Source organism: Pan troglodytes, chromosome 4, assembly GCF_028858775.2.
Source record: "Pan troglodytes isolate AG18354 chromosome 4, NHGRI_mPanTro3-v2.0_pri, whole genome shotgun sequence".
In the NCBI taxonomy this organism is placed as follows: Eukaryota; Metazoa; Chordata; class Mammalia; order Primates; family Hominidae; genus Pan; species Pan troglodytes.
In genome coordinates this window covers 69066659-69188554 of record NC_072402.2, presented here as the reverse complement: position 1 = coordinate 69188554, position 121896 = coordinate 69066659, and the positions used below count along the sequence as shown (strand labels likewise).

General features: G+C 38.0%; 1 protein-coding gene and 1 pseudogene across 5 annotated transcripts; one reads left to right on the top strand and one right to left on the bottom strand.

The window, feature by feature from the left end:
* Window positions 1–485: 485 nt before the first annotated feature.
* NNT (nicotinamide nucleotide transhydrogenase) lies at window positions 486–103613 on the top strand. 5 transcript variants are annotated; one of them, XM_009449197.5, is made up of 22 exons: window positions 486–696; window positions 6743–6946; window positions 10533–10762; window positions 13135–13352; window positions 16322–16409; window positions 21331–21419; window positions 25518–25705; window positions 41491–41624; window positions 41915–42106; window positions 42664–42817; window positions 46390–46551; window positions 47722–47832; window positions 48985–49130; window positions 50259–50454; window positions 53083–53316; window positions 54673–54833; window positions 57188–57367; window positions 73600–73759; window positions 75813–75894; window positions 98244–98362; window positions 100747–100862; window positions 102376–103613. In XM_009449197.5, exons 2-22 carry the CDS (start codon window positions 6796–6798, stop codon window positions 102523–102525), a joined length of 3261 nt encoding a protein of 1086 aa, XP_009447472.1. In that variant the 5' UTR covers window positions 486–696; window positions 6743–6795; the 3' UTR covers window positions 102526–103613. The 5 variants fall into 5 exon arrangements, with proteins under 5 accessions (XP_009447472.1, XP_009447473.1, XP_009447470.1 ...); XM_009449198.5 differs by having other exon boundaries at window positions 518–692; XM_009449195.5 differs by lacking the exon at window positions 486–696 and adding an exon at window positions 703–833.
* On the bottom strand, window positions 64732–65361 carry LOC461020 (large ribosomal subunit protein eL29-like; annotated as a pseudogene).
* Window positions 103614–121896: the final 18283 nt, after the last annotated feature.

The window sequence follows — 121896 nt, the reverse complement described above, 5'->3', positions numbered from 1 at the left end:
CATGGGGCTGTGTCATTTCCTGTCTGTGAGTTTGGACTGCAGTGGGGATCCATTAGTTGAATGACCTTCTGTGTAGGTTAATCACAAGACAAGTTCTCAAACTAAGGGTTTCCCTGCGGCTCATTTCTTTTTAAAGTTATGGAATACCTGTTCTGCTTATACCTTTTAGATTCATAATTATTTTTCTTGTATCAAAATTTCAATTAATAGAAAGAAATGACGTTACTGACACTTCATGATGATTAAGTTTTGGGCAAGTGAACCATTTTACACTCTATTTTTTATTCCTCCCACTTTTAGTCAGAATACACCTGCAGAATAAGTAACAGAACTGTGTGAAAAGAACGACTAGGTCATTACGGTTAATAGTTTTACAAAAACAGCCGAGGCCTGGTCTGGAAAGCTCACAACCTCCACCCAGATGCTTTCCAGCCTCGGGGATATTCGTACTAGCAGTGACACTAGCCAGCTTCCTCTAGGCTGGCTCTGATGTTGGAAGACAAGCACGCAGATGTGTGTTACTTTTCAAGCCTGGACATCGTTTCTGAGGAATTTAACTCCACCTCTCCTGCCAGAATGGAAAATCAACGCCCCCATTCCCGCCCTTCACCAACCCCTCTCCGCCTGCCCCTTTCCCTTGGGTCCTCTCCTGTTACAGAAGTTCTGATTTTTCCTAGCGAGCTGGAGGAAAGGCAGGTACCCGGAGTGGAGTTATATTACCTGTTTCTTTGTTCTGGTGGGACCCCAGAGAGGACATCACGCTTTGTAACTGGTTCTTCAAGGGGAGAAGCAAATGTGTCCCTGAAAACTTCAGCTGCCGCGTTTGGCACCAGGTTTGATTGACAAGGACTGGCGGAGGGAAAGCGCGGAGGCTGGGCTGGGGGCCGCAGGCCGAGGCAGAGACAAAGAGGTTTTGCCTGTCCCCGAGAGTGGAAGGGCCCCTGGGGGTAACTAGCCTTTGAGCTCAAAGAGGCATTTCGTGAGGTCGCCTTTTGGTTCGGAGAGCGCGCGGCGATCGGGTGGAGGGGGCCTGGCGGGAAGAAAGCCGGGGCGGGGAAGGGGCGCGGGCCGAGGTGGGAGCGGAGCTGCAGTCACGTGGCCGCCCGCCGCCGCGGCGGAGTTGGGGCTGTTCTTCCGGGTTGGAGGCGCAGCGCCGCGGGGCCCAAGCCCGGGTCTGCCAGCGCGACGTCCTCTCGCGGCCCTCAGGGCACAGCCCAAGGCTGTCAGCCTCCCGGCCCAGGTGAGCGCGATGGCACTGACGGGTGCGGGCAGCCGGGGCGCGCGCCTAGGGCGCAGCTGGGAAAGGGGCTCGGGCCTTCCCTGAAGACCACGGCCCTCGCCGGGAGAGAGACCTGTCAAAGAGCAAAGGGGGGCGGGGTCGGCGGTGTCCCGGGCGCAGGGTGCACTGGGGTGTCCGCAGGCCGCAGGCTTAGGTGGGGAAGAAGAACTGTGCCTCTTGGGGTCCCTTTCTCGTCTCCTGCTGGGGCCATGTCGAAGGGAGTGGGCTGGTGGATTTGGGAACTGGGTCCCCGCAGAGGGCAGGGAATGAGGCGGCAGCTGTGCAGGTGCAGATATTTGCAGCTTTGGGGGACAGCGAGAGTCGTACGGGGTCATTTCGGCCCTCAAGATCGGGGGTGGTGGAGAGGGAGGTCATAGAGGACTTTCGATGGGCGGTTCATCCAGAGAGGTGGCAGCGGGATGCCCTTGAGGTATGCTTGACCCTTGAGGGAGTTCGGAGAGGGTGTCCGGCTGGGGACATAGGAGATTGCGAGCACAAATTGTGAGTGTGAGTTGGGGCGGTCTGGCGGTGGTGGGTACAAGTTTCTGGGGCCTAGGCTGGTGAGGAGGAAGAGACAGCGGAGAGGGCGACCTGGGCAGAGCTAGTTCAAACTCAACAGCCGGAATGACTATTTGCAGCCGTGGCCAATCGGCTTCCTAGGGAGGTTATAAATAGCGGTCTCGTGCAGATGCCAGCGGGTGGCAGTTAGTTGCCGAGCAAGGGACGGCACCGGTGGCAGTAGCCGTGACACCAGTGGCTTTGGGTGAGGTCACGGCTCCTGCCAGCCGAAGCTGGCTCAGTAGGGTATTGTGTCCTTGCTGGTATGTCTCGCTTTTAAAAGCGTGACTTGTTTATGGTTGCCTGTGTCCTTTATTCACCCTGTGGCGCCGGCCAGTCCTTAGGTGGTCTGTTTGTCAGGAGTCTTGTAGGACAGACTTATTCAGAGAAGCGCGTGGGGCTTAGGTGCCTACCTACTCTTCTTATTTAAAGTGTGCCCCTTTTCTTCATTGCACCCCTTTTATTTGTAAACCTTGACTTTTTATTAACAGACAGTTTAGGATCGCCTTCTTTCCAGCAGGTGCGCTTAGGCTGCTTACCTTGGTGATAGAATCAGTTTTCCACAAGGCTACAGAAACATTTCCTTTTCAAAGGAAATTTTCTGAAAATCCTTGGAAAATGTGCTCAATAGGTACTTAGGCTTAAGGTCACCTAGCCCTATTCATTCAGTCAAAAATACTGACTTCCTCTGTGTTGTGCAAAGCACTGGGGGAGAGTAATACCAAAGTGAATATAACAGCTGATAAGGATATTCTCAGTCCTGGCAACAACCCTGAGAGGTAGGTGCTGTTATTTTATTTTTTCAAGTCTCGCTCTGTTGTCCAAGCTGGAGTACAGTGGCACAATCATGGCTTACTGCAGCCTGGAACTCCTGGGCTCAAGTGATTCTCCCACCTCAGACTCCCAAGTAGCTGGGACTTCAGGCTTGCACCACCATGCCCTGCTAATTAATTTTTTTTTTCAGCAATGGGGGTCTCACTGTGTTGGCCAGGCTAGTCTTGAAATCTTGGCCTCAAGCGGTCCTCCCCACTAGCCTCCCAAAGAGATGGCATTATAGGCGTGAGCCACCACCCTGGCTGGGTGCTATTATTCCCCATTTTAAAGATGAGGAAATTAAGTACAGGGAAGTTAAGTGACTTCCCAAGGTCACACAGCCAATAAGTTGCAGAGTGGGGGCTTCCAATCCGCAGATCCAGAGCTGACTCTCTTAAATATCTGTGGTATCCTCCCTCTTTAGGTTGAGTGCTTGCCCTCAAGGATTTTAATATCTAATAGGGGAAATAACCCATATAAGTTACATTAAACATACATATGAAAGCAATGCTTAAAAATTTGTGCTTTTTTCCCCTAATTTTGAGTTATAAAGTTTTTTTCTTATTGCTTCAAAGCCACAGGAACACATGGATAAATGAGAGCTTTACAGTGAAGATGGAGGAAAATGTGATGATTAAGATGGAGTATTATCTTTTGTATAAACCTGTACAGGCCAATGATAAGATAGTTTAAATATTCTCTATCTTTCAGGGCCATTTGTATTTGGTTTAGACTTAGTGATATGTATTGCTTTTGCCAAGAAATGACCTCCTGATCTCTGCCTTGTATGTTCACAGTTGAATCAAGTGGAATTTTTCACAGAAATTGGCCTATGAAGGCTTTGGCCCTACTGATGTCTGATGCCCCTGCCAAGGATCTGCTGAACATCAGATTACCATTTTCCAAAGTAGAAGGAACAAAATTTCCAGATTTCAGGCCATGAAATAGGACTTCAGTTTTATAGCATTACAAAGTCTCATCTAATCATAAAATTTCTAGAGACTAAAATGGCCTTTGAAACCTGTGCTTTTTTTATAGTTGAGCTAACTGAGGCAGGGGGAGGTTCAGGTCGAACAGTAAGTGAGTGGCAGATTTGGACAATATAGGACTCTATTAAAGCTCAGTTCACTCTTTTGCTGATGAGGTCTGGGAACTCTTTGTCAGCCCCATAAAAGTGGTGGTTGTTGGGGAGTTGGGATGATCCAAGAAGAGAAACTTGGGTAAGTGGGGAGGTTGGGATAGGAGTAGGTCACTCAGTAATGGTGGGGAAAAAAAACTCACTCAAGACAAGAATAATCTTCTACACATCTTTGCAACTCCCTTAGTTCTTGGCATAGATTCGGTAGGGGTTTTGAATATGTAGCTGAATTTCGAACTAATTTTCTCTTTATTCTCAGCCATGATAACTCTAGATGTGACCCATGAATGAATGAGTAGGGTATTTATGAGACTTGAGAATACTTTAGGACTGAAATGAAATGACATGATATGTGGAAACACTTTGAACATGTAAAGCTGTCTGTCCAAATGCAAATAATTATTCATACATATTTTTAATTGCATGCCAAAACACATCTTGCATTCTTTCTTCCTTAGCTATTTTTCATTTGATTCTCTTCATCTCAAACGGCTTTCCCTTCCTTTTCTGAGCTCTAAAAGAGGACACAATCTCATTCTTTGATCCTTCAAAGGACTCTGAGCTTGTGTTACTCTGTTACTCTACTTTGTAGTGTTATTATTTGTTGACTTCTTATCTCCAGGAAAATTCCAGTTTGATTCTACAAGTGCTTCTTAATGGCAAAACTCTGCCCTTGGTATATATTTGTTGAATTAAGGGGCATCTTATGAATAAATATGCTCCCTGGATTAAAAATTTCCATTACCAGTGCTGCTTTCTGGTATTTTAAAGATGTTTCTTCAAGGAGTTGTGGCAGCAGGTTTTTTTTTTTTTTTTTTTTGAGACAGAGTCTTGCTCTCTCGCCCAGGCTAGCAGGCTGGCAGGCTGGAGTGTAGTGGCATGATCTCAGCTCACTGCAACCTTTGCCTCCCAAGTTCAAGCGATTCTGGTGCCTCAGTTTCATGAGTAGCTGGGACTACAGGTGCGCACCATCACTCCTGTCAGGACTCTGAGCCCGAGCTAAGCCATCATAACCCCTGTGATCTGCACGTATATATCCGGATGGCCTGAAGCAACTGAAGAACCACAAAAGAAGTGAAAATGGCCAGTTCCTGCCTTAACTGATGACATTCCACCATTGTGATTTGTTCGTGCCCAACCCTAACTGATCAATTGACCTTGTGACATTCCTTCTCCTGGACAATGAGTCTCAGGAGCTCCCCACTGAGCACCTTGTGACCCCCACCACTGTCTGCAAGAGAAAACCTCCTTTAACTGTAATCTTCCACCACCTACCCAAATCCTATAAAACTGCCCCACCCCTATCTGTCTTTACTGACTCTCTTTTCGGACTCAGCCCACTTGCACCCAAGTGAAAATAAACAGCCTTGTTGCTCACACAAAGCCTGTTTGGTGGTCTCTTCACACGGACGTGCATAACAACGCCCGGCTAATTTTTTGTATTTTTAGTAGAGACGAGGTTTTGCCATGTTGCCCAGGCTGGTGTTGAACTGCTGAACTCAGGCAACGCCTCCCAAAGTGCTAGGATTACAGGCATGAGCCACCATGCCTGGCCAGTGGCAGCAGTTCTGAAATTAAAAATGAGCTAAGTCTTTCTCCCTCTGGAGTCTGGAAGAACATTTACGGAGCCTGCTAGGATCAGATGCTCAGTCCCATGAGGGTCCACATGATACAGCAGAACTTACAGGCAGAGTTAGCAGTGTTAGCTGAGTTTGGCTGATAAAATTCTAAGTCCTTGGCTGCTTTCCATTCTTTTTTTTTTTTGAGACGGTGTCTCACTCTGTCACCCAGGCTGGAGTGCAGTGGCGCAATCTTGGCTCACTGCATCCTCCACCTCCCAGGTTCAACCAATTCTCCTGCTTCAGCCTCCTGAGTAGCCAGGATTACAGGTGCCAGCTACCAGGGCCGGCTAATTTTTATATTTTTAGTAGAAACGGGGTTTCGCCATGTTGGTCAGGCTGGTCTTGAACTCCTGACCTCGTGATCTGCTCACCTTGGCCTCCCAAAGTGCTGGGATTACAGGCATAAGCCACCGTGCCTGGCTTCTTTCCATTCTTGAATGAAAGAAGAGAAAGGTGTGGAGGATCATTGGGAATTATGGGGACAGTGGGAGTGCCTTTCATGCATCCCTGGGGATCTACTGAGGAATGTGGTGGAGGTAGTTCCTGAAACCTTAGTAATAGCAAAACCCAGTGACACTTCACGCAGCCTGGTGAGAACTCGCAAAAAGTGGCCATTTGTGAGAACCACTGACAAAACAGTTCATAGTTATGGCCACATCTGCAAGCACAAGCCTATTTGATAAAGATACTACGGAATTTTTCTTTCTTTCTTCTTAGAGTCATGTGTCATGCATGTTTAATTTTCTTGAGAGGTGCACTTGGCAAACATGAATCTTTTGTTCACTCAGTCAGCCTCAGTTCAGAGGTCTCAGTGGATAAGCATCCTGCTGCACTGAATAGGATGGCAGAGTATTTGGTATGACCTGGTGGCTAAATGTAAGTCACCATTATACTGTACAGTATTTTAGGTAATTTAAGGGAAATTCAAAGGTAACTGAATTACATGCACTTTTTGCTGGACATGCTGACTTAGAAGATAACTTTCATGTAAGATATGACTTGATTCTGTAGCAATATGTGTGTGTATTAAAGCTTTCTAGCTACATTAAGGATCAAATAGGTTATATGACCTAGGCTTGGAATTGAATAGTGAGTTTAGAACTCCAATTTTAGTGGGAAAATGGATTCCAAGTTTTAAATGCCTGAACTGGAAACCGAATTTTGAGCATCTTCTATAAGTAAGGAACTTGGCAAATAAATTATTTATAGATGTCTACATGTAACTGTTATATTTCAAGCTCTTTAGATTAGTATTTTTAAAATGTTTTTCATGTTTAAAAGACAAATAGTTTTTTTCTTGGCATATAAACATCCTATTTTCTTTTTTCTTAGTGATTTGCCTTCAAGGAAACTGGGGAGTCAGAAAATTGGGAACTCATATCAACATGGCAAACCTATTGAAAACAGTGGTGACTGGCTGTTCGTGTCCTTTACTTAGCAATTTGGGGTCCTGTAAGGGTCTACGTGTGAAGAAGGATTTTTTACGAACATTTTATACTCACCAAGAACTGTGGTGTAAAGCGCCTGTAAAACCAGGTAAAGTCTCACTTCAGTGATTGTAAATGAAACCTTCAAGTCATAGGAACTAATAGATCTGATGATCGATAAAAGGAAAAGCCATGTAGTTTTATGGCCTGGTGCTTGTGAGTGATCATTTTAAACAAACAACAAGTAAGTGCTGTCTTGTATTTACCATGTACTATAGACGTTCCTGATTTCCAGCGCTAACAGAGAAGACAAGGTAATAGGAAAAACAAACAAACAAAAAAGATAAACCAGTTGAGTTGTCCCTGGAGCCTATTGCTCATAATAACCATTTCTCCTAGAAGCCCTTCCTAATTCCTTGTTAGTATTTGAGAATTGTACCATATACAGCTCATCTATGCTCAGGAATTAGGAATTAACTATATTAATTGGTCTACATTAATGCTTTCCAATTTAGTTAGTAGCAATTTGATTGCAGTTGCTCAGGTCAGAAACCCTGGAGTCATTCTACATCCTCCTAGTAGGTATAGGTCAGCTCTATCTCATATCTACAAACTGTCCTCTTCTTGCCATTGCTACTTTTATCATCTTGGTCCAAGCCATCATCATCTGTCACCTGTACTGATGCACCAGTCTTCTAAATGTCTCTGTGCTTTTTACCTCTGCCCCCTACAGTCTGTTCTGCACAGGACAGTGAGAATAATCTTTTTAAAATGTACAATCATGTCACTTCTCAATTCAAAATTTGCCACTTGCTTCCTAGCTCTTACAGAGGAAGATCTGAAGTCTTCCAGTGGCCTACAAGGCCTTCCCTGATAGAACGTCTCCTTGCTTCTCTTCTGGGGTACAGGCCAGAAGGAGGAGAGGCTAAAAAGGGGCCCTTCTAAACCAAGTCAACTGTCTTTTTTTTTTTAAGCAGCAGCAAGATTTATTGCAAAGAGCGAAAGAACAAAGCTTCCATAGAGTGGAAGGGGACCCGAGTGGGTTGCCCCCCAAGTCAACTCTCTTTCATCAGTCTTGCCCAAAGACCATCCCAGTACTTCTGTCACTTCACCTCACTGTCCAGAACTCAGACATGTAGCTGTAAGGGAGACTTGGACATTTTGCTGTAAGGGAGCAATGTGCCCAGCTAAAAATGGCACTTTCTTATTAAGGTGGAGGAACAGGATGGATATTTTGGGGGGCAACCTTTGTCACCTAGAATAATGCCCTCTTTTGTTTTTTAAGTTTGTAGGACTGTTTGTCGATTCATTTAGGACCTCTAAACTGCTAGGTGTTTTGAGATCTTATGTCTGCCTTGAATAGATTTTATAGCCTCTTTTCTTGTTCTTAGATGACAAGTCAAAATTGGCAGGGTATCTGTCCCTACAAGCCTCCAACTTTATCTTCAGATGCTTTCTTTTAAACCGCTCTGGAAAGCCAGATTATCCTGGTGATAAAATTGTGTATAAAATAAAGGTAAATAACTGTTGAAGACATGAAAACTGTCCTTGTGAGTAAATCCATGGACATCAAGATCTCTATATTGATTATGTATAAGACATTTTTGTTTAATTTCTGGTTCTTCACTATTTCCTAATTATTTTTATCTCTGAAAGATAAGAAGTCTATTTTTTCCTTAATATAACCATAAGTTCATTACCATATTGAAAAGTGTAGTAAGTAATTCCAGCTACAGTCAGTATTCATATTTTTTCAATTGCTTTCTTGCTGCCTGCCTGCCTGCCTTCCTGCCTGCCTGCCTGCCTGCCTGCCTGCCTGCCTGCCTGCCTGCCTGCCTGCCTGCCTCCCTCCCTCCCTCCCTCCCTCCCTCCCTCCCTGCCTCCCTCCCTCCCTCCCTCCCTCTTTTTCTTTACAGTTGGCTTGTTCAAAGAGTGATCCAAACAGGGTCCACACATTGTATTTGCTATGTCTCTTTTGTCTCTTTTTATCTATAAGTTCCCCTCTCTTTTTTCCTTTTAATATACTGAAGAATTTCATTGTTGCTCTGTAGAATTAACAACATTCTAGGTTTGGCTGATTGAATCCTCTTGGTATTGTTTAGCCAGTTTCTTTGTCCCTTGTATGTGCTTAAATTATCTCTTATTTGGTCAGTGGAAGCCCTTTCAAATTGGCTTCTAAATCCTTTTGACATGGCTTCAGTCATCTTTGGTAGCTTCCTTGCTTTTACCATGTAGAGCCTGACAATTTGAGATTGTCAGCTAAGTGAACTTGAGATAAGTGTATGTGATTGAGCTTTGTATGTCAATCCAAATATTTGCCAGCTTTCTATTATTTTCCTCCTTCTTCTTCCAGTAAGGAGTAAGATTCAGCATTATTTGCCTTTCGTGTACTGTAAATTATTACTATATAGGTAGTGTGGAATCTAAGACAGTGTTCAAATTCAGGTCTAGGTTGACTTAATTTCTCTAAGGTCTTACTTAATAAGTTACTTTGTAGGGATAATTTCATTCATTTTGAAATTATACATATTCAGATCTTAGGTTGCAAGAATGGGTTTCCTAAGCTTTAATAAACCTTATATAGAAACAGATACTCTTCATTAAAAAATGTTTATGCTGCATATTAAGTAAAACATCAGGAGAAACTGATGTCCTGTAGCTAAAGATGGTCTGAACCATATCTAAATATAAGATTGTACTATATAGGCTTTTTTGGGTTGCAAGGAATAGAATCACATCAGATTATATTTTGTGATGAGGGTTTGCTATGTGGATTCTTGGCGAGTGTGAGAGCCCAGAAACCCCCCATCTACTCCTTGGATAAGTGGAATGTTATTTGTAGAATTCATGGCTGTGACCCATCTTCTCTCTTTAAATATCTACTACTGATGTTTCTATCACTGTTACTGCTGACCTCCCTTTGATTACCTCATAGCTGTGCTTACAAATAACATTTGCACTGATCTACTCTCCTTGTCCCTTTCTGTGGGTCTCCCATTTAAACTCCTTGAGAGAGAACCCAGTGGGTTGAGTAGTCGCTGGCCAACATAGAGCGTCCTTGGACAGAGTTCCTGTCTAAGTCATCTTATAAGGTGCAGCTGCTAGTTTTCCTCATCTGCCCTGTAGATGATTGTCCTTGACACAGTTGCTGATCCCTTGTCTAAGTGGCTGAGTGTGTAGAGTCTTAAGATACAACACTTAGAAATTTATGAGGCGTTGTGTGTGGCCAAATTGCCTGGAAGGGAACTTTGAGTGTGGCAGGCCATCAAAGTGTCTAGGATACAGTTGTTCTTCAAAATAGCTAATTACTTCCATTTTTGTTAAAAGTAAGGGCAAGGAGACCATAACCTTGCCCTTAGTTTGAAGAATGGAGTCAGCATGTGGAGGGATCTCTAAACCCATTTTTTTTTCTCCTACAAATCAACTAAGCTTGTTATATTCCTTGAAGAAAGCCAATTGATTAAATAAAATATTTAGAAGTTTCAGAAGAGTAGGCATAAAAGTTTCTTATCATCTACCAAAAAAGTCAAAGAATTATAAGTATGAATCAGGAACATCATTCTGAACCGCAGCTTGCATGTGTGGTATATTTTGAAGAAAAGATTGCTCCTTTCAATTTTCTGAAATCTGTTTTTAAACATTTTTTGTTTGTTTTTTACCAAATGTATTTTTTTTTTGCCTTTGCTTGTTTCTAGGAATTCCATATAAGCAACTGACTGTTGGAGTCCCCAAAGAGATATTCCAAAATGAGAAGCGAGTGGCATTGTCTCCTGCTGGCGTTCAGAACTTGGTCAAGCAGGGTTTTAACGTTGTCGTGGAATCGGGTGCGGGCGAAGCTTCCAAGTTCTCAGATGATCACTATAGAGCGGCAGGTGCCCAAATCCAAGGGGCAAAGGAAGTGCTGGCTTCTGATTTGGTGGTCAAAGTAATTATTCCTTTTTCCTCTCCCATTTACAGCATGCTGACTTTTTGAAATCTTTTCATAGAAAAATTAAATTACTTTATCTGGAGTTACACCTTTTCCTATTTTCAAACAGTGTATTTTTCTCAAAGAAATGACTGCATGTTGTCATATTTTTCATGCTCCAGTAAAACTTTTATCAGACAGTATGATCTATGTTTAACCATGAGGAGAGAAAAAGTGATCTTCATTTTTACATTTGCTATATGGACGTTTTCTTTTAATTGGCTAGGAAAAATTTGTTCTACATGGTCCATATATATCCAGAATACCCACACGTGAACATTTACTGCTAGAATGGAAAGAAGGTATGGAACTTAGTCTGGGACTAAATGTTCAGTGATCTTCTGACACCTGAAGGCACAATGATTTACACTGACATACGTGCTATTTCTAGAGAGGGCATGACTTTTGGAGAAAGCAGCTTTGGGCTGAGTGGCGAGTAGCTTTACCTACTCTAAAATAAGTTCTTAAGGTAATATATAACAGAAATCTATATACTAAATGACTTGAGAATTAAAATATTAAATCAAAAATCCTTTAGAGAAAGGGGGAGAGACTGTATCAAGGGTCTAGCATAGATGATAACTAGAGTTGAGCATTAAATTAAATGCTAAGCCTCCTGCAACCAAAGCAAACAGGGAAGTAACTCATTTTTTCAGGAGATACAGCTTTTTTCTACATTAATTTCTATGAGGTATCAATCACATAGTTTTTTTATTTCCTTACATAAAGCCCACTGAATAACTTGACAGGATCCTAACACTTGACAGGTGGTTTTTGCTAAAGTTACAAAACCAATTTTTGCTATTGAAAGTTAATAGTAAAATTTGTGGCATGGGGGGTTAACTGTAACTCAGCTAAAGCTTTTTAAAGGTTTAAGTTTACAAATACTTGGTGATATAACTAGATATATAGTAAAATTACTTAGAGAAAAAAGAAAAGTATAATTCATTCTCATATATATTCTAGGGATCATCTTTTGAGATGTCTTGAAAAAGCCCTATAAGGGTGTGCTTACATTTTGGAAGTGCTATGTGTTCCTTTTAGGGATTCACAATGTATATAAGCAGTTAATGGTGTGCTCAGAAATCCTATAACATAGAATATTGTATGACTTTATACAGTACTAGCATTAACAAACTTCTTGATCTTGGGGGCCTCTCGTTTGAGCCAAGTCTGTTAATATCCTGAGGAGCGCATTCAGGGCAACATTCTATTGGCTTGACTTACTCAGATGACAACGGTCTCAGCTGAGCATTTGATAGGGGCCAGTAGAATCAATTCAGAGTTGTTTTCTAACTTTTACTAAATCTATGTTATAGATTTTCTTGGAGGAAAAGTAGACCTTGTCAGAGAGCCTTAATTAAAGTCCAGAACCTAGAAACATATGCATCACCAGATCAACAACTGAAATGGGAATAGCAGACAAAGGTGTCTCATAGGTAAATTGAGGTGAAATGCTGTGAGATAAACTTATTGACCCAATGTTTGTGTTTGTATTTAAAACATAAGTCCCAGAGGCTGTGTTTTCTGTGTTTACTTGCCTAAAAGCACTATTGCTAACTAGGAACTAATGAAATGGGATATTTTATTTGAAGGTTGATTTTAAACTTGGATGTAAAACATTTTAAAATACATTTAAAATACAGTTTTAAAAATTTGGCTTTAAGAAGTGGATATTGGAAACTTTCAAGCATATGGAGTGTATATTCATTGACTTAGTTGATACTTCTTAATGTAACAGAATATATTGTAGCTTTTGGCTTAAACCCAATTCAGCAAGGTTACTAGTGTGAATTGTGTTCATCTAATAAATAGTCATCTGGAATTTTAAAGTGACATAAATCTATACTTAGTTTTAGTTTATGATGTTCTTAATGTCTCATCACTCCAAATATTCATGCTTGCCAAAATTAGCAAGGACTGAATCTTGCTCGAAGGATTGAACACACAACAAAACTTCCTGTCTATTTATTCTAATATCTGTTAATTTTACCAGGGTAATAAGTTTTGGGGACTGCAGGTTTGCTGTAGAACTTCCATATATTTTTTCACCTCTCTGCAGTTAATTGTCAAACCAGTCTCAGTATTTTGTATTTCCCAGGTGTGTGTGCCCTTTACTCAGAGCAGTCCACAGGTCATTAGGCAGGGGATAGATGGTATACCTCTGTGTGTGCCTTATATTGTTTAAGAATTTAGTCAGAAATTATTGATGGAAGATTTATTTCTGGAGTATTATTTCAGTCATGGCATATTATCTAAGTTTTCCTGTTTGCTTAAAAATATGATTAAAGTATTTATATTTTTAATCTATGACTTGATTTTTTCCCCAGGTGCGAGCCCCTATGGTTAATCCAACATTAGGTGTTCATGAAGCTGACCTTTTAAAGACATCGGGAACGCTGATTAGTTTTATTTACCCAGCCCAAAATCCAGAGTTGCTAAATAAACTTTCCCAAAGAAAAACTACAGTTCTGGCAATGGACCAGGTTCCAAGAGTCACAATTGCTCAGGGATATGATGCGCTAAGCTCCATGGCCAACATTGCGGGGTAGGTTATTTTCCATTTCAATTGAACGAAAGTGCAATAGTGCTACAGAAACCTTCACACTGTAGCTCTTCTGTCTTACAGTGATTTTATTTGTAATTATTGTTGGAGATTACAGCCTTTTGAGAGTATTTAAATTATTTTTGACTCATTTTATTGTTTTACAGTAATTAGATAGGAAATGAACTCTATTTATATTCCTTTTTAATCTTAATGAGTAGAAGAGTAGTAATGTTTCCATCCACCAAAGCAAATAGCTGTCAGATTATTTGTATGAGGAACACACTGTATTTCATAAATGTGTGTGTACATGTATATGTAAGGTTGAAGTTACTGTTTTTATAGGTCAAAAATGGTTGAATAGTGACAATTTCATGTGGTTAAATTAATATGCATATATTTGTGGATTTGCCGTCTTAATTAGGTTTTGCTTAGGTAAATTTATAAAATATTTAAAGAATAGGAAAAAGGTCTGGACTAGAGGAAGTTTCATCTGATGTCAAAACCCATATTGATAACTGAGGGCTATGTCTTCTACCTTTAAGGTCAAGATGGTAATAAGCTTCATTTGCCCAATAGCACTAATACATTCTCTGTTGATTGCCTGGAGTACTATGTTGAGAAGGATTCTAAGGCCCATTCTGCTTGGAGGAATGTGGCTATGATTGAGTAATTATGCCTGCCATGGGTGAGGGACAGGAATAGCTACATGAAAGCAGTGTACTGCTGACTTTGCCTTAAAGGGTGGGAACAATCTGGAAATGGGATAAGGCTTATGAATCAACTTCTCTAAGAAACTAATTAAATTAGATTTTAATCATGAAAACTATTAGTAGTTGAGAATTTGCTAATATTAATGAGGCACAAAGAAAATAACCTTTTTAAAAAAACAGTGCATAAAAAGACACTAACATGACTAACATGAATAAAGCCTTTTATAGCCTGACACCTAAGCAGAAAGTTTTCTTAGGTTTTATATTTTAGCATAGGAAATATGTCATAGATTCTACTTTGTGTTTTAGCTGCACACTTTTAAATTTATTTAGCCTGTAAGGGAGTTATATTATGCAATGTGTGACTTAAAATTTTATCTAGAAAATGTATAATGTAAAGTTTTAAGGGTGCTGTTGATTCTGAAATACACATATGTGAAAGAATATCAAAACCAGTCGCTCTAGATCAAGTTGTTTTAGCTGTTGAATCTTTTGAGCAAATGAAATATTATGAGACAATATAAATAAATCCAATAAGAGCTGAGTAGCTTTGGGTACACTGAGTATGGCAGGATTGTGCAGAAACATTCCTACTCTCCATCTCATCCACTATGGCCCCAGATTTGTCTGAAGTTTAAGCCATCAGGGACCCAGGGATCACAATTTGAGGAATCACTCTTTTATGTCCTGAGCTGATATATGCAGAGAGCGTAGTGTGAAAGGAATCATCTAGTATACATATCCATACAATGTATGATAAATCATTATCCATCTCATTCATACACACAGCCATATTACAGTGAAGATGTGCTACTTCCACTTCATTACTGTTCATTCTGAACTTTTTTGCTGTCATGAAGAAAATGTCCAATTTATTACTTTTTTCACTATCAATGTTTCCTTGTACATTTCCTGTGTAATCTCCTTTTATTATTTATTTTTCAGAATAGCAACTGAATCTTTTAGAGCATTAATTCCACAATTAATTTCTTACAGTGGCCTTTGAATCTTTGTCATATTTGCCCATTAAAAATTGCTGTCATTTGAATTCAGGAGAGCAACAGATACTGTAATCTCTAAAGTATTGTTTTTTGCTCCAGTGTGATTAACTTAATAATGGTGACTTTATATGTTTTTGCATCAATTATTGTATCAAGTATTATTATGTAAAAATATGATCAGGGAGAAGATTTTCTTGTCACCTAGCAGGGGAGTTTTAATAGTTGCTTTATAATATTGAGCCAGTGTATATATTACCAAGTAAGAATGCAAAAGTGCCTTTTACATATAAAATGCTATGAAAATGAAATTAGTGTAGCATGTTAAAAATATCCTGTTAAAGAAAAGATGATGCATATTATTTGATTTATTAAATAGTTTGTTTCTTTGGCTAAAACACTTAATATTCACTGAGCATTTTCTATGTGACAGGATTTATGCGAAGTGTTTCACCTGCGTTATCTCATTTAGTCCTCACGACCCTAAAAGATAGATGCTTTTTGTCCTTACTTTATAGATGAGGAAACCAAGGTTTAGAAAATTTTAAAAATTTGCCCAAGGTCACAAAGGTAATCAGTCAGAGAACTAGGACATGAACTAAGATCAGTATATCGGAAAATCCCATACTTTGAACCATTAGAGATCAAGGGAAGTGTTTCTTCTGTTCTCCGAGGTTGAAATCTTATTTTGTACAAGCCTATGGCTGACCTAATTTTTTTTTATTTTAAGGATTTTCCCCCCATTACCTAAGCACTATCCAGTCATCAAACAATATTTGGACTATATAGTAAAGTAAGTGTGAAGGATGTATAGTCCTAGTACCCAAAGAAAACCATTGTTAGTATTTTCCTATCTTTCTTTCATTACATTTTCTATTATGTTCTACAGTACTTGTTATGAAGAGGGTGGGTGCATAATGGATAAGAGAGTGCCTCTGTAGGCAGACTGCCTGTGTTAGACTTCTGGCTCTACCATTTACTAGCTGAGTGACCTTAGGCAAGTCTCTCAATCTGTATCTCAGTTTTCTTACCTATGGGATGAAGACAGTAATTGTACCTTTCCATAGGCTTGTTGTGCAAATTAAAGGAGCAAGTGTATATACAACACTTAGAACTGTTTTTGACACATAGTACATACTACATAAATATTAGCTATTATTCTTTGACAAAACTTCATTGATGACTTATGATGATATGTGAGTCTGAGATCTCTCCTTTTATGGAATTATTTATTTATTTATTTATTTATTTATTTTTAAAGTTATAAGGCTGTTGTCCTAGCAGCAAATCATTTTGGACGTTTTTTTACTGGTCAGATCACAGCTGCTGGAAAAGTTCCTCCAGCTAAGGTAGGTACAACTTTTAATGTTTCTTTATAATATGCATTGATTAAAGGAAAGGGTATGTATAGTCTTAAAATACAGTTATTTAAAAATTTTTATATGTTAACCTCACTGATGACTTTTTGGTGTGTATAAATATTTCACGAAACCTCAAAGCTTAACGTTTAAGATTGCTAGAAAAAAATGAACTTTGACTTTCTGAAAGTTCTAGTCTTTTCTGTTTTTTGACTTTACTAATTTGAATTTTTAAAAGAATTTTGGATAACTTGTTCTCTGTAGCCTATATATTATTAATTTTTTAAAAAAACTTTCAAGATACCATTCAGCAGATTCTGGGTTTCTCAATTTTTGCAACATTTTGGCACATATACAAGGTATTTTTGGTTTCTTCACTTTTTGTCAATTTTTGGATCAAGAAGACAGGAAATGGGAGGTGGTGTAATCAGAGTATTTGGCAGAGAGAAATGGTGCCAGTTTCTTTAATCCACACTGAAAGCAGAGAGGAGCAGTTAACGATGAGAGGTGACGATGGCTTGCTGAAAGAATAGGAGGTCATATTGTGATCCTTCAATCCTATGTACACTCAGTAACAATGGAAACCCTGAGGCTAGGTGTCTTAGTCCGTTTTGTGTTACTAAAAGAGAATACCTGAGACTGGGTAATTTATTTTAAAAAAGAGGTTTATTTGGCTCATAATTCTGGTAGCTGGAATTCAAGATTTGGCAGCTGCATCTGGTGAGGGCCTCAAGGCAGCTTCAACTCATGGTGGACAGTGTAAAGGGAGAAGGCGTGTGCAAAAAAGATCACATGGTGAGAGAGGAATCAAGAGAGAGAAACTGAGGGAGCCAGGCTCTTCTATTAACCCCCAGAGTGAGAACTCAGCCCCCCACTCCCAGGGAGGGCATTAATCTGTTCATGGGAGATCCACTCCCATGACCCAAACACCTCCCACTAGGCCCCACCTCCCAATATTGCCACATTTGGGATCAAATGTCAACATGAGTTTTCGTGGGAACAAAGCACATCCAAACCACAGCACTAGGTACAGGAAACCTGACTTTAAATGTGATCATTTACCTACCTGTAGGTTACAGGTTAACTGGTGCTTCCTGCTCTTTTTTTTTGAGACGGAGTCTCACTCTGTCACCCAGACTGGAGTGCAGTGGCATGATCTCGGCTCACTGCAAGCTCCACCTCCCGGGTTCATGCCATTCTCCTGCCTCAGCCTCCTGAGTAGCTGGGACTACGGGCGCCGGCCACCACGCCCAGTTAATTTTTTTGTATTTTTAGTAGAGACAGGGTTTCACCATGTTGGCGAGGATGGTCTCGAACTCCTGACCTTGTGATCCACCCGCCTCGGCCTCCCAAAGTGCTGGGATTACAGGCTTGAGCCACCATGCCCGGCTGCTTCCTGCTCTTAAGCACTTTGTTATATAAAGCCCAGAGTTCTCACACAAAATAAATCTCCTGGAAAAAAATTAAAACAAAAGCAAATAGTAGCTTTGAGAAATTATATTGTTTTGAAAAACAGGCCAGGTGAAAAAAATGGCAAGCGGTTTAAGTGGAGGCCAGAATACTTAGCAAGAAAGTGTGAGCAAACAACACAGAAGTGAGATGTAAAATGATTAAATTTTGACTTCTTTCTCAGGATCATACAAAAATGTCTGGCGTGCATAGTGGCCAGAAGTTCGATGCTGTTCTTAAATTGACTGAATGCTTTGATGCACAAGTCTACTACTAATTTTGGTTATAATCTTTCTAGATATATGTGGAAGTTGAGAGAAAAGCTGTGAATAAAAGATATTAAAAAGTGAAACAAAAGAGGCTTAAAGAAAAGAGAATCAGCCTTTAAAAGGTGGAAAAGTGACTATCTTTATTGAAAATTTAAATTGCAGCTTAAGGGACTTTGGTTACATGACAGAAATAGTTTTCTGAAATTGAAGGCACTGGTACAGCTCATTAAGGTGGATTGCATAATACTGTCTTTTATTTGGATTTCCTTTAAACATGGAGGGTTCTTACCTGTCTAGAACAAGTTTGTTCAAGCCGCAGCCTGTGGGCCACAAGTGGCCCAGGACGGTTTTGAATGCGGCCCAACACAAATTTGTTAACTTTCTTAAAACATTATGTGATTTTTGTTGCCATTTTATTTTTTTGGCTCATCAGCAATTGTTGGTGTTAGCTAGTGTATTTTATATGTGGACCAAGACAATTCTTGTTCCAGTGTTGCTCAGGGAAGCCAAAAGATTGGCCCCTGGCCTAGATTGAATGAAAATCAATCAGTTGAAGGCTTATGATATGCGAGGCATTGTTCTAGGAGCTGGGGATATGGCATGAACAAGACAAAATTCCTGCTGCATAAAACTTACACTCCAGTGGGGGTCATAGTGAGGAGACAAAAGATCAAATAAATACCTGAGATAATTTTATTTTATTATTATTATTATTTTTGACTTGGTTTTTTTTTTTGGAGGCAGGGTCTCACTCTGCCTGGAGTTTTCACTCCAGGCTGATCTGGAACTCCTGAGCTCAAACAATCTTCCTGTCTTGGCCTCCCAAAATTTTGGGATTACAGGCATGAGCCACTGCACCTGGCCATGAGATAATTTCACACAGGAAAAAAATGAACCGGATGATGTGACAGTAATGGGCACAGGCCACTTTAGTAGAGTGATGGGGAAGCTTCCTCTGACCTTTGAGGTGAGATTTGAAGCATGGAAGAAGGAAACAGGAGTTTAAGGATTCCAAGCATTTAGGATTCCAGTATTTAGGTTCTGGAAAAATAAAGAATACCATTGGTCTTGGAGTGTGGTGAACAAGATGAAGAGTGATCTGAGATCATGTTGGAAAGGAAGGTCTAGGCTGGATCATGTGGGTCCTCTCTTCTAGGTCATGTTATAGACTTTGGATTCTCCTGCAGGTGAGGGAAATGTTTGGTTTAGGATTTAAAAAAATCATGTGGCTGTTCTGTGGCGGAATGGATAGTAGGGTGAAGGCAAGATCTGTCAGCAATTGGTTGCACCTGGGATGATGGCGGCACCAGAAATGTAGAGAAAGGTGAAGGATTTTATCTGGATTAGGGATGATCTTTGGGAGTTAAAACCAGTACTACTTGTTGATGAACTGGAAATGGAAATATGTGCAAAGGGAGGAGTTGATGAATTCCCCATTTTGGCTTAAACAATTGTGCATAGTTACTGCCTTTACTCAGATGGGGAAGGCCAGAGGAGGGGCAGGTTATATGAGTGAACACGAACATTGTTCCTAAAGTTATTTCCTTTCTCCTGCCCTTTCCCATACTATTTCTTTTTTTAAAAAAGTTTTTATTTCTTATTTTTTAATAGAGACAGGATCTCACTATGTTGCTCAGGCTGGTCTTGAGCTCCAAAGCTCAAGGGATCCTCCTGTCTTGGCCTCCCAAAGCGCTGGGATCACAGGCCTGAGCCACCTGCCTGGCCCCGTACTATTTTTTGAGCATATGCCTACGGTGTAACAGTTAGCAGTAAGTGCTTTGGTTAGATTCCATTGTTTAATATAACAACAGTCTGAGAAGGCACTTTGATTGCTGTATTGCAGATGATAAGCAGCTTGCCGAAGATCACCCAGAACTAGTTAGTAACAGAGTCAGGATTTTGACCTAAGCTCTCTGACTCTTATTCACTGTGTCTTTTTCTTTACTCCATGCTTTAGAGAGAAAAAGTAAATTTCGATAGTAAGATCTGCTGCTTTTGTGCGATTCTGCTTTTTTAAATTATGGTTTTTTTTTTTTTTTTGTTATGTCTTGATTCAGGATAACTTGGCCAAGTCCTGTGACTTTTACTTATTTTTATTTACTTTTTCTTTCTTTCTTTTTTTCTTTCTTTAAGTGGTGATGGAGCTTCTGTGTGGAAGAGGTTGGTGCTTTGGAGCCTAGAGCCTGCTTATTCCCTCTGGTCACTCTTTGCCCCATTTCCTATAGACTTACCCCTGTCCCCAAACACAGCACCAAACACCCCATTATCAAGATCAATTCACATGACCTCTGAGACACTGCCCAGAGCTCACTGGAGCACAGTCTGACTAGCCTAGTCTTTGTAAAGGCAGAAGGACATGTGGGCATGATGGGTGGGTGGCAATTTGTAAGCTTCACTGATTCTGTGGGTGGCATTTTTTTTCTACAGGAACAAAGTGTTGCTTTCAATTGACTGTTTATGGGATATATAACAGGACTTTACTCTGGAAGGCCCGTTCCAGACTGGAGACAATGTTGTTCTTACTTTGTTTCTTAGAAGGCGGGGGTAGGGGGAGACTTGTTTCTGAGGAATTCTTTGGTTCTCTTGTTGCTGATCCTTCCATGATTAGGGACATTAGTTACATTGCTTCAGACTTACAGAGAGTTGCTCAAAATGGTTCAGAATTGTGGTTGCTCATCAGCTGTTCCTTTCAGAAGCATTTTGGCTGAAAATAGATGTTGGGGTAGATGGTTCACCAATGTTGTACCCATCTTTGAAATGTGTTTTGATGTTTGATGAACAAAGAAAAACCTTATAATTTGATAGGGTAAAGGTAGTTAGAATGCCACACTGGGACTTTTAGTAGAAGGAACTTTTAGACAGTGGAAAAGAATCTGTTAATCTTCAACATACGTAATACTGATCATGCTTAGGTAGTTTTACACGGATATTCTGATTATTAGGCTATTTTTAGTGAATTGTTGTTGGCCTTTGCTAGCAGTTGTTTCTTTGATAAAATTTCAAGATCAGTGGTGGTTCAGTTAAAGAATAGTCTATGTACTCCATACAGTTACTAAGGGCTGATCATCATTATCATCATCTGCACCGCCATTTATTGATGCTAAACTTATACTAGGCACCAATAATTGTTAGCTGATGATTTTTCATTATTAGTTGATAATGAGCCTTAACACATAACTGGGTCTGTCTTCTAGATTCTGATAGTTGGTGGTGGTGTTGCTGGGCTTGCTTCTGCAGGCGCAGCAAAGTCGATGGGTGCAATTGTTCGAGGATTTGACACAAGGTGAGTGCTTTACTAGTGACTGATGTTAAGGTAAAAACATTTTGTTTCAGGGGCATATTATGATTGCCTTAAAACTTGTAAATTGAAGTAGCACATTGCAACTGGTCTATAAGCTCTTTCCATTTAAAAATGTTTCCACTTTTTAAAAGTTAATGCAAAGTGAAAATGTATTACTTAAACTAACAACTCACAGCTCTGTTTTCTTGGGTGGATTGACAGTGGGACCAGAATTCTTTCTATCCTGAGTTTCTAACATGTTGCTTTACCTATTTCTGTTCAGAATGCTTTTAGGTACTAGTTAGGGCATAAACAAAGATGTTTGTGAATCTGAAGAAAGAGTAAAATAGCAGGCTGAGTTGGGGGCATGCCCTACTGTGAATGAATAGAAGCAAATAAAGCTGACTGGCACTTCACCTGACTAGCAACGCATGAATTATTTATGCTGCATTATTTATGCTTCCTGTGTTTTATGTTAAGATAGAGCTGCATATATTTTTCTGATAATTTTTGAGCCCCTGGGTGAAAGTACTTGGTTATGTATACTGTGTATTTCTTTAATGCAGACATATACACATTTTCCTAGATTGTCTTTAAAGAGAAGTTTGATTAAAATTCTTCTTCATTTCAGAAGACACTAGACACTGGATTTTATTAAATGTCAGTCGAGTACAGTTAATATGTGTTTTAATAATTTTTGAGGTTGAAAAATGTAGTCATTTATTATCAAATGAGGGTACTGGAGGAATACTACTACTGTTAATCTTGAATATAGAATGATCAAAAAAGAAAAAAGCAACCATTCAAAGTTGGAAGAATGTGACTTTTCAGAGTGAAGAATGTGACTTTTCAGAATAAAGAATGTTCCATAGAATATGGTTAATAGTCTTTATCTAGAGTTAAAGTGATATACTGATAAAAAGCTGTCCTGCTGAAATGAGAAAATAAGGCATTTCCAAAGTAACCAGGACACAAACCAAGGATAGCTAGAGTTAAGCATGCCATTGATCCTGTCATTTTATTTTTACTGTTTGTTGATGTGAAGTTTTCTCAAGACCTCCAAGCCCATAGAAAGCCGGTCGTTTAAGTTTTCATTGTAGTGGACAGTTGTATTAAAATGGAAATGTATGTATTTGACCTAAAGGTGATTTGAAATTTGGTGGTGGGTGAACTACTGAGAATTTAGTATATTGATGTCATTTTTTAGATTGTGTACAGAATCAACAGCTAGAATATGGCTGTTGCTTATATTAGAAAAATACAAAAACTCAATTTTTCTTTATAATTTATTAAGTTTGTTATACAGGTATCTCAAGTGTACAATGAAGAAAGATGTGGCTGAAGTGATTTAATACTTTTCTAAGAATTATAGCTCATTAGTTACTCTAGTCACTATTTTGAGATGGGTTTGGTTTCATATTATAAATATGAAATCCAAATGTATTGGAAAACATACTTGATTTTAAATTCTTGTTGGAAGATTGAGTGGTATGTATTTTCAGTTAAATATCCTAAAAACTTACAGACAGCTCATTGCCCAATGGTATTTAAATGGTCTGATTTTTGAATTCTTTCAAACAATAACTAGGAGATACCCCTCTTAGCAATAGTGATTATCTTGCCTAATGCCTGTATCACAAAGTTTAAATATATAAAATCCTTGCTTTCTTTCCTATCATAAAATAGTACATGATTATTCTTCCAATTCAGAAAAATGTGAAAAAGCAAAAGAACAGAAAATAAAATACCTTAAAGTCTCACTGCCTAGAGATTTTTTTAATGTGTTTCCTCATCTACACATTAATTAAAAATGTAATTTTACTGTTCCATTTATCTTTTTTCAATTAACAGTAGATCATGAAGATCTTTCCTTACCTATAAATGTTTTTAGTGGCTGCAGAAGATTCCATTGTATAGAGAAGTACAGCAATTTATTTAACTAGGCCTCATTTTTTCCTATATTTAAACAATACTCTGTAGGTCAATATACATATACATGTACATACAGTAAGCCCTCTATCCATGTTCTATTATCTGTGGGTTCAACCAGATCAAAAATATTCAGAAAAAATGATTGTGTTTGTACTGAGCTAGTACCAATTTCATTTTTCTTGTCATTATTCTCTAAACAGTATGGTATAACAACTATTTACATAACATTGACATTTATTAGGCATTATAAATAATCTAGAGATGATTTAAACTATTTGGGAAGATGTATGTAGGCTACGTGCAAATACTACACTGTCTTTTATAAGGGGCTTGATCATCCGTGGATTTTGATATCTCAGGGGGATCATGGAACCAATTCCCCATGGATACTGAGGGATGACTTTATATCTGAGAACATACATTTATGGAGATATCTCATTATTTCCTTAGATAAATTCTAAGGAAATATTGGAGTCAAAAGATATACACATTTTAAATGCTAATATGTTATAATGTTTTTAAATTATGAGATTATTTTATGGGCAAAGATATAACTACAAAGATTTAGAAATAGCTTATATTTCTAATGATGCATATTCATTATTGAAAAATAGAGAGAAACATAAGGATGAAAGTGAAAATACCTTTTATTATTCTATCAGCCAGATATAATTGCTAGTGATATTTTGGTGTAATTTCTTATAGAAATTATATATATATAACTTTAGAACAAAATTTGGATTATTTTATATACATATATGTATGTGTATATATGTATATGTGTATATATAATATATATGTCTGTGTATACACACATATACACACATATATGTATGTGTGTATATATATAACATATAAATACAAATATAACATTTTGAATTCATCTAATTCTTATTAATATTGGTAGACAATTCTGAAGCTTTTTAAAGAACTATATCCCTATGGCTGCCACAAATGGAACACCAACTCAGATTGGCTTAAACCATTAGAAAATGTATTATTTCTTCTAACTGAGAATCCAGGGGAATGACTTCCTTTTCACATTAGAGTGAGATGCTCCTCCGTGCTATCAAGGACCAGTTTCTGTCACTCCTCTCTGCTGTCCTTGGCTTTGTCTTCCTCCTAAGGCTGATTCCACTTGTGGTTGCAACTTTACCTCCAGGGGGCAATCTGGGCTACCAGATTCCTTGCTCAAGCCAGCAGAGGGAGAACCTCTTGCTCAACCATGGACTGTATGTCCTACCCTTTATGCATACTCTTGAACATGATGGTTGCTAGGGATTTATTGGCTCAGATCACGGTTTCCCAAACTTCCCTGATGACAAGGATGAACTGCAGCTCTTGCTAAAAATAATATAGCATCTGGCCTGCTTGCTGGAGATTATAATTCACTGGGTCTGGGAAGGGGCCTGGGAATTTGAATTTTTAACAAGTACCCTGAGTGATTATTGTCATTAGGGGGGTTTGAGATTTACATAGTGGAATGGATATTGATGAGTTACATGCACGTCCACCACAGAACTGAGGTGTTTGTTGGCTCTGGTTTTCCAACCAGGAGACAGTACTTGGGTAGCATTTATTTATTTATTTAAAACTGAATTTATTTTTATATAATTTAAATGTGTTGGCTTTTCACATTTTATCCTTTACTACTATTTATAGGTTACTTTTTGCAAACACAATTTAATAAGGACTGGTTGGGGGGTAAAAATCACTTTATTAGAATAATTTTACATATAAAGAGTTATTTTTGTGGGAAAGGTCTCTAGTAAGAACAAATTCAGAATATTTACAAGTGAAAAACCTCATCTTGAGTGATTCGAATGATATCAAATCCTGATGTGTATGAGGTATCACATCATCATCCACATCGGGGTCATAAGGAACACAATTGATTACTGGAGTTGGCAATTGTGAAATCGCTTTTGCAACTTAACTAAGTAGAAGTTGGAATTCTCAGTAGTTTTTTTTCTTTCAGAAAAGAATATTCTCATAAATATGTTACTTGCCTTTAGAAAAAAATTGGAACAATTAAGTACGAAATCAAAGGGACTGTTGACTTTTGAATATATAGTTTGTTGTTCTTAAAAAGGTATATGTAAATGATGATCTTGACTTCTTTATTAGGGCCTGAAATAACTACTCTTTCCACTTTAACAATCACCCTAGAGCTGCAGCTTTGGAACAGTTCAAGTCTCTTGGTGCTGAGCCCTTGGAGGTGGACTTGAAGGAATCTGGTGAGGGACAAGGAGGATATGCAAAAGAGATGTCCAAAGAGTTCATTGAAGCTGAAATGAAACTCTTTGCTCAACAATGCAAGGAGGTAGACATCCTTATCAGCACAGCACTTATTCCAGGTATGCCATTAAGTAAACGGTTATTTTAAAAGCACTTTTACTCTTTTTTTTAAAAAAAAGCGAGAGTGAATGATTGCTTAACATTTGAATTTCTTTAAGGAAGGATCTAGTACTTTCTATTATAAAAGTACTAGAAAACGAGAAAATATATGACAAAATTCATAGTCATTAATAATTTTCTTCAAGTATTTTTTCTGTGAAAATTTTTTTTTTTTGAGATGAAGTCTTGCTCTTGTTGCCCAGGCTGGAGTGCGGTGGCATGGTCTCAGCTCACTGCAACCTCCGTCTCCTGGGTTCAGGCGATTCTTCTGCCTCAGCCTCCCAAGTAACTGGGATTACAGGTGTCCACCACCATGTCTGGTTAATTTTTGTGTTTTTAGTAGAGTCGGGGTTTTGCCATGTTGGCCAGGCTGGTCTCAAACTCCTGACCTCAGGTGATCCGCCCGCCTTGGTCTCCCAAAGTGCTGGGATTACAGGCGTGAGTTACCACGCCTAGCCCTTTTGTGAATTTTTATATAAATTCATAGATTATACTGTGTGTACAATGTTTTTTTTTTTTCCGAAGAATAAAACACCATTTATTTAGAAAAGATTATTATTACTATTATTTTCTCTGCAACTTAAACAACTTCAATAGCTTTTGGGGAGCAGGTGGTGTTTGGTTACATAGAAAAGTTCTTTAGTGGTGATTTCTGAGATTTTGGTGCACCTGTCACCTGAGCAGTATACACTGTACACAATGTTTAGTCTTTTATCCCTCACCCCCCCTCCCACTCTTAACCCCTGAGTCCCCAAAGCCCATTATATCATAGCTTAGCTTCCACTTTTAACAATGTTTAGTTTTTAATTCCTGAGTTACTTCACTTAGAATAATGGTCTCCAACTCCATCCAAGTTTCTGTGAATGCCATTATTTTGTTCCTTTTTGTGGCTGAGTGGTATTCCATGGTGTGTGTTATATGTATATGTATGTTTATCTACTCGTTGGTTGATGGGCATTTAGGCTGGTTTCATATTTTTGCAACTGTGAATTGTGCTGCTATAAACATGTGTATGCAATGTCTTTTCTATATAATGACTTCTTTTCCTCTGGGTAGATACCGAGTAGTGAGACTGCTGAATCAAATGGTAGTTCTACTTTAGTTCTTTAAGGAATCTCCATGCTGCTTTCCATAGTGGTTGTACTAGTTTACATTCCCACTAGCAGTGTAAAAGTGTTCCCTTTTCACTACATCCATGCCAACATCAGTTATTTTTTGATTTTTAAATTATGGCCATTCTTGCAGGAGTAAGGTGGTATCTCATTGTAGTTTTGATTTGCATTTCCATGATCATTAGTGATGTTGAGCATTTTTTCATATGTTCATTGGCCATTTGTATATCTTCTTTTGATAATTGTCTATTCATGTCCTTTGTCCACTTTTTGATGGGATTATTTATTTTTTTCTTGCTGATTTGTTTGAGTTCCTTGTAGATTCTGGATATTAGTCATTTGTCAGATGCATAGTTTGTGAAAATTTTCTCCCATCCTGGGTTGTCTGTTTACTCTGATTATTTCTTTTACTGTGCAAAAGCTTTTTAGTTTAACTAAGTGCCATCTATTTGTCTTGGTTTTTGTTACATTTGCTTTCTGGTTCTTGGTCATGAACTCTTTGCCCAAGCCAGTGTCTAGAAGAGTTTTTCTGATGTTATGTTCTAGAATTTTTATCGTTTCAGGTCTTAGATTTAAGTCTTTGATCCATTTTTGAGTTAATTTTTGTATAAGGTGAGGGATGAGGATCCAGCTTCATTCTTCTGCATGTGGCTTGCCAATTATCCCAGCACCATTGCTTGATGTATGTACAATATTATATTCATAAGCAGGTTCCTCTGCTCAAACCCTTGATAAATTGATTGTTAAATTATTTACATTTTCTTTGTTAAGATACTACCTTCTCCATGTAGGAAATTCAAACTGTGGTGATAAATAAGAAAAAAAATACAGATCATTTGAAGTTCTACCAGAGAGATGACTGTTATTAATATTTTGATCATATTTTTCTATATATGTGAGAGAGAGGGGACTTTGTATGTATATGTATTTATGGAATTTTCAGTGTATATTTTTACTTATGGGAATGACCCTTTGTCAGTTTTAAATTATTTCCTTTGACATGTTTTCAGCCAAATTGTGAGCTTTTTGATGGTAGGAATTACTTTCTAGTCCCTTTACAAATCTCTTTCTAAAGAGTATTTTGTACTCAGTGCATGACTGATGTCAAACCAATAAGTGTTTATTAATCAGTAAGCAGTAGCTTGATCTAACAAGATTTGGGAGTGAAGAAACTGTCCACCTTTTATAGTCTCACCTCTTCTCTTCACCTATCCTTTCCTTTTGTTATTGAATAATGAATACCATACTGACTCTAATTTTTTCCTTTCTGAAAGAAAGTGGGTCATATAATGAGAGCTTAAAGGGTTCTTGGTTGCTTATGTTAGATCCTAGTGAAGGAGCCTCACTTTCTCTGAGGTACTGTGGAGAATTAGAATTTGCTTTGTCATGAGGCTATGAAAGAGGAGAAACTCTCCTCCAGTAGCTTCCCCCACAACAAAAAACCTGGCTAATATAAACCCAAGGACAAAGAATTGATTGGCATCAGATCTGTGAGCTTGTTGGGGAAAACAAGCCTTCCAAATGTGTTTTTCTTTCTGTCCTCTGTTAACCCAGGTGATAGGTGAGCTCGTCTCTCCAGATAACCGCATCCCCCCAGAGCGGCTAGATGAAGCAGACAGGTAGGAGTCTGATATGGGGGTTTCGGCAGGGCTCAGGCAATGGGAGCATCTGTAAGTGTAGGAATGAGGCCTGTGGTTGGTTTCTGGAGGTGCATGCAGATCAGACAAACCCCGGACCCAGGATAGTGTTTGTGAAATCTGTCAGTGAAGACATAACTCAGGCACAAGCAGTGTCAGGAGAGCACTTCAGGATTCATCCTTTCCTTGTGTGGCAGTGGCTCCTGGCTCAGCTGTTTCACAGGTGGTTCTGAGGAAGGAATGGGGTGACATATGCTGCAGCCACCATCTGACCTCTGAGAGGCAGCTGCGCATTAGCGGGGAAGTTATGAGAGGATTAGATGTAACAAGTGGCCAGTAGAGGGTGCTAAAACATTTACTCATGGAGTAAGCCATGTGGCTAGGAAGCTAGTTTTATTTAGTCAACTCATACTCTAAAGAGCTAGGGATAATTTGAATAGAGTATATAGATTTATTATTGATTACAGAGCTAGATGTCAGTGATAGTACTCAAGATTTAGTTTATAAACACATACTGTCTTTCAGGGCCTTCCCCTCTCCCCATAATATTTTATTTTTTATAAGTAGTTTATAGTTAGCGTACTTTAGTAAAAGGTCAGACTGTATGACAGTCTTGAAGACTAGTTGAAGAAGTTTTATTAATCTGTTCCACTAAGCCTTTCTTGTTTTCTGAAGCCATGATCTGAAGATTAATGTGAACATTAAACTTACAGAAAGTCCTTGATCAGTACCTCAGCCCAGAGCTCACCCTCAAAAGGCTGGCTGAAAAAGGCCTTCAGTTTCTTTTGAAAAAAAAAAGGGAAGAAAGAAAAAAGTGACTTAGAATATTATATGGAAGAAGGTGATTTTTCTAAAGATCTTTCCTATCTCTGGGGCACTGAAAACGGAAAGCATGAGCATTTAACAAAAAATGACTGAAAGAGTACATGAAGGTACAAATGCCCTTTGGAAAACAATATCCTTGGCATTATACCTTTACTGGTTTATGTCCTGAGCCTTTGTCTGGGTCCCCTGATGATGTATCTGACTCTTGAATGACCCTCAGAGCAGAAATTGTTCTGAAGTTTTCCTTGAGTGGATTCAAAGGGGATTAAGTCAAATGTCAGAAATTCTCTAAGCTAAGATTTATAGACTGAGATCCCTGGAAGGCTGGACTGAAGGCCTGGTGTGGATAAGAATGTTGAGAGGCAGACACAGGTAAGTAACTAGTTTCAGGGAGCAACTTTACGGAGTTAGTAAATTTTTATTGTCCTAGGTATACGTCACTTGGTGGTCTTGAAAAAACAATGAACTTGTACTTACGTAGATTGTATGTGGAATGAGATAGTTCTGTAGCTAGCTAGTTGTTATGCTGCCTGATATCTTAAACCGTCATCTCACCCCCCTATTGGGTTGAGTGATGGGTTAAAGGTGAGAATTTCACTTAATGCAGGTAACTTGAGGATGGGGCCAAGCTGACAGCCCCGCTTTGTGGTGCTGTGCACACAAAGAAAAGCTCTCTACTTTCCTGTCCAGCTCGTTGACCTTTGGGGCTACTATTAAAAAGTAAGGCAGCCCTGCTCTCTGGTAATGTTCAGGCTGTGCTCATAATCTTTTCTGCTAAGCCTTTTGAGACACAAGATTTTTTAGCATCCCTAGTGATCTGAAACCCTTTTAGAGAAACTTGTCATAGACATAGAATAGTTAATCAGGAAGGGACTGAATCAGGTTGAAAATCTGATAAGTACGTTGGGGAGGGGAGTATGGTGTGGGGTGAGAAGGAATCATGGTGATTTTGCACTGACTGTGTCTTGGGCAAATTTCACCTAAGTTCCAATGAGAATGAAGAGAACTATGGAGCACATGCTAAGTCCTATACCTTCCCAGCTCTCCCCTTTCCCACCTCAGGTCTAGTCCTTACTAATTTAGGGGAACCATAGCTATTCTAAGGCCTGGGTTTTTGTTTAGCAATGATGACAGTAGCTTGGGCGACTTGGGTTCCCAGCATCATTAGATGAAACAAGCCATCTAAACTGAACAGAGTTGGATCATAGTCTCCCAATTACCTGTGGTATAAAGTTTGCATTCCTTGGAGGTATTTCTTGGCTTTCATTATCTGGTCCTGATTTAGCTTTTGGGTCTGGTGTTAAACTAATATCTTATTCTCTGGGCCTGATTTCAGCCATGTTGACTGCTATTATTTCCTCCTCAAATGGGCCAAGATACTTTTTTGCCTTTGCACATATTGCTCCTTCTCTTTGGAATATTATCCTTGCCCTTCCCTGCTTTTTGAAATCCTACTCAACTCAATTACTACATCCTCCATAGTTTCTATTGCCTCCTGCTCAGCAGTAGTGTTCTTTTTTCTTTTTTCTGCACTCAAAGCACTTTGCTTGTTCTTCCTATTACAGCAGTGCTTAGTCCCATCATTCCTCAGTTATCTTGTCTCCCGGTGAGTGCAGCAGGAGTCTTTGATTTATGCCAGCGCTTGGCATAGTGGTTTGTACACAATGGTGGCTTAGCAAATGTTGCTGAACTAATAATTCTGGATACCTTCCTTAGGTCTTGGTTGGTACAGTTCCTTTCATTTTTTTCAGTGCTGTCCCCAAATTCTTATAGAACACTCTGTTGGTTCACTTTTGGATAGGAACATTGCAGACGCTAATTTAAGCTTGGGAACTTAACTTTCTTAAATTATTCAAAACTGGAACACATGCCCAGTCTGCAGTTTGAGGTGGCTGGCTAGCTAGACCTCTCAGGAGATAGAATTAGGAAGCAGTGGAAGGGCTGTTTGGGAATTAGAAAGTGTCCTGTCAGAGAGGAAGGAACATATTCATTGCTTGATTGTAAATTAAAATACCTTATGCCATATGTACTTGTGTCTCTTTTTAGGCACAATCCAGATTAGGGTGGCCATACTTTTTGTTTTTATCTATACTTGTTAGGATCTGTAAAATACACCCCTCAAAGGATGTGGACTTCTGTGGTAATTTTCCATGTCTCTGGAGAATTGGGTGGGAGGTGTTTTCCTCCAATATGCAAGTTCCTTACATATATGAACCTGAGATGTTGCTTTGTTCTCCATCTGTCTTGTTAAATTTATCTTTCATATGGAGTGGAAATATAGCGCAAAAGAATGACTTTCCATAGTCATTGTTGAAACCTGTGCTTTCAGGCAAGAGAGTGATGGATACAAGAATAACTGATACTGTCTAGTTGTGTAATTCCACAAAGAAATATTGTTTTTGATGACTAAAGTTTTTCCCAAAAGTAAGGATTTATTATTCATTTTCTTATTCTGTATGCATTATGATCATAAAGGACAAAACTATATGCTATAGATCAGTTATTCCCAATTCTTTTATATTACTTTTTTTGTTGTCTGATTCATGTTCGGTAATTCCTTCCCTTCAATGTATTTTATGATTATATAGACTTTTGTAATATTGTTATATAAAGTTTCATTTGTTTTGAGGATATTGAAGACATTTTGAAGAACAGAGAGAAACTTAAGTGTTGCAACATCAAGGGTTGGTAACCACAGGCTGTCTACACACCTCTTCGTAGCTTTCAATGCAGATAGAGCAACTTGTCCTCAAGTGGAAGATGCCAAAACTGTGATGTTTTCCATTGCTATTTATCAGTCTTGTTCTTAGGGTGTATTTGAGCACACTTTGTGAGTGACTGGGCCAGATTTAACAAATGTTCTGTTAGGAAAATTTATGGCATCGTTATACTTTGGTTTGGTTTGTTATTTCTCCAAAAGCATGTTGCAATATTGGTATGCATTATGCTTCCTTCCTGGCTTTCCCTGGGTTGTAAAGGATTGGGAGACTGAGGCTGTCTTTGGCAAAGCAGCACAAATAGCATTACTGCTAATGTACTAGTACTTCCCTACCATATGCATTGCTGTATCTCCTTCCTTCCATTTTCCTTATAGTTTCTTGTGCTTCAGTATTAGTTAGGGTGGTCTAGCCCTAAATCTATGAGTTTTGCTATAACAGATTAATCCAACAATGCATAATGGCTCTGATGTTACAGAAATTAACATCTTGCTTAGTAATAGATAGGTTCACATATTGATGGGCAGCTGTTTTTCATATGGTCATTTGGGATTCGGGTTAGGACAGTGTTGCCATCATCATTATGAAGCTATGAAGGTTGCTCTGGGACTGTCTCTATTTAAGCCAGCCATAGGGAAAGTGGGATGGAGGAGTGTGCATGGAAGGCCAGGACGTGGTACACATCACTCTTGCTTTGCATTCTTTTGCTAAGACTTAGTCATGTGGCCAAACTTAACTGTGAAGGAAGCTGGGAATTGTCTAGCTCTGTGCCCAGGAATAAGAGAACATTGTATTAGTGTGCTAGGCTGCCATAACAAAATACCACAGACCTAGTGGCTTAACCAACAGAAATTTATTTTCCCAGAGTTCTGGAGGATAGATGTATAAGGTCAATGTGTCTGTGGGGTTAGTTTCCTCTGAGCCTCTCTCCTTGGCTTGTGGTTGGCTGCCCTCTTGCTGTGTCCTCACATGGTCTTTCCTCTGTGTGTGTGCATTCCTGGTTTCTCTTTTTATGCTTCAATTTCCTCTCCTTTTAAGGACACCAGTCAGATTGTCCTAGGGCCCACCCTAATAGACTCATTTTAACGTAATCACCTCTTTAAAGGCCCTGTCTCTAAATACAGCCATATTCTGAGGTATTGGGGGTTAGGGCGTCAACATAGGAATTTTGCAGTGGCCACAATTCAGCCCATAACAAATGTAGATTTTTGTGCACAGCTAACAGCCTCTTTCCTCTTCTCTACTTTGTAATTTTATGTGTTAATGTTTAATCTGTTCATTGGAAAACAGAGGAAGGGTCATAGATTTAGAGCCAGATAGAGTAGATTAAAATTCTGGTTCCACTACTTAACAGCTGATTTGTCTCTCTGAATATCAGATTCCTTATCTCTGAAATGTGGATAAAAATTTCTACCTTGCAAAGTTGTTTTGAGGAATGAAGAAAAAGCCCAGTGTAGGGCTGGGCATAGAGAACATTATTGTAATTCTTTCTTCCATTGGCGATGCCTCGTCTTCTGGATGGTACTCAGGACACAAATCTTACTGACTTTTGCAATAAAAGTCCAGACATTCTCAAGGATTATGTGGACCATTGAAGATGGTGCCTCATGAATCCACCCATGAAGTTACATAACCAGTATTTATTAGATGGCAATGTGGCATGGGTTTCCCTGGGGAGAAACATGACTTAATTGTTTTTGATATGAATTTGCTGAAGATATCCATTTTATTAAGGCTGATTTCCCAGTTAACCTCATTCTGACCTAAGTTGAAAGACGTGAGAAAGAAAATAAGCAGTACTGTTTCTATTTTTAAGAACACTTTTAAATTCTTTTGTAGTAACAAAATAATAACATCAGAATGCGTAATACAATTTTATTGCTTCAATTTTTAAAGGATTTTGGTAGCCAATGTACATCTATACATATGTTGGAGAGAATTCAAAGAATGCTATAGTTTCTATGAGAATATATATTTCCTTATTTGTGCTACCATTTAAGTTTGGAGAATTCCTGTAACCTGTGAAACCATGGTAAAATCTTGACTAATTTTGCTTTTTATTTATACAGAATTTTGCAGCTATGAGAGGTAAATTATTAAGTTAATCCTTTCAAAATTTTTATAAACATGTTCTTTAATTATGAGGTAAAAGCTTGTGTTTAGTTTTCTTCTTTAAATAGATCTTTAGGAATTTTTCTAATTTTCTAAAATATGCTGTTGACTAATCATATTTCAGAAGTATTACATTTAGAAATATCTCAAGGGGTCCAGTTTGTAAAAGCCAACTATTTGCCAGCCTGACTTTCTGTCTGGTTCCTTATACAAATAATTACGCAGACAAAGTTTTCCTGTGGTTCCAGGGATAAAGCTCACATATAAAGTACTCTGCTTGACTATTTAAGCTTGGGCCAGAATCTCTTTAGGCTCATGAACACAGCTTTCATATCTGTGATAAACAGAGTAGAGGGGTTGCTGTATGTACTATGGAGCCAGCTAAATCAGAGACTCATTAGATAATGGATCAGTGGATTAGATGTTCAGCACTTTCTTGCCATATTCTATATTTTACATAATCTATCATTTCTTATTCTCACATGCATACATATATGTATAAAAACCCTTTTGTTATCATTGGTAACATTTTAAAAGCTTAAGACTCAGTACTTTAACCCCATCAGTGATTTTGAAATGCTAAAAGAGATTTTGGTATGGATCCATTAGGATGCCTTTAGCTGCCAGAAACAGAAATTCTAATACAACCTGCCTTAAGGTAGGTGATTTCTTGGGTTCTGTTAACAGAACGTAGTCCAGTTATAGCTGTGGATAGGTGTGGGCTGGGACACTCTGACTGTGCTCCTTCATGCTTTCCTCTCTGAGTTGGCTTCATCCTCAGTGCTGTGCAGAAGGCAGCAACAATTTCAGGCTCCAGTGTGTACAACACAATATCTAGAGGAGGTAGTCCAGTGCTGATGGCACCCTCTTGAAGAGTAAAAAGAAGGAAACTTCTTTTTCAGAAATCCTTAGCACATTTTCCCTCATTTATATTAACCTTGATTGATTTATGACCATTTCTGAACCAATCCTTGTAAGTAGGGCAATGAGATGCACCTCGGCTTACACCTGGATTTCTGAACCAGTCACTAATAAGGTGATAAGATTACCCTTAGGCCTTCCAGGCCTGCCTCTGGAGTGGTGATATGATTTGGTTGTGCCCCCACCCAAATCTCATCTTGAATTGTTGTTCCCATAATCCCCACATATCACGGGAAGGACCAGGTGGAGAGAATTGAACCAAGGGGGCAGTTTCCCCCATCCTGTTCTCGTGATAGCGAGCTAGTTCTCATGAGATCTGATGGTTTTATAAGGAGCTTCCCCCTTCACTGGGCACTCATTTCTTTCTCCTTCTGCCATGTGAAGAACATGTTTGCTTCCCTTTCTGCCATGATTGTAATTTTCCTCAAGTCTCCCCAGCCTTGCGGAACTGTGAGTCAATTAAACCCCTTTCATTTATAAATCACCCAGTCTCGGCCGGCAATTTATAGCAGCGTGAGATCAGACTAATACAAGTGGTTTCTGAGGTCATGTCTCCTGAAGCTTGTGGACTGGGTGGAAAAATGAAAATCAGCATAGTGATAAAAGGAGGAAATGGATACTGAGTAGATACTAACAATACTCAGTGCAACATTATGTTGTTATAATGAAGGTTCTTACTGTGTAAATGATAAAGTTCAGCCTATCTTTCTTTACCTGCTCTATTTTACATTTAGTCAATATAGAGACTACATTACATTAAAAACTGTCCTTGTCTGCCTAGTACTTGTTCATGAGAAATCTATTTTGGTTTGGATTAATAGATTCTATAATTCATATTATTTATTTGCTACTGTGGAGCTAAATATCTCATGTTTTTGTTAAAGCAGAAAGTTTTGTTTTTTTTTTTTTTTAGACCCTCTAATTTGATGCCTTACAGGCCAGGAAGTTAGGAATTTCCCCATCTGATTACATGCTGTTGAGTAATTCCAGTAAATGATGCTGAATGCTCCTTGGAATCATTATAAAATTTTGTGGTAAACCCATTTCATCTTCATGTCTTGTTATTTTAAATATTTTTAGTGGTTTCTTCTTAATTAATTAATTAATTTTTTCTTTTTGGTATGATTAAAGTGTGAGGCCTTGGTTCTTTTCCCATTAAGATAGAATCTGGGAATTTATTGATTTCAGATGATCATGTTAGGCCTGATTCATTAAAAAAGATACAATATATTACAGAATTTTCTGGTAAATCTTTAGTCTTTGGTATTTAATTTAAGCTGTGTGACTCTTTTTGAATTTAGTGCTGTAAAGAAGCCAATGATATATTCTTTTGCTACATAGCAATGAGTTGTTAAAGCCATTTTTAGAAATTAGTAATTTTTTCTCCAGTCACAGATGAGAAAAAACAAAAAAGCAGAACTTAGTTTTTCTAGCAGCTCCTTATTTTAATACTTTTAAAATTGCATCTTAGTATTCATTTATTGAGAAAATACATGGTTGAGAAAAGATACTGTGAATTCAGTAACATTTAAAAATGAATTTACGTGAATCACAGCCATATGTGCATATATCAATAAATAGAACACATGCATGAGGCAGTTTTTCAGTCTACAGTCAATTCATGGTGCACATGGAGAGTCAAGGATGTCTTACACTAACCTGTGGTACCCTTATTCACTCCAAATAACTGCCAACCAATTGGGAAACTATAATTCAAATTTTTACATGAGTGCTTTAAATATCCAACTCTTCTAGTAATAAAATTGTTGACCAACCTTTGAATGCAGCCACTTTTAGTTGTAAAATATTAGACTCTAGAGCCTAAGTAAAATTTTTCTTCCTCCATCCACCCTGCATATGGGAGGCACTAAATAAGTATTAATTATGTCAATGAATGAATGAATATTTGAATGATGACTGTGAGAGCTTGATGTCCTACAGTTTTCTTGGCAAAAGTGTGGAAATAAGTCCCTCTGAGAGGGAACTGAGTAACCCTTCCAGGGGAACTTAATGTCCATGAACCAGAAGGGAGCAAGAAATATTTCATAAAGTTGGATATCATGCCAAATCCTTCACCCACAGTTGGTATTGTGTCAGAAAATATTTCTTAAAATTTTCTCTCCTTGTTAATTTTATTCTGTCACAGTGATTGATTTTTTTTTTAAGCGGGCTGGTTTAGGAAATATAATGATCTTTTTGTGTATCTCATCTTTTGCAGATAAATGATAAAATTAATAGAAAAGTTAAAGCCCAATTGGGCTTTAAAAATGCCTCTCCTCTGCCTTCTTTTATTAATTTTCCTGTTTCTTTTGCAATTATGTCTAAAAACACCTGATGTGCTTATTATTATTTTCTTTTTTATCAGCCTTTGTCAGAAAGATGTGCTTATTTTCTCTTTTATATCTAGGTCTTTCACCAAGCTGTCTCTGGGGTGTAGGAGGGCATCTCTTCATATTTGAAGAATTTGTAAACATTGGATATATTCATTTCCATGTTATACATGTACAAAATCCGGACACATCTTCCTGTTTGTATTCCATGTTTAGTTATGCCCATGTCTCCCTTTATTGTGTTTTGGTACACTCCTTGAAAGACTGCCCTAACCGCATAGCTTCATTTGTTGTAGAAGGGAGGGCAGGTGACTTTGAGTCAGGCTTTTCAATTGGTAAGTAAGTAGGTTGGGGTTTTTCTAAATTCTTCTAGTTCTCCTAGTACCAACTTTTAAACTGCCACTTCTTGACTTAAAGGAGAAACTGGTTGTGATTATCCAGGAGTACTTTATTTTATCTTTAAAATAAAAATGATATGTGGTTTTTTTAGAGATGCTGTAAAGTACAAAGTAGAAAATAAAGATCACCTGTGATCTCTCCACATCATACTGAGTGAACATTTTTTTATTTGTTTTTACTGTTTTTATTGAATTTTCCATTTGTATTTGTTTTTCACTTATCTATAGGATTATAGTGTTTTGTTTTTATTGAAATTTCTGTGAGCTTTTCATCAATTTTTGTCTGAGAATTGTAATATATACATTTTTCATATATATCATATATACCCATATATAATATATACATTTTCATATACATCATATATATCTATATTTTCATATCTATTGATGTTTTCTTTTGTAATTTTCTTCATTGCTTTAAATTTAGGAAGTGCTTTTTTATCCACAGACTGGAGAGATATTCCCTAAGGCTTCCTTTTTTGTCTTTTCTTTCATTTTATGGATTGATTCTCTTCTTTTACAATTAATTCTTATCTTTCTAGAGTTTAACGTATGGTATTAGGTTTGGGTAGATATTTTTTACCCAGATACCTAACTAATCATCATATTACTTTTGTTTTTCATTGTGTAATGCTGCATTTATTATGCATTATACTTTATTATATTAGGCTACCAGGGTAAGGTAGTATTCTGAAATTGTCTTCTCAGTCTTTCTCTCTCTGGACCTCTTCTTTTGGGGTTTTGCTTATCTGGAGCTTTTATTTACTATTCTGCTTCTTTTTTGGCTTTTTTTTTTCCCTTCTGTTTTCAATTTTTATTTCTGCACTTTCCAGAATTTTCAAAAAATTAATCCACATGTGAGTGCTTGAAGGCAGCTGCACTGTTACATTCATGACTGTATTCCCTGTAGCCCTTATTAAAAACGTTTAATTTTAAAATTAAAACATTTTGGAGATAAGGAAAAGCACAGAGAAGAAAATAGTCTCACCACTCAAATATACCCTGATTTTGTTAAATTTTATATGATATAGAATTTACTACAAACTGTATCATATATGTATTGTATTATGTAATATTAATCTATGTATATATAAATGAGAAACATTCATGTATATAAATATATATCTAAACTGACATACTATTTTGTTATGTGCTTTTTACTTATAATAATTCCATGTCTTTAAATTTTCTTGTGTGACTTAAGTAAAATTTTAAACTTGTTATAGTGATACCCTTCAGTCTGTACACCAAATAAGTTAACCTATGTGAAAGAATATGCTATTGTTTTAAAAGTGATTGAATTTCTGAGCAATAATAGGGACAAAACACCCAACTTATCTCTGTTAAGATGCAAACATGTTCATGTGTTTTTCAAAGTTGTGTTAGCCACTGTACAGTTGTTCTGTGGAAGTTGAATGAGTGAAATCAGAGGAGATAAATGGGTTGTACATTTTGATGTTTCTAGGGAGGCTAAAAATGGTTTTGGACACTTGATGTCTTGCAAAGTGGTAGCATACAGTCCAGGGACTGATCCTTAGCTATGGATGTCTCAGGAGAAAGAAGGAGTCTCACATATCTAGGGCAGGAGAAATTAGTTAGATGCCAAATCAAATATGTGCAATCATTGGCCAAAGTTGGGTACAAATAAGGTGGGAGGAAAAGCTGTGCTAAACAACGGCTGATAAACAGAGAAGAGGCTCTGGCTCTAGAGGGTGGGGATGGTGATGACAGTAAATACCTGGAAAGTACAGGTAGCCCTTTAAATGCGCCCCTCTATGTTGAGGCGGCCATATGATCCATAGCTTTAAGTCACTGGAGAGCCGAGCAGCATGACCTTTATTTTGGGAATAGTCCTCAGATGGATGTGGTTTGCTTCCTCAAATTCTCATGGTTGAGTAAAGTTTAGTTAAGTATTCAAGGTGCCTTTGTTAGATTACAGTACGGAGGGTAGAGGAAAGGAATACTTTTGGAGAATTTTGAGAAGTGGTGAAACTACCAGCATTTCAGGGTATTGTCTCTGGGCAAAATGTCTCTTGATTCTTGCTCTTTCTTGGAAACTCAAAAGAAAGAACAAGAGATCTTATAACAAATCATGTGGCAGCGAGCCCAGTGTGGCTGAAATAGAAGAAGGTCCAATGGTGCAGTTTTGAGAGGGCATGTTAGAAAAAGCACTTCACCCAGGGTGAGAGGCATTCAGTCCCAGGAGCCTTAGGATTTGGACTTTATCTCAAAACTATACAGTTTGTAGCAAAAAGAAGGAAGTACTGCATAAACACTTCACTTGTATCTTCACAACCTTTTATTTCCACATGTACTACAAATGTTATTTTTCCTTTTTGAATCAAATTCTGTAAACAGAATTGAAACCTTTCAGAAGAAGAACTAAAGATAATCAGGCTACTAATGCTCTGCTTTATTTTTATAAAAAATATGTATATTTTAAAGAGATGGAGTTTCACTCTGTTGTCCCGGCTGGAGTGCAGTGGTGCAAAAATAGCTCACTGCATCCTCGAGTTCCTGGGCTCAAGTGATCCTCCTTTCTCAGCCTCCTGGGTGGTTAGGACTATAGGCATGTGCCACCATGTCCAGCTAAGTTTTTTTATTTTTGTAGAGATGGGGTCTTGCTATGTGCTGGTTTGGAACTCCTGGGCTCAAGTGATCCTCCCCACCTCAGCCTCCCAAATTGTTGGGCTTACAGGCTTGAGCCACTGCACCCAGCCATGCTCTACTTCCATACTACTAATGTTACAAGTTTATTTCCGTTATCTTTTGATTTAGGTATTTCCATTGTTTTATGAAATGTGAACACGATAGTATGCTGACAGTATAAGCCCCTGTTGAACATATTGATGTATATTAGCTCGAAAAGTCCTAAGGTGTGGGTTTTCATCTTCTATGTAAGACTTAGTGAACTTCTTAAAAAGACATTGTGAATTTAAAATGTGAACTATTAAATGAGGAGAATGCACACCATGAGAACAAGGACTTTTTTTGTTTATTTACCACTGTATTCCCAGCACCAGGCATAGATAGGGCTTGACTCACTGTAGACACCAATACATAGTTGTTGAGTGGGAATAAAAGTGTATGAGGGAACTCCTAAACCTTTTGGAGTTGTAGGATTCCACTCTTTTGATTTATTGGCATTTTCCTGTCTCTCCTCAAAGTTTTCTGTGTTAAATTAAGGTAGGTTAATATGATGTGTTAGAAAATCTGGTGACATATGTTAAGATAATTGGCAATGTTCTGTTTTGTAATTCATAAATTAGTATTAACTGTACTCTTGACATTGGTGACTTTTACGAATTGTTCAATTTGGGTGCATATAGTTTCCATAGTGGTTTATTATTAGGCATTTTTTAAAAAACAGTCAAACTGTTTATCTCTTCGTGAATGCTGTGGTGTATAAACCGGGTAGGGAGAGCAGTGCTGAGATTCTCATGCTGAGCAGATGGCAGGGCCTGCTTGCCAGCCACATGGCTTCCTCCTGCACACTGCCTTTGCTGCTCACACTCATCATATATTTTTCTGAATGCCCAGTCTCACCCATGCTATGGTCTTTAGGGGTCTCTTGGAAAGAGTTAAAATTTCAGATGTTAAATTCCTGAATGCCCAGAGACTACTGTAATAATTAGACTTTAAGGTGTTAGAAAATGATAATACAACTTGTGCTGCTTTCTTTGATTTTATTAGGTAAAAAAGCTCCAGTTTTATTTAATAAAGAAATGATTGAGTCAATGAAGGAAGGTTCAGTTGTTGTGGATTTAGCTGCTGAGGCTGGTGGAAACTTTGAAACCACTAAGCCAGGAGAACTCTACATTCATAAGGTATAGCAAGATGCATTTTCTATCTGTGATCACTTCTCATGTCTTGAGTTATGAGGGGGTGTTTATTTCTTTAAATATTTAGAGACATTAAGGCTTGAAATTTTAAAATTAAAAGTAGGCATATTTAAAGCTCCTGTTGAAATATGTATTTGTTTATGGGTATGTATGTATGTATATATCATAAAGATATATAATTTCAAAACTTAGCATTGAATATGAATGATAATTGTTCTAGAATGAATGTGAACATAGGGTGATAGACCTTTTTGACTATAATTTTGTTCATTTAGGGAATTACTCACATAGGCTACACAGACCTGCCCAGCCGAATGGCCACTCAGGCCAGCACCCTATATTCCAACAACATCACCAAACTCCTGAAGGCCATCAGCCCGGACAAAGATAATTTTTATTTTGATGTGAAAGATGACTTTGACTTTGGTACGATGGGTCATGTCATTAGAGGAACTGTAGTGATGAAAGTAAGTAAAGAGATCTATTCCTTCCTGTGCTTTTAATGTAAATTTGTTTTAGAATTTCTGTTTATGGAAGAATTCTATTTTGGAATTGAGACATATTTTAATAAGGTATTGGTATGCCAGCTTTATGCTGAAAAAATTATTTGTAAATGCAGAATGATTTAAAGAAAAATATTTCAAAGACTTAAAAGTACATGACTTAACCAAAAATATACACTCCTTTTGAAAAACGGAGATGAACAAACAAATTGAATAACGTAAAAATTAAACATTCTCCCCACTTATCTGCTTTCAAGGGTTTAATTTGCACTCTTGCTTATATGGTCCTGTACACATACAAATTACATATATATGTATGTATATGTAACATGGATATTAGTATTTGTATACATATGTATGTGACATATTTATGTAAAATGATGTTACAAATTATATGAATTTATATATTTACATAAAATTATATTTAAAAGAACAGGGTTTTAAAAAATAGTATATTCCTTAAGCAATTTTGAAATGCTGGATTGACTTTTTAATACGTACTATTTTTTAATGTCTATTAGGATGGTAAAGTGATTTTCCCAGCTCCCACACCGAAAAATATTCCTCAAGGTGCCCCAGTAAAACAGAAGACAGTGGCTGAGCTGGAAGCTGAAAAAGCAGCTACCATTACACCCTTCAGGAAGACAATGTCAACGGCTTCTGCATATACAGCAGGTGAGGATACCATTTACCAGGGTTTAGTCTTGATTGTTTGATTTTGCAAGTTATATATATATATATCTATAGATATATGTGTAGCTATATATACGTATATATAGATATATATACACATATATATCTACACATATATCTATCTATCTATCTATCTATATATATATTTTTTTGAGACGGAGTCTCGCTCTGTCGCCCAGGCTGGAGTGCAGTGGCGCGATCTTGGCTTACTGCAAGCTCCCCCTCCCGGGTTGATGCCATTCTCCTGCCTCAGCCTCCCAAGTAGCTGGGACTATAGGCACCCACCACCATGCCTGGGTAATTTTTGTATTTTTAGTAGAGACGGGGTTTCACTGTGTTAATGAGGATGGTCTCGATCTCCTGACCTCGTGATCTGCCCGCCTCAGCCTCCCAAAGTGCTGAGATTACAGGCGTGAGCCACTGCACCCGGCCTGCAAGTAATATATTAATTGTCAAAATTAGTAAATGAAATGCTGTTGTCTTTTTTGGATTCCATTAGTAATCAGGCCTGACAGACTTGGTTTTTCAGCAACATGTTACTTGTCCCACCTCTACGGAATTGGAGATTACATTTATTGACTCAGTAAATAGAGGCACTGTGCTAAATACTGGAATGAAAGCATGTGAAATAATATGCAGACAATAAACATTTTTCCTGTTATAGAAAGCATTTTAAATACAGTCATTTATATATATACTAAAAATATACATATATGTATTTTTGAGACAGAATCTTTTTCTGTTGCTCAGGTAGGAGTGCAGTGGTGTGATTATGGCTCACCATAGCCTCAACTTCCTGGGGTTGAGGAAGGAAGCTTCTCACTTCAGCCTCCTGAGTAGCTGGGACTACAGGCGCATACCACCACGCCCAGCTAATTTTTGTATTTTTTTTTTTTTGTAGAGACGGGGCTTCACCGTGTTGCCCAGGCTGGTCTTGAACTCCTGAGCTCAAGTGATCCTCCTGCCTTGGCCTCCCACAGTGCTGAGATTACTTTTATCTACATCAAATGTATTGAGAAGTGATGTATGCCATATTGTGCTGGTGTTAAATGCGTATAAATATAATTACTTTTTTTCTGTTTTTTTTTTTTGTGAAATATCAGTTGTGATTATCTGCACACATGCGTAGGACAAGGGAAGCAAAGTTTGCCTTAAAGAATAAATACTACGATATAGGCTATAGCCCCTGAACATTTGACTAACATTTTAAGTTACTCAACTTGTAAACAAATTCAACATTTTCATTTAGATCTCTTTCTTTGTAATTTAACATAAATTCTTTTTTTAAAATTCATCTTTACAAAAACACTAAATAATTTATTGTAAAGTGATGATTAATATTCATTCTGGCTATGCATTGTTGGAGGCTGAAATACGGATATTTGATTTTAAATTGGTTTCTGTCTCAAAGAATGAATTAAAAATGTTTAGATCTATTCAGAGCCAAAACAAAAACAAAACAAAAGCAAACTATAAAGAATTAAGGACCAGCACCAGGCGCATAGAATTCTTGTAGAGTCATCATTCTCCAAATTCCCATGTGAGTCCAGATGTTTTAAAGCTAAACATGTAACTCTCCTTGAATAAAGAGTAAGTCTCAGCAAAATGACTGAAAAAGCCTCTAGTGGTGAACACTGTGAGTAGATAAAGCAGTGTCCCTACTTGCACTTATTTGTTAAAAAAACAAAAGAAATGAGGTTATTGTGTTGTACATGGAACATATTATAAGTAGGATTGTAAATTTCCATTTCTCTTTCAGATTCATAAGGAAATGTAGCAAGGCACATATAATGATTTATTTTTCTCAGTTTCTCTTATATTTCTTGAATCAGGGCATATTGCTTCTTAATATATATGACAGTGGCATATTCCAGTGAATGAAAGGATGAACTTATATGTGTTTTTCTTTATCTTGAACTCCCTCTTTCATATTAAAAATAAGTATTTTTCTTTTATATGTATCAGGAATGTATTTGAACAGCATTCTTCAAAGAATGTGATTTGCTTTCTCTTCTTTCATCAGCCTTTCTCTTCCTCTGTTATACAGATATAGAAATATAGTCTGTCATACGTTACTAAATATATTATAGAAAATACATTAGTTTATTAAATAGTTGATAAGAAAACCTTCAGGTGTATGATGTAATTTTTATCATAGATGCCTAACACAAAAGACTGTGGATTGTGATAAGGTAGTGCTTCTTAACTAATGTGGTCATGATAATAGCTAGCATTTAGTGACTCCTAGGCATTGTGCTAAATACTTCACATGCCTTAGCTCATTTATTTTTTACAAGAATTCAGCAAAGTGGGTATATTATTATTTTCTCTTCCAGATGAAGACAGAGAGGGTTGATAATTTTACCTATGAAGACACTGAAGCACAGAGAGGTTAAGTAACTTGCCTGAGATGACACAGCTAGGGAGCAGCAGAACCAGGATTCAAACCAGACTGACTTAAGAAAACATATTCTTATTCACAACCCTATGCAACTTCTCTAATTTTTAACTGGAAGACAAAATAGTGTTGTATCTAACTCTCTCACCAGATGGTTAATGGGCTATGCACTGGAACCTTGGATACATGATATGTGGGTAGGAAAATAAATTAAAACTACAGTCATATTGAATGATTTAATGTAAAATTAATGTCAATCCCTAGATATTCCAGTGGTGCCGCTTCCAAAGTAATAGTTTACATCAAGGAAAAAGGTACCTTATTCAGGAAAGTTAACTTCTAGTTCCCTGGTCACCCACTGTCATTTTCTTTTTACTGACCACTAGGTAACACTTTCTTCTGTTGCAGAACAACTGTCCACATGTTTGCTATCAAGGAAGGTGATAATTAAAGATGTATGTTCAGAGCTGTTTGTATTCTGCACATTCTTAATTTAATTTGTATTTTTTTTCCTTTTGTTTGTAAAATCCTGTTTGCTGACTTGGTGTTGAGGCTGGAGCTGACTGCCCTGGCCAACAGTCCAGTCCAGATTCAGGAGCAATTGCAAAACTTGTGTCCCGGGTGGGTGGAAGCCATATGTTTTGGGGAGGTGCTGGAGTGAATGAAATTCTTCCTACTCTTTTAAAACCCCTATTCCTCAGCCAAATCTGAGAGTGACATAAAATTGGCTTCATAAAAGTCTTGTCTTATAAAGGTTGTGTCTTGCCCAAGTAGAAAATGCTTTGGTAGATCCTCTGTAGGCCTGTAATCGGGAATAAGAATGCTTGTATAAACACATGTGGCATTGTCAATAAAAGTTAAAACAGGGAAGAGGACAAACTACACAGAGGAAAATGTGCAAATTGTTATTAGTGTGACTCATAAATATTACTAGATCTTTATAGCTTATTTTGGGGGGGGTGGTCAGAAAGTTAGGTTTTGTCCACAGTATTCCTCCATCCCCCCACTTCTCAACTGTCAAATGTCTAAAAAATCTGCTCATTACTGGCAAGGAATTTAAAAGCATTGGCTATTCCACATATTTATGTATGTGCTTTTAATCTTACTGAGATAACTGGATGTCAGCTCAAACACACTCTTTACTCTCTTTCTCTAGGTCTCACAGGGATACTGGGTTTGGGCATTGCGGCTCCCAATCTAGCCTTTTCTCAGATGGTGACCACTTTTGGCTTGGCTGGCATTGTGGGGTATCATACTGTCTGGGGAGTGACCCCTGCTCTCCACTCACCACTGATGTCTGTGACAAATGCAATCTCAGGTTTGTTCCTCTCTTGTTTTTCCTCATCTCAGGTTTTCATAGGGTTACTCAGCTCTAGGAGGACTATCAATGCCGTTTATAAAGTGTGTTTTCAAGTTGTTTTGCTTGGCATCTGAGTCATCTGCTTTGGTAATCTAAGGGCTCCCAGACTCTGAGAGGGTATGGGATATGGGCCTGCAGAGTAAGAGGCCGTGGGAGTGTGTCAGCTCTTTGGGCTGCTCCCATTTCAAGCAGTGCAGAGCCACTGTTATTTCTTCCAAGTTTGATCCTTTTTTTTTTTTTTTTTAAAGAAAAGGATTCCACTGATAAAATTTGAAAACCAGTGTTCCACAGAATCATAGCTGCAACATCCTATAGGGCTCTCCTTGGATTCAACTCAGCATTCAGCCTAGCAAGGCTACAATAGGCCCCATGTGGCATCAGGTTCACCATGAAGCTATGGGACAGGAAAACACAGCTTTCCAGTGAGGTGGCATCAGGCATTTCTCTTTGGTGCCCGTCTTTTCAGCAGTTCATGCAGCAGTCCACGTGGTTGCCCAGGATCTATTCTCTTTGTCCCCTAGCAATGGGTCAGATATGAGAGAATGAGTCCTACATTGGACAAGCATAGGAGCTGTCCTGGCTTGAAAGCCTCAGGGCCAATAGTCATCTTTTATAACATTGCCATAGGCACAGCTTCGAGGATCTCTGCAGGGAACATGTCTAGCTCCAAGAGGTGCTGTAGTCAGGAAAACCCAAAGCTAGGCATCCCCAGCAGGCATTTACAGTTCATGAATAGTTTCTTCCAGTTTACATGCAAATTATCTACCAGGGTCACTTTTTAACCATAAGCAATGTTGTCTATAACACTGGTGGATTTATATCTGTATTAGAGGAACATCGCTAGAAAGTTAAAAGAAAGTCCAATTCCAATGCAGAAGGAGAAAAAGTTTTGTTAACCCTTTTCCCACAGTAGTAATTTCCGTGAGAATGATGTGAAGATGTGTTGTCAACAGTCTGCATAAGCAAAATTGTTTATTTCATTTTAATGAGGGTGTAAGAAAGCTGCCTTGTTTTTTAATATTGAGAACTTTACCCTCTATGAATCTATGTATGTGAGGTACTTCAGCTATGATATTTGATTTGGTGGTGTCACTATCACTATTAACCATGTTAATGCTTTCTTTCTAGGGCTGACTGCAGTTGGTGGGTTGGCACTGATGGGAGGACATTTGTATCCTTCCACAACTTCTCAGGGCCTTGCTGCTCTTGCTGCATTCATATCCTCTGTCAACATTGCAGGTATGATGTCAGTGAAAGGTCTCAGTACTATTTTCAATGGAGACATACAAAGCAAATATAAATCCATATAAAATAGACATAATTGTGCCTTCAAAAAATGTTTCACTCAGACCGTAAATGCTCTTTGTGCAGGAAAATTAGTTATTTTGCCCATCTGTAATTTTTAGAAACTCTTGATAAAAGAACAACCCCCAGATCCCCAAAACAAACAAACAAAATGATGTCTTGCTACAAGTTAACTGCAAAGTTATTGAATGCATAGTTTTGAAGTTGGGTTAGAGCTATCACTGTAACATCTATAAATTAGTATAATTTTAGATAAAATTTTAGTCTTTTGCCTTATCCCAGCCAGGGTTTGTTCCTGGAAACTGAAAGCCTAGCACATCACTCATGTGTGAGACTCATTTGATGCTCTTTTGTAGCTAACAATTCTTTAATGTGTCCAAGAAACCTGGTGCCTGTTGATATGGTATTTTTTTCTTTTATAATTTATTATAGGGTTTTACAAATGTAACAACCTACTAGGAAAAGATACCAGTCTTTGATCTTTCACATTCTCAAGCTTTTTGAATGGCTTTTTTTTCCTTTTAGTCATGCAGAAATAGTTTTGCATTCTGATAGCAAGTTTTCTTCCTGAATATATTTAGTGTTTTTTCCCCCACCTCTCTAATGGAACTGGCTTGAGTAATAGAATGACTTTAAATTTTGGCTGGGCACGGTGGCTCACACCTGTGATCCCAGCACTTTGGGAGGTCAAGGCGGGCAGATCACCTGAGGTCAGGAGTTCAAGACCAGCCTGGCCAACATGATGAAACCCCCCTCCCTACTAAAAATACAAAAATTAGCCCAGCATAGTGGCGGGAGCCTATAATCCCAGCCACTCGGGGGGGCTGAGGCAGGAGAATAGCTTGAACCTGGGAGGCAGAGATTGCAGTGAGCCAAGATCGTGTCACTGCACCCTAGCCTGGGCAACAGAGTGAGACTCCATCTCAAAAAAAAAAATTTGAGGTTGCAAAATGTTACTTTAAATTATATTTGTTCCTAGGTGATAAAGATGTGCTTAAAACAGAAAAATTGTAGCACTTTAAAAAATCATGTTGCTCAGTGAGCTCAAAGAGGTACTATGTTTTTTATTTCCTTTGGTTTGCTAAGGTGGCTTTCTGGTGACTCAGAGAATGCTGGACATGTTCAAGCGTCCCACTGACCCCCCAGAATACAACTACCTGTACCTGCTCCCTGCCGGCACCTTTGTTGGTGGATATTTAGCTGCCCTCTACAGTGGTTATAACATTGAACAGGTAAGATGCTCTTTGTAAGTTTTTATATTTACCACAATATTTTCTTCTCTATTAGATTTAACATTGTTAGTTATCCTAATTCAAATTATCGAGCAAATACAACTCTGTCAAGCAAATACAACAATAACCCTAGAAACATCTTGGTCAAATCGAGCATTCTCTTCCCCTAAGGATCAGGACCTTGGATTCTAGAGACAGATTTTTCTGGTAACTGAGTTTAAATATGGGTTTATGTCTTTGTTTTGATACATTTTTCCACATGTAAGAGGAGTTAAGGTTATCAGTATCTTCATTATGTATCTAGCTAGATTGCGGTGGATTTATAATGAAAGAATACAAAATTTGAAAAATTATTATTAAGTACTATTAGTTCTTTTCCTATTCTTCCTCTACAAATCCAGCACATCATCTCTTGCTACTAAGAGATGTTATATATTCATAAAAAAATCCATAAAGAAAAGGATAGTTTAAACTTAATGTTGTATAGAAAAACAGAAATAATCCAGCTGGACTTTGAAAGTTCCAACTTGTAATATAACAGACCTTCAGCTTTGTTCTGAACTCTGTATTTTCTATTTCTTTTCAATGGCTGTCTTTTAGTTTCTTCTGTGTTTCCAACCTGCAGTATTTATTGAATGAACAATTTTTTTTTTTGAGAAGAGTTGGAGCAGTGAGTCAGAAAGACCTTAGTCTGAATTCCAGATTTCCAATTTATTGATCATTTGCCTTGGAGAAAATATGCAACTTCTTTAAGCTTTGATTCTGTCTTTTGCAAAATGAGGATAATGATTTTTCCCTCTTGTGGATCTCATGACACTGTGACAACACAAATAAAACATGTGGCAAAGCCCCTGGCACGTACCTTAGGGGTTGGCTCTTTTACAGCATTTGGTCAGGTTTAGTATTTTTAGATCCAGTAATGACTCCATTTAAATTTAGGTACTTTTATGTGTATTTGTGCATGATAGCAAATCCAGAAAAAATCAATTTATATAAATGGTGTAAGTGCAAATACAATATAAGTATTTAATATGTTAATATTCCTAATGGGCAGGAAAATATATTGAAATCTCTAAGCTAATAGACCAAAGGTTTTAATAATCTCTCTCTCACTTTTCCTTTGAAAAGATCATGTACCTAGGCTCGGGTTTGTGCTGTGTCGGTGCCTTGGCTGGCCTCTCCACCCAGGGAACAGCACGTCTTGGCAATGCATTGGGCATGATTGGGGTTGCTGGAGGACTGGCAGCCACCCTCGGAGTCCTAAAACCGGGCCCAGAATTACTAGCTCAGATGTCTGGAGCGATGGCTTTGGGTGGTACCATTGGTAAGCACTTGTGGGCTTCTGCCTTCATGTGAACTCCAGTTTCTCAATATATATTTCTAAGGTCCATATTGATGAAATAATTAAATTTTGTTCATGGAAGTTGCTTCAGTTAATATTATTTTGGTGAAAATTCATTCCAGTTGGTGTAATTCTCATTCAAATACATTTTAGAACACTGAATAAATGCATCAACTGAGTCAAAATATCCTATACTCAATTCTTATCTTCCTTTACTGACTGTGTCCCGTTAGCTGATAATGGAATGGGGGATTGGAATCCTTATGTATGTACTATACATAAGCTAACTTTTGTTCTGCTGGGTATAAATAACAGCCAAAGATTCTGCTTCATAGATCTGTTAAAAATGAAAAAAAAAAAAAAAAACATGTGCCAGCAGAAAAACCACTGTTTTAATTTTATTCAGTTGTTTGCTGGATTGTTAAATTTTCAGGAATTTTTAGGCTGGGCATGGTGGCTCAGACTGTAATCCCAGCACTTTGGGAGGCTGATGTGGGTGGATCACTTGAGGCCAGGAGTTTGAAACTGGCCTGGCCAACATGGTGAAACCCCGTCGCTATTAAATATACAAAAATTAGTTGGGCATGATGGCGTACAACTGTAATCCCAGCTTCTTGGGTGGCTGAAGCATGATAATCGCTTGAACCTGGGATGTGGAGGTTGCAGTGAGCTGTGATCATGCTGCTGCACTCCAGCCTGGGTGACAAAGCGAGACTCTGTCTCAAAAAAAAAAAAAAAAAATTTTTTTTCCAGGAATTTTTAAAGTTGATTGTTAAACACAGCCATTATTAAATACTAAATTACATAAACTTAAATGAATCAGAAACAAAGGTAATAATATTAAAAACTCATAACTTTCTAATTAATTTACTAGGTTTTATTGTCTATGCTCTTGAGGTTACTTATGTCTATTGTATGTGTATAGAAGAAATACTATGTATCAGTGGGCTGTGGTACATCTCTTTCCAATTCTACATTCAATGACATCACATTGGTAGATTGAAATTTGACTTGGTAGCAGTATTGCAGTGTGGAAATAAGCAAACGCTACAAATCTGGGCTTGATTTATTGTTTTGTTTATTGTCCAGACGTGAGAAAGTGATGGAGAAAATGTTAATGATGCAGCTTAAACTTGAGATGTTTTGACTGTAGCTGTGACATTGTGAATAGCACAAATAATTGAGCAAATAATCTTCCAGTATTTGAAAACTATTATCAGATTCAGTAATAAAGTCATTCATATGGTTGATAAATGAGTGAAGTTCTCGCATACATTCTGTTGTTTTACTTTCGTCTTACTTATTAAAGCAAATAAAAATATCAAACAATGTTCCTGTTGGAAGTATGCTTGTTCATCAGTTGCAAACACTAGGTTGGCTACAGATGTAAGAGTTTAGCAAAGATCCATAAAAACATTCTTTGAAAGTCAATTTGTCTACATGGAATTTTCAGTAAAGAGCACTATTTCTTATTATTAGAAAATTGTGTGCTAGCCACCTTTATATCAGTTAAAGCTCATGTATTTGTATGTGCATGTATTTTTTTCCCCTGGAACTGGTTATTAAATGTTTCCCAGTGGAACACTGGCTTTAGGCCTCCTTTTATACTTCCTCAGGAAAGCTTTGACTCTTTTCTTGATAATCTCTGGGGAAAGGGACTTGAAGGAAAATGTTTGCTCTGTAGGTTCATGGCAGGAAAACCTTTAGACATGATCTTAGCAAATATTCTGAGCCCCACTCCTTCTGTATCACCTACCTATAGCCATGCAGTTCCTTCAGAGGCTCCTAATTTGGGTATTTACTGCCCAGATTTTTGCATTTCTTTACCTTGGGACTTTGCTCCCACCTACCCACCTGAAAACCAAGGTCTTCTTCATGTTCCAGGTGTTTCTTATGTGCTCAGGAGAAAGCACTGGCTATAGAGAAGAGGGCCTGGGTTGCAATGGAGAGAATATAAGGGAATTTGATTAGAGATTTAGGTAGTCTGAAGAAGTGTTGGCTAGGGGAAGGTTGGGAGTTTGTGACGGGAAGAGGCACGCATTGATGCTGGGTGTTCATTGGAGTTGGGTCGTGCTTAGGTGTGTGGAGAAAAACTGCTATTTTGAAAGGGTATACAAGTTGAGCATCTTTAATCCGAAAATCCAAAATGCTCCAAAATCCAAAACTTTTTGAGTGCTGACATGACATCACAAGTGGTGAATTCCACACATAAATACTTAACACAAACTTTGTTTCAAGCACAAAATAATTTAAAATGTTGTTTAAAATTACTTTCAGGCTATATATATATGAAACATAAATGAATTTTGTGTTTAGACCTGGGTCCCATTCCCAACATATCTTATTATGTATATGAAAATATTCCAAAATTAAAAAAATTTAAAATCTGAAACACTTCTGGTCCCAAGCATATCAGATAAGGGATACTCAACCTGTATACAACTAGTGCCCTTACCTTCTGTACAGCCCCTGTAGAGAATATTTAGCCCGTACTAGGAACTAGATAATATTTATTTGTGACTATGGTGGAAATCCTTAAGGGTGATCTTTGTTGTGGTTACTTCTCAAAAGTTTGTCAAGTTTTAATTTATTTTTGACCTTTCATAACAGGATTGACAATTGCCAAACGCATCCAGATTTCTGATTTACCTCAATTAGTTGCTGCTTTTCACAGTTTAGTGGGTTTGGCAGCTGTACTTACTTGCATAGCTGAGTACATTATAGAATATCCACATTTTGCTACGGATGCAGCAGCAAATCTCACCAAGATTGTGGCCTACCTCGGCACTTACATTGGTGGCGTCACCTTTAGTGGGTCTCTCATTGCCTATGGAAAATTGCAGGGTAAGTGATTCAGCATAACATAGAGGTAAATATCTATTGTTTAGGGCATTTAGGGATCCATTTTAATTTCAGAGAATACATTAACAGGGCTGGGCGTGATGGCTCATGCCTGCAATCCAGCACTTTGGGAGGCTGAGGTGGGAGGCTCTCGAGCCCAGGAGTTCAAGACCAGCCTGGGCAACATAGTGAGACCCTATCTCTACTTTTTATAAAAAATAAAATATTACTACTAATAAAAAAGATTTAAAAAAATGCCTTAACAGTAAAACTGTTAGGTGAAGAGTATTCGTATAGCACTCAGAAATTTTAAGAGTTTTTTTCCCCTCATCCTTCCCCTTTATTGATACTTAGTAAGTCTCATGAAGCTTTGAAGCTGTTTCATTTGCAGACAGCTAATGGAGGAAATTAGTGAACAGAAATTTGCATGGAGGGACTAGTTGACTTTTGATAATATATGTGAACTAAACAGCATCCTCATAATCCTTGGTTAGAGATGACTGTGTAGAATTCACAGAAATGAACTTTATATATTTTCCAAAATAGAAGCTTATTAAATAAGTTTGTGTGAGTAGTAAACAGTACTTATTTTGAAAACAAATACGCACTTTAGGACTGTAGCATGACAACTTTTGCTGCTGGTAAAGTCAATCATAAAAATGGAAGTGGAGAAAAAACCCTACAGAGGCTGCTGTCAGTGTTTTTACAAAAAAGTCTCTAGAGAAACTAGTTTGTGATTTAAAAACATGGTCTTGCCTCTCAGTAATACAGTCATGAAAATTAAGTGGGGAACTTCCATGAAACTTGAAAATCATAAAAGAACTTCAAGTCTCAAACATTGTTATCTCATGCTTTGCCTTTAGGAACAAATAACAAACAAATTTTCTTCTTCCTTGGGCTCAGCTGATAGAATCCGAAATATTAGTGTGCTAGGATTCCACATTGAAGTTCTATTTATTTATTTTTACTTTTTTATGCTTTATTTTTGTCAGAAGTCTGGCATGCATGAAGTTTTAAATAAATAAAGCCACACTTAACAACTTCCGTGTTGGTCATACATGAGAAAATAACTTTTTAAGATTTCATGACAAAGAGGAAAGAAATTGTTTTGTGATCAAAATAGGGAAAAGAATAGTGAAGTCGAACCATAGTTTTTCTGCCTCTATTCATGTTTATTATGTGTAATAATTCTAATTTGCTTTTTTGTTTCATATCTGGTGATATAAAGTAATATTTTAAATACCATGTTATTCTAATGTTAAATTTTGGTAGTTTAGGATTAAAAGACACACTTGGGTGTGTGTGAGGGAGTTTCTTACAACACATTCTGAATTGTAACTACTATGTGCTTGGCTCTAGGTCTCCTGAAATCTGCCCCTCTCCTACTGCCTGGAAGGCACTTACTCAATGCAGGCTTACTGGCTGCTAGTGTGGGCGGGATAATCCCATTCATGGTGGACCCAAGCTTTGCCACTGGCATCACCTGTCTGGGTTCAGTGTCTGCTCTCTCTGCTGTCATGGTAAGAAGTCAGAGATTGAAAAGTACATATTTGGTGAAGAACTGGGAATATTTTGTTAGATTAAAGTGTAATCATATTTTTATCTCTTCAAGAACCTTGATGGAATAAAAATGTTTTAAAATTACGTCACATGTGCATCTTTTTGGAATCTGGAAAACATAGAAGAGTGTAGGAAGAACATTATTCTTTCTTGCAACTTAATTGTTCATTTTAAAGTTGTCACATGAGACACCTTTATTGCTCTGGAGTCTTTTCACCGGATCAATGTGTTGGTGAACAGGAGCTTAAAAAGGCCAAGGGTTTCAATGTATTAGGTGCCTACTATATGACAAGCCCTACAAAATAGTGCTTTGGGGTTTATACAATACAAGTAAGATAGTCTCTGCCCACCAATTGCTCTTACATCATTGGAAGATATGACACGAAATCAAATAAGTATAAAATGAAATGCAGTTAAAAAACCCTGTATGCTCAGTGAGAGTATTCAGTGAAGGCTTTTATGATAGGTTTGGCTTTCTTCTTTCTCTGCAATTTTTATATTTAGTGTATTGAAACACACAGTAGTTTTTAGTTGTCTATGTGACAGTCTGGCATCTTATATCAATGTATGATGCTCTTTCATGCAGCGCTATTTACTGTTATTCACTGTTACTCATGTTCTTTCAGTGTGTAATCTGTAGACAAGGTTTATATTTAAGTTAAAAAATTATCTACAGTAACTAACACAAAGTTAGACACATAGCAATTGCTTATGAAATACTTACTGGCTCCTTGATTGAGAAACACCTAATTTATAGTGTAAAAATGATACTTATTTTTGTGTGATCATGGCAGTTAGGTCATGATTTTAACACAGAAACTTTAGAACACTGAAAAGTAAATTAAAATCTCATCTTTATATTCACACTCATGGTCTAATTTTATTCTGGCTTATTGCACTGGTTTTTGTTTTAAACAAAAGAAAAATAATTTTGATATTTTTAATCTAATAAAGCAGAATAGGTTGATGAAGTCTCAAAATAAAAGATATACAAATGTGACTGGGCGAGGTGGCTCATGACTGTAATCCCAGCACTTTGGGAGGCCGAGGTGGGTGGATCACCTGAGGTCAGGAGTTTGTGACTAGCCTGGCCAACATGGTGAAACCCCGTCTCTACTAAAAATACAAAAATAAGCCGGGTGTGGTGGTCTGCGCCTGTATTCCCAGCTGCTCGGGAGACTGAGGCAGGAGAATCGCTTGAACCTGGGAGGCGGAGGTTGCAGTGAGCCGAGATCATGCTATTGCACTCCAGCCTGGGTGACAAAGCAAGACTCTGTCTCAAAAAAAAAGAAAGAAAAAAAGATATACAAATCTAAAACTTTAAGAATTGTTGTTTTTGGGAAGCAGTGAATATGATATTTAAAGGATTTATTGGTTCTATGAGAATGTCTGACTAAGACAAAGTATTTTTTGAATTTATTTTATTGCTTTTGGCTTAAATGAGTAATACATGAATATGCTCTCATTGTAACAAACAAAAAAAGGTAAAAACATGTGAAATAAGAAGCAAAAAGCTTTTTCCTTTCCTGTGTTTAGTAATTTCGAGTTGTATCACGGACATTGTTAATGATACATTATAGACATTTTGGATGTTATGTTATATTCCTTCAAAGGGTTTGATTGTTATTATTTATTTATGTGTTTTTGTAGCCAGCTAACTTGGCTAAACTCAAATTCCAAATTTTGACTCCCTTATGGTGGGTGGTGGGGGGCAGCTGAAATCTATTGTTATTTTATCCTTAACAGGATTGCTTGGAGTCTGTCTCACATATGTGTAATTCAAGAGTCATCCAGAGATTTGAGTAGAATTTATAAACAGAAACTGGGACTCCTTCTCTCTAGCCTGCTTCTTTGTGGGATTCCCCTTATTACTTTCCAGCTGCCTTAGTCATCTCAAATGCTATCTTCAGGATCTTCAAGTCAGTAAGACTGTGGGCTTATATTTTATAATTTCCTTAACTGGTACCAACAGGGGATTGCCCTCAGTCTAAAGCCATAAAAACTGGGAAATTCACTTAGTGTCGTTATATTTTTCCAAATGTAGACACTTCTCCAGTTTCTGCCTGCTTTTCATCACTGAAAAGTGTTTTTTTAAAATGTAGGGATTTTTTTTAGGGGGGTGGGTGGCTCAGTGTTTATAGTTGTTATACCTGTGGAAGTGTTGGTCAGATGGGAGACACTTATTACCGGAAGTGGAACTTATATGTAAATATATTAATGGGAAAACTAGAATAATTAAGGAGCATAATGTTAAATGTCAGAGGTTTTATTTTTATGTTATTAATTTTGAGTTCTGATTTGATTGTTGTTCTAGGGTGTGACTTTGACAGCTGCTATTGGGGGTGCTGACATGCCTGTCGTTATCACTGTGCTGAACAGCTACTCAGGCTGGGCCCTGTGTGCAGAGGGCTTCCTGCTCAACAACAATCTGCTGACCATCGTGGGTGCACTCATAGGCTCGTCTGGTGCTATCCTGTCATACATCATGTGTGTGGTAAGAAACAACACATACATGAAACAAAAGGAAATGGCTTCCTGAAAACATGGATGTGCATGTCATTTCTTTTATTACCCATAAAAATGAATATTGTAGGCTGGGCATGGTAGCTCACGCCTGTAATCCCAGCACTTTAGGAGGCCAAGGCAGGTGGATCACGAGGTCAGGAGTTCAAGACCAGCCTGCCCAAGATAGTAAAACCCTGTCTCTACTAAAAATACAAAAATTAGCCAGGCGTGGTGGTGGGTGCCTGTAATCCCAGCTACTTGGTAGGCCGAGGCAGAGAATTGCTTGAACCCAGGAGGCAGAGGTTGCAGTGACTGAGATCATGACACTGTACTCCAGCCTGGGTGACATAGCGAGACTCCATCTCAAAAGAAAAAAAAAAGAGTATGGTAGCTTTGAATTCTCTTCAGCAGACATAGCAGAGTATTTCATTTGCATAAATTTCCAAGACTGCCTTTAAGGTACCCAACTGTAAATAATTAGGAAAATTAAATAGAAAGATGAAAATCTTCTAGTGCCTCTCTCCATCTGGAGATAAACAGGTAAGATTTTGGTTTATTTCCTTATGTATGGCATATCTGTGTATTTACTTGTCTGATCGTGTTGTATATTGTCCTACATTTAAAAAAACTTATATACTATATTGTTGACTTTTTGTCATTAAAAATTCTTTTAAAATATTATTTTAAGAGACTTTATCGTGATCCATCATATGGATATACAAAATTTATTTAATTTGCCCTTAATGCTATACATATGAAGTTGTTTGATTTTGATTTCTCTTTGTACATATCTTTGACATTTCAGATTTTTGTCTTAAGATAGATTCCTAGAATTTATAGGCTCATTATACTTATAGCCATGTTTCTGGAAAGGTTGTTCTAATTTACACTCCTGTTGGTCATCTGTGAGAGTTTCTACCTTAGAAGTTTTGTGGTCAGCATGATGGTTTTTTAAAAAAAGAACAGAAAAAAGTAACAACACTAATACTTCCTAGCTTTTCTGTTTGTTTCAAGTTCTCTTCTTGATGGCAAGAAGATGTTCTGCAAATATTATAATTAAAGGTTTGAGTAGAACTTTTTTTTCAAATTATGGATGTTATTTTCTAAATAATAATGAAACTAAATGAGAGCAGAACGTGATTTTACACTGATAAATAATTTAGACAAGAAAGGGATCTGTATTAGTCCATTCTCACACTGCTGTAAAGAACTACCTCAGACTGGGTAATTTATGAAGTAAAGAGGTTTAATTGACTCACAGCTCCACAGGCTTAACAGGAAGCATGACTGTGAGGCCACAGGAAGCTTACAATCATGGCAGAAGGTGAATGGGAAGCAAGCACATCTTAGCATAGCGGAGAAGGGGAGTGAGTGAAGGGGGATGTGCCACACACTTTTAAAGCACCAGATCTCGTGAGAACTCACTAGCATAAGAACAGCAAGGCGGAAGTCAGCCCCCATAATCCATCACCTTCCACCAGGTCCCCCCGTGGCATGTGGGGATTACAATTCGACATGAGATTTGGGTAGGGACTCAGAGCCAAACCATATCAGATACTTACTCTACCTTCATTCTTTTATTATAATATTTTTAAAAACTCGCTTATTTTACAACTCAGGATTTTTCTTATGATTTAACTGAAAATCTCATTGTAATTTGGAAGGCTGAAGTATCTTTTCGTAGTAAAAAATATTTTTGTTTCTTAGGCTATATTGCAAAACAAAGGATTTGATAGCCCAAATTCAAAACAAGCTAAGGGGTTTTAAAATTAAATCGCCTAAATTACCTGGGGAATTTGGAAAGGTGAAGGTTTATGTATCCTATTTGAAAAGTGTCAGGCTTTGTGACAGAAAGAAGAAACATTTGTGAAGAAGAAATGTTTATGAAATTGTACTAGAAATACAGTTTTCTGTAAAAGTAAACTTTTAACCCTTAGTTTGATTTTGCTTCAGTTGATGAATTTGAATGACCAGCAGGGGGCAGCAGATTTTCATTATTACTTAAACTTGCGGTTTGTCAGAAAGTGGCTTTTATTTATTTTATTTATTTATTTATTTATTTATTTTTATTATACTTTAAGTTTTAGGGTACATGTGCACATTGTGCAGGTTAGTTACATATGTATACATGTGCCATGTTGGTGCGCTGCACCCACTAACTCGTCATCTAGCATTAGGTATATCTCCCAATGCTATCCCTCCCCCCTCCCCCCACCCCACCACAGTCTCCAGAGTGTGATATTCCCCTTCCTGTGTCCATGTGACCATGTGATCTCATTGTTCAATTCCCACCTATGAGTGAGAATATGTGGTGTTTGGTTTTTTGTTCTTGCGATAGTTTACTGAGAATGATGATTTCCAATTTCATCCATGTCCCTACGAAGGACATGAACTCATCATTTTTTATGGCGGCATAGTATTCCATGGTGTATATGTGCCACATTTTCTTAATCCAGTCTATCATTGTTGGACATTTGTGTTGGTTCCAAGTCTTTGCTATTGTGAATAATGCCGCAATAAACGTACGTGTGCATGTGTCTTTATAGCAGCATGATTTATAGTCATATGGGTATATACCCAGTAATGGGATGGCTGGGTCAAATGGTATTTCTAGTTCTAGATCCCTGAGGAATCAGAAAGTGGCTTTTAAAGTTAAATGGGAGGATTTGAAGGATTTGAATGTTAACAAAGCCTATGGCATGCTGATATGGGGAGAGGAGGGAAGAAGACTTGTTTCTAGTTCTTGAAATGTCAGCATGGGTAATTTCTCATTTTATCCTTTTTAAAAAATGGTTTTCTTTAGGTTTTCAAATTTATAAAGAGTATTCCCCACATTTCTGTCTGTGTCTCTCTTATTACTCTCTTTTTCCTTCTTCACTTAGTGTCTTTTATTATTATTAATTATAGCAACCATAGTAAGTCTTACAGTAACTCTTCTGTAACACTAGAATAAGGTAGTAAGAGGTACTTGTTGAAAGTACTCTCTTCTACGTGTTCTGCAATTATATCATCTTTCTCTTATTTTTCTTACTCTTTTATTTTTTTGATATGTTTTCTCTAGGTCTTCTATTTCTTTTCTTTCCATTTCACTGCCACAGGCATGCCACTTACCATCAGCATTCCATAGATATTTTGTACTCCTGTATATAGAACTACCAAATTATTCCGATAGCTGCCTGAGACCATAAATATCATATTGGGTCAGATTAATAATTTGGATTCAAGAACAGTTTAAGTTTTAATTAAAAAAAAAATTCTGGCCAGGCGCCGTGGCTCATACCTGTAATTCTAGCACTTTGGGAGGCTAAGGCAGGTGGATCAATTGAGTCCAGGAGTTCAAGACCAACCTGGGCAACATGATAAAACCCTGTCTCTACAAAAAATATAAAAGTTAGCTGGGCATGGTGGCACATACCTATAGTCCCAGCTACTTGGGGGGCTGAGGCAGGAGGATGACCTGAACCTGGGGAGGTTGAGGCTGCAATGAGCTGTGACTGTACCACTGGACTGCAGCCTAGGTGACAGAGTGAGACCCTGTCTCAAAAAAAAAAAAAAAAAAATCCCATTAGTTAAAGATGTTTAATGTAGGAAATTTGGAAGAATCAGAAAAGGATAAATAAAAAAATAAAATCACCTAAACTTCCATTACCACTTAACTATTAACATTCTAGTCTTTTTTATATGAATATGTTTAAATACATTCTATTTAATATATTATGTAATTGTCTAACCTTAATTTTAATTAAGGTTTAATTAATGTTTAATTTTCTAATAATTTTTAGCTCCTAGTATTGTAGCAAACAGATATTACCATAATCTATTTATTCAAATTCATATTAGTTGCTTTTAACTTCTTTTTTTCTTGGTTGCAGTTTTCCTTCTTCTACATCCTTGATTATTTCCTTAGGTCCAGTTTTTATAAGTGCAATTACATGGTCAAAGGGAGTAAGAACTTTTTGTTGGCTTTTGATATTGCTAAATTGATCTTCACAAAGGATTCACCAGTCAAAGCTCTTACTTGTGATGTGCAATGTGTTTGTCTTACTGTATGATCTCTACTCCTAGGCATTGTTACAAAACAAGTCAGAAACCAACAAATACAAGCCTGTCATATTTTTCAATTTTGAAGATGGAAATTATCTTTTCTTCTACAATTTTCTGATTTCTGACTTTTTACATTAACCTTCATTGATAAACCTTCTTTATGCTTTTTTATTATAGGAAATTATAGGAGATTTATTCAGTTTCTTCATGGCTGTGCTTAGCGGCTCTAGGTAGATCAGTATAATCATAAAAATGAAATAGCTACTCAAAATTGGCCATTAGTGCAACGTAGCAGGCATTATGCTGGGTGCTTTACAAAATATAGCTCATTTAATCCCCACACAAATTCTGGAGGTAGGAAATATTATTCTCATTTTACTGAGAAAGTATTGTAAGGCACCATTTATTATTCACCTTTGTGTTTGTGGAGTCTGGCCAAGTACCTGGCACATTCACACAAATTGGTTTGTTAAATGAACATTAGAGAAATATTTTATTTGTTAACTTATTTCATGTTTTAGAATCTTCTCCAGATAGACTATGATAGCAGATATAGCAGAGTTAATATGGTACCAGTATGTTGACCTTCACTCTTATTTATTGAAGGAAACACACAAGTCCAAACTAGAACAGGGTGATTTTATTATGTGTGAGGGAATGGAATGCACCCCAAGTGGCTAACCAGCAATCCCTAAAATTGAATTTTTGTTCTGTTGGGTGTCCTCTGAGCTCAGTGCTATGGTTACACAATACCCAAGATTATAAAAACTGAAAAATGTTGACAGTGTCCAAACAACCAATTCAAATGAATGATATCCAAATATCATATAGACATTAACCTCTTTATGATTTTACAGTTTCTTTGTTTGTGATAGTATCCAGATTGCCTCAGAAATAGAGGTCTTACAAAAATTGAACAGCATTTTCAGATCGAATTTTCTGATTTTTGCACTTTGCTGCTTGGTTCCAAATAAAAATAGAACAGAATGAAGTGGATCAAAAGCCAAATCAAAAATATTTTTTCCTTTGTGATTAATTAATTAGTATCTACAAAGCATTGAAATGAGAGATGCTAGTAAATGGTATATATGTTATTATTGCTTTGGCTTTGTCAGTTTTATGACCTTTCCTTGGCTTTCAGATTTATTTCTTACAGTGTATTCAGAATTATGTGAATTAGGATTCTCTTTAATGTAGAATGCAATTTTAATTATTGGCTTAATAGCTTAAAACGAACAGTCTTAAACAGTCTTACAAATTCTTTGTCTTGGAAGCTGGGAACTGTTCAATCTCTGGAACAGTGGTCATAGGATAGTCTCATTAATCATTTAAGCCGGCAAAATAAAAAAAAAGAAAAAAAGAGAAAGAACCAAAACAAAACCATAAATGCTAAACATTTGTTGAGAATGTGATGTTGCAATGGTAAATTTAGAGATAAAAATAATTTCGTTTTTAAGAGACCACATGGAATTGTTATAGCTTAATGATGATGTAATTGTGGATACATGTTTAACAAGTTGACTATGATGGTTAAACTACTGTGTGGTTCCTTTTTTTTTTCCCTAAGATGCCATCAGAAGTGGGTACCCATTAATTAAATGTCCTCAGAGATTCTTTCCTTCTTCTTCATTCAGTTTTATAGGAGGAAATAATGGTTCCTTTTAAGCCGAGTTAGAATCAAATGGTTTATTTATCCCTCTCCTCTGTCCCTCTACATCTGTACAGCGGTACATCTACTGCTGTGATCTTCTGCAGGACTGTATAATAAGGGTGATGAAACCTCTTTGTTCACTGGATTTTTTTTTTCTGGTATTTTATTTATTATTATTATTATTATTATTTTTTAGTATTTATTGATCATTCTTGGGTGTTTCTCGGAGAGGGGGATTTGGCAGGGTCATAGGACAATAGTGGAGGGAAGGTCAGCAGATAAACATGTGAACAAAGGTCTCTGGTTTTCCTAGGCAGAGGGCCCTGCCGCCTTCCGCAGTGTTTGTGTCCCTGGGTACTTGAGATTAGGGAGTGGTGATGACTCTTAACGAGTATGCTGCCTTCAAGCATCTGTTTAACAAAGCACATCTTGCACCGCCCTTAATCCATTTAACCCTTAGTGGACACAGCACATGTTTCAGAAAGCACCGGGTTGGGGGCAAGGTCATAGATTTACAGCATCCCAAGGCAGAAGAATTTTTCTTAGTACAGAACAAAATGGAGTCTCCTATGTCTACTTCTTCCTATATAGACACAGTAACAATCTAATCTCTCTTTCTTTTCCCCACATTTCCCCCTTTTCTATTCGACAAAACCGCCATCGTCATCATGGCCCGTTCTCAATGAGCTGTTGGGTGCACCTCCCAGACGGGGTGGTGGCCGGGCAGAGGGGCTCACTTCCCAGACGGGGCAGCCAGGCAGAGGCGCACCCCACCTCCCGGACGGGGCGGCTGGCCGGGCAGGGGCTGCCCCCCACCTCCCGGACGGGGCGGCTGCCGGGCGGAGACGCTCCTCACTTCCCGGACGGGGTGGCTGCCAGGCAGAGGGGCTCCTCACTTCCCAGATGGGGCGGCCTGTCAGAGACGCTCCTCACCTCCCAGACGGGGTGGCGGCGGAGCAAAGACACTCCTCAGTTCCCAGACGGGGTCGCGCCCCGGCAGAGGCGCTCTTCACATCTCAGACGGGGCGGTGGGGTAGAGGCGCTCCCCACATCCCAGACGATGGGCGGCCGGGCAGAGACGTTCCTCACTTCCTAGACCGGATGATGGCCGGGAAGAGGCGCTCCTCACTTCCCAGACTGGGCGGCCGGGCAGAGGGGCTCCTCACATCCCACACGATGGGCGGCCAGGCAGAGACACTCCTCACTTCCTAGACGGGGTGGTGGCAGGGCAGAGGCTGCAATCTCGGCACTTTGGGAGGCCAAGGCAGGCGGCTGGGAGGGGGAGGTTGTAGCGAGCTGAGAGCACGCCACTGCACTCCAGCCTGGGCAACATTGAGCACTGAGTGAGCGAGACTCCGTCTGCAATCCCGGCACCTCGGGAGGCCGAGGCTGGCAGATCACTTGCGGTCAGGAGCTGGAGACCAGCCTGGCCAGCATGGCGAAACCCCGTCTCCACCAAAAAATACGAAAACCAGTCAGGCGTGGTGGCGCGTGCCTGCAATCCCAGGCACTCAGCAGCCTGAGGCAGGAGAATCAGGCAGGGAGGTTGCAGTGAGCCGAGATGGCGACAGTACAGTCCAGCCTTAGCTCGGCATCAGAGGGAGACCGTGCAGAGAGGGAGGGGGAGGGGGAGGGAGAGAGAGAGAAAGGGAGATCTATTTTTTTTTTTTCCTGCCTCAGGTTTATTTGTACAAATAGCACAGGAGGACCCCAGCCCCATGCAGATGGTAGCCCAGGGACGGGGGTGGGGGGTCGCACCAGTCCTTCTGTCCTCACGTTGGCAGAGATATCTACTCTGAAGGCTTTGTAGGGGCCTGGGTACCTTTGGGAGCCTGAGCTGGAACTGAAGCTGGAGCTGCAGCCTGGGCCTTGGTTTGATCCTTGGCCTTGGCCTTTGGCCGGCACAGCCTGGGCCCCTTGGCAATACAGGCACGAACACGCTTCCCAAGCTTGGGGTGGGCAATGTAGGCAAGTGGATCGAGCTTGCGGCTGACACCCTTTGGGATCTTGGGTTTAACCTCCTTGGGCTTTACGAGGGCCTTGATAGCCTGGGCACGTGCACTCATGGCCTTGGCATTGTTGGCCTGCATCCTTTAGGCCCTTCTTGTTGTGCTTCTTGGCAAAGTGCATGTTCCTCAGGAACTTGGGGTCCACCCCCTTAAGAGATTCGTATCTTTGTGATCGGGGTTTCTTGATACCATTTCTGTGCCATTTTCGGGACTGGTTGTGTGTGGTGTGGTTCTTGGACTTGGCCATGTCTGCACCTTAAGCTGCCGGTCCTGAAGTGCCTAGAATCCTATTTTTTATTATTATACTTTAAGTTCTAGGGTACATGTGCACAACGTGCAGGTTTGTTACATATGTATACATGTGCCATGTTGGTGTGCTGCACCCATTAACTATTTACATTAGGTATATCTCCTAATGCTATCCCTCCCCACTCCCCCCACCCCATGACAGGCCCTGATGTGTGATGTTTCCCTTCCTGTGTCCATGTGTTCTCATTGTTCAATTCCCACCTATGAGTGAGAACACGCAGTGTTTGGTTTTTTGTCCTTGTGATAGTTTGCTGAGAATGATGGTTTCCAGCTTCATCCATGTCCCTACAAAGGACATGAACTCATCCTTTTTTATGGCTGCATAGTATTCCATGGTGTATATGTGCCACATTTTCTTAATCCAGTCTATCATTGTTGGACATTTGTGTTGGTTCCAAGTCTTTGCTATTGTGAATAGTGCCGCAATAAACATACGTGTGCATGTGTCTTTATAGCAGCATGATTTATAATCCTGTGGGTATATACCCCAGTAATGGGATGGCTGGGTCAAATGGTATTTCTAGTTCTAGATCCTTGAGGAATCGCCACACTGTCTTCCTCAATGGTTGAACTAGTTTACAGTCCCACCAACAGTGCAAAAGTGTTCCTATTTCTCCACATCCTCGCCAGCACCTGTTGTTTCCTGACTTTTTACTGATCACCATTCTAACTGGTGTGAGATGGTATCTCATTGTGGTTTTGATTTACATTTCTCTGATGGCCAGTGATGATGAACATTTTTTCATGTGTCTTTTGGCTGCATAAATGTCTTCTTTTGAGAAGTGTCTGTTCATATCCTTTGCCCACTTGTTGATGGGATTGTTTGTTTTTTTTCTTGTAAATTTGTTTGAGTTGAGTTCTTTGTAGATTCTGGATATTAGCCCTTTGTCAGATGAGTAGATTGCAAAAATTTTCTCCCATTCTGTAGGTTGCCTATTCACTCTGATGGTGGTTTTTTTTTGCTGTGCAGTAGCTCTTTAGTTTAATTAGATCCCATTTGTCAATTTTGGCTTTTGTTGCCATTGCTTTTGGAATTTTATACATGAAGTCCTTGCCATGCCTATGTCCTGAATGGTATTGCCTAGGTTTTCTTCTGGGGTTTTTATGGTTTTAGGTCTAACATTTAAGTCTTTAATCCATCTTGAGTTAATTTTTGTATAAGGTGTAAGGAAGGGATCCAATTTCAGCTTTCTACATATGGCTAGCCAGTTTTCCCAGCACCATTTGTTAAATAGGGAATCCTTTCCCCATTTCTTGTTTTTGTCAGATTTGTCAAAGATCAGATGGTTGTAGATGTGTGGTATTATTTCTGAGGGCTCTGTTCTGTTCCATTGGTCTATATCTCTGTTTTGGTACCAGTACCATGCTGTTTTGGTTACTGTAGCCTTGTAGTTTGAAGTCAGGTAGCATGATGCCTCCAGCTTTGTTCTTTTGGCTTAGGATTGACCTGGCAATGTGAGCTCTTTTTTGGTTCCATATGAACTTTAAAGTAGTTTTTTCCAATTTTGTGAAGAAAGTCATTGGTAGCTTGATGGGGATGGCATTGAATCTATAAATTACCTTGGGTAGTATGGTCATTTTCACAATACTGATTCTTCCTATCCATGAGCATGGAATGTTCTTCCATTTGTTTGTGTCCTCTTTTATTTCGTTGAGCAGTGGTTTGTAGTTCTCCTTGAAGAGGTCCTTCACATCCCTTGTAAGGTGGATTCCTAGATATTTTATTCTCTTTGAAGCAATTGTGAATGGGAGTTCACTCATGATTTGGCTCTCTGTTTGTCTGTTATTGGTGTATAAGACTGCTTGTGATTTTTGCACACTGATTTTGTATCCTGAGACTTTGCTGAAGTTGCTTATCAGCTTAAGGAGATTTTGGGCTGAGACAATGGGGTTTTCTAGATATACAATCATGTCATCTGCAAACAGGGACAATTTGACTTCCTCTTTTCCTAATTGAATACCCTTTATTTCTTTCTCCTGCCTGATTGCCCTGGCCAGAACTTCCAACACTATGTTGAATAGGAGTGGTGAGAGAGGGCATCCCTGTCTTGTGCCAGTTTTCAAAGGGAGTGCTTCCAGTTTTTGACCATTCAGTATGATATTGGCTGTGGGTTTGTAATAGATAGCTCTGATTATTTGGAGATACGTCCCATCAATACCTAATTTATTGAGAGTTTTTAGCATGAAGGGCTGTTGAATTTTGTCAAAGGCCTTTTCTGCATCTATTGAGATAATCATGTGGTTTTTGTCTTTGGTTCTGTTTATATGCTAGATTACGTTTATTGATTTGTGTATGTTGAACCAGCCTTGCATCCCAGGGATGGAGCCCACTTGATCATGGTGGATAAGCTTTTTGATGTACTGCTGGATTTGGTTTGTGAGTGTTTTATTGAGGATTTTTGCATCGATGTTCATCAAGGATATTGGTCTAAAATTCTCTTTTTTTGTTGTGTCTCTGTCAGGCTTTGGTATCAGGATGATGCTGGCCTCATAAAATGAGTTAGGGAGGATTCCCTCTTTTTCTATTGATTGGAATAGTTTCAGAAGGAATGGTACCAGCTCCTTCTTGTACCTCTGGTAGAATTCAGCTGTGAATCTGTCTGGTCCTGGACTTTTTTTGGTTGGTAGGCTATTAATTATTGCCTCAATTTCAGAGCCTGTTATTGGTCTATTCAGGGATTCAGCTTCTTCCTGGTTTAGTCTTGGGAGGGTGTATGTGTCCAGGAATTTATCCATTTCTTCTAGATTTTCTAGCTTATTTGCATAGAGGTGTTTATAGTATTCTCTGATGGTAGTTTGTATTTCTGTGGGATTGGTGGTGATATTCTCCTTATCATTTTTTATTGCGTCTATTTGATTCTTGTCTCTTTTCTTATTTATTAGTCTTGCTAGTGGTCTATCAATTTTGTTGATCTTTTCAAAAAACCAGCTCCTGGATTCATTGATTTTTTGAATGGTTTTTTGTTTGTCTATCTCCTCCAGTTCTGCTCTGATCTTAGTTATTTCTAGACTCCTGTAGGCTTTTGAATGTGTTTGCTCTTGCTTCTCTAGTTCTTTTAATTGTGATGTTAGGGTGTCAATTTTAGATCTTTCCTGCTTTCTCTTGTGGGCATTTAGTGCTATAAATTTCCCTCTACGCACTGCTTTGAATGTGTCCCAGAGATTCTGGTATGTTGTGTCTTTGTTCTCATTGGTTTCAAAGAACATTTTTATTTCTGCCTTCATTTCGTTATGTACCCAGTAGTCATTCAGGAGCAGGTTGCTCAGTTTCCATGTAGTTTAGTGGTTTTCAGTGAGTTTCTTAATCCTGAGTTCTAGTGTGATTGCACTGTGGTCTGAGAGACAGTTTGTTATAATTTCTGTTCTTTTACATTTGCTGAGGAGTGCTTTACTTGCACGTATGTGGTCAATTTTGGAATAAGTGCAGTGTGGTGCTGAGAAGAATGTGTATTCTGTTGATTTGGGGTGGAGACATTCTGTAGATGTCTATTAGGTCCTGTTGGTGCAGAGTCGTGTTAAATTCCTGGATATCCTTGTTAACTTTCTGTCTCATTGAGCTGTCCAATGTTGACAGTGGGGTGTTAAAGTCTCCCGTTATTATTGTATGGGAGTTTAAGTCTCTTTGTAGGTCTCTAAGGACTTGCTTTATGAATCCGGGTGCCCCTGTATTGGGTGCATATATATTTAGGATAGTTAGCTCTTCTTGTTGAATTGATCCCTTTACCATTATGTAATGGCCTTCTTTGTCTCTTTTGATATTTGTTGGTTTAAAGTCTGTTTTATCAGCGACTAGGATTGTAACCCCTGCTTTTTTTTGCTTTCCATTTGCTTGGTAGATCTTCCTCCATCCCTTTATTTTGAGCCTATGCGTGTCTCTGCATGTGAGATGAGTCTTGTGAATACAGCACACTGATGGGTCTTGACTCTTTATCCAATTTGCCAGTCTGTGTCTTTTAATTGGAGCATTTAGCCCATTTACATTTAAGGTTAATATTGTTATGTGTGAATTTGATCCTGTTATTATGATGTTAGCAGGTTATTTTGCTCCTTAGTTGATGCAGTTTCTTCCTAGCCTTGATGGTCTTTACAATTTGGCATGTTTTTGCAGTAGCTGGTACTGGTTGTTCCTTTCCATGTGTAGTGCTTCCTTCAGGAGCTCTTGTAAGGCAGGCCTGGTGGTGACAAAATCTCTCAGCATTTGCTTTTCTGTAAAGGATTTTATTTCTCCTTGACTTATGAAGCTTAGTTTGGCTGGATATGAAATTCTGGGTTGAAAATTCTTTTCTTTAAGAATGTTGAATATTGGCCCCCACTCTCTTCTGGCTTGTAGAGTTTCTGCTGAGAGATCAGCTGTTAATCTGATGGGCTTCCCTTTGTGGGTAACCCGACCTTTCTTTCTGGCTGCCCTTAACATTTTTTCCTTCATTTCAACTTTGGCGAATGTGACAATTATGTGTCTTGGAGTTGCTCTTCTTGAGGAGTATCTCTGTGGTATTCTCTGTATTTCCTGAATTTGAATGTTGGCCTGCCTTGCTAGGTTGGGGAAGTTCTCCCGGATAATATCCTGCAGAGTGTTTTCCAACTTGGTTCCATTCTCCTCATCACTTTCAGGTACACCAATGAGACGTAGATTTGGTCTTTTCACATGGTCCCCTATTTCTTGGAGGCTTTCTTCGTTTCTTTTTACTATTTTTTCTCTAAACTTCTCTTCTCGCTTCATTTCATTCATTTGATCTTCAATCACTGATACCCTTTCTTCCAGTTGATCGAATCGGCTACTGAAACTTGTGCATTCATCATGTAGTTTTTGTGCCATGGTTTTCAGCTCCATCAGGTCATTTAAGTACTTCTCTACACTGTTTATTCTAGTTAGCCATTCGTCTAATATTTTTTCAAGGTTTTTAGCTTTTTGTGATGGGTTCAAACTTCCTCCTTTAGCTCGGAGAAGTTGGATCGTCTGAAGCCTTCTTCTCTCAACTTGTCAAAGTCATTCTCCATCCAGCTTTGTTCCATTGCTGGCGAGGAGCTGCATTCCTTTGGAGGGGGAGAGGCGCTCTGATTTTTAGAATTTTCAGCTTTTCTGCTCTGTATTTTCCCCATCTTTGTGGTTTTATCTACCTTTGGTCTTTGATGATGGTGACGTACAGATGAGGTTTTGGTGTGGATGTCCTTTCTGTTTGTTAGTTTTCCTTCTAACAGTCAGGACCCTCAGCTGCAGGTCTGTTGGAGTTTGCTGGAGGTCCACTCCAGACCCTGTTTGCCTGGGTATCAGCAGTGGAGGCTGCAGAACCGCGAATATTGCTGAAAAGCAATGTTGCTGCCTGATCGTTCCTCTGGAAGCTTCGTCTCAGAGGGGTACCCAGCCATGTGAGGTGTCAGTCTGCCCCTACTGGAGGGTGCCTCCCAGTTAGGCTACTCAGGGGTCAGGGACCCACTTGAGGAGGCAGTCTGTCCGTTGTCAAATCTCAAACTCCATGCTGGGAGAACCACTACTCTCTTCAAAGCTGTCAGAGAGGGACATGTAAGTCTGCAGAGGTTTCTGCTGCCTTTTGTTCGGCTATGCCCTGCCCCCAAAGGTGGAGTCTACAGAGGTAGGCAGGCTTCCTTGAGCTGCGGTGGGCTCCACCCAGTTCGAGCTTCCCAGCTGCTTTATTTACCTACTCAAGGCTCAGCAATGGTGGGCGTCCCTCCCCCAGCCTTGCTGCCACCTTGCAGTTCGATCTCAGACTGCTGTGCTAGCAATGAGCAAGGCTCTGTGGGCATGGGACCCTCTGAGCCAGGCATGGGCTATAATCTGGTGTGCCATTTGCTAAGACCATTGGAAAAGCGCAGTAGTATTAGGGTGGGAGTGACCTGATTTTCCAGGTGCCCTCCATCACCGCTTCCCTTGGCTAGTAAAGGGTATTCCCTGACCCCTTGTGCTTCCCAGGTGAGGCAATGCCTCGCCCTGCTTCGGCTCACGCTTGGTGGACTGCACCCACTGTCTTGCCCACACTGTCCGACAAGCCCCAGCGTGATGAACCCGGTACCTCAGTTGGAAATGCAGAAATCACCCGTCTTCTGCGTCTCTCATGCTGGTAGCTGTAGACTGGAGCTCTTCCTATTCGGCCATCTTGGAACCCAATCCTCACTGGACTCTTTTTTTAAAAAAGTTATCTATGACAGAAGTATCTTAATGTCTGAAATAGTCCTTTAAATCAATTTTAAGGGCAAAAATTTGGTAGAACATATATTTTGATAACAATTTCAGAACTGTATAATTCAAAACTAGAAAGGATTAATGTAGATCAATGAGTTGAATGTTTGGGACGTCTCAGATGTGGCTATTTGTGTTTCCATTAAACGTTGGTTTTAAATATGGGAGGAATGTGTTAGGAATTTAAAACACCATGTCAGCTAGGGATTGTGAACTTAATTAAAAGCATTTCTTTAGCTGGGCACTGTGGCTCATTCATGTAATCCCAGCACTTTGGGAGGCCGAGGCAGGCAGATCACTTGTGGTCAGGAGTTTGAGACCAGCCTGGCCAACATGGTGAAACCACATTTCTGCCAAATATATAAAAAGTTAGCCAGGTGTGGTGGCATGCACCTGTAATCCCCGCTACTCTGGAGGCTGAGGAAGGAAAATCTCTTGAACCCAGGAGGTGGAGGTTGCAGTGAGCTGAGATCATGCCACTGCACTCCAGCCTGGGTGACAGAGCGAGACTCCATCTCAAAAAAAAAAAAAAAAAAAGACATCACTTTAATTCTTTCACCCTCTTATCCTTTAATAATACACGTAAAGACATTTCAGGTTTTATTTTGTATGTAATAATCTTAGACAAATTTGTCAGACTTTGGGCTCTGTAAAATGTCAATGTTGTGTCTGATAAACGAGTTTAGATTGAAACAACAATTACAATTTTGGCAACATTTTGATTCATCATCTTTGAAATTTACGTTATTTAGGCTTTATTAAAGTATGGCTTCTTGCTTATCTTCTGTGTACCTTTTCCTCCCTGCCTTTGTCTGGCCCCTACTCAGCATAATGGAAATGTCTCCACCAAGCTGGTAGCAGGCTGAGCCATCATTGTGTGGGGTGGCCATAGTTGTCTCGATGTGGTACTTATCATTGAAGATCTTGGTGCTTTTTTACTTTTTTAATACTAAAGTGTTGTATTTTTAAAAAAAGCAATAGATTGACACTTATATAGCCTTTACGTTGTATAACGAAGCAATAATATATTTATTACAGCACTTAAAATAGAGTTCAATAAGTTTTTGGAAATTTGTTCTGAAGTGATAAAGTCAGTTATGATTATGTAGAATGACAGTTTCGATCACATGCAGTGATTTGAATTCTTAAAATGCATTTGATTACTCAGAACAACTAGTTTTTTTTTTCCCTTTCTTTTACTACCCCACCTCCAGAGGTCTACAAATGAACTGTTTTCAAAACCAGATCAGTTACTGTAACATATTTCAGCAGTGGCATTCCTATGGTACATTCTTGAGTGATTATAAATGAGCATGAGAAGTTCATTTATCTTATTTTTCTTTTGAGATTATTTTTCTAGTTAAAAGAGTGAGTATAAATTTTAAAGAGTATATAACCTTATTCTTCTACCTATTTGGAAGTGAAATATTTTAGAGTCCTAATGATGAACCCAGTTACTTCTATTAAAACTTAGGTATGGGGCTTTGTGGAGCTATAATTGATTTGGAAAATAAGACAGTATCAACCCCCATATTTCTATTTTCTTGATGACAGAGGGCAGCAAAATTCTAGATGAAATGGATCTTTACTGTTTTGATTCTTACCAGTTGCTTCTTCACAGCTGGTATCTGTGAAGATGGAATCTGTAGCAGAATTCAGCTGAGAGATAAAATTGCTCAATCAGCATTCAGACAGTAATAAATAGATGTGATTTTTTCATTAGTTTATTAATTTTACTGATGATTTTTTCTTGGTTTCTATTTTTTTACTGAAAATATATCAGTGTGCAATTGATTTGATAGGGAAAAAGATAATGTGGTTCTCAGATATCTTCTGTCATTTCAATTTTTGAAGTGATTTTCAGAAACCAGCTGAAATTTATTTGATTAAAGTGTTTTAAATGATCAAATAAACCTTTTAAAATGATTCCAAATATCATATACACAACATTTGTACTATTCTCACAAAGTTATGTGTGTTAAACTCTCACAGCTCATAATTTGGCTTTCTAGGCAATGAATCGCTCCCTGGCTAATGTGATTCTTGGAGGCTATGGCACCACTTCAACAGCTGGTGGAAAACCCATGGAAATTTCTGGCACACATACGGAAATCAACCTTGACAATGCAATTGACATGATTCGAGAAGCTAATAGCATTATTATTACACCAGGTAAAGAAAAAAAGCAAAAGCAAATAACCTATAATAGCTGTTATAATTGATGACATTAAAATTTCTTATAATAGGAAAGTAGAATTGAAACTTCTTTAGTTTTGAAAATATAATGGAAACTTAATAGCAAATCTATGATTACTAAGTCAAAAATACTGAGAATTCTCAGTTTAAATTAATATTTTGGAGATCGCATGGAAATTCTATAAATTCTTACAGTGGGTTCTAGCCATGTCTTTCTGTGATTATGTGTACATGTTTACATCATTTTCGAGTCTTTTTTCCTCTCATTGGTAATTTTTGGGCCCATTGTCAAGATTAAATTAGATATAGTATATGAAAGTCTTTAGCTCACTCATTAGAGTTGCTCAATAAATGTTATTGTTTTTTCAAAAATGATTATTTAAAAAATGATCAAGAATCATGTGGTTTTCAACAAAATGAGGCAATGTGGCCTAGTAGAAAGAGCTTGGTATGGAGTCACGATACCTCACTTTTGTTCTTAATTTTGCCTCTAACAATCTATGTGACATTGCCCAAGTCATTTAATCTCTCCAGGCCTCAATTTTCCAGTTTTCTGAGTTTTAGCTCAGTTCTTCTTCACTGTTTTCACAGGATGCTGTGGTATTATGAGTCATACATTGGTTTCAGATTAAGATTTTAACTCTGTCATGTTATCAAATGAGTTTTCTGTAAATAAAATCTACTGATTTGACATGTGAGTAGTTTACTAGTTAGTTATGTACTGAAGTAAAAATAGGAGACATTAGCTGAATTGAGTGTTAAAGTGTAAGCCTTCTCAACTTGGGACAATATCACTTTTTAGGGGCATTTGAAATAGGTGGATTTGGGTTTTTGGTTGTCCAAAGATGGGACTGCTACTGTCAATTAGTGGATGGAAGCAGATAAATGAAATGTACTGTAACGTGTGGGACACTGCTGCATAATGAATCATCACACCCAAAGTAGCATTGGTCTTACCTATTGAGCAATGCTGTTCTGGAGTATAAAGGTGTAAAGATGTAGAGGACACAATCTATTTCCTCTAGGCACTTTCCATCTAGTGATTAAGTCAGATAGGTAGATCAGTAATGCAAGGTGGGTTATGATAAGGGCTAAACTGAACTATGTAGACAGTTTTTCAATCACAAGAAACCTATGAAGGTTTGTAGGGAGGCGACGATTTGTTTTTAGGACTTAGAGAATAGATGGTGTTGGGATGGGAGAAGCCAACTGGAATAGCTTGAGCAGAGACTTGGCATTTGAAAAAACGGGGATAGAAAAGTGGGGACAGATGTGAGATTCATTGTGCAGGTAGAATGGACAGAAAGGAGGGTGAAGATGACTAAAGTTCTTGGTTATACCTGTAATAACATCAGAAATATGGAAACAGTTTTTAGAGTGTGGGGTGGGGGGAAATTTTGAGTTCTTTTTTTGAGACATTAAATTTGAGGTGAAGATAGGACAAGAGCCATGTTATACTGGCGCTCAAATGACAGGTCAAGCCTGCAGACAGATTGGGAATCATCAGATGGTTGTTGAAGCCATGAGAGGAGCTGAGATTTTCAAGGAGAATGTGAGGGGCAAAGTTAAAGCCCTTTGGAAACTTATATAAGCGGAAAAAAGAAGGAGAAAAACTATTCAAGGAACTAGAGAAAGAATAATAACAAAGTTAGGCTGGGACAGGGGACCGCAGTGTCGTCAAAGCCAAGTATGAAGAGAGTTTAAAAACATGAGAGAGAGAGAGAGACAGAGACAGAGACAGAGAAAGAGACAAGAGAGGGAACACCCAAGGGTGTGTGCAGTGTCGGGGGTGGGGTTGCACAGCAGCATGAGACACTACAGAAGATTGAGGAGCAATCATTACATTTTCAATTTCAAATTTAGGGCAATATTTTTAAAAGCCCAGCTTATAAATTTGCTTTCATTTCTAGTCCTGTTAAATGATTGCCTCTGTTGGCATAAACATGTGTTTTCATCAAGAGAGAAGTTGTACTTCATGTAATTTCAAAATAAAAAACACATTCTTCTGTGTTCTTAATGTTCCTTGCAGGCTATGGTCTCTGTGCAGCCAAAGCTCAATACCCCATTGCTGATTTGGTAAAGATGCTCACTGAGCAAGGCAAAAAAGTCAGGTAAGCATTTGCAGTGGAGAGGCTTGCACTATGTGTAAAGATGTGTGTGTGGAGAAAAGGAAATACAGTGGACCCTTGAACAATGTAGGGGTTAGGGCACTGACCCGCCCATACAATTAAAAATCCATATATAACTTTTGACTCTCCAAAAACTTACCTACTAATGGCCTACTGCTGATCAGAATGCTTACTGATAACATAAACAAAATGTGTATCAATTAACAAATTTTGTATATTGTATGTATTAAATAGTAGAGAAAGGAAAATGTTACTAAGAAAATCATAAGGAAGAGAAAATATATTTACTATTCCTTAAGTGGAAGTGGATCATCATAAAGGTTTTCATCCTTGTCTTTACGTTGAGTGAGATGAGAAGAAGGAGGAAGAGGAGTTGTTGGTCTTGCTCTCATGAGTGGCAGCGGTAGAAGAAAATCTGTGGATAAGTGGACCCTCTCAGCTCAAACCCATGTTGTTCAAGGGTCAGCTGTATATGGCTTCTGAAAAAGATGACTGTTTCTTAAAGTGGTGTTTTACATGTGTAATCCTAGGTAAAGAAGTTAAGTTGTTAATGAACAAGCCATATTCTGGTCTTAGTGTTACTATTTAGATTTTGCTGTTCCTGGATTAGCATCAACTCAAATATTATCGACTCATTTTAGAAAAGGAAAATGTGTTATTCCAAATTCTTGGGGATTTATTAATGGGGAAATCAGATGTCTTGTTTCTCTGTGGTTTGATTTGAGGAAAGAGGTCAAGCGAAGCATTTTAACTACATCAAGTTGTATCTTTTTGGTTTCCGGTCACACTGAATAAAAACAAAAGGTCTTAAAAGAGAGGCCTTGAAGAGCAAGATCAAGTAATAAACCTGTGCCCTGGTTACTGTTTTGCTGAGTTAGCTGAGTTAGCCAGTCAGAGTACTTGTGCTGGACTGGATGCAGAATCCTAATCTCTGGCTGGAATGTCCCAGCTACTAGTAGTGGTGAAAGAAACTTAGATGATGAAATCAGGGGGCTACCTTAATTGTATTAGTGTCGGCAGTTAATTGTATTAGTGTCAGCTGCACTTTATTTCTTCCTTCCTTTGTTTCCTACACTTCCTTTCTTGTCTCACTCCTTCTCCACTCCTTCCTCCAATCTATAGTCTGTGTTTGTCAAATATATAGAATCAAAATACTATTTTGTGGTGGGACCAGCATTTCTGTGATAAGATTTTCATGTTTATTGAGAGTCTTAGATGAATTGAAGGTAGAAGATGAGAAAAGTCATTGACTTTATTTTTAAATTTTTGCATAAGAAGTCTACTTTTTAGTTACTTATTCCAATTTTTACATAGGATATTAAGCTGTGCTTTTTAAAGCCATCATTTTGCTGCTGAGAACATTTGTAGGCCTGCAAGTGAAAAGGATATGTTAAACAACGTTTTATGATTTTCCTAAAAAGAAACTGTTTTCTCTATTCAGTCCAGATGTGAAAAAGTGTAATGTATTCGTAATGCCCTCTTTCACCACATAAATATTTAGGAGATAGGTGGCAATCATAATAGAGAAAGAAAAATGCCTTTCATGTCTTAATTATCCTTAGGGAAGGGAAGGATTAATTTGACATACCTCTCTTGTTACCTGTTGATCAGCCTAGGTTAACCAGACATCTTGGAAAATCAGTCCAGTGTTAAATAGGTGGATGTGGAGTGAAGAACATCGTGACTGTAGTGTAGCTTGAAGGAAGGCAGCATCTTAAGGGAAATGTCAAAGGAAATAAGAGAGATGGGAAAAATGATCTGAAAGGAAAAAGGATAAGACAAATGAATTTTTTGTTTCTGATCTGATTAAAATTAGAATTTTATCTATGAGGACATGATATAAACTACTGTTGTAGGATGATTTCTGTGACAGTGCTTGGGAAGAGTAATTATTTGATGAAAGGTTTAAGAGAAATATTTAATTATACATATATGAATAGTTTTTCAGTTCTACATTTTTTATTGAAGTAATTGTGTGAATAGGACCAAAGCCTTTTCATGAGAGAGCTTTTCATTGCTTCACATAATTATTAACATAGTTCAAATAATTTTATAAATTTATTAATAATTTATTATGTAGGATCAGAATAAGATTATTAATTCAGTCTAGTTTCTCTATTTGTAAGTTAGTTATTTATAGTCATTTTTCTTTCATATTAAAGGTAAAATATATTAATATATTGTAGTTTTTTTACTATAGTATGTTGAATTTTCAACATGAACTTTGTAACAAATTATGTAAATCTTCCATTTGAATTAAATGGAAGAGGACTATTCTTGCTAAAATTATGACAGTAGATCATCATATTTTTCTGTGTGAATTTTTTTTATTGAAAGAGATTTGTAGAAACTTTGTGATTTTGCTTTGTGCGTGTGTTATCTTTTCACAGGAGAAATGCAAATTTTCTTTACGAAGTTAGGAATATGTATATACATAGATGCTAGCTTTTTTCCTTTTTTTTTTTAAAGGGCAAACGTCTGTTTGAACAAGAGATGGCTGCAGCAGTTACCTCATATTTTAATGAAATAAATCTGTATTTACAGTTTGCAGTAATTTAGTCCTTTCATCACTCTGTGGAGCTCCCACGGTGTTCATTGAGTACAGCTGCTGGGCCTCTGGAGTTAGCAGGTCTTTGTGCCTCAGGACCCCAGCATGCCTAGCATCCAGATGTGGTGACATATTCACACACATCCCCTGTGGAAATGTGCCAGTGTGGACATATGATTGTCATCAATTAGTTACGCCCAAGTGGTGCCAAGAAAAATCGCATCTGTCATACAGTCTGTCTGGCTTCATGGCCCATGATTGATTTAGAGACACTCCTGTTTTCCTTTACTTTGCCCATAGTCATAATATGCTCACGAGCTAAGATTATATAATGAAGCACATGACATTTCATGACAAGAACTCATTTTAGAATGTCATGAAAGTTCACTGGCTTAGACTTTTGTTAGTGGCAAAGATATCATTTGCTTCCCAGTAGCCCAGAATGCCTGTATAGCTTACCTAACTTCTGCTTGATGTCTAAAAGGATTTTATGACAACAATCTTATGACGTAAGAGCCACGGATATTTTGTCTTTTTCCTTCCCAATTTTTGGACTGATTATATGATAGGCTTTTCATTATAAGGCAGAGATAGTGTTCCCATTGAGTAATTAGGGAGGGGTAGAATATGCCTGTAATCCCAGCACTTTGGGAGGCTGAGGCGGGCGGATCACGAGGTCAGGAGATCAAGACCATCCTAGCTAACATGGTGAAACCCCGTCTCTACTAAAAATACAAAAGATTAGCCAGGCATGGTGGCGGGCACCTGTAGTCCCAGCTACTTGGGAGGGTGAGGCAGGAGAATGGCGTGAACCCAGGAGGCGGAGCTCGCAGTGAGCCAAGATCGTGCCATTGCACTCCAGCCTGGGTGACAGAGCGAGGCTCCTTCTGAAAAAAAAAAAGAAAGGGGTAGAATTTTTTTATTATAATTACTGCTTGATTTTCTTTCTATAAATCATTGCTTGAATTATCACAGAAGTCATTTGAATTTATTAAACAACTTTCAACTTATTTTTTTTAATTATTATTTTGTTTTTGAGATGGAGTTTCACTTTTGTCACCCAGGCTGGAGGGCAGTGGCATGATTTCAGCTCACTGCAACCTCTGCCTCCCGGGTTCAAAGCAATTCTCCTGCCTCAGCCTGCCAAGTAGCTGGGACTACAGGCACATACCACCACACCTGGCTAATTTTTGTATTTTTGGTAGAGACGGGGTTTTGCCATGTTGGCCAGGCTGGTCTTGAACTCCTCACCTCAAGTAAACTGCCTGCCTCAGCCTCCCAAAGTGCTGGGATTACAGGCGTGAGCCACCGCACCCGGCCTCAACTTCTTTGATTGACTAGCTGATGTTATGTATTGCTTTCATGTTAATGTTCTGCTATATCCTTCTACTAATAACTTACTGAGAAATTTATTGCTAGGTACTGAGCATACAAGGATGCGTAAGTCCAGTCCTCAAAAGTTTATAGTTATGAAGAAACCTCTATTAACAGATCAATCAATGAATGAATTCCGTTTAATGTGATAGTATGCTAAGACAAGTAGAGTAGTAGTAAGAATGCAAGGAGTAGTTAGCTGTTCAGGAGATATTTTAAACTTTTTACAACCTGAAATATCTTGCATGTTTTTAAAAATAAATATTTTCATTTATTTTTTATGTACTGTCTAAACACATCTAGCTGCCTGTGGTATTTGCAGTCTAATAATGTTTTACAGTCTTGTGTAATATGGCTATAAGTTTAAATACATATTATTTTTACTTAGAAATTGATTCTTTGAAGACACTTGAAAATATAAAATATTTTGTCCATCTAACTGTCTAACTGGATTCTTTTTTTTTTTTTTTTTTTGTTGGAATCTTGCTCTGTCACCTAGCTTGGAGTGCAGTGGTGTGATCTCAGCTCACTGCAACCTCCGCCTCCTAGGTTTAAGCGATTCTCCCACCTCAGCCTCCCAAGTAGCTGGGATTACAGGCATGCACCGCCACGCCTGACTAATTTTTGTATTTTTAGTGGAAATGGGATTTCATCATGTTGGCCAGGCTGGTCTCAAACTCCTGACCTCAGGTGATCTGCCCACCTTGGCTTCCCAGAGTGCTGGGATTACAGGCGTGAGCCACCACACTCAGGCAGGATTTTCCTGTTTTTCATGGATAAGTATGATTCAGATAAACAAAGTCCAGCCTTCTTGGATTTGTTATGTTTTTGGGTGGAGGAAGAGTCAAGGCTTGCAAATTGGTAAAGCAATAAAGTCATGTATTTCTGACGAGAATAGAAACTAGGCCAGTTAAAATTATCTTGTATAGTATTTGAGTAACGAAATAGACATTATTTAGCAGTTTCATGTCAGCTTTGTAATACTTTTATAAAATAAAGATACCACTATTCATATCCATAACCATTCATTGAACAAATAATTATAATATATAGTACTCTTTCCTAAGCTACTGTTGTAGGTCCAGGGGGATACCTCAGTGAAGACAACAGCTGAAAATTCCTGGTCTTATGGAATTTACATTAGTTAATTAATTGATTAATTAATAGGCTTCAAGATAATCTGACTTGGAGATTATAAGCCCATTTGTCTCCCAATTTCAATGCTACTTGAAACACCAGAGAACAGCTGTAACATAGGTTATTGTATCAGAGTTTCAAAGTTATAGCTGCCACTATTTGGCCTTGAATTAGCCAGCGCTTTTGGTTTTCTCAAAGAATGTGGTGTGTTTCTTTGCACTTTGCATTGGGGCTGCCTTCTCGAAAAACATGGTGGCAGGATAGTGGGTATGGGTTATTCGTGTAACTGGTCAAATGAGTGAAACTTTGATGGAAGAGAGGAAAACCAAAGAAAGTATGTGCATTCACTCACATCTATGTTCAACCTATTGTGTGGAGTTGCTAGTAATCTCCCAGATCAAAGGTGTCTGTTATGCTCCTAGAAAGTGGCCACCTTCATCCCAGATTGGCTTTATCTTGTCCACAGCATATTGGTATGGTGGAAAGAACAGAAGACTGCATTAAAGCCTGTGCTTTAGGTGCTTTGTAAAGCCTCTTTTGGTCATACCACTCTAGGACGCATTCCTTATAAACTCTTGTCACAGGCATTCCTGTGATCTGAGGAAAAAACTCTCACTGTTGATGAAATCATTGTCACTGACCATCAGGGTGATTTTTGGCTTCTGGTTTTAGTATTAGTTACAAGAAACTCTTTGAGCTGAGTTTTTACAATGAAGTTCATGTGAACAAATAAATAAGGATCTTGCTTATAAATAATTTTCATTTTATTGAGCTCATTAGCCATTGCATTCCAGCAGCCATTTAATAGCATCATAAAAATTATTCAGACAGAAAGATGAAATTATGTATAATTTTAACTAAATCTCTATAATATGCCAGAATGTAATATTCAAGAGTTAGTTGCAAATTGAATTTTTTTTTTTCTGGTATCATTCTTCATAATCTTGTTGCCTATTTTAAAATCAAAACAGTGTCAGTAGTCATACAGTTTCTATTCTGGGCCTGGTAGTTGGATTTGGTTAAGTGATGTGAAAGCCAGATTTGGGCACAATCTATAATTACTCTCCTCAGGATGGAAAAGGTAGTTTTGGGACATGGTTTTATAGAGGACTGCATTGATGTTTGCACCAGACCATCTGAGCTGATCCTTCTTAGGTGACAGCTCATCTCTTTGGGTGGCCTCAGTGTCACAGGCCACATGTACAGATGGAAAATGTGACTGTAGCCTGTCAAATATTTCCTGATTCACATTCATAAGACAAGGTCTATTATTCTGCATTAGAAAAATTGTTCCCCTGAGATATTTTCGTAAGCTCTCTTTCATAATTTTTTTTTTTTTTTCTGAAGAAGGGAAGGCCATGGATGAACAACAGAATTCAGAAACAGAGTAGCAGTTCAGCCCTTATTTGCCTTCAAAAAAAGAAAGTACAAAGTGTTCTCTAATTCTGGCTTTTGGAAAGTTCTAGGAAGTTAAATGAACACTTTTTTTTCACTGTGAATTATATGAGTGAATTCATCAGAACGGCTGCTTCTAAGAAGGATTTTGATGGTTTTAGAAAGGTAGGTGTTTATTCCTTTGCCTGGGAAGCCTCACCAGAGATGTTGACTCTACAACCCATCTCATTCGTTAGTTTTTGTGGACAGCAGCAGTTGCCTCATCGGGAATTTTTTTTTTTCACTTCCTTACCATGTTTCCCTTCGGATGGATAGACTAGCCCGACCCAGTTGGTCCAGGCCTTTTCACTACCAAGGATAATTTATCTAACAGGAACAATTACCCTGCTGACACCATGATTTGGAAATTTTTATTCAGAACTGATTCACTAAAATGATTGCTTAAAAAAAAAACCTTTTCCTTGTACTTTTAATAAGTGTGATTTATAACTGTCACCAGAAGTTCTGATCAGCATGTGATAAACCAAAGAAACTTGCCTTTTCAGGGAGTCTATCATATTTTTCACAGGTGAAATGCATAATTAAATGTAAAAAAATACTGAATATAGTAATGAATCATTTGATTACCTCCAGAGACCCTCCTCAGAATGTAACACTGCCACATACAAACAAAATTCCAAAGGTCCTTGAGCTATAGCCCATACTACGGACTTTTTATTGTATCCACAGTGGAATTTCCAGCCTGTTTTTGGGACAGAACACTGTGCAAACATTTTTGGTATAATTTCTAAATGAAGAGTTCCTACCTTAAGAAGCAGTTGGATTGGAAGATCTTTAAGTTCTATTTAAACCATTAAGGTTTTATAGATTTATAAATATTTATAGTTTTAAAACAGGAGAAGTTAGTAGATGTTTAACAAATGAGCCTTCTTTTTATTTTCTGTTTATGTATTTTGCCTAATTTGTCAACCTCCTAGAAGGTTATCATGAACATATTTAGAAAAATTGTGGGATGATAGTATTGGGAAGGCAGAATTCCAAAATGCTATCAGTGTACATTGTCCTATATCCAGCTTGATTTTAAAATGTAAAACAGAGTAAAATAAGGGAAAGTAACTGAACATTTGGAGTATGGACATAAATTTTGCATGGTGACTCACAAAACATGTAAGCAAATAGTTGAAGGTTGTAAAGAGCTTATTTTTTTTAAAAAAATCTGTTGATCCTTGTCACTATTTATAATAGCAAGAAGCTGCAAAATGGAAAAAGCACTCTAAATAGTTTAGAAAGGGGCCCAATTGTACTTACAGTTTCTTTGTGTAACTGTTGAATTGGGATGCTTGATTTAATTAAACATTCTTAATAGTTTGTTGCTGAACTAGGTCTGGATATTTCCATAATACAAGAAGCAAAACATTATTTGAACAGTTGTGGTAGGATCCATGTGGTGAATGTTTTATATTCTTCAATAGCCTCACATGCCCAAGAAAACCGCTGCTGTGTACTCTGGTAGGACATATTGTCTCCATGGTCTGTGATCATGGAAACTTCTGTTGTTGTGTCCCCTTTAAAACATGTGGTATCTGAAATCTAATGTGAAGTTGTGAAAAACTCTAAAGAATGAGGTTCATGTCACCATATATTATAAAAGAGGCTTTTAAAAAATAGTACTTTTTGAATTGCTTCTTTTTCATATTTTACCAAGTATACTCAGTATTCGTGAATAGTTCTTGTATACACTCATATTAGTTTTTATTCTTCCTTGGTTAATTTAAAAGGTTCTGAAGATCAGGTTGTTTCATTTGAGTAGATTATTCTACTTTTTTTGAACTGTGCCTGGGTCTATTCTTAATTGATGACTGAAGCCTGAGCTTTTTTATTATCTAATGTTCCATGAAAGGCTCTATTGTTTTCATATTTGAGAGAGGAAAATAACAAATACTGTTGAATTTTTTTTTTTTTTTTTTTGCTTCAAGATATTGAAGAGATTATCCTAACTTGATGACATTTGTTGTATCTGTCAACCAAGGAAACAACATTTTTGCCTAATCATATCTGTTAAATGGTTAAAAATGGCCTTTTGAAATTTGACTGTATCAAAATAAATGTGTATTTGAATGTTAGTTTTGTTCAAGTTCCCAGGGAGCCCAACGTTTATAATTATTGGCGTCAATCTAGATTGACTATACAGTTTTTTAGTATTTTTGATGTAGCTGCAAATACAAATAATTTCTGGCTTTTATTGGACTTTATTGATTTTTACTGGCATTACAAGATAAAAATTAGAAAAGCAACCCAGTAAGTGTTGACATTAAATCAACATTTGTTTTAATGTGAAAATGTATGCTTCTTTGTATTAAGTGATTATTAAAAATATGCATTTATTTGAAAAACAGATGAACATTTATATTATTATACAAAAATGTATTTGAACAGGATAATTGCTGTGTACATTTATTGAACAATTGTGTCTGCCAGGTGTTGGCCTAAAGCACTTTGTATAAAAAGCTTTTTATACAAACTACATCACTTAAATCCCTCAGTAGTCCTCTGAGGAGATTTTATAATCAATCCCACGGTACACATGAAAGAATGGAGGTACACAGAAGTAAATTGTTCAAATGCTTTGAACCTGGCAGTGGCAATCTAGAACTCTTAACTGCTACCCTGTACTGCTTTTCTAAATCCTTTCTCTAAAAAGAGACATAGATAGTGTATAAATCAGTATACTTTATTGGGCACACTGTGTTGTTTAAAACCCCTTCTCTCCTTCTCTCTCTTGAATGGAGTCCTCCAATAGAGTGGCAGGAACTGGTAAATAAGACATGGTTTGTTCCTATTCTCAAGGAACTCTTAGGAGAGCACAGTCATGTCAACCAGTTATGTTATTGTATAGTAAGAAGTAGATGCATAAAGGAAGAATTCTGAAAGCCTGCAAGATCTTTCTATGACCTCATTTTAGTTATTTTCCTCTGTAGAATCTTGTCATGGTCAGGGATAGCTCATTCTTTTTTAAGCATATACATAATAAAAGATAATGTTCATAGTTGAAAGAGAAGAACTAAAAGGTTGGTAGGCTTTGCATGTTGAAATTCTGGATATTCTTCATGTGATGATGGAATATTGATGAGCTTTGGCCATCAGTTCCGGGAAATTGCTCATTATGGCCAACCAGTGTCTGATATAATTAATTTTAATACATACTTTGGGGATTAGCCAGTTACATTGTGCCAGAATTTTTTATAAACTCACATTGACTCATCAGCGTGCATATATATCTCTACACATTTGACTGTATTCTGTTATTCTTCTCAAAACATTGGCATTCTCTTGTAATAATCTTGCACGTGTTTTTCTCTGACTTTAGAGTCATAAAGTTTAGTGTAATAAATTACTGTGCAAGTAGATATAAAATGATAGGTCCTTTGGGATATTAGGCATAACATGATGGTTATGTTGGTAATTATTTACCCTTTACAACTAGCTCAACAAAAACATTGTCTTTATGCAGTCTGCAGCTAATCAAGGCATCAAAATGAGAACAAATATATTTAGAGGTCCTTAATTTCTAATTTGGTCCAAGATACCTCAGTTAAAGCCTCAAGATGGTAGCCAGATGGATTAATTTAAAGATGACAAAAGCAGTATTAAAAACAAATAAAATTAAACAAAATAAGCTAGAATCAAGGAAGGATATAAAATTGAAATCCAAAAGTAATCACAACGTATATATTGGGTTATTTAGCTAAAATAGAAGTCCTAGTTCACTGAATTTCAGGACTGGAGAGCTTTGTGGTAGGCAGAATAGTGGTCTTCCAAAGTGTCTATATCTGAATCCCCAGAACCTAATGACTATGTTACCTTACATGGCAAAAGGGACTTTGTAGATTTGATGAAGGTGAGGATTTTGAGATGGGGAGATTTTCTTGGATCATTGGGTGGCTCAGTGTAATCACTAGGGTCATTATAAGAGGGAGGCAGGAGGATCAGAGTTAGAGAAGGACATGTGACAGTGGAAGCAGAAGCTGGGGTGATGTAGCCCCCCCACCAAGGAAAGAGGGAAGACTGCAGAAGCTGGAAAAGGCATGGAATGGAGTTTGCCCTAGAATCTCCAGAAGGAATTTTTTAATTTTTTTTTCAATTTCAATAGGTTTTTGGGGAATAGGTGTTTGGTTGCATGGAAAAATTCTTTAGTGGTGATTTCTGAGATTTTGGTGCACCCATCACCCAAGGAGTGTACACTGTACCCAATGTGTACTCTTTTATCCCTTGCCACCCCCACCCTTTCCTCTGAGTCCCTAAAGTTCAATGTATTGTTCTTATGCCTTTGTGCCCTGATAGCTTAGCTCCCACTTATGAGTGAGAACATATAATTTTCCATTTGGTTTTCCATTCCTGAGTTACTTCACTTAGAATAATAGTCTCCAGTTCCATTCAGGTTGCTGTGAATGCCATTGTTTCATTCCTTTTTATGGCTGAGATACCACATTTTCTTTATCCACTTATTGATTGATGGGCATTTGGGCTGGTTCCATATTTTTGCAATCGCAAATTGTGCTGCTATAAACGTGTGTGCAAATATCTTTTTTGTATAATGAATTCTTTTCCTCTGGGTTGATACCTAGCAGTGGGATTGCTGAATCAAATGGTAGATCTACTTTCAGTTCTTTAAAGAATCTTCACACTGTTTACCATAGTGTATTGTACTAGTTTACATTCCCACCAGCTGTGTAAAAATGTTTCCTTTTCACTACATCCCCACCAACCTTTATTGTTTTTTGATTATGTTCATTCTTGCAGGATTGAGGTGGTATTGCATTGAGGTTTGGTTTTCATTTCCTTGATAATTAGTGATATTGAGCATTTTTCCATATCCTAGTTGGACATTTGTATATCTTCTTTGAGAGTTGTCTATTCATGTCCTTAGGCCACTTTTAGATGGGATCGTTTGTTTTATTCTTGCTGATTTGCTTGAGTTCTTTGCAGATTCTGGACATTAGTCTTTTGTCAGATGTATAGATTTTGAAGATTTTCTCCCACTCTGTGGGTTGTCTGTGAACTCTGTTGATTATTATTATTTTTGCTGTGCAGAAGCTTTTTAGCTTAATTAAGTCCCATCTGTTTATCTTTGTTTTTGTTGCATTTGCCTTTGGGTTTTTGGTCATGAAATCCTCACCTAAGCCAATGTCTAGAAGGGTTTTTCTTATATTATCTTATAGAATCTTTATGGTTTCAGGTCTTAGATTTAAGTCTTTGATCCATCTCGAGTTGATTTTTGTATAAGGTGAGAGATGAGGATTCAGTTTCATTATTTCGCGTGTGGCTTACAATTATCCCAGCACCATTTGTTGAACAGGGTGTCCTTTCCAGACAAAATCTCTGAATTGCCAGAAAAAGAATTCAGAAGGCCGATTATTAAGCTAATCAAGGAGGCACCAGAGAAAGGCGAAGTCCAAGTCAAAGAAATCAAAAACATGGTGCAGGATATGAAAGGAAACATCTTTTGTGAAATAGAAAGCATAAATAAAAAGCAATCACAACCTCTGGAAATTAAGGACACAGATAGAGAAATGTAAAATGCTTTGAGTGTTTCAGCAATAGAATTGAACAAACAGAAGAAAGAACTTCAGAGATCAAAGATAAGCCTTTTGAATTAACCCAATCCGTCAAAGACAAAGAAAAAAGCATTAAAAAAAAAAATGAACAAAGCCTCCAAGAGGTTTGGAACTATATTAAACATCTAAAACTAAGAATAATTGGTGTTCCTGAGGAAGAAGAGAAATCTAGAAATTTGGAAAACATATTTGAGGGAATAATCGAGGAAAACCCCCCTGGCCTTGCTAGAGATCGACACATCCAAATAACACCTAGTAAAACTCAAAGAACACCTGGAGAATTCATCACAAAACAATCCAGAAGGAATTAAGCCTTCTCGATATCTTGATTTTTTTTTTTTAGTCCAGGGAAACTGATTTTGGACTTCTGACCTTCAGCCCTTAAGTGATAACAAATTTGTGTTGTTTGAAGGCACTGAATTTGTGGTAGTTTGTTACAGCAGCAATATGAAACTAATACAGACTTTAAATGTCATGTAGAACAGCGATTCTTAGTCTTAAGTTCTCATCAGTCAGGTTTTGGGAAGAGCAGTGGGCCTGGTGGGCCTGGGGGAAGCAGGAGATGCTTATTGGTGATCTGGATTGAGAAATTAGGAAACATTTTTGGTGTCCAATATTACTTTTAATACCTCAAAAGAGCACACATGATTAATTTGAGAGGCAGTTATACTGTAGGATTGAGCTAGGGCAACATCATGTAGTTATTCTGGAAATCCTGGGCTCCCTCTAAGCTGCTTCTTGCTCTTACTAGTGGTTAAGACCATTGGTTGAAATCCCTCCCCCACCTTCCATAAATAAAAGGCTGTCCCAGCTTCCATAATGGTCTTGATCATGCCCACTGCCAACCGTCCTTTGAGTTATATGTAAAATACTCTTGGATTCATTTTGGATTGAACTGGGGGTTATGCATGAGGGCAGATTAATGAGCCTCTCTCCCTCTGACCCACAAAAAAGAAGCCTGAAATTTCCTAGATAAGGCATTTGTTTTAAATTGTTAACAAAAAGCTTTTTTTTTTAGTAAAAAAGATTTTAAATTCTTTCTTTTGCATTTGAATATTTTCTTCTCTTCTGTGCAAATAAGAAATATTTGGTCATCTTCTGTGGTTTATTTGAAAATCACAGTTTTGCCTTTTTTTCTGGCCAACTGATCCAGAATTTTTTTGAGAGAGAGAGAGAGAGAGTGTGTGTGTGTGTGTGTGTGTGTGTGTGTGTGTGTGTGTGTGTGTTTTGAGATGGAGTCTCGCTCTGTCACCCAGGCTGGAGTGCAGTGGCGCAATCTTGGCTCACTGCAACCTCCGCCTCCTGGGTTCAAGCGATTCTCCCAACTCTGCCTCCCGAGTTAGCTGGGACTATAGGCATGTGCCATCATGCCCAGCTAATTTTTGTATTTTTTAAAATAGAGAAAAGATTTCACCATGTTGGCCAGGCTGGTCTTGAACTCCTGACCTCAGGTGATCTGCCCATCTCGGCCTCTTAAAGTGCTCGGATTACAGGTGTGAGCCACCATGCCCGGCCAGAGTGTGTTATTTTTTAAGTTGTTAGCTATTTTGTCTTTCTCTTGAACCTTATCCAAGTGCCCTCTGATCTTTTAAATCTGTAGTTCTATGAGCTAAATCTAGTTATTTAGTTTCATCATTGGGTTTAGTCAGTGATAGAAGAGTACCTTTGGTAACTGGGGGAAAAAGTCTCTGAGTTAATTTGAAATGTTGATTTGAAATTGATAACAGTTGAAATACAACTTGGCATTAACTTTGAAAGAAAATCAGCTGATTAATAATGCAATGTGATACTTTAGATATATTACTAAGAATCTCTGTTAAAGTGAAATGACTTTTTCAATCTAAAACTTTTTATTTTAAGATACATTCTTTTGGAATATTTTGAATAATCCATATTCAAAATATGGATTATTTTGAATAATGGAAGCATTATTATTCAAAAATAATCACACGCTAGGGCTCTAGAATTTAATTATAGGATCTCTGCCTTTGTTGGAGCACAATCTCTGTGCCTTTGGTTCATAAAATAGAACATTGAGTTAAAATATTGTCAGTACCTGTGTCTACCAAACAGTGCATTAAAATACATATTAATAAACTATAGTTTCAATGTAAGTTCTTCTTGGCAGAGATTTGGATGTTAAACTTGGTAAAATCTATTTTGTTAGGTATTTACAAGGAATTATTATCTGGGGAGAAAACAAAAATATGGACTCTGTCCACATAATTAAATGCCCATTCAGCAAAGTGTACAGGTGGTTAATATTTCTAGCAACTACTGTCTGATTATAGATCAGTTTTCATTGGCGTAGTTATCAAATAAAGCATTAAAAGTTTTAATTTTTTTTTCTTTCTCAGTTGAGGTTAGAGTAAGGGAACAGGGGCAAACTGCTTTGAGCTCTCTTTAAGACCATGCAAATATCTTGCTCTTCATCAAACTTAACTCCCTAGACTGAACATGTGCTGATTTTTTTTTTCTTTTTCTTTTGAGATGGAGTTTTGCTTTCTCGCCCAGGCTGGAGTGCAGTGGCGCGATCCCAGCTCACTGCCACCTCCGCCTCCCGGGTTCAAGCAATTATCTTGTCTCAGCTTCCCAAGTAGCTGGGGTTACAGGCACCCACCACCATGCCCAGCTAATTTTTGTATTTTTAGTAGAGACAGGGTTTCACCATGTTGGCCAGGCTGGTCTCGAACTCCTGACCTCAGGTGATCCATCCGCCTTGGCCTCCCAAAGTGCTAGAATTACAGGCGTGAGCCACTGAGCCTGGCCATGCTGATGATTTTTACGGTACCAATCTTTATTATGATGATTGCAAAATGGTGATGTAAAAACCCCATCACATTTATCAGTTCATGGTCTACCACTGTAAGGGAGAGTGCTTCTTTCTTTGTTTATTTCTTACTGACTTATGAATCTGTTATCAGTATTGATTCCTGGTTTCCCACTTTCTGCAGTGGGTTATAATCTCTTACTATCCTTTCCATTTTGATGTTCAAATAACTTTCTTATTTTTAAACACTTTGTGTCATATGTGCCTTTAAAGCCATGTGTTTGTGTCAATCTCATGTGCATTTTGCTTTGTTTGCATCCTTCTTTCTCACATACTCAAAGATTACACAAATTCAGCCCTTTCCTCTTTTTAAAAAAATTTGAATTGTTATTATACTTAAGTAAGCTTTATTTATTTATTTTTTTCTGGATCTGTTATCTTTTCCTTAGTTCTTCTTTTATTGTCCCTGAACCTGAGGGATTATTCAGCTATCTCCACCGTAGAAGACAAGGTTAAAAGTCTGGAACTTGATGAAAACAGTGATGGTTATTTGTAAACTCAGGCACCTTGGAAACTTCCATTCATCATGTCTTTTCTCAAATTCCTGGTGATCAGTAGTCTTGGGAGTATATTTTGGTTATTTCAATATAATGCATTTTCTTTCTAAATCTATTTTTAATTTTCATGCTTAAACCTGCATATGAAAAGATATTTATGTTTAGAGCTGAGGTTTAGAAAAATACCTCTTATTTAATGAGCACGCACTTTGATTGCTGGAGAAATTTTTTTCCAAATATTTTCTTATTGCCGCTGTAAAATATTACATTTTTAAAGTAGAGATCTCAGCAGAAGAATCCTTGTAACATTTTGGAAATGCTTTCTCTGGAGCACTTTGAAAACAGCTGTAGTAGTACTGAATATAGCTTGTATTACTACATGAAAAGTATGCACATAAATTGTCAGTATTTTGCCTCATTCATTTGTTGTCAAGAGTGACTGAAACTCTGATTTGGCACAGATGGTGACATTAGGATAGCAATGTTTGGTTAAAAAAATAAACAATCTTGTTTCTAGAGAATTAAAAAAAAAATTAACTTAAGTGTTGAACTATCTGTAATATTGCCAAAAGTGATAGAATAATTCATGGTTGAAGAACCTAATACCTGCATTAAGATGGTGAGGTTGGATGACCACCTAAAACTAATGAATGGCTTTAATTTTATTCTCACTTAAATAAAACTGTCAACAACCCACTGAAGGAAGGGATGCTGGATTCCTTTTAAAATAATCTTAGAGTATTAATAGTTCATTCTCTGCAGTTTGTTTCTACTTGCTATCAGTGCTAATAAAAAATACCTATTTAGTCTTTGTCTCCCATTCCTGACATAAAGCTTATAAAACCCATGGAATTTCGTAATGTGGAATTTTGTAATGTTCCTGATTTGGCTAGAGTTGGCTATTGTTTGTGTATAGGAATGCTAGTGATTTTTACACATTGATTTTGTATCCTAAAACTTTGCTGAAGTTGTTTATCAGCTGAAGGAGCTTTGGGGCCAAGACTGTGGGGTTTGCTAGATATAAAATCATGTCATCTCCAGACAGGGATGGTTTGACTTCCTCTTTTCCTATTTGGATGCTCTTTATTTCTTTCTCTTGCCTGATTGCTCTGGCAAAGACTCTCAGTATTGTGTTGACTAGGAGTGGTGAGAAGAGGGCATCCTTGTCTTATGCTGGTTTTCAAGGAGAATGCTTCCTGCTTCTGCACATTCAGTATAATGTTGGCCATGGGTTTGTCATAGATGGCTCTTACTATTTTGAGGTATGTTCCTTTAATACCTAGTTTAGTGAGAGTTTTTAACATGAAGGGATATTGAATTTTATTGAAAGCATTTTCTGCATCTATTGAGATAATCATGTGGTTTCTGTCTTTAGTTCTGTTTATGTGATGAATCACGTTTATTGATTTGCATATGTTGAACCAACCTTGCATCCCTGGGATGAAGCCTACTTGATTGTGGTGTATTAGCTTTTTGATGTGCTGCTGGATTTGGTTTGCAGGTATTTTGTTGAGGATTTTTGCATCAATGTTCATCAAGGATATTGGCCTAAAGTTTGTGTGTGTGTGTGTGTGTGTGTGTGTGTGTGTGTGTGTGTGTGTCTGACAGATTTTGGTATCAGAATGATGCTGGCCTTACAGAATGAGTTAGGGAGGAGTCTATCCTCCTTGGTTTTTTCGAATCATTTCTGTAGGAATGGTACCAGCTCTTCTTTGTACATCTGGTAGATTTGAGCTGTCAATTCATCAGGTCCTGGGCTTTATTTTGGTTGGTAGACTATTTATTACTGATTCAATTTCTTTATTGACCTGTTCAGGGAATCAATTTCTTCCTGGTTCAGTCTTGGGACGGTGTATGTGTCCAGGAATGTGTTCAATTCTTTTAGGTTTTCTAGTTTGTGTGTATAGAGGTATTGATAAAAAAGAATATCTGTCATTTGATGTATTTTTCCTCCAATTACAAGACCCCTAATGGTAGCTTAGAGTCTTCATTATTAGCTTTAAAGATGTAGAAAACAATTTCTCACTTGTCTGGGCAAAATAAATCACCATCTATAGCTCTTTTCAGGTCTTCTTTTTAGGAAGGGGTCAAGTCCTATGCTCTTTAACCTCTTCCCTGATGCGCCTATATGAAGAGTGGGGAGGCCTGGCTTGCCAGCAGTTCTTGTGAAAAATAACAAGGCATCTTAAATGACCATAATTTTTGTGTGAGGCAGCAGTGTGTTGTGGTGGCCATGAATGCTGATACAGACTTAGGTTTTATCAATGAAAGATGTGAGGATATGGTTTTCTTACTGTGCCTTATGCATCTAGATCATGTCTAGCACACTGTATTCACTTTGAGGGACTGAGGCTTAAGCTGGGCATTGACAGTATAGGATACAGATGACTAGGACAGCAGTAGGTCAGGATGTCTGTCATTCATTAAATGGTTGAAAGGACTGAGGATGTTTTACTTAGGAGGCATCCAAGGTGTATTAGTCCATTTTCATGCTGCTGATAAAGACTTACGTGAGACTGGGCAATTCACAAAAGAAGGAGGTTTAATGGACTTGCAGCTCCACATGGGTGGGAAGGCCTCACAATCAATGGCAGAAGGCGAGAAGGATCAAGTCACATCTTACATGGATGGGAGCAAGCCAAAAAAGAGAGCTTGTGCAGGGAAACTCCTTCTTATAAAACCACCAGTTCTCATGAGACTTATGAGAACAGCACAGAAAAGACCTGCCCCCATGATTCAGTTACCTCCCACTGGGTCTCTCCCACAACACATGGGAATTCAAGATGACATTTTGGTAGAGACACAGCCAAACTGTATCATCCCACCTCTGGCCCCTCCCAAATCTCATATCCTCACATTTCAAAACCAATCATGCCTTCCCAACCATCCCCCAAATTATTAACTCATTTCAGCATTAACTCAAAAGTCCACAGTCCAAAGTCTCATATGAGACAAGGCAAGTCCCTTCTGCCTATGAGCCTGTAAAATCAAAAGCAAGTTAGTTACTTCCTAGATACAATTGGGTAAATACACCCATTTCAAATGGGAGAAATTGGCCCAAACAAAGGGACTAAAGGCCCCATGCAAGTTTGAAATCCAGCAGGGCAATCAAATCTTAAAGCTCAAAAATGATCTCTTTTGACTCCATGCCTCACATCCAGGTCATGCTGATACAAGAGGTGGGTTCCCATGGTCTTGGGCAGCTCTGCCCCTGTGGCTTTACAGGGTACAGCCTCCCTCCTGGCTGCTTTCATGGAGTGGCATTGAGTTTCTGCAGATTTTTCCAGGTGCACAGTGCAAGCTGTCAGTGGATCTACCATTCTGGGGTCCGGAGGATGGTGGCCCTCTTCTCACAGCTCCACTAGGTGGTGCCCGAGTAGGGATTTTATGTGGGTGATCTGACCCCACATTTCCCTTCTGCACTGCAGTAGCAGAGGTTCTCTGTGAGGGCCCCACCCCCGTGGCAGACTTCTGCCTGGGCATCCAGGTGTTTCTATGCATCTTCTGAAATCTAGGCAGAGGTTCCCAAACCTCAGTTCTTGACTTCTTTGCACATGCAGGCTCCACATCACGTGGAAGCTACCAAGGCTTGGGGCTTCCACCTTCTGAAGTAACAGCCCAAGCTATACCTTGGCCCCTTTTAGTCATGGCTGGATGGCTGAGACACAGGGCACCAAGTCCCTACACTGCACACAGCAGAGGGACTCTGGGCCTGGCCCATGAAACCATTTTTTCCTCCTAAACTTCTGGGCCTATAATGGGAGGGCCTGTTGCAAAGGTCGCTGACATGCCCTGGAGAGATTTTCTCCATGGTCTCGGGGATTAACATTAGGCTCCTCATTACTTATGTAAGTTTCTGTAGCTGGCTTGAATTTCTCCTCAGAAAATGGGATTTTCTTTTCTATCACATTGTCAGGCTGCAAAATTTCCAAACTTTTATGCTCTGTTTTCTTTCTAAAACTGAATGCATTTAACAGCACCCACGTCAGCTCTTGAATGGTTTGCTGCTCAGAAATTTCTCTGTGAGATATTCTAAATCATCTCACTCAAGTTCAAAGTTCTGCACACCTCTAGGGTGGGGTAAAATGCCGTCATTCTCTTTGCTAAGACATAACAAGAGTCACCTTTGCCCCAGTTCCCAACAAGTTCCTCATCTCCATCTGAGACCACCTCAGCCTGGATTTCATTGTCCATAACGTTATCAGCGTTTTGATCAAAGCTGTTCAACAAGTCTCTAGGGAGTTCCAAACTTTCCCACGTTTTCCTGTCTTCTTCTGAGCCCTCTAAACTGTTCCAACCTCTGCCTGTTACCCAGTTCCAAAGTTGTTTCCACATTTTTGAGTATCTTTTCAGCAGCACCTTACACCCAGTACCAATTTACTATATTAGTCCATTTTCATGCTGCTGATAAAGACATACCTGAGACTGGGCAATTTATAAAAGAAGGAGGTTTAATGGACTTACAGTTCCACAAGGCTGGGAAGGTCTCACATTCATGGCAGAAGGCAAGGAGGAGCAAGTCACATCTTATGTGGATGGTGATGGTGGAAGGCAAGGAGGAGCAAGTCACATCTTATGTGGATGGTGGCAGGCAAAAAAAGGAGAGCTTGTGCAGGGAAACTCCTTCTTATAAAATCATCAGGTCTTGTGAAACTTATTCACTATCACGAGACCAGCATGGGAAAAGAGCTGCCCCCATGATTCAGTTATCTTCCACCAGGTCCCTTCCACAACATGTGGGAATCAAGATGAGATTTGAGTGGGGACACAGCCAAACCATATCACTAGGATAGCTGACAGGAATCTGCAAATGAAAGAGGTTGTAGATTCATTATGGTTCCAGATGGCACAACTATAGACCTTGGAAAAAAATGAGGTGGAGTTTCTCTTTGGATATATACACACACACACACACACACATATACATACATACACACACATATAACTTATTTATCTGGCTTAATATGGATGAATATATTATATAATATATAATCTTATATTAAGACTGAATATATTAATATATGAAAATATATATATATATTGCAAATCCTCAAATAACGTCATTTTGTTCAGTATCATTTTGTTACCACTTTGATGAGAAAAAAAATCAATTCCCAGCTGGGGCCATTGTCTCTGTGGGGTCTGCACATTCTTACCATGCCTGTGTGGGTTTTCTCTGGATTCTCTGCTTTCCTCTCATATCTCAAAGATGTTCATGTTAGGTGAATTGATGTGTCTACGTGGCCCCAGTCTGAGTGAGTGTGGGTGTCTGGGAGTGTGCCCTGCAATGAGATGGTGTCCTGTCCAGATCTGGTTCCTGCCTTGGGTAAATAATTATCTTATTTGATTTTATTAATCTTTCCTAACTGTATGTATAGCTCACATTTATTTCAATGTTTAATATTAGAAGTATTTTGGTCTTTATTTAGAAGTTTGGTGATATTTCTGTGGCCAGAAATATGCCATAGGAACTTAACTCTTGTTTATATCAATTAGCCTAGAGTAAAATTGGTTTCATTATATCTTGTTTCACTTAAAGTTGCACTTTCTAAAAAGTTGCACTTTCTAAGAACTTATGGATGATAAGTGAGGACTTACTGTATATGAATGAATATATTACTACATGAATATATATACATACATACACATATATACACATACTTGCACACACATGCACACACACACATATATATGTAGTCTCTCTCTATATATATAGACTACATATATATATATATGTAGTCTAGTAATGGATTAGACCTTAGAAGGGTCATTGAAGGTATTTAGGCTGAGGTTGGATGGATCTGTTCCAAGAGATAGTATAAACTGCATTTCTTTTTGGATTCATTCATTCATTCATTCACTTCTTATGGAGCCCTTTCTATGTGCCACACACTGTTCTTAGTACTGTGGAGACAGATAAATACTGGGCAAGAGGTTGGATTAAAAAACTTTAAAGACCTCATTATATCTGTGGTCAAAAGAAGTTGCTTGATGCTTTGGGGTCCTTTACCTTAAGTGTAGAGCTCTCCTTGTGTATTACCCACTCTGTGTTTTAGATGCTCCTGTGTGTTCCCATCACATGTCTTCTGTGATGTGGAGTAGTATTTTATATCATTCTCTGAGTGGCTGTAGGCTTTAACATCATGTGTATGACAACATTTTATCTCCCTACCTTTTTTTTTTTTTTTTTGAGACAAAGTCTTGCTCTGTCACCCAGGCTGGAGTGCAGTGGCACAATCTTAGCTCACTGCAATCTCCTCCTCCTGGGTACAAGTGAGTCTCCTGCCTCAGCCTCCTGAGTAGCTGGGATTACAGGTGCCCACCATTATGCCCGGCTAATTTTTGTATTTTTAGTAGAGAGGGTTTCGCTATGTTGGCTAGGCTGGTCTTGAACTCCTGACCTCAAGTGATCTGCCCGTCTTGGCCTTCCAAAGTGCGGGGATTACAGGCATTAGCCACCATGCCCAGCCATCTCCCTACCTTTGAACAAAGTGGTTAAAGTTGAATGTGAAGTCAGCTTTTGATAGAATAATGTTGATTTTTCATGGGGAACATTTAATTCCAGGCTAGGTGAATAGGTTTTTAAAGATTCAATATTTACCAGAAATTATGAGAGAACACAGTGCTTTTTAAATGTAAGGTGATATTATTTATTAACATTATTGGAAGTTCACTGCACTGAAAACAAAGTTAAGCTTTTATTTTTCTGAGGGAAGTTATAGTTTCTGCACACTAAAATACTGAAACTTCAGCTTCAATATTTGTAAATTGACTATATATCTGGACTACTTCTGTTTCATTCTGTAGAGATCAGATAGTACCAGAAAAAAGCAGAGGTGCCAAGAACAAAGTGTGCAGATTTGGAGGTGATATTGGGGTCTCTGTACATTATGTCCTGTCAAGTAAGGCCAGCTCTTCATTTGTTTCATGTCTAGGTTTGGAATTCACCCAGTTGCAGGCCGAATGCCTGGTCAGCTTAATGTGCTGCTGGCTGAGGCTGGTGTGCCATATGACATTGTGTTGGAAATGGATGAGATCAATCATGATTTTCCAGGTAAGTGATGGGGGCAATGGTGAAGTTTAAATATTCTTACTATGAATAAAGCAGTGCAGGTGTGGGATATGAATTGTAGATTCAGTGAAGACTGACTAGTCAGATGAAAAAGAACTTGTACATGGTAGATAATAAGTTGAAATTAAATAAGTGAAATATAGTATTGAATAAGGTACAAAAGATTCGTAAACAGCACAGGTAAATTTTTCTCCTCCATGAAGAACTGAAGGATGGTGAAAATCTTGGTGTGTAGTATAGAAATGTTGAAGACTGGGGATCTGGGCAGACCTGGCTTTTGAATCCAGATCCTGATTCTCAGTAGCTTGTTACCCAACCTCAGGCTCTTCATTTATGAGTGCTTCTGTTGATAATTTAGTGTCTGATTCTTGCCAGTCTCTGAGATTTTACTGGTTTTCAATTGTACTAACGTATGACTGGTGAAGTAATTTTCTCTTTCTTTTCTTTTTAAAAAGTACTAGAATTTCCCTAGATAAGGTGCTGTACATTATAGCTGTCATAGGGTAGATGTTGAATGGTAATGACATTTGGCCCAAGCCTATGCTTGTTAAAATTAAACCACTTCCCTCTGGCAAATATCCACTGTAAACTTAAAAAAGGCTGTTTATTAGAAAAAGTATTGAAATTGTGTGTATGTCTAGATTCACATAGCATTTTTTTGGCAACAGTCTAAGGTAGTTTATATTGCAGTTCTTGAAGAGAAAACTTAGGCCATTTTAATTTTATGTCCCTTTTCAGATTCCACTGTTGTTAAATTATGTGTGACACCACCCAGTTCCAGGAATTATGGACATGGCTTTAATGCAGATTTTGAGACTCTCAAGGGGTTATCTTATTTTATTTTTATGTATTTTTTAACTTTTATTGTAGATTCAGGGGTACATATGCAGGTTTGTTACCTGGTTATACTGTGGGATGCTGAGGGTTGGAGGTAGTGAGCATAGTACCCCACAGTTTTTCAACCCTTGCCCATATCCCTCACTCCCCATTCTGGTAGTCTCCAGGTTCTATTGTTGCCGTATTTATGTCCCTGAGTACCCAGTGTTTAGCTCCCACATATAAGTGAGAATGTGCAGTATTTGATTTTCTTTTCCTGTGTTAATTTGCTTAGGATAATGGCCTCCAGCTGTTTCCATGTTGCTGGAAAGGACACGATTTCCATCCTTTTTATGGCTGTGTAGTATTCCATGGCACATATGTACCATATTTTTTTTTATCCAGTGCACCATTGATGGACACCTAGGTTGATTCCATGTCTTTGCTATTGTGAATAGTGCTGTGATGAACATGCTAGTGAATGTGTCTTTTGGTAGAAAGATTGGTTTTCTTTTGGATATGTACGCAGTAGTGGGATTGCTGGGTCAAGTAGGAGTTCTAAGTTCTTTGAAAAATCTCCAAATTGCTTTCCACACTGGCTGAACTAATTTACATTTCTACAAACAGCGTGTAAATGTTCCATTTTCTCCACAGCCTTGCCAGCGTCTGTTATTGTTTTGACTTTTTACTAATAGCCGTTCTGACTGGTGTGAGATAGTAATTTCATTGTGGTTTTGCTTTGCATTTCTCTTATGTTTAGTGATGTCGAACATTTCTTCATGTTTGTTGACCACTTGTATGTGTTCTTTTGAGAAATGTCTGTTCATGTCTTTTGCCCAGTTTTAAAATATTTTTTAAAATTTTTTTAAAATTTATTTTATTTTATTTTATTTGCTTGTTGAGTTGTTTAAGTTCCTTATAGATTCCGGATATTAGACCTCTGTCCAATGCATGCATAATTTGTGAATATTTTCTCTCATTCTGTAGCTTGTCTGTTTACTCTCTTGTTAGTTTCTTTTGCTAGGCAGAAGCTCTTTAGTTTAATTAGGTCTCACTTGTCAATTATTGCATTGTTGCATTTGCTTCTGAGGACTTAGTCATAAATTTTTCACAAGGCTGATGTCCAGAATGGTGTTTCCTAGGTTTTCTTCTTGGATTCTTATAGTTTGAGGTTTAAGTGGTCATTTTAAAGGTTGAAAGTGGAATGCAAATTTCATAAAATCATGTGACCCTATTGCAAGATCATTTTGAGATCATAAAAGTTATAGAGTCAGATTAGGTAGATTTATTGAGAAGGGAGAAGCATAATAATGCAGGCTGTAGTCAAGATAGTCAAGTTCAAATGAAAGACCTACTGCTTTTTAGCTGTGTGACATTGGCCGAGTTGCTTAACCTCTCTGATAAAGTTCTTTGTAAAGTGCCTGGCACAAGTGCGAATCCTATATTTTTGTTATTGTTATTATAAAGTAAAGATCACTATAATTTGTCTGAAAATATGTAAAAGTGACCATTTGAGTTTTATATTCTTTCTTTTTTGTTTTATTATATAGATACTGATTTGGTCCTTGTAATTGGAGCTAATGACACTGTTAATTCAGCAGCTCAAGAAGATCCCAACTCTATTATTGCAGGCATGCCAGTCCTTGAGGTCTGGAAATCAAAGCAGGTAAAGTTTCAGACTTGTATTTCATTCTGATAATCAAAGGTCACTTCAAATATACACACAGAACTTTCTTTGATCATTTGATAAGAAATGATGATGCCTTCTAGGAGGCCAGGAGTAAGAGCATGTTTAGGGCCCAGTTTCCTATATCCAGCTTCTGTCTGTTCTCCGGCCACCAGAGAACCTGAGTGAATGCCCTAATCACAAGTAGAACCAGATGAGATTATGTGGGTGGATTAACACAATCTGTAACCACAGCTGAAAAAAGAGCTGTGAGCTTTTGTAATGAGTCTGGCTAAATTCCAGATCGAGTCCTGTGAAGCAGATGGCTTCCCTCTGGGAAGTATCAATCGCCTTCATATGCCAAGATGAGCATATTTTTTTCACTTAACTTTTTGAAAGGGAATTTATAAGTTGTTATAGAGTGTCTAGCAGAAAGGTGATTTGGAAATCCAAACAATAATGTGGCATAATGAAGCAAGCTTCGCTCATGCGTATTCCTCCTGAAAAAGCTAATTGCTAGATTTTAGATAACTCAAAGGCTTGTAAATTTTCCTCTGCCTCAGCAGTAGGCACATTTTACCACTACTGAGTCACCTCTGCATTTAAAAAATCATAACATAATGTACATTTCCATTTAATTTCATTTCTTTTTATTGTAAATATGGGAGTTTAAAACTTAGTATTTGTGATGAGTGAGTAGACATAAAATATATTTGTTTATGTGTGTATGAAAAATTGTATCAGTAGTCAATATTTGAGAATTTGTAGAGTGCATTACTATACTAACGCTATAAGAAGAAGAATACATTTGCACTGCTTCTGTTTTTTAATAGATTACATGTCCTAGTAGACCATAGAAAGGCTTTTCATTTCATTAAGAAATGACTTGATATTCAGCAGGACAGCAACATCCATAACACATGTCATTGTAAATGTCTATAACATATCAATATTATAGATTGACTTACCTCTTCCATTTTGATTTATAGGAACATTCTGTTAGTTATAGCTCTGTTATTGTAAGAAGCTGGATTGCTCTTTGGGCTTTTGTTCTAGAACTTTCTGATATACTTTAAAGTCATAGAAAAGAATAACATTGTTTTCCCACTCAACCTCATCTGTTTTAGAATTTGTAGTGGAAACTTATGCACTAAACTTGTTTTCTTTAGCACATTCATAGAAAGATGCTTATTTTACTGACTAGAAAATGGTATACATGGTCTTTATAGAGAAAAAGCACTAAGAAGAAAATAATTGTAATCTTATCACTCAGAGATAAATTATGACTTTTTCTCTAATGGATATAAGAATAAGGGCACACTTAAGTATTAAAGTTAATACAATGTAAACATATGTTAAAAATATTTCTTGTGTATTTTTAAAGTCCCTGCACTAAAGAATTAGTAGTGGTACATGCCTTGTTCAAAGGGTAGTGAAGAGCAATGTTTGTTTGCCTAACATGTCCTAGGTTGGTCTGTTAAATACACTCTCTCATTTAATCTCTGGTTCTCAGGTGATTGTTATGAAGAGGTCTTTGGGTGTTGGCTATGCTGCAGTGGACAATCCAATCTTCTACAAACCTAACACGGCCATGCTTCTAGGTGATGCCAAGAAAACATGTGACGCGCTCCAGGCGAAAGTTAGAGAATCCTATCAGAAGTAAATATTAAGGATCAAGCTGTTAGCTAATAATGCCACCTCTGCAGTTGTGGGAACAGGTGAATAAAGTATCAGTATACATGGTGATGTACATCTGTAGCAAAGCTCTTGGAAGAAAATGAAGACTGAAGAAAGCAAAGCAAAAACTGTATAGAGAGATTTTTCAAAAGCAGTAATCCCTCAATTTTAAAAAAGGATTGAAAATTCTAAATGTCTTTCTGTGCATATTTTTTGTGTTAGGAATCAAAAGTATTTTATAAAAGGAGAAAGAACAGCCTCATTTTAGATGTAGTCCTGTTGGATTTTTTATGCCTCCTCAGTAACCAGAAATGTTTTAAGAAACTAAGTGTTTAGGATTTCAGGACAACATTATACATGGCTCTGAAATATCTGACACAATGTAAACATTGCAAGCACCTGCATTTTATGTTTTTTTTTTCAACAAATGTGACTAATTTGAAACTTTTATGAACTTCTGAGCTGTCCCCTTGCAATTCAACCAGTTTGAATTAACCATATCAAATCAGTTTTAATTTTTTAAATTGTACTTCAGAGTCTATATTTCAAGGGCACGTTTTCTCACTACTATTTTAATACATTAAAGGACTAAATAATCTTTCAGAGATGCTGGAAACAAATCATTTGCTTTATATGTTTCATTAGAATACCAATGAAACATACAACTTGAAAATTAGTAATAGTATTTTTGAAGATCCCATTTCTAATTGGCGATCTCTTTAATTTCGATCAACTTATAATGTGTAGTACTATATTAAGTGCACTTGAGTGGAATTCAACATTTGACTAATAAAATGAGTTCATCATGTTGGCAAGTGATGTGGCAATTATCTCTGGTGACAAAAGAGTAAAATCAAATATTTCTGCCTGTTACAAATATCAAGGAAGACCTGCTACTATGAAATAGATGACATTAATCTGTCTTCACTGTTTATAATACGGATGGATTTTTTTTCAAATCACTGTGTGTTCTGAGGTCTTATGTAATTGATGACATTTGAGAGAAATGGTGGCTTTTTTTAGCTACCTCTTTGTTCATTTAAGCACCAGTAAAGATCATGTCTTTTTATAGAAGTCTAGATTTTCTTTGTGACTTTGCTATCATGCCTAAAGCTCTAAATATAGGTGAATGTGTGAATACTCAGATTATTTGTCTCTCTATATAATTAGTTTGTTACTAAGTTTCTCAAAAAATTATTAACACATGAAAGACAATCTCTAAACCAGAAAAAGAAGTAGTACAAATTTTGTTACTGTAATGCTCGCGTTTAGTGAGTTTAAAACACACAGTATCTTTTGGTTTTATAATCAGTTTCTATTTTGCTGTGCCTGAGATTAAGATCTGTGTGTGTGTGTGTGTGTGTGTGTGTGTGTGCGTTTGTGTGTTAAAGCAGAAAAGACTTTTTTAAAAGTTTTAAGTGATAAATGCAATTTGTTAATTGATCTTAGATCACTAGTAAACTCAGGGCTGAATTATATCATGTATATTCTATTAGAAGAAAGTAAACACCATCTTTATTCCTGCCCTTTTCCTTCTCTCAAAGTAGTTGTAGTTATATCTAGAAAGAAGCAATTTTGATTTCTTGAAAAGGTAGTTCCTGCACTCAGTTTAAACTAAAAATAATCATACTTGGATTTATTAATTTATTTTTGTCATAGTAAAAATTTTAATTTATATATATTTTTATTTAGTATTATCTTATTCTTTGCTATTTGCCAATCCTTTGTCATCAATTGTGTTAAATGAATTGAAAATTCATGCCCTGTTCATTTTATTTTACTTTATTGGTTAGGATATTTAAAGGATTTTTGTATATATAATTTCTTAAATTAATATTCCAAAAGGTTAGTGGACTTAGATTATAAATTATGGCAAAAATCTAAAAACAACAAAAATGATTTTTATACATTCTATTTCATTATTCCTCTTTTTCCAATAAGTCATACAATTGGTAGATATGACTTATTTTATTTTTGTATTATTCACTATATCTTTATGATATTTAAGTATAAATAATTAAAAAAATTTATTGTACCTTATAGTCTGTCACCAAAAAAAAAAATTATCTGTAGGTAGTGAAATGCTAATGTTGATTTGTCTTTTAGGGCTTGTTAACTATCCTTTATTTTCTCATTTGTCTTAAATTAGGAGTTTGTGTTTAAATTACTCATCTAAGCAAAAAATGTATATAAATCCCATTACTGGGTATATACCCAAAGGATTATAAATCATGCTGCTATAAAGACACATGCACACGTATGTTTATTGCGGCACTATTCACAATAGCAAAGACTTGGAACCAACCCAAATGTCCATCAATGATAGACTTGATTAAGAAAATGTGCACATATACACCATGGAATACTATGCAGCCATAAAAAAGGATGAGTTCATGTCCTTTGTAGGGACATGGATAAAGCTGGAAACCATCATTCTGAGCAAACTATTGCAAGGACAGAAAACCAAACACTGCATGTTCTCACTCATAGGTGGAAATTGAACAATAAGAACACTTGGACACAAGGTGGGGAACACCACACACCAGGGCCTGTCATGGGGTGGGAGGAGTGGGGAGGGATAGCATTAGGAGATATACCTAATGTAAATGATGAGTTAATGGGTGCAGCACACCAACATGGCACATGTATACATATGTAGCAAACCTGCACATTGTGCACATGTACCCTAGAACTTAAAGTATAATTTAAAAAAAAAAAGAAAACAGAAGCTATTTATAAAGCAGTTATTTGCTGAAATAAATGTGATCTTTCCCATTAAAAAAATAAAGAAATTTTGGGGTAAAAAAACACAATATATTGTATTCTTGAAAAATTCTAAGAGAGTGGATGTGAAGTGTTCTCACCACAAAAGTGATAACTAATTGAGGTAATGCACATATTAATTAGAAAGGTTTTGTCATTCCACAATGTATATATACTTAAAAATATCATGTTATACACAATAAATACATACATTAAAAAAATAAGTAAATGTATAAGTTTTTACACATTATATATATGTTTATATTGCTACTCATGTATCTATCTGGACAGTTTTCTGGCATGTAGACTATCATTTTATATTCTCTTTTTTTTCTAGGAATTAGAATGGAGAGGACTAATAGAGACTAATAATCTCTTCGTGCAGTAGGCTTTTAACCCTTTACTGAGTCAGGAAATATCAGTTAAGTATTTGGTAATGAATTTGGAAAGTGAACCGTTGCCTTTCTGATTCTACCCAAGTCATGACCCTAACTTTTAGATTTTGCTATATTCTCGCATCCAACATAAATATAAAATATATTATATATCAGTAAACTTTAAGGTTTCATAAAATTTATCTGATCCCAAAGCTTGATTCTTTAAAAGTAGTAACTTGTGACTCATATGTTCATCTAACCTAGGGACAAATTTTTTAGTCCCCTAAGGCATAAGTCTTGTGAATTAAAGCATTTTAGTATTGGAAAGCTCTTTTGTGTAACTAGGCAGAATAGTTCAAATATCTAATTTATAGTTCACCAGTTTTTGAGAGCATTTGCCAACAAATATTATTCAGTGAGAATAGTAAACAACAACAACAACAAAAACTCAAAACCTTTCCCTCCAGTGGCAGCAACTTGCATAATCCAGGTATTCTTTAGATTCTCAAAGGAAAGAAGAATTAGGTTAATTAACAAGGAGGAAAAAAATTTTTCTAAGTGAAACTTTTAAAGTGTTGTTTAGCAAAGTAGCAGAAATGGTCACATTTGGATTTTGAAGCACTCAGAGTTCTTAAACTTTTGTCTCTTAGAAGTTACATATTAGGTTGAGGAATTGAACTGTTTTCTTTATTATTTAAGTGATTAAAGGCATTTAGCATGGCATATGTTGTAATTCTGAATGAAAATCTTTTGGCTATTGGCAACAAAATGATGTGTATGATGAGAACAGTAATTAGAGCAACCAATATTTGAAACTCCTATATATAATGATTAAGATAGTGGTAGAAAAAAATAGTCCATGGAAGATAATTTATTTGGGGGAATAGTAGGGAATCCTAACAATGGTAGAGAAAGCTAAGAACTTTAAAAGTTCTTTAAAGCTAAAAACTTTAAAAGTTGAAACCCTAAATAGTGGGGAGATATTACATCACTGTCATGTTGATTGTCAAATCATGTGACTGCCTCATCATTCTGTAGGAAATATTTGTACTTCATATTTTGCCAAAGATTACTGCCTTGAGCTCTGCCTTCCAGTTCTTGCCAAAAGCATATTTACGAAGGATAACACTAGTGTAAAAATTGCCTAAAAGATATAGAGTCCAGTTTGTCCCTGGATATTTCATATTTTATCCATAGACAAAACCAGAGAGCTGGACAGTTAGGCCACATTGTTTGGGTCACTGTGAAAAACAGACATAAAGACATTGGAATGAAGAGAGTCAAAGTGATCTTGCTTGCCTAAGGTGACTATGAATTCAGAGGGGAGTCCACATGGCAGCAATAGGATAGTGGGGAGAAGAAGTGGTTGTCATGGACTTCGAGAAGAATTGAGGAAGGGGATGTGGATTTGGGGAAAGTAGGTGACCCTTAGGATGATGGTGGCTAGTTCTTTCCCCCCATAGAGACAAGTGAAAAGGAAGTGGGAGCTCAGAGCAAGGAAGTTGGGGATGCGTAAGTTTCCCCTATGTAAAGATGGAATATGAAGATCTAATAAACTTTTTCTCACCCTCCTTCCTGTTGCATTTGGGAATATGAAAAATACAAAGTATCAATGAGATATGATGTAGGGAATAATAAAAACCTTTGGAAAAGGACCATTTAGAAATTGAAATAAGGCCATTTTTTTCTATTCTCTTACTTCATTTTTGGTTTACTATGGGAAAAGCAGAACTCAGGAATGTCTACAGTCAGGGATAGAATTAGATTCCACCAGTGAAGTTTTGCACTTCATATTTTGCCAGTGATTACCACCTTGTGTTATGCTTTTCAGTGCCTTTCTGGAACTGAGTTTTTAAAAGCCAGTGAGTTATTGTCAGCCAGACTTGTCTTTTTTTTTTTCCTCCCAGTTAGGGGGTGCACTTTTCACAAAAATACAGTGATTAACACTAATGGAGCAGGGTCCCGTGCCTGGTTAATTCTCTTTAGACTTTGATTCTAGTCCCCAGTTATACACATGGAGGCAGCAGCATCAGTGGGTTAGAACTGAAAGGTCATGTGTAAAACTCTCCAGAGAAAAGGGAGAATGTGACACTAAATCACCCCTTTGTGCTATGACAGGAGGGAGATAATTTCTTCCCCAGAGGGATGAAGCAGAATTTCATCCCTTTAGGATGTTTTGTCACTAGTCTGAGTTTAATGGAACACCGTGCTTCAGAAATCACTCCTTCTAGAAAGAGCCTTTTAAAGCTTTATTGACTCATGGAAAATTTTGTGTCCTTAAATTATAGCTAATGCTCTGGTTTTGTCCCATTGGGATATATATGGGCATGGAAGCTTACACCTAGTTCAGGTCCACATCCTTGTGTCTGATTGGGAGTAACTGCCCCATGAGCACTGGGTATAGCTATAGTAACTAGGAAATGTGTTTTTTTAAGGATTAGAATCACTATTGTAAATGAGACCAATAGAACATTCAAAGACTATAACACAAAAATCATATAGGTATACTATATGTGTAAGGATGTCAGAATATCTGTCCTGCCTGTGGTCCTCGTTGTAATGTGTCTTTCCCAGAATACTGTTTTGTACATGTTGCTCCAAAGGGTGGATTTTAGTGATGAACTCTTGATGAATATTTAGATGGTGGCATCGTTATGAAAAGTGTTACTGTTTTCTACAAAATGAATCTCTTTTGGTTATGCTTACATTTCTAGAGTGTATCACCTCTTGATAAATTAAGCACAAAGGCATTTATATATAAAATATATATAAACACATATATAAAATATATATTATGTATGTATATATTATGTAAATAAATATACATATATAACCATGCAGGGTGGAGGAAGGGAAATGTATACTATATATATTTCTCATTGTCTTCTGTTCAGGACTCATCTGGAATTTTATTCTGGCTCAATTTTTTTTCTTTTTTTAAGGTTATAGATAGAAAGACCTTGTTCCTTTATTTAAAGTGTTCAATGGGTGGATAATAGTAATAGCATCTACTAGTTAATGAGTACTCATTTTGTGCTAGGCAACATTCTATTAACAACCTATGGATTTCAGTGCATCCTACAATAGCAAATGGCAGAGTTGGACTTAAACTGAAATCTGGCTGATGGCAAGGTCCACTTAACCATTCAGTTGACTTCTGTTAAAAAAAAAAGGGAAGCATGCAAGTCATAAAAGGGAAAAAAAGCAGTTAAATTTCATCAAGAAGACGCCATTTATTTATAAAATGAGAGGAAGAGATGTTTCCAATTTCATAGAGAAAATAAGAGCATAATTATATGCCATTTTTACATAGAATTATGAAAGTTGCTGGTTATATAGTCATAATTTGCATTTCCACCCATTCTCTCTGTAAGCAGCTATTGCCATTTTTTTCTCATACACAAAATCCTGTATCCTGAGAATGCATCTTCCTTAGGAGCAGAAAAGAGGCAGCTTTGGAGCAGATTCGCCACCTTTCTGGGTTTTGCTTTCCAGGACAGTACCGGCTCCGCCTCCTCGCTTGCTTTGACTTCTTGCACATTCTTACCTCACAGCTGGTCAGACAAAAGCTTTTTGCTGAGGATTTTCATTTCTCAAAGACTACAAACTCGATGTGCCAAAATATGACTTCGTTTTCCTATAAAGTGAATTCCTCTCTTGAGCCTCTATATTCTCTGTTGATGTAAATTTGACCTTAATTTGGTGTGTTTCCTTCTCCTTCTCCTACTGCTGGGGACACGTCTTCATTCAAAGGCAAAGTGGGTGGGGACCAAGGTAAATGACGTAACATCACAGTTTGGTGGAGTGAGTTGTGTCCTGGTCTTCATCCATCCTGTCTGGCATTCCTTAGATACATATTGTCATAGTCATAGCTAGTCTTGGTTACTGATATCTTTGCACACTGACATCCTCTGATTCTTCTTTGGTCTAAATGAAATAGAAATTACAAGATGTTTAATGCAGCGTGGAATGGGAAGGAAGAAATGCATGAAGTAGAGGGTATGGTAATCTCAACAGATTCTGGCAAATTTCTCCTATGACTACAACTTACATTTGGGGTGAAATTTAAAAAAGCCTCTGTAGGAAAATAGAATATTAGTGCTATTTTCACAAGGAAAAGAGTAGGCATTCTATTCAAATAATTTATGAAGGAATTGATCTAAGCAAAAAAAAAAAAAAAAGTTAAGGAGGTGCCATTTAATTCATCTCCTGAGACTAACTCAATTGCTTCAGAAATCTTTACTTTGAGAAATTTAGCGAGACAGTGAATTGTTTGGGGGAAGGAATAAAAAGTGCTGCCCTAGGAGGAATGAAAAGTGCGCTGTCATCTCATTCCTGTTAGTTTTTTTTCAGCAATGCTTTGGTATTAAATGTATAGCCAAAAGTTGAAAGGAACCATTAATTCATAGTTGGAACACATCTCAAAACAAACACAGAAAGGTCAAAACACAGCTCTTTTGATAAGTATTCTTTTAGGAACACAAGTTAGCATTTGTAGCCCATCTACTTTTTTCATACTGATGTATTACTCAGGAAATCTTTTCAAAAAAGTGATTTCTATGTATGCTGTTAATTGTAATTTTTACTAGAGAAATTGGAGCACAAAACATCACAACCTTCCTGTAATTAACCTGTGGCAGATGGAAGTTCAAGAATTACATCTTCTGCCAATTAAGGATATTTTTCTTTAATTACAAGTACTTGGGCATTTCAGTAAATGTAATGGTTTATATTTTATGCATAAGGTTTTTGCTTCTGTGGAAAAATATTTTTTTCCCCATAGAAATGAAGTTGAGCAAAATGGAACAAAGAAGACAGATGTGTAAAATTGCAATGATTTAATATTTTTATACCACCATCTGAGCATAAAATTAGACTATACTACAGGGAGAGCATGGAACAATAGCATCATTGGTGTTTTTGATGGACTTGAGCCTGCGGGATGAGAGGGCTTGTTGAGGTGGGACACAGATTGAGAAAGGTGAAGTGGCTACTGGTATGCATGGGGACCTTTCATTTTCCATGAGATGGGGAGGAAAAGTCCCTGGAAAGAAGAGAGACCAAACAACCATTTGTGAGATGGGGGTGAAACCCAAACTGTGATAGTTCTTTTCAATTCAAAATAGTGGTAGGGGATATCAAAGGGGAGAAGAATCAGACCATGAGCATGAGATTTTTGGAAGGGATGTGGAGTAAGGAGTTGCAATTCAAACTAGAAGAAGCTATAAAAGGAACTAATGGTAGCAGTAAATGATATTTTCTAGATTATAAGGAGATGTGAGAAATTGCTTGTTTTGAAATGTTTTGAATTCTGTTCCTTCCACTGCTGACTTGGTTTGGTCTCCCATCTCTAAAATATATAATCAGGTAGCAATGATGAGCCCTAACATTTGTTATGTGCCATGTGCCAGGTAACATACACACATGACATGGCACCTGTCTCAAGAAGCTTGCAGTATAATATGGGATAGATATAAGACATTAAATTACAATTTGGTGCAAAAACCAAATGATTTACAAGTTATGGCGGTGGCTTATAGAGGAATGATTCTCACTGCCTGTGGCAAGAGGTGAAATCTGAGTAGGGGGTTCTGCGGAGTTTCTGCAGAGGAAGTGTTCTAGAAGATACAGAAGAGATGGTTAGAGAAGGAAGGAACAGGAATTTTAATTTTCTTTTCCTCCTCCTCTTCCTCCTCCTTCCTCCTTTTCCTCCTTCTTCATCTTCTTTTTTTTTTTAGAGGTAGAGTCTCACTATATTTCTCAGGCTGGAGTCAAACTTCTGGGCTCAAGTGATCCTCCCACTTCAGCCTCAAGCCAGGTAGGACTACAGGCATGCACCACTGTTCCCAGTTAGGAATAAGAATTTTTAAATGGAGGAGAAAGCATGTGGAAATTCACCAAATCAAGAAATTTCAAAGAAAACAGTTATCTTCAAATACGTAATATAATGTAGATTTTTAAATTAATTGTTATTGTTTTAAATCAAATTCTTGTGCTAGAGAACTGTATCATTTTTCAGGTTATTGTGAGGGGGAGGCATGGGGCCATGACTCTTGGAATAGTCATTATTTTTTTAATTGACTTTCAAAGGTTATTTGAAGATTTTGGCATTGACCAATCTCCCTTTCCTTACGCAGTTCTCAAGCAAAACTAAAATAAAAACTAACACTCCCAGTATTTTTCAAAATCTATTTTTTACTCATTTGTTAGAGCATAAATGAAGAAGGCGTTCTCTGTTCTTTTTGTTAGAGAGGGCTCAACTTACCAAGAAAATATTGAGTCAGTTGAAACCAGGCATCAGCAATTCAGTAGTACCAGTTTCTCTATTTTATTCTGATGCCTGGTGTCTTGTTTGCCCTCTAGCTTGATCGCAGATTAGTCTGTTAGACAAGAAGCAGCCCTGTTTCTGATGGATGGTGGGTATGGTTACGGTAGTTTTGGAATATATTTGGCTAAGCTGGAAGTATGTTTCCCAGAATTTCCTTCCTCTTTGATTTGAGGTTTGCCCCAGGAGTAGCCCCAAGAGAAATTGTATGAAATTTGGAAGACGAAGTGAAGCTGCTGCCATTTTGCTCTGAAGGTTTGTTCTGAGCACCAGGTATGACTGCTGCTCTGTGCACATTGTGCCTGATCTCTGGCCTCCCTTTTTGGCCTGGCGTGGCAGCTGGGACCACAGCTCCTCTTGCCCCTGCAGGATCTCTTTTTCAGCTTCTCTACGTCCTGGGAAAAGCTCATGTACAGCCCCATGGTGAAGGGCACCAGCTTCTGCAGGACATGTGTGTCACTGGATATGAGGGCAGTGAGAGACAGATGAGGGAGGGTTCTGTTTTTTCCTCACTCTCTTGACTTTGTGTCCATTGGCAGCCCTGCTCACACCGATCGTCACCTCTGGCCCACCACCAGAAACAGAGCCAAGAGAATTTCAGAGGCTTCTTCACCAGCATCCACAATTGTGGGAAGTCTAATTCCTAGTAAAATCTCTTCTTTTCCATCACACATAATGGTTCTGCTTCTCTGATTGAACCTTAACTGGTACAGTTCCCCTACAATACATCATGAATGCAAGTGTGGCTAATTTGTGGTTATTAATAGTGACGAGCAATTGGGTGGCATAAATCATTAAAATGACAGGTGATTAAAACATGTTATTTAGTAATTTCAACCACTTCTTCTAACAAATATAAAAATTAGGTGACTTCTATTTCACTGCCTTTTATGAATTGAATGATGAATACAGTTAATGGTTCTCCTATGTAAATCATTGCTTTTTCCATAGGGGACAATTTAATACCGAGGGAACTTCCAACACTGGTAACATCTGTCTTCTTTGTGTCAGAGAGTGGAGATATGTGTGGAGACTGTTTACAAATGTGAGAAAAGGAGGAGGCTAAATATTTTTAGTGACACTTTTGGTGATAGTATGTGTACACATATATCATTTTCAAAAATCCAAAGAGCACTTATTCCTGCAAATGTGAATTAATCCTTTTCTTACTTTGAGCATGACCATATAACTTGCTTTAGTCCATAGGACATTAGCAAGAGAGTGCAAACCAAGACTTCATAAGTACTTGCGCATTGGAGCTTGGCTATCTAGAAAGTTCCCTTTCGGGAGCCAGTTACTATGTTGAAAAGATGCTTGGGCTGAATCATGAGAGGCAACATGGAGAGAGGCATGGGGAATTAGGAGACCCACCAGCTGAACCCTGCCAGAATTTCTGAGAAACAGAATTCTGATAAATAATAAATTGTTGTTTGGGGGTGGTTTGTTATATGGCAATGGAAGAGTGAAACAAGCTATAACAGCCTTCACAACAAACTTTCTTCTTTCTTTAAACAAACAAACTATGCATTAACTTAGTTCTGATTGTTCGTTTTTAAACTCCTTCCCTAGTTTTCTTCTTATTGTCTCAACTTCGTCTTTTCTCATGGAGGTGTGGATGGCTGGTGCTATAAGCATTGTGAGTTGGGAGATACTGGCAAGCCCTGCTTACCAAGAATCTTTTCCTTATCAGCCTGTCCTGGTACTTGAAACTTCACCATTATATAAATAAGGAAAATTTTCTCCTAAACTAAAGAATTTTCATCTCCAAGAATAAACATGCAACTATCCCTGGACACATAACACTATTCTTTGTCATTCACCATTGAGCCAGGATTAATTTGTTAGTTTGCTTTCCTGGGAAACAGCTAACTGAGAAGGAACAGAAAGACTTGCCCACACATTGACTTCTGATTGGTAGGCTTTTCCCCTTTTTCTCTATCCAAATAACTCCTGCTCTTTCCTCAGCTCTTTTTTTTTTTTTTTTTGGAGACGGAGTCTCGCTCTGTCACCCAGGCTGGAGTGCAGTGGCAGTGGCGCGATCTCAGCTCACTGCAACCTCCACCGCCCAGGTTCAAGTGATTCTCCTGCCTCAGCCTCCCGAGTAGGGTTACCACAGGCATGAACCACCAGACCTGGCTAATTTTTATATTTTTAGTAGAGACGGGGTTTTGCCATGTTGCCCAGGCTGCTTTTGAACTCATGGCCTCAAGTGATCCATCTGCCTTGGCCTCCCAACGTGTTGGCATGAGCCACCATGCCCGGCCTCTTCCTTCAGCTTTTAACTCCCTGAACCCTGTGATTAAGTTAATTTTCCCATTATAGGCTCTGATAGTACCAAAAAACTCCTCTTTGAGCACTTATCGTAGTGGCAATTCAACCTTTTTTATATGTAATTATATTTATATCTCCTAGAACTGTAAGCTCCAAGGGGTCAGAGACCTTGTCTGTTTTGACCACTGTAGTATTCCCAATTCTTCCCATATACGCTGACACACAGAATGTACTCAATATTTGTTAAATGAATGAGTGAATGAATGAACTGTGATTCTGAACAATTAAATTCTCTCTTTCTTTCTTTAGAAATTCTTGTGCCTGGACTTGGTTTTTTATTACTATTGGGGGCAAGAAAGCAGTCACTTGGCATTCTAAAAGCTCTATGAGATGTTTCAAGAGGAGGAAATTAAAGCTAAGTGTGCTATGCTTGAAATGAAGACTTATTAGACCAATGTAGGCTCCCTTACAATGCCTGACCCATTTCAGTTGTAGCCCATGAACAAAATCATTTCCAGAAGTGAGAAAACTAATAAGAGCTAACATGCCTTGTACTAGCAGGCATTGTAAAAACATCACTGGAGCGCCGTCAATATTATTCCTGTTTTTCCACACAATAATAATTTATAGCTTCCCTTTCTTTTATAATTAAATAATTTCAGACGTGTTAAGGAAGAACTATAATGGTTTAATACACTTTGCAGTTCTCTGATTTATCTTCACTGAAGCCTGTAATAATTAAACATAAAAATTATATACAGTGGGTTTATTAATATAAGAAAAAAGGAAGTGATGGAGCTTTAGATTTTCTTTTAATATTGCTATTCCACCTTTGAATGGGTTGAGCAAGAATAGCAATCATGTTTTAACCAATGTTTATCTTATGAATAGTATTTTTGTCATTTTCTGAGGGGTGTGTGTTAAAAGCTGCCACTTTTATTTCCCTAGGGATAATTGCTGTTTGTTCTTCAATTTAGAATATCTGGGGTAGTAATTGATCTGGAGAAGCACTTCTTAAAGTGCAATGCTAATTGCAGGAAAGAGAAAAATGGGTTCTGTGGTCACACAGGTTTGGGAAATGCTGCCTTAAATAAAATTAAATAGTGCTTTTTTTCTTTTGCCACAGGATTGATAATAATATGTTCTGTAAATCTCCAAAAGGAAGGTTATAATATACAGCATTTCCCATTGTCATCTGATCATTGAATTTTAAATTTAATTAAAAACTTTTTTGGTTTGGTATGTTCTTTGACATTTAAATGTGTTCTCTCAGTTTAAATTTTGGGAGACTTAAGCCTCAAAATGTTTGTGAGATATAAATAATCCTCTTCTTATGCATATAGAGAGGTGTATACAGGCATAACTTGGAGGTATTGCAGGTTCAGTTCTAGACCACCACAATAAAGTGAATATCACAATAAAATGAGTCACACAAATGTTTTGGTTTCCCAGTGCATATAAAAGTTATGTTGGTGGGAGGAGCCAAGATGGCCGAATAGGAACAGCTCCTGTCTACAGCTCCCAGCGTGAGCGACGCAGAAGACGGGTGATTTCTGCATTTCCATCTGAGGTACCGGGTTCATCTCACTTGGGAGTGCCAGACAGTGGGCGCAGGTCAGTGGGTGTGCGCACCGTGCGCGAGCCGAAGCAGGGCGAGGCATTGCCTCACTGGGGAAGTGCAAGGGGTCAGGGAGCTCCCTTTCCGAGTCAGAGAAAGGGGTGACAGACGCACTTGGAAAATCAGGTCACTCCCACCCGAATACTGCGCTTTTCCGACCGGCTTAAAAAATGGCGCACCACGAGATTATATCCCGCACCTGGCTTGGAGGGTCCTACGCCCATGGAGTCTCGCTGATTGATAGCACAGCAGTCTGAGATCAACTGCAAGGCGGCAGCGAGGCTGGGGGAGGGGCGCCCGCCATTGCCCAGGCTTGCTTAGGTAAACAAAGCAGCCGGGAAGCTCCAACTGGGTGGAGCCCACCACAGCTCAAGGAGGCCTGCCTGCCTCTGTAGGCTCCACCTCTGGGGGCAGGGCACAGACAAACAAAAAGACAGCAGTAACCTCTGCAGACTTAAATGTCCCTGTCTGACAGCTTTGAAGAGAGCAGTGGTTCTCCCAGCACGCAACTGGAGATCTGAGAACGGGCAGACTGCCTCCTCAAGTGGGTCCCTGACCCCTGACCCCCGAGCAGCCTGACTGGGAGGCACCCCCCAGCAGGGGCACACTGACACCTCACACAGCAGGGTACTCCCACAGACCTGCAGCTGAGGGTCCTCTCTGTTAGAAGGAAAACTAACAGACAGAAAGGACATCCACACCAAAAACCCATCTGTACATCACCATCATCAAAGACAAAAAGTAGATAAAACCACAAAGATGGGGAAAAAACAGAACAGAAAAACAGGAAACTCTAAAAAGCAGAGTGCCTCTCCTCCTCCAAAGGAACGCAGTTCCTCACCAGCAACGGAACAAAGCTGGATGGAGAATGACTTTGATGAGCTGAGAGAAGAAGGCTTCAGACGATCAAATTACTCTGAGCTACGGGAGGACATTCAAACCAAAGGCAAAGAAGTTGAAAACTTTGAAAAAAATTTAGAAGAATGTATAACTAGAATAACCAATACAGAGAAGTGCTTAAAGGAGCTGATGGAGCTGAAAACCAAGGCTTGAGAACTACGTGAAGAATGCAGAAGCCTCAGGAGCCGATGCGATCAACTGGAAGAAAGGGTATCAGCAATGGAAGATGAAATGAATGAAATGAAGCAAGAAGGGAAGTTTAGAGAAAAAAGAATAAAAAGAAATGAGCAAAGCCTCCAAGAAATATGGGACTATGTGAAAAGACCAAATCTACGTCTGATTGGTGTACCTGAAAGTGATGGGGAGAATGGAACCAAGTTGGAAAACACTCTGCAGGATATTATCCAGGAGAACTTCCCCAATCTAGCAAGGCAGGCCAACATTCAGATTCAGGAAATACAGAGAACGCCACAAAGATACTCCTCGAGAAGAGCAACTCCAAGACACATAATTGTCAGATTCACCAAAGTTGAAATGAAGGAAAAAATGTTAAGGGCAGCCAGAGAGAAAGGTCGGGTTACCCTCAAAAGGAAGCCCATCAGACTAACAGCGGATCTCTCGGCAGAAACCCTACAAGCCAGAAGAGAGTGGAGGCCAATATTTGACATTCTTAAAGAAAAGAATTTTCAACCCAGAATTTCATATCCAGCCAAACTAAGCTTCATAAGTCAAGGAGAAATAAAATACTTTACAGACAAGCAAGTGCTGAGAGATTTTGTCACCACCAGGCCTGCCTTACAAGAGCTCCTGAAGGAAGCGCTAAACATGGAAAGGAACAACTGGTACCAGCCGCTGCAAAATCATGCCAAAATGTAAAGACCATCGAGACTAGGAAGAAACTGCATCAACTAACCAGCAAAAGAACCAGCTAACATCATAATGACAGGATCAAATTCACACATAACAATATTAACATTAAATGTAAATGGACTAAATGCTCCAATTAAAAGACACAGACTGGCAAATTGGATAAAGAGTCAAGACCCATCAGTGTGCTGTATTCAGGAAACCCATCTCACGTGCAGAGACACACATAGGCTCAAAATAAAAGGATGGAGGAAGATCTACCAAGCAAATGAACAAAAAAAGGCAGGGGTTGCAATCCTAGTCTCTGATAAAACAGACTTTAAACCAACAAAGATCAAAAGAGACAAAGAAGGCCATTACATAATGGTAAAGGGATCAATTCAACAAGAAGAGCTAACTATCCTAAATATATATGCACCCAATACAGGAGCACCCAGATTCATAAAGCAAGTCCTGAGTGACCTACAAAGAGACTTAGACTCCCACACATTAATAATGGGAGACTTTAACACCCCACAGTCAACATTAGACAGATCAACGAGACAGAAAGTCAACAAGGATACCCAGGAATTGTACTCAGCTCTGCACCAAGCAGATCTAATAGACATCTACAGAACCCTCCACCCCAAATCAACAGAATATACATTTTTTTCAGCACCACACCACACCTATTCCAAAATTGACCACATACTTGGAAGTAAAGCTCTCCTCAGCAAATGTAAAAGAACAGAAATTATAACAAACTATCTCTCAGACCACAGTGCAATCAAACTAGAACTCAGGATTAAGAAACTCACTCAAAACCGCTCAACTACATGGAAACTGAACAACCTGCTCCTGAATGACTACTGGGTACATAACGAAATGAAGGCAGAAATAAAGATGTTCTTTGAAACCAACGAGAACAAAGACACAACATACCAGAATCTCTGGGATGCATTCAAAGCAGTGTGTAGAGGGAAATTGATAGCACTAAATGCCCACAAGAGAAAGCAGGAAAGATCCAAAATTGACACCCTAACATCACAATTAAAAGAACTAGAAAAGCAAGAGCAGACACATTCAAAAGCTAGCAGAAGGCAAGAAATAACTAAAATCAGAGCAGAACTGAAGGAAATAGAGACACAAAAAACCCTTCAAAAAATTAATGAATCCAGAAGCTGGTTTTTTTTGAAAAGATCAACAAAATTGATAGACCGCTAGCAAGACTAATAAAGAAGAAAAGAAGAATCAAATAGACGCAATAAAAAATGATAAAGGGGATATCACCACCGATCCCACAGAAATACAAACTACCATCAGAGAATACTACAAACACCTCTACGCAAATAAACTAGAAAATCTAGAAGAAATGGATAAATTCCTCGACACATACACTCTCCGAAGACTAAACCAGGAAGAAGTTGAATCTCTGAATAGACCAATAGCAGGATCTGAAATTGTGGCAATAATCAATAGCTTACCAACCAAAAAGAGTCCAGGACCAGATGGATTCACAGCCGAATTCTACCAGAGTACAAGGAGGAGCTGGTACCATTCCTTCTGAAACTATTCCAATCAATAGAAAAAGAAGGAATCCTCCCTAACTCATTTTATGAGGCCAGCATCATTCTGATACCAAAGCCAGGCAGAGACACAACCAAAAAAGAGAATTTTAGACCAATATCCTTGATGAACATTGATGCAAAAATCCTCAGCAAAATACTGGCAAAACGAATCCAGCAGCACATCAAAAAGCTTATCCACCATGATCAAGTGGGCTTCATCCCTGGGATGCAAGACTGGTTCAATATATGCAAATCAATAAATGTAATCCAGCATATAAACAGAGCCAAAGACAAAAACCACATGATTATCTCAATAGATACAGAAAAAGCCTTTGACAAAATTCATCAACCCTTCATGCTAAAAACTCTCAATACATTAGGTATTGATGGGATGTATTTCAAAATAATAAGAGCTATCTATGACAAACCCACAGCCAATATCATACTGAATGGGCAAAAACTGGAAGCATTCCCTTTGAAAACTGGCACAAGACAGGGATGCCCTCTCTCACCACTCCTATTCAACATAGTGTTGGAAGTTCTGGCCAGGGCAATGAGGCAGGAGAAGGAAATAAAGGGTATTCAATTAGGAAAAGAGGAAGTCAAATTGTCCCTCTTTGCAGATGACATGATTGTATATCTAGAAAACCCCATTGTCTCAGCCCAAAATCTCCTTAAGCTGATAAGCAATTTCAGCAAAGTCTCAGGATACAAAATCAATGTACAAAAATCATAAGCATTCTTATACACCAACAACAGACAAACAGAGAGCCAAATCATGAGTGAACTCCCATTCACAATTGCTTCAAAGAGAATAAAATACCTAGGAATCCAACTTACAAGGGATGTGAAGGACCTCCTCAAGGAGAACTACAAACCACTGCTCAAGGAAATAAAAGAGGATACAAACAAATGAAAGAACATTCCATGCTCATGGGTAGGAAGAATCAATATCGTGAAAATGGCCATACTGCCCAAGGTAATTTATAGATTCAATGCCATCCCCATCAAGCTACCAATGACTTTCTTCACAGAATTGGAAAAAACTACTTTAAAGTTCGTATGGAACCAAAAAAGAGCCCGCATTGCCAAGTCAATCCTAAGACAAAAGAACAAAGCTGGAGGCATCACACTACCTGACTTCAAACTATAGTACAAGGCTACACTAACTAAAACAGCATGGTACTGGTACCAAAACAGAGATATAGATCAATGGAACAGAACAGAGCCCTCAGAAATAACGCCACATATCTACAACTATCTGATCTTTGACAAACCTGAGAAAAACAAGCAATGGGGAAAGGATTCCCTATTTAATAAATGGTGCTGGGAAAACTGGCTAGCCATATGTAGAAAGCTGAAACTGGATCCCTTCCTTACACCTTATACAAAAATCAATTCAAGATGGATTAAAGACTTACATATTAGACCTAAAACCATAAAAACCCTAGAAGAAAACTTAGGCATTACCATTCAGGACATAGGCATGAGCAAGGACTTCATGTCTAAAACACCAAAAGCAATGGCAACAAAAGACAAAATTGACAAATGGGATCTAATTAAACTAAAGAGCTTCTGCACAGCAAAAGAAACTACCATCAGAGTGAACAGGCAACCTACAAAATGGGAGAAAATTTTTGCAACCTACTCATCTGACAAAGGGCTAATATCCAGAATCTACAATGAACTCAAACAAATTTACAAGAGAAAAACAAACAACCCCATCAAAAAGTGGGCAAAGGACATGAACAGACACTTCTCAAAAGAAGACATTTATACAGCCAAAAAACACATGAAAAAATGCTCATCATCACTGGCCATCAGAGACATGCAAATCAAAACCACAATGAGATACCATCTCACACCAGTTAGAATGGCGATCAGTAAAAAGTCAGGAAACAACAGGTGCTGGAGAGGATGTGGAGATATAGGAACACGTTTACACTGTTGGTGGGACTGTAAACTAGTTCAACCATTGTGGAAGTCAGTGTGGCGATTCCTCAGGGATCTAGAACTAGAAATGCCATTTGACCCAGCCATCCCATTACTGGGTATATACCCAAAGGACTATAAATCATGCTGCTATAAAGACACATGCACACGTATGTTTATTGTGGCATTATTCACAATAGCAAAGCCTTGGAACCAACCCAAATGTCCAACAATGATAGACTGGATTAAGAAAATGTGGCACATATACACCATGGAATACTATGCAGCCATAAAAAATGATGAGTTCATGTCCTTTGTAGGGACATGGATGAAATTGGAAATCATCATTCTCAGTAAACTATCGCAAGAACAAAAAACCAAACACCGCATATTCTCACTCATAGGTGGGAATTGAACAATGAGATCACATGGACACAGGAAGGGGAATATCACACTCTGGGGACCGTTGTGGGGTGGGGGCAGGGGGAAGGGATAGCATTGGGAGATATACCTAATGGTAGATGACGAGTTAATGGGTGCAGCGCACCAGCATGGCACATGTATACATATGTAACTAACCTGCACAATGTGCACATGTACCCTAAAACTTAAAGTATAATAAAAAAAAAATAAATTAAAAAAAGTTATGTTTACACTAAACTATAGTCAACTAAGTGTGCAATAGCATTATGTCTTTAAAAATGTACATACCTTAATTAAAAATACTTAAATTGCTACAAAATGCAATTATCAGAGC

What these genes read in the sequence shown, in the direction of transcription:
- NNT (XM_009449197.5), top strand. Translation starts at nt 6,796, where the DNA reads ATGGCAAACCTATTGAAAACAGTGGTGACTGGCTGTTCGTGTCCTTTA. An exon ending in GTTCGAGGATTTGACACAAG is followed by an intron (nt 21,420 to 25,517) that starts GTGAGTGCTTTA and finishes CAATCACCCTAG; the next exon opens with AGCTGCAGCTTTGGAACAGT. An exon ending in GATCAATCATGATTTTCCAG is followed by an intron (nt 98,363 to 100,746) that starts GTAAGTGATGGG and finishes TTTATTATATAG; the next exon opens with ATACTGATTTGGTCCTTGTA.